The following is a 137,636-nucleotide window of genomic DNA, read 5'->3' on the forward strand; positions in this document are numbered from 1 at the left end:
TCCAGAATAATGTCCCCAAGGTCCTTTGCTGTTCAGCTTTACCGCGCCGTCTGTGGCTAACAAGGCTTGCTGGGGTCCTTTCCCCTTCAGCTGGAGAGGTGCCGGGTCCCAGTCCCTGAGGGATAGCCAGGTGTCCTGGGTTGATTATGATGTTAAATTCTATCCCCATTCGTCCACCTAACCCAGACACAGGTTTTGTATTCCTAAAATTTCTTCTAAGAGTAAAAGTGAGTGGAAAAGAAGCACCGAGTCTGTTATCAGAGACTGTACTTGCTCCCCCCACATCGGGAGTTTTGACTACAGCACAGACAGACAACAAGACACAGATCGCCTTGGCTTTCCAACTAGCAGGAGCAGAGAGGTCTTCCTGGCCTGTTTTCTTTCCCTTTCTCTGAAAGAAATCGAACCTGCTTTGGACTGGGGACTCAGGGGAGCACCGGGAGCTTGCATCCGTGGACTACCGGGAGCCCAGCCTGGGCAGCGGCATTTTCCAGCGCCAGAGGGACTGATAACAGAGAGAACACCCACAGGAAAGAGACTCTCTGAAGTTTGTCATCTCTTCTGAACGGCGAGAGGTTTTGTAATTTGATATCATTCATTTTTGTGCTGGGTAGTGCTGTACCTGTGAAATAAACAGGTTTATTCCACTTCTCTCAGAGAAATCTCTTCCCGAACCGGTTGGGGGGTGAGAGAAAAAGGCCACGTGGGTTTGCTCCCTGGGGGGAGCCCCACTGGAGATTTACTCCCAAATTTGCCCTAAACCAGGACAAAGAGTAACAATGAAAACCTCACAAATGGCACAACTCCCCTGTGCACAGGGAAAAGAAAGAACAAGTTGTCAAGTTCTTCAAACATTTGTCCTGCTTTGCTGCAAGAGTTGTGCTGCACTCACAGTGTGGGAAGCCAAGAGAAGCTACAGCTGGGGGCACATCTTGTGACAGAAGCTGCACCTTGTTCTCCAGGACAGGTTTTTGGAAAGAACAGACAGGACTGTGGAGAAAATTCTGAGAAAATTGAAACAGCTTTTTAAAGAAATGAAAATAAAAGCAAAAGAAACAACCAATATGTTTTTCTCTATTTTTCTCTATTTATTTTTATGTTCCCCTTTTCCATCTTGCACTTTCTCTATCCCATTCATTCCAAATGCATCTCACCTCTAAGATCTGAGACTTGGCAAGTTTTAGACACTGTAAAATACCATGAGCTATACCCAGTTTGCCTTCCCCTGTTTTACTTGGAAAGCAATGCTGGAGACACAAGTGCAGTGCTTGGCTCAGGTACAAATTCTGCATTCAGGGAATGTGCTCAGACAGTGTCTGACCCTCAGCAGGGACAAGGCACAGCAGCAGCCAAGGGCATTGCTGTGTCCCTGGGCAGGAGTCCAGACTCTGGCTCTTGGCTCACCAGGGCAAAGTTCCCGTGTTTGGCCAGGCTCAGGGGCTGCCCGAGGAGCGCGGGGCTTGGCGCGGGGCCGAGTGGGCAACGGACAAACGGACACGGGGACAAACAGCCCCGGTGCTTCAGTTGCAGCGGCAGCAGCGGCAGCAGCGGCAGCAGTGGCAGCAGCAGCAAGAAGAGAATTTAGCAATTTTCTGTCTCTCCTCTCCCTCTCCCACGGTCCCGCATCCTCTCCCGGTCTCCCTTTCCCGGTGCCCCCTCCTCTCCAAGTATCCCTCTCCCCGTGCCCGGCTGGGCCATGCCCCCTGCCCGCCCCCGGCCTCTAGAAGTGCTGCCCCGTCCCCGTCCCCGTCCCCGTCGCCGTCCACATCCCCGTCCACGTCCCCGTCCCTGTCCCCACCCCTGCCCGTCCCGTGGAGGTCTCCTCTTTGCCTGGCTCTGGCTGTGCTGGGTGGGCATCAGTGCCTGGGGCTGGGGCAGCATTGCCACCCTTTGGCTCTGCCTGCCCCACCCTCGGCCCCAGCCCCGATGCAGGCTCCGGTTCCGGTTCTGGTTCGGGCCCCGGCCCCGGCTCCTCCCAGGGCCCGCGGAGGACACAGGCGGCGCGGCCACTGCCGCCGCCTCCGCTGCGGCTTCCCCGGCCCGAGCTCCGCCGCTCAGCGGCACAGCCGCCAGTCCCAAGCCGCCGCTGTCGCGTTCCAATGAGGGAACACCTGCGGATGCCCGGCCCGGGGAGGTCGGGGAGCGCTTGGGGGCCATTCCTGGCCCCGGGCTGAGTGCTGACGACTGCGTCTCTTCCACAGGGAAGGTGCAGCAGGCTCTGCAGCAGCGCTACAGGATCGGCTCGCTGCTGGGGCGCGGTGGCTTCGGCAGAGTTTTCGCGGCCACGAGGCTCTCGGGCGGACTCCCGGTGAGTGGTGGGGCCGGTGGCGGGCCGAGGAGGAGGAGGGGGCAGAAGAGGAGGAGGGAGCAGAGGAGTAGGATTGGGCTGGATGTGGTGGGCGGCGAGCTGAATCCGCTGTTCCCTTTGGCTTGCAGGTGGCCATCAACAAGGTGCCACGGAACCGCGTCCAGCACTGGGGCGAGCTGGTGAGTGAGCGGGGCCAGCGGCAGAAGCCGGGGAGTGCCGGGCGGGGATGAGCTGGGGCCTGGAAGGGTGGGAGCCGCCAGGACACCTGGAGGGAGAGCGGGCATGGGGCCAGCGGAGAGCACGGAGCATCCCGGGCTGGCTGACGGCTTCCTGAGACCTGACACGGCCTCAGCCCAACTGACGGCACCGTGCTCCTCCTGCAGCCCGACGGCACCAGCGCACCTCTGGAGATCGTGCTGCTGGACAAGGTGTCCACAGGCTTTCCCGGTGTGGTGCAGCTGCTGGAGTGGTTTGAGCTCCCCAACGCCATCGTGATGGTGCTGGAGCGCCCGGAGCGGTGTCAGGACCTGCGGCATTTCATTCCTGCACGGAGGTTCCTGTCCGAGGCATCTAAAATCCCTGCAGTAACTCCCCCTGAGGCCAGACCACAATCAGTCTGACCCGGAGCCTTTCTGAGCGCTTATTCCTGTAGCTGACCTCAGGACCACACCACAGCACTTGGGGACTTGGAGCTTGTCCCAGGCATCTCCAATCCCTGCAGTCACTGCCCCTGAGGCCAGACCACAACCAGGAGACTCCTCTCCTTGTCGCAGGAGCCCTCAAGAGCCTAGGGCAGGACTTGCTGTCCTGTAGTCTTGGCAGGACACACTTGAGTCTTGCAGGTGCCTTCCAGGCACGACTGCAGCTTCTCCCAGCTGGGAGCTTCTCCCAGGCATCTCTCCTGCAGGTAGCCAGAAATCCAATCACTGCCATGGAGCGGCGACCCCCGAAGGTGCCCAAGTTGGCCTGGGTTGAAGAGGAGGAAGAAGAAGAAGAAAACCCTCAAAGTGCCCCAGCTGTGGAGACTGAAGAGGTGCAGCCGTTCCAGCCACTGGAGGAGGGTGAGTGGCAGAGCTGGCCAACAGGGTTCTGACTGTGGCCGACTTGGCCCCATCCCATCCTGTCCCGTCCCGTCCCCTGAAAAAGGCCACAGAAAGGATGGAAGAGAGGCCAGGGCTGCCTCTCCCCGCAGTGACCGTGCTGCATCCCCTGGGGCATCCTGGGACTGTCCCTGCCTGGGGAAAGCAGGGCTGGGCTGTGTTCTCCGGCCTCTCCCGCAGCCCCTCAGCTCTGGCTGCTCTTTGCCAGATGCAGCCATGGACGGGACACAAGAGCAGGACACCGCCCGTGGCCGCTTCCGCAGAGCAGCGCAGGTACCTGCAGCCATCCCCACCTGGGCTGGGCCTGCTGGCACTGCTCAGCCCAGCACCGCACTTGGAGCACTCCGTGCAACTTCCCTGCCTTCCTGCCCTTCTCCTACAGCTTCTTTACCAATTCGTCACGAGAATTGGCAAGGAAGAGCCCAGACCCATGGACACTGAGGTCAAAGCATCCTCAGAGGTCTTGGAAGAACAGAGCAGCGCTGCCCAGCTGGATTCGCTTGTAGAGACGGCTCTTTCCAGTCCAGAGCAAGTAAGCAGCCTGTGGCCAGCCTTTGATCCTCCAGCAATTGCTTGGCTTTCCCAAGCCACGCCTGCTGCTCACTTGAAGCTTCTGAGGCCATGGCAGCGTGGTGGAAGAGAAGAACTTGTCTGGGGAGGAAGCTGGGCACATTGCTGACTCCCTCTGCTAGCATTCCAAGGCTCCCTGTGCCTTCTCCAGGTGCCCGCCGTGGTGAGGTACATCCACCAGTGGCTCATGGCCAATGAGTCTGCTGAGCACAGGATGGACTGGGCCCTGATGCAAGTGGCCGAGGCAGAGCCCGATGATGTGGCCATCACTCTCCTGCGGGTGGCCCCAACGTGTGACAGGTATGGGGCCCACCTGCCCTGAGGCCTCAGGGCTCCCCAGCCCAACACCCTGGACAGCCCGGCCCAGGGCTGTGAGCAACACAGAGTTCCAGGGCCCTCTGGCTGCTCCCTTTGCCAGCCCTGCTACAAAGTCGGCCCCCGAGCCTGCTGCCGTGCTGCCAGCCTGCCCCTCAGGGGCCTGTCCCCACAGGGCTGGGCTGCCTGGCTGCTGCTGCCGCTGAGGGGCAGTGGGCACAGGCAGAGCTGGCGGCCAGCTCAGCTCCCCGCTGCTGCCCAGCCCACGGTGCTGTGTCTGACCCCGCAGAGCTGCTATGGCCATGTGGACGACCATCTTGCTCTCGCCCTGGATTTCTGAGGAAGTGACACCGCTCCTCATCAATGTGGTGGGGAGCTGGCCGCAGAAAAACCTGGGCACCTCTGATGGGGACAAGACGGCTGTCTTTTCCCTGGCTGTGAGTTTCTGCAGCTGGCCTTTGCTCACCGCAAGGCCGGCCGCCTCTCCAGCAGCTCTCTTGCCTCCTTCCCCCACTGCATCTCCCTGCTTCAGGCACTGGGCACAAACCTGGCCTAGGGGCAGCTTCAGGGCCACCAGGCCCGCTGCTCCCCCTGCGTCCCCCCCGGCCTCTCCCTGCCATGCTCAGGCCCTGCCACACGGACGCCCCAGCACTGAGCGCTGTCTCGGGCTGCTTTGTCCTCTGCAGGCAACTCTGGTGATGTGGAAGATCCTCCAGGGGCCCTGTTGTCCACAGATCCTGACAGTCTATTTCCCCCGCCTCTTTGTGCATTTGCTCTTCCAAATGCACTTCAGTACTTTGTATATGACAGAGGACGTCCGGACCTTCTGGAAGGAATGCCAGGAGCAACACGGCCTCTCCACCAGCCCCAACAGGTGCTCCATGCCAGTCCTCCTGTCCCTGCCACTTCTCCAGCCTCGGAGCCAGTGCTCCCAGCGTCACCTGGGCTTTGCTGTGCACACAGGTTTGCAGTGCGGACCCTGAAGGCCCTGCTCTGCAGTCTCCACTTTGAGCATGTGGTGGTGGCAATGGAACGCAAGCGTGGCTGGGACACGCTGCTCTGTGCTGACACCCACCGCTATGCCGTGGGTCTGCTGGCCAGGTGAGCCCCCCTTCTCCCCACTGCCTCTGACATTTGTGCCCCCGGCCCGGGATGCCCCCCACAGTCCCCGTGGCCATGGGCCTGAGGGCCTCGTCACCGAGGGATGGGCAAGGAGACTGGAAAAGGCTGTGAGAGGAGGGTGTCCAAGAGCAGCCACATCTCAAGGGCCCACATCCCCTCACAGGGTGCTGGGGCAATATGACAACCGTGTCAGTCAGTCCTGGCAGAGGTTTTTCTCCCCCTTGCTGAGGCTCTTTGTGCCGTTTTCTGCCTTCCAGGGAAATGCGCCGTGCAGCTGTCCACTTGTGTAAAGGCATCTCAAGCTACCTGCTTGAGCTGCTCAGCAAACCGATGCCACACTGGGATGTCCCTGCCATGGCATTCCTTGTGGAGGTGAGCCTGATGGCCAGCACTACCTCGCTCAGCTCCCTGCCGGCCCTGTCCCCTGGCATAGCCACAGCTGCCTGGCACGGCACCCGCGCCCTGTGCTGCTGCCTGGGCCCAGCCCTGCGCACTTCCAGGCTCCTGCCGGCCGGCTCCCCTCTCACTGCCTTGTGCCTTTCAGCTCCTAGATTGCCTGGACTTGAGTGAATGCGGTGACAGCCTAATGGAGATCTTGTACAAGTACCTGTGGTTCAATAGCAGGAAGATGCATCACCAGGTTCTCAGGGCTCTCCTCCTGCTAAGGGACCATCCCTCCATGGTGAGAAGGGGGCAGCAGCTGAAGCCGTGTGGGCAGCATGAGCCTGGGCAATGCTGTCACTTGGCCTTGGCTGGCCTTTGCCTTGGGCGCTGAGGCAGCTCCTCCCAGCTCTCCTGCCTCCTGCTTCAGCTGCCCGAGTGCTTTGGGACAGGCCTTTGGCCTCTGGGCCCTGCCCCAGCTGCCCGGCCTTTCACACCCTTGTGTTCTGCACAGGCCGAAAGAATTCAGAGCCTGACAGGAAGACTAGTGCACCTCCTGTGGGACATTGATAATGACGTGGTCAGGATGAGCATTGTTCTCCTCGGCTACATTTTCTTGGATATAGACACCCCAATATCCTGGCGCAGGGCCCTGCAGCTGGCTGAGCCGCTCCTGAAACTCCTGGACAATGTAAGGCTCTGTGCCCCAGCCACGGCCACTGGCCACTGCCCGGACACTTTGTGCCCTCTGCATTTGAAGGGCTGTGCCAATGTGGGCCAGAAGAAGCCAATGATGAGGTCATTTTTCCTTCCTTTCTTTCATACAGCCTGATAGCCAGGTGCAGCTGCTCTCCATGTCTCTCCTTCAAAGAATAACGTCTTTGGCAGAAGAAGAAGGAAGAAAGCCCCTGAAGAAAAAAGTGTACCAGAGCCTGCTCCCACTCTTTTTCCACTGCCAAGATGAGAATCGGCATGTGGCAGAGGTGAGGACTCCTGGGCTGCTGCTGCACCTTGGCAGGGGGCTCAGCTGCCTCCTGCCCTGACGCAGGCTTGCAGGCTGCAGCCTCCTCCAGGCCTTGGCACTGGGACACTCCTGTGCCCTGGCTTGTGGGGCCATTTGCGGCTCTCTGCTGCTCCCCAGGCCTCTCAGACAACGCTCCTTTGCGCGGCTGAATTCCTGAAGAGGCCAGACCTGGAAAAAGCTGTGAGGAAGGAGAAACTGTGGAAGTTTGCCAAGCTCCTGGTAAGGACCGCCTGGAAGTGCCAGCGTCAGGCTAGAGAAGCCCCCTGGCCCCGGTGCTCAGTGTGTGGGGCTGGCAGCTGTGCCCCTGCCCACTGCTGCACCCGGGGGCCGCACGGCTTCTTCTCCAGCCCCCTGTGGCCCCGAGCCGGGTGCCGATGGAGCCCCGGCCCAGCGGGGCTGCGGGCCGGGCCGGCACCGCGGCTCCCCGGGCAGCAGCCGGCCCTCTGCCCCCTCCAGAGCCCGGCGCCCTGGAGCGGCTGCTGGCCGGGCCTCAGGGCTGGCCGGGCACGGGAGGCCGGGGCTGGCCGCAGGCAGCAGCGCCCCGCCGAGGGGCAGAGCCCGCGCCAACCCTTCCCTCCTGCCGCTCTCTCCAGCTGGCAGACAACAGGATCCCCTTGGCCGAGCACCTGTGCCGGGCCCTGCAGTACCTGCAGGACCCACAGGAGACCCTGCGAGCGGTGGCCATCAGGGTCATCGGTGAGTCACGAGCCCCGGCTCCCTCCCCGCCCCGCCGCAGCTCGGCCCCAGCCCCGGCTGCTGCCCCGGCAGCGGCACCCGGGCCCGGCGCCCTGGAGCCCCGGCTGCCCTCGGGGCTGCTGCTGCCGGCCTCTGGCAGCCGTGCCCTTGGGCTGGCTCAGGATGCGGCAAGGGCCTGGGCTGAGCCCTGCCGGGGCAGGAGGCCGTGTGGCCACAGGGCTGGCAGTGCCGCTGGCAGGGAGCTGTGCTGCTGGGACCCTGACAGGCTCTGTGTTCTCAGGGATGGCCGGGGAGCAGCTGAGGGGGCAGCAGGCGGAGCTCCAGGATTTGTGCAGAGGTGAGGCAGGGCAGCGGGCTGACAGCGGTGGCTGTCGGGGGCAGCTGCAAGGCCTGGCCTGGCTTTGGAGGGCTCTGCTCCCTGTGCTGATGAGGGACGGCGTGGGCAGAGCACAGCGAGATTTCAGGGCCACGTGGGGCATTTGTGGCCAGCAGCTTCGGGCTGATCCCCTTTGTCACTGCCCCCTCCTGGCCAAGGCAAGAGCCGGCTGGCATGGCCCTGGCAGGGGGCTCTCACTGGGCCCCCACAGCTCTGGGGTCTGACCGTGGCTCTGTTCGTCTCTCTTCCAGCCCTCGAACACCTGACGGAGGACAGAAGTAGTGCCGTGTCAGACCTGGCACTTGAAACGTTGTATGTCCTCCGGGCCATCCAGAGTGCCCGATATTCCATCCTGCAGAGGATGCAAGCTCAAATCCTCAGGGCATGGAGGACACGGCCTCGTCTCTCGGGCCTGGGCTGGCTGCACTGCTGGAGATGTGGTCAGAGCTGACCTGAGAGGCTCTGTCTACTGGGGCTACCTGGGCGACATGGGATTTTTATGTTATATAAGAATTGTTCTTTTCCTTTTTTCTCTTCTTTTTAGTGTATAAATAATATAGGATATGTTGTAATACACAAGAATCCCAAGGCCTTTCTTTTGCTGCCCAGGGTGTGCAGGGCATAGGGGAAGAGAGAGAAAAGGGTGCTTGTGTTCAGCAACCTGCCGGGGCGTGCAGTGGTACAGGTGTTGAGGGTTAGGTGGGAATTTTTACCCATTATGTGCTGGGAAACCTAACTACCGGTACTTAAGGGTGCTCACGAAGGACAAAGAGTAGCCGGGCCCAGGGTGGCGGGGAAGGGGGCAGAAAAAGGAGGGTGGGGACAGTTTTTGGCTGGCTTTTTCCTCGGCTTCGGGGAAGAAGGACGTTCGTGCGCTGGGTCGCGGAGCTGCTTCTTCTCCTTCTCCCCTCTTGGTTGGTGGCCTCGCACTCCCTGTCCTGCCAGGCATCGCCGTGGAGCTGCTGATACACCTCATCCACCAGCCCAGGATCGCAGCTCGTCCCTGCTGTTTCAGCTGACTGTTTCCTCGGAGCCCTGCAGGAGCACCGGGACTGACTGCCCAAGGGGTTTGTGAAAACAAAGCCTCTCCTCCATCCCGTCTCAGCCGAGAAAGCTGTCCCGGGGTCCCTGGTTCTGTTTTCTTGTTATTGCTGTAGTTATTGTTTGTTTGTTTACCTGGTTATACCAGTAAAGAACTGTTACTCCTATCCCCAGATCTCTGCCTGAAAACCCCTTGATTTCAAAATTATAATAATTCGGAGGGAGGGGGTCTACATTCTTTCATCCCAAGGGAGGCTCCTGCTCTCCCTAGCAGACACCTGTCTTCTAGAACCAAGACAGAGACAGAAGAAATAAAGCAAAGGGTTAAAACGGCCGGGTGCCCTGGTGAGTTGCCAGGAACACACCTGGTATCTCAGGGACACTCCTTTTATCTTCCCCTGCTGTGAGGGGTTAATGCATATTCAAAGCGTGTCCCCTCCCTGATTCTGCCTTCTTAGAATATGCTCTTGCACAATTTTATTTTCTGCTGGTCAGCACTATTTTTGCTGGTCATCATGAATCTTGCTGATCAGCATTATTTTGGAGTTTGGTTTCCTTTCTTCTGGAAATGGTCGATAAGAGTATGGGCCCCTCATCCTTCCTTTGAGGGTAGCTGGTCTTCATATCTTCCCCCCCCTGCCAGCGTCCTGGTACTTTTTGATAACCATTTGCTCTCCATAGCCTGTTTTCCACAGCTTGATCTTCCCATTGTCCAGATGAAACATATCCTTACCATTCAGAATTCCTATCTAAGCCTATAACTTGCTAAGAGAGAAAAGAATATAGTGAAAGCATATAATATCTATATTTATCAGAATAATTGTGAAAAGCCAATATTTACAACATGAATTCTCAACACACAGTATCTTAAACCTGTTTAAATTCAGGGATAGTGATGCGGTGCCAGAGCCCCAGGCCAGCTCACCACCACCAAGGCACCCTGAAAAGTGTGGGGAACAGCTCCTGAGTTTCACAGCAGCAGCTGAACCTTAGAGCTGCTGCCCTACAGCACGTTATAGCTGTCAGCACAAGGAGGAGGGAAAGGACGAGGAGAAGGCTCTCTGAACGGCACCCAGGAAGGAGCACATGCTCTGAACGGGTCACAGACAAAGCCACAAGCACTCTGCGCTCGGGATTCAATAGAAAGAGTGGGTACAAACTGTCAACCAATGAGGAGCCAACAGGGCAGGAGCATGAGGCGGGATTAACAGCACAGGCACCAATAAGGATAAGGGGGAGGAGAGAACAGGTCACAGGGGCCAATGGGGCCTCAAGGGTTGCGGGATTGACAGGGGCGTGGGGCAATCAGGGATTGGCCCAACTGGGGATTGACAGGGAAGGGTCTGGAAGAAGGGGCAGTGACAGGCAGGGAAGGTTTGGGGATAAGGGGTTGGGTGACAATGATCGGCAGCGTAGGGGAGGATACAACTTAGGGGCAAACCAACTCTGGGGGAACATAGGCAGATAGGAACAAACCATTAACTGTACAACCATAAATTAAGAAACTATTGAAATGAACACATGCCACAACAGGATGGCATTGCAATACCCTAAAAAATTCTAAGGGTACCTAGTGCTGCTGCAGTAACACAAGAGAACTGTAACTATGTGTTACTAGTTGTTATCCATATTAGATAAAAATGGCTTAACTCAGCTTTATAAAGCAGGAAGCAAGTCATGGAGAGTTGAAATGATATAGTTGGGACAGCGCAGCCATTCTGTTTTTTGCGAGAGATGCTTTTAAGCAGTGGTGGTAGTAACGTACTCATCTCCTGTAATTTTGCTCCTTGTGATCTACTTATCCACCTCTCCAGTTTTTTGCCCTTTTTTCTTTTTCTTCACTTCTTCAGCTGACTGCCAAAAGGAAACACAGAACTTCAATGTTACTACCAAAATAATATATATATCTTTTTCAAAGTAAGAAATACTCAGAGCTTTCAGAAAACACAACAGAAGTGTTGGAATGTATAAACAGTAGAAGATATTGAACAGTATTTTTACACTATACATGTATATCAGCCAAAAAAATGGATAGTGGGGCTTGAGGAACAAGGATATAAATGAAGTTTCATTGAAAGGGCTTATTTTGGTTTCTATGTGCTGTCACCACCATGATGTAAATAATTCACAATCCATTTAAATTTTCCTAAGTTGTATTATTTCATGATCAGCTATGATTTATTTAATTTCTGTTGTACCCTTGACTGAATGATCTGAGCACAATCTCCGAACAAGACAAATGGTAGAGTAGCAAAGGGCTAACAGGAGAAGTCATCTTGGCATGTATTGGCTTTGCCAAGTTCTCTGTGAGTGCTTTTGTTTCTGTTCCTCTTTGGTTCAAAATGCAATACATTTTCATTACTTCTGATGACTCACCTCTGAAAGAAAAAGGCAGTAGCTGTTTTTGGCAGGCTAAGTTGCATTTACAAATTGGCTCACCTCATTGGCAGCAGAACTCCCTTGTTTCTTATAAAAGCTGCTCATCAGCTTGAGTTGGGAGAAGGTGCAAAAGGGTGAGAGAGGCTGACAGAGCTCTGATGGTCTGAGGATCCAATGGTGCAAAGATCTGGAAGGTGAAATACCTTTTCTTGAGTTCAGGGTCATTAGGGAAAGGGAGTGTGTGCCTGAAAGCTTGGTTCTGTCAGCCATATTCACCTAGTAAAAGGTTTTTTCCCAGCACCCATGTGTGCAGCCAATGCCACGGGATGGCTGCTCTTTCTGTTGTGGGGGCATTGCAGCCTCCAGCTGCAGAGTATGCAAACTGAGCTGCATTGAAATGTGTCCTCCAGGGCTCAGTTTTAGGCTGGTCCTGGTTACCATCGTTACTGATCATCTGGATGTGGGGATTGAGAGCACCCTCAGTAAATTTGCTGATACCCAGTTGGGTGGGAGTGTGGATCTGCTGGAGGATGGGAAGGCTCCGCAGTGAGACTTGGACAGACTCAATCAATGGGCCAAGGACAATGGCCTGAGGTTCCACAAGGCCAGGTGCCACATCCTGAGGGTCACCAGACACCTCAGAGTGAGACAGTGTGCCCAAGGGGGCAAGAGGCCAAGGGCACCTGGCCTGTATCAGCACCAGTGTGGGCAGCAGGAGCAGGGCAGTGCCGGCCCCTCCGTGCTGGGCACTGGTGAGGCCCCACCTCGAGTGCTGTGTCCAGCTCTGGGCCCCTCATGAAAAACAACATTGAGGGGCTGGAGTGTGTCCAGAGAAGGGCAGTAAGGCTCATGAAAGGTTGAGAAAATGTCCCATGAGGAGTAGCTGAGGCAGCTGGGTTTAGTCAGTCTGGAGGAGGCTCAGGAGGGACCTCACTGCTCTCTCCAACTCCCTGCCAGGGCCATGCAGTGAGGAGGGCCCGGTCTCTTCTGCTGGGCCTGCAGTGAGAACCAGAGGAACTAGCCTCACGCTGAGAGAGGAAATTCAGGTTAGATTTTAGAAAAAAATTGTCACTGTTCAGGTGTTCAGGCCTGGGAATAGGTTGGCCAGGGAGGTGGTGGAGTTGTCTCATCGCTGGAGGTGTTAAAGAGGCCTCTGGATCTGATATTCGGAAATGGTTTAGGGTTTGCACTGGCAGATGCTGGGCTGACGTTGAACTGAGTGGTCTTAAAGATCTCTTCCACCCCTGACGGTTCTACAATTCCAAGAGCTTCCTACCTGGCTGAGGGGAAGGCTCAGGGCTGTCCCGAGTCCGCCGCGCCCTGAGGCGCTCGGGCGGGGCTGCGACTGCGGCGGCTCCTGAGGGGCCGAGCCGGGCGCTGCCCTCAGCACCGCGGGGCCGCCGCTGCCCCTCAAGCCAGCGATCCCATCCCTCAGCCCGGCGATCCCATCCCTCAGCCCGGCGATCCCATCCCTCAGCCCGGCGATCCCGCCCCTCAGCCCGGCGATCCCATCCCTCAGCCCGGCGATCCCGCCCCTCAGCCCGGCGATCTCACCCCTCAGCCTGGCGATCCCATCCCTCAGCCCGGGGGTCTCACCCCTCAGCCCGGCGATCCCATCCCTCAGCCCGGCGATCCCATCCCTCAGCCTGGCGGACTCACCCCTCAGCCCGGCGATCCCATCCCTCAGCCCGGCGATCCCATCCCTCAGCCCGGCGATCCCATCCCTCAGCCCGGCGATCCCATCCCTCAGCCCGGCGATCTCACCCCTCAGCCCGGCGGTCTCACCCCTCAGCCCGGCGATCCCATCCCTCAGCCCGGCGATCTCACCCCTCAGTCCGGCGGTCTCACCCCTCAGCCCGGCGATCTCACCCCTCAGCCCGGCGATCTCGCCCCTCAGCCCGGCGGTCTCACCCCTCAGCCCGGCGGACTCACCCCTCAGCCCGGCGATCTCACCCCTCAGCCGGGCGGTCTCACCCCTCAGCCCGGCGATCTCACCCCTCAGCCGGGCAGTCTCACCCCTCAGCCCGGCGGACTCACCCCTCAGCCCGGCGGTCTCACCCCTCAGCCCGGCAGTCTCACCCCTCAGCCCGAGGGGCAGCGCTCGGCAGCGGGGACCCGCCTCGCCTCGGGATCTTCCCGGAGCCCCCCGCTCCGCCGGGTCACAGGTACCTAAAGCCTGTGATCCTGACGAGCCTGTGCTGGGGCCGTGGTTGGTGTCTCACGCTTCTGCCGTAAGAACTTCAAGGGGAAATTCACAAAAGTTTAAAAGCAGAAACCTGGACTAGTTCTGAGTGTAGTTTCAGAGCAGTTGGTGTGTGACAGGACTGGGCCTCAGCAGGATGGACCAGCAGTGGTGTTCCCAGTGCCAGGAAGGGCTTGTCCCCTGCTCTTTTTATGGCAGATACTCTGTGTGTCACAGCTTATTCAACTCTCTCTGGCTCCGTGCTGGAGCTGATAAAGGTTTCTCTAAAAACGTACACACTGTCAAAATAAAAATGTTTCATTTTTTTATTGCTTTTTTATTTAATTTTAAACCAGAAAGAACTATTTTTAGCAAGTTATCAGTTATATGAATACATATGCAAATGAGATCACAATAAAAATTTATCTAACTACCTAATAAATTAGGAGGAACAGATTGGATAGACCAGGATTAAAGTACTAATTTTATTATGCTAATTATAAACCTGGAGATTTTGATATTTCTGCATCTCAGACCTCAGAGAAATGTAGCTTATCTACTCCAGGAGCTGGTAATGGAAGAAAAGAAATACAGGAGTCATTATTTCAATGTTTTAGGCCACAATTAAATGAGCTTGGACCTCCGTCCTGTAATTTGTCTCAGTCATCCTTTTGTTTTCTTACAGAAATCTGAGTTCTGGTCAAATCATCCTGTGTGATGTAAAGCTCTCCTGCTGTCAATGCAGCAGGCTCGAGTCTCTAATGAAAATCTCTTTTTCTACAGAAACTTAGAGAAAGTTGCCAGTATTGGCTCCTAAAATGAATGTAAGGTTAAGGTGTGTGGGGTTAAAACCAACCTATTCTCCTTTACCATGTCTTGTTCTAGAAGAAAACCAGTGTGAGCTGCTTCAGAACAATGGTCTGCCACTTATGATTCAGGTATTGACAGAATCTCAGGACGAGAAACTCATCAAAGCTGCTACTTTTGTGCTGCAGAACTGCAGACACATGAGTAAGCTTGCAGATATTTCTTTCCAAATGGTTCTGTCCATCTCTGTGTTCTGCTGCTTCCCCAAGTGATTTTAACTGTGGCAGCTTTGTAATTCTGTGTACTCCAAGAGATGTTTGTTTTCTGCATAGAAAGTTGCTTATTTGTCATCAAGAACTGACTTAGGCAGCAAAAAGAGAAGTAAAAATTCCAAGAGTGTTGCAGTAATGCATCTTTCCCAGTTCTGATTCTCCAAAATACCTGGTTTGTTTGCAAGGCCATGGTTTGAAACTTGTTTCCAGTTCAGTCTCTCTCAAGAACACCTTCTCTATTCCATGGCATAGCTCAGTCAGCAGACCTTATCTCTGAGTTTGCAAACAGATGTTTGAGACTATGTGAGCTTTCAGTCAGACTTTGAGAATCCTCTGTAATTCCATTTCTCACAGACAGGCCACTGGTTTCCTGGAGCCTCCCCAGTCCTGTGCTAACACTCCCTGTTTTCTACAGCCACAAGCAGATAGAAAGGTTTGTCTAAGGCAGGAAGGCTCAATGCCAGTGCACTGACTAATTTCTGTTTTAAATCTTCAAACTTCTGCTCATCTTTTCCCCTCCCAATCTCACCTTCTACTAGCTTTTCATACGAGAGCTTGAGGGCCTGAGTGTACCCTTTGACCCACAGCCTACAATATCCCAACAAGTCTAAAAGTCTGCTAATCTCTCTCTTGGTTTTCGCTTGCAGGAGTGAGACTATCCCCTTAATTCTTTCAGGATTCAGTCTCTGGTTCCCTTGAGAAATTATATGTCCTAAGTATTTTACCTCACATCCTACAAATTGAAGTTTCCCCTTTGATACCCTCAGTCCTTGGTTTCCCAGAAAATTTAATAATGCTATGGTGGATTCCTGAGCCTTCTTTTCATCTTCTCCTGAGAGAAGTAAATTATCCACATACTGGAGAAGTTTTATTTCAGGTGTGGTTGAGAAAAGTTGTAGTACTTCCCCTAGTGCTTGACCGAATAAATCTGGGGATTCAGAAAATCCTTGGGGCAGCCTTGTACACATACACCACTGATTCACCACCTGCTACAGCCTCTGTAGGTTTGATTGATCTGATGTGTGTTTGCAGTTAAAAACCCCACTATTCTGCCTAGTCCTTCCCTTTAATTTGACTCACAAGCTTCCCTTTTGCATCTCCCTCATTCCCCACATCTTTACTCTCATTGGTTACACCAGGGCTCCAACCCATTTTATTTCTAGTTAATCTGATTAGGTAAGAACCTGGGATTGTGATGTCATTGCATTAGCAGAAGGAAGTAATACTTCCTGCAGGAAAGATGACAATTTTTACCTTTGAGAAGCAAGTCATGATCTGACTGGAAGATTAAAACAGAGCAAGCCAAACTGTGGTAGTAACACCAACTCATTCTGCAGGAGCACAGCTCAAAGAGGGAATTATGGCTCATGGACTGCAGGTAAGAAAGCAAAATGTCCTTGTGTTTGGTTATTTGCCTGGAGGGGGCTTTGGCTGAAGGGGGGGAAAGGTCAGCTTTAGCAAAAATAGCAGAACATTAGAAATACTGACTGTGTTTCTTCTATTTACTTGGCAGAAAAGATGGCTTTCAGAGCAGAGGCATCTTGATAGACTCACTTTTCTACAAATGCATGACATTATTTGACTTTAACATAGCTATATTCATATTCTTTCATTCTGTGCTGATGAAACAATACTTATGAATTCCTCTACTGTACAAAATTGCTGTAGTTCATTTTGTTGTTTTTTCTGAAACTCAGAAATCGACATCAGTAATTGAACAACAGATGATACTGAAACTAAATGAAACAATTAATTCCTCAAGTTGTAAACTCATGAGTTAAAAATGTAATGATTTTGTATGATAGTTTAGTAGATTTCTTTAGTATTATGGGCTGTCACTGTAGTATTCAGCAATATGCCACAAAGCAAAGGCTTTAATGAGCCTGTAAGGCAGGTTGCTGTGGTGCTCAAACTGATGCAGTCCTTCAAGTTCTGGTTTTGAACCTTCCATTAGGCTTTAAGAAATGCTTCAGACAGAGGATATTGCAGCAGATATTGTTTGTACCCAAGATTCTCAGTGAGCAGAGTTGTTAAACCAAGTAACAGCTACAAAGCTGCACTGCTAGACTAGCTCTAAGCAGTAATGACTGTTTACATCTGTGTGCCTCAAGATTACCTTTATTCCACGGTTACATGCGCACAGACAAAGCTTATCCCTCACCTGAGCTGAAGCAGTTGCAGTGTCACTCATCAAGTGCAGCAGGAAGCTCAGTTTTGGTAAGAAAGCTGACCTTCCCCTTGCTGTGCAGAAGAAATGCTGTGCATTTAGAAATGCAACAGCAGATTGTAAAGCTGAAGTCCATTAAATACCACAGTCAGGATCATGATTAGGCAAAAGAAGCTGCTCAAATTGCAGAGAGAATTATCACTGCATTTAAGCTGCAGTTAAGTAGAATGCAATAGACATGGGAATCTTGGAGACAAAACAAACCCAAACAGAACAACACAAACAGCACTTTTATACTGGTGTCAGTGACTATCCTTAAAGGTGCTTTTTTTTGATACTTCAAATGATACAGAGATGGTGTTTATGTGTTCCAGTAGTCTCAAATAATCATTGTCTTTGACCAATGCTTCTAATTCAGTCAGAATCTCATTCCCAGCACGAGCAGCCTCCCAGAGGCAGAAATGGGCCAGTTTTGAGCTGCCCAGCTGGGCTGACCAAACACCAAAGCATGAGCAGCTCTGCACTCACTGAAGCTGCTCTCAGTGCTGTGGCACAGCCCAAGGCACAGCCCATGCCAGTGTCACTGCCAGCGTCTCTCCACGATCAACGAGGCACGAACAAACCTGAGCTATGGGCACCCTCTGCAGCTTCCCCTCTTCTCACTGCCATCCCAAAGCTTCTCCTTTTGGGTGAGCCATCTCCCCTGTCCTCTGAGAGAGTTAATGGCTGGAATGTCAAAGGCTCAGCTGTGAAATCATGCTTGGCAGGCAAAGCTTTCTCTTTTACACAGTGGAGAACGATGGTCAAAGTAGAGCAGCACCCCAAAGTGACATGCTGACCTGGAATCCCAATCTCCTTGCCTTACATTTTAATTTTTGCTTGTCTACCACACGAGCAAGCTACTGAGCTCTGCAGAAGGGCAAATGGAACAAGAGGGAAGGTTGTTATTATTTTGGGTGGCTTTTTTAATGAGTTGATGATAGCCAAGAATTGATTTCATAATGAGTGGGGCAAAGTACTTGTTATGCATTCACAACTCCATTCACAACTCAGCCACCAGCTCCAGTTATCAGATTGTGAATTGTTCTAGCAGAAAGATCAAAAACTCTCAGAAATATTTTTATTTTGACACATTATTGGAGGGGAGGAATTTTTTCCTCACACTGTCACAGACTGGAAGCTTTTTCTTGAATGACTTTGTTGCTAGTTTTAGATGTATTTCCCTTTTCCTTGCAGATAAGAGATGAGGAAAGTGGCTACAACAAAAATCTGTTTTGCATTCCTAAGCATTATGAAGAGGATTTAGAAAGAGTCTTCATTCCTCATGGACTCATCCTGGACAGGTATGAGGGTAAACAGAAAAGAATAGGGACAGTGATGCCAATTTTTGTCCCTCCAAATGAAAAAAGCCTGAGGTCCTGCCCTGTGCAGCCCATGAGAAACGGGGAAACCCTGCAGCCCAAACACTTCTGTCCTAAAGTCTGGTATAAGAGGGGGTTCATGGAGAGGATTCCTCTGCAAGCCCAGTCAAGCTTCCATGTTCCATCAACTATCTTCAAGCCCAGCTATCCTGCAATATTTGTGTTTATGGGTTAAATCTGCTTATGCTGTGCAAATACGTAATTTATTTTCCTACGACTTGCTGTGCTTACAATTTGCTAGTTATAAAAACCTAACAGCAAGATCAGAGTTTTTACCTGAACATTGCTTAATAGATGCACAAACAGCTCTGATACACAGAACACTTTCCAGAATTGACTTTTTTTTCCTTCTTTCTCCCAGGACAGAGCGTTTGGCTCGAGATATCATGCAAGACATGGGAAGTCATCCCATTGTTGCACTCTGTGTCCTTAAAGGAGGCTATAAATTCTTTGCTGATTTGCTGGACCATATAAAAGCACTGAATCAAAATGGTGATAAATCTGTGCCCGTTACCGTGGATTTTGTCAGAATAAAAAGCTACTGTGTGAGTAACTTTCTTTTCTTTGGAAAATTGACTCTCTCCATAGACTGGCATTCTAAATACTGATGGTTTGTGTGAGAACCCCACAAAAATTGAGTTTATGTGTACATTCTCTTCAAATTACATACTAAAAAGGAACTGATTTACTGGTCTGCCCCAAAGGGTGGATATTATATATTCACTGGAAGAAACATAGCAGAACACTCAACATGACAGAGCCAGGGGCAGATCTCAAACTCCTTCCTCTTGCAAGAAGCAAGAGCAGCTCACCTTTCAAACAAATACAGGACAACACTTTGGGGCATGCTTTATGTGACTTCCATCTCTTCTTTCTCCTTCTAGAATGAGTCACCTGCAGAAAAAATCAGTTTTATTGGAGAGGAGCTGTCTACACTAAGTGGGAAGGTATGAATTGGCATCTTCAGCTTTTAAAGGAAAACAACTGTTCCTGTGTATTTTCCAGGAAATCCATCTTTATTAAAGATTTTGATACTGCATACTTCCAGCCTCTTAACACTGATTTAAAATGCTGGGCTTTGAAACAGTGAATAATTCCCACTGATCTCAGTGGAAACTTGAAGTGATCAGCAATGAGTGCTCCCAAAGGTCCCATTCCCCATTTTATTCCAGAACCCCCAGAAATGAACCACACTCAACTGATTCATTCAGTGCCTCTAGAATACAGTGCTGTACACAGAGCAAGATATAGACCTGACACAGGTGCCTTTATCACCATATTTTAAGCTTTCATAAATACTTACAAAAAGACTCTTCAGTAAGCATCAAAGTCAGTCAGTAGTTCAAGTGACAATCTCCTTTGAAAATCAAGGCAATTTCCTTGTAACTGAGGGTTTTAGTGTGCTTTTCTTGGCTGTATGGTTTGCTGAAAATTGCCATTTAAGTATTTTTTTTTCTTTCCCTTCTTTCCCTATGTAATCTCTTCCAGAATGTGTTAGTAGTAGAGGTAAGTAATGACTGAAGGAGGGGTGGAATGACACAGATTCTTTTCTCCCTTCTTTTCAAATGAATACATATTACATATAAAATAATAATTAATGAAGTTACTGGGCTGCCAGGTTGGTATGCTCTAATTTAATCCACTGACAGTCTGATTTTCCTTTCAAACTTGAAGGATATTTTTTTTTTTTTATCACTTTCAGGACATTATTGAGACTGGTAGAACAATGAAAGCACTGCTTTCAAAAATAAAAGACAAGAAACCAAGGATGGTGAAAGTTGTAAGGTACAAGGATACAGCTGCTAACTAACACATTCAAATCATTTGGGTGAATCGTCATTGTATGCTGACAAGTGCTTGTTTGGCTTGAAGTTTGGGGGGAAGAAAGCAAATGCAGGAAGCAATCCTTACCCAGCTGCTGGAAAATTAAGTGTTTCTTGAACTGGGAAATTTACCTGTGCACTACCATCCTCACTGCTCAAATTAATAAAGAAAGGTTTTATGGCTCTTTCTGTGCAGTCCATGAAGTCTGATGGATTCCCTGTTTCTTACTTTATGTCTGAAGGAAATTGATGTCTTTCCATAAGTTTTCTAACGTTGCCTCAGTTGCCTCAATGCTGGAATGACAACACTCAGAATATCCCTTACTATCCTCAACTCTAGAAGTTTCCAGAATCTGAGAGTCTGTCAGCACTTGGAAGATGACTTCAAGCAGCATTCTAGATCTGCTTATAGTAGGTCTCTAAAATGAAATTTTGTGGACTATCCCTATGTCTGTCAAGTAATCACAATGCTTTATAAGAACAGTTGCTTTATGCACCAGTTATTCAGACAGGCCTTCTAGGGACTGTCCAGGAGGTTCTCAGTTTCTTCTGAAGTGCACAGGCAAACCAAGAATAGATAAGATTTTGCAGAAGAAATGTCCTTTTCTCCCTCCCTCCCCACTAAAATCATTCCCAGCCACTTGGACATGCTTCCCCCTCTGTGCTATTCCAGTGTCCTGAGGCATTGCTACGTGGAAGGGCAATGACCTGAGACACAGGATTGGAGGGAACTGAATACAAACCAGAGCCACTTGGACATAAAGAATGAACCTAGATCAGAGCCTTTGCTTCTCCCTCCACGACAAGGCTGAACACCACTTCTTTCTGTGAAATAATCTCACTGTCTTGATTTAATTGCATGATTTTAGAAGCTTATGGGGAGGTGTGGCAGAAGGGAAGTCTACAGCTTAGACATATTTTAAAAACCAATCTTCTCTGCTCTGCCTTACAGCCTGCTCGTCAAAAGGACATGTCAGAGTCCAGGTTACAGACCAGACTGTAAGTACCATGTTTTTCTAGTATTTTCCAAAACACAGTCTTACAATTTCCCTTCAGGCAGCACATCTGACAACTGCACAGAAGTTTCAAGAAGGCCAAGAGAAATGGGGAGAAACTACATAAAAACTTGTGAACTAATGTCCAGCTATGGCATCCTGAGGCCTCATGACCACCTTCTGTTTTTCCCCTGGCTGGCCTCAGTGCAGGTTTAGCTATTTGATATATAAATTTAACTATTTAGATAGCAGAAATGAATCAAACCTTAACTGTGTGTTGCTTTGCTTTGGCCCTGGAGGGCATTTGTTTTGACTCTGCATTATTAAACTTGCCTTGTTTCCAAACTGAAAAGTCCTACTGAATCACGGTTCATCTACTTTCACTCAAGTAAAATCTCATTCCTTGTCTCTTCTCCCAGGACTAACTCATAACCAGGTTTTAAACAATTATTTTGTTAATAAACATAACTCTCTTAACACCTTAATTATATTGCTGACTGATGGGAATGGTTTAGATTCTAACCTCTCTCATCAATTTATAGCTCAGATTCTTAAGGGAGCACCCTGAAAGAGATGATGCCTATTACCCTTAGCTCAAGTGTGTGTTGAATACAAGCTCTGCATTTAAAAGCTATTTCCACCACTGAAGTATAAAAAGAACTGTATTTTCTTACAGATAGAGGCTTTGAAATCCCAGATAAATCTGTGGTTGGATATGCTCTTGACTACAATGAATACTTCAGAGATCTAAATGTAAGTACATGCACATTCCTCCACTGCCAAGTATCAGGTACCCAGCAAGAAGATTTGCTTCTACTCAGAGCTTCTCAGCAATTAAAAAACCTTCAACTCCAGCTAGAAACTTCCAATAAAGGAGCAAAACCATTTTTAAGGTGCTAAGTTGGTAATGCAGTGTAGGTGCATGAGAAATGTTTGTGCTTCACCTTTTTATAATTCTTCTCCACAAGTCTCATGGCTCAGCTGTGCTGCAGAACATTCTGAACCCCCAGGATGGTGAGCAGCACACAATCTGTGACCCCATCTGAAAATAACTTGTAATTTGACTTTAATTGGATATTTGTCTGACTTAGTTCAACCCTGTGTTGCTCTTCAGCCACCAGGTCTTTAAAGCAGCCCTGCAGGGACTCTGGGTGAAGGTTTTCCATACACTTAGGGATAACATGTCTTATATCTTACATGTCTGTAAGAAATCTTCCCTTATTCCATTACAGCTTCTTCAGGCTGCACAGAGTAGTAGCCATGGAAACATCATAAACTGATAGGGTTGATCATTTTTACCTCCTTTGTTTTCCAAAGTACTTCCTTTATTCTGTTTAACTCAGAAAGTTTTTTACTTCAAAGCCTTTTTCCTAAGACAAAGCAGTCCTGCTGAAGACACAAACAGTCTGTGCTACTGCTCAGCAGCATTGAGGAGCATGCAGTAATTTAATAAACCTAAGTTCTTTAGAATATATAAACCTATATATTACAAATAAACTTGCAAAGAATACTAAGAGCTGGAGTTTACTGCAAGTAGGAAACTTCCAACTATTACGGTTGTAGTGTGTTTTTAGTACAGTGCTGGGAATACAGCTGAAAATCAGTCTTACACTTCATTCCAAGATAGAGATTGATAAATATTGTACTTTTTATTTTTTCTTTTTTTTTTCTTTTAGCACATCTGTATTTTGAAAGAGAACGCCAAAGAGAAATACAGGATGTGATAATCTCAGTCTTCTGGAGCACTGATTTCTGGCTGCTGATTAGGGGATATAAAGCATCCCATCGGGAAATTCCTTTTGCTACTTGCGTGTCCCGGAGCAGCAGGAGAAGCTCCCCGTTAGTGGCAGGAGCTGCAGCTCGCTCATTGCCCGTGTGCTGCGCGCTGAACACGAGCTCTGGAGACGCTGGGATTTTTCCTGCTGGAAGCAGCAGCAGCAGCAGGAGCTGGGTGCGGGGCTGTGGCCATAGCGAGAAACGTGCCCGGCTCGTTGCGGGCCCCGCAGCGGATTCCTTCGGCTCCCGGCGGGGCCCGAGGGAGCTCGGAGGGCGGAACAGGCCCCGAGCGGAGGCCGAGATGGAAGCCAGGGGCACGGGCAGGGCTCGGGGTTACCTGGGAACCGCGGCCGCAGCGCCCGCGGCGCTGCTGTTCCAGCTTCAGTTGCGTGGAGACCGCGATCCTCGGTGGGTGTGCGCAGCCTGGCCACGGGCACACGGCTCCACTGGGCCATTCGCCAGGGGAATTGTTCACAGGGAATGGGGCTGTGCGGGGCAATTCCTGCTGCTTTGCTCTCACAGCGAGTCCCGAGTTCGCGGTGCTTTGCTTTCTGCCAGGGAGTCCCCAATTCGCGGTGCTTTGGTCTCACAGGGAGTCCCGAATTTTGTTTAAAATTTAAAAAAGTTAAAGATTGACTAAAGTTGTACTTTTGGGTTTTGTCACAGCTCTGCCATGAATTGGGTTGTGGGTTTTCAGATCTGTTGTGTTCCTTTGCATCCCCTGCACTCATCTGGTCCAAGGCCTCAGGCACGGCTCTGGGGGCTCGCTGCAGGTCTTGGCTGGGTTGTGACACCCCCTCAGCTGCTCCTCATGGCAATGTCCCCTGGATGTGGCCTTCTTGTGGGGGGAGGTTTTAGAGCTGAGCCAGTTTGTGGGAGGGAGGATGGGTGTCCACTGCCTCTTACATTGGGGATGTGGCACAGCCACAAAATTTCCTCCTTGCCCCTCTGTTGATGGGAGGTTTGTGCGCAAACCTGGCCTCAGCAGATGAGTCTGTGCCTGTGACTTCCCCACCCTGAAGCCAGACAGAGCTGATTCTCAGGACAGCTGCTGCCTTTGGCTTTGGTGTGGATGCATTTTTCTCCCTCAGTGTTGATTACTTCTGCCCAGACCTGAGATGATAGGACAATAGTGCCACCTTTATTTTCTCTCAAGTTCCCTTAGGTGGCTTAACTCACAGTCCAAAGTTCCAGTCAGCAGGCATTTTCAGGGAAGGGTGGGCTTTGGTGGGCACAGGGCAAAAAATCCTTTAGAACAAGATTTAAGCCATGAGCCATAACATTCCAGTCTCTCACACATCCTGTGAGGAGCAGCTGAGAGAGCAAGGGGTGTTTAGCCTAAAGAAAAAGAGGTCCATTCTAGCTATTTTTAAATAATATCAATATTTAAAATAATAATAATAATAATAATAGTAGTAGTAGTAATAATAGTATATTGAATCTAATAATATTAAAGCTACAGCTTTTACAGTCTGTTCTAACTATTATTAATGGTATTCAGTATTTTAGCTCCAGGTTTCAGTGTGATTCATTTTTGAATTGCACAACATAGCCATGTAGTTCAACTAGAGGCCTAACAATCCTGGCTACTCACACCAAACAAGCACTTGGCTACTTTTAAATACTATAAATTTTTTAGCACCAGTATATCTCTTGAGTCTGCTGTGAATTGGATTCTGGATTTTCAGAGTTCCATTCTTGCTCCTTGCAGTTTTCTTGAGGCATTGTTGATCTTCTGCGACTTCCTCCTTTCAAGATGCCTTCTGGATTTCCAGAAAAGACAACGACACCTCCTGAGCTTTTGCTCAGGGCAAGACTGAAGTCTTTCAGTGTAAGTAGCCTCTGGGGCTGTGTTAAGGCTGGAAATGGCCCTGGTGTCCCTCCTCTCCCTGCCCCTGCTGTTGTCCAGCAGCACTGTGAGGCTGCAGAGCCCTCCCCAGCTCTCTGTGCCGTGCTCCTGTTGCTGGGGGCTGTCCTGGTGCACTTGGGAACACCGTGTGTTGCTCCAGGGACACTCCAGTGTCTTCCCTGGCTGTGCCACCGGGGCCAGGTGAAACCAATGTCCAGCTGGAGCCCTGAGCAGGCGCTTCTCTCCCTGCCCTTTGTCACAGCAATTCCTTCTGTCAGGCTGGGCACTCCCCTGTGCTGCTCTCACAAACCTGCCCTTGAGCACCTGGGCAGCTCCAGCTCTGCCCAAAGCCTGGAGAGACAGGGCTGGTGCCAGCAGCAGAGGTTCCAGAGCAGCTGTTCTCTCTCATCTCCTGCGTGGGGCACAGATCCAGCCCTGCACACAGCACTGGAGTCAGGGCCACAAAGGTCCCTTGGCTGTCTGGAGCTCACTTGACTGAAGATGCCCTGCTGCTGAGGCTCTGTCAAGGAGATCCCTCTGTTTTCTTCTGTGGAGGGCTGTGGGAGCCCAGACAGGGGAAGCAAATGCTAATTAACAGAGAGAACTAAAACCTGGACACTTTCCTGTGCACCTCACTCTTGGTACCACTTTGCTTTCTTGCATCTCCTGGACTCACCCAGCAGCGCTATCTCCTCGCTGTGAGCTTTGAGTGTTGTGCAGGGATGGAATTAGGAAGTTCTGACAGCTCCTCCCCACTCTCTGAAAAGATCACTGCCTCAATCCAGTGAAACTAAAGAGGAAACAAATGCCCAGAGAGCAGAAATCCCTAAACGTGTCCCATCAAATCATGGGGAAGCTGAGGGACACAGCCATGTGGTTGAAGTATGTGTATTCTGCTCTATTATTAATTTATTGATGCTAAGTATTTCAACAAGTAACTTAGAGAGCTTCCAGGACTGTCCTAGATGATGTGATCACCAATTAGTCACCAGTGCCACTTGTTCAAGAAAAGCCTTTCTGAACAAGCACATCTCTGATGCTTTTGCTGGGTTTTTTTTGCCTTTCAGCTGCTTCCCTCTAGATTCCCGAGAGAGAAGCTCAACAGGAACGAGGCCAGTGCTGGGGAGAGTAGTCTGCCCAGAATTGGTCCATTTCTACCCACGAGTGAGACTGGTCAGAAGGTAGCCTTTTCCTGCTCTTTTCCTTTCTGTCTGATGCAAAGTTTGAAGAGGGTGTGTGCTTGTGACAGGCTCACCTCCAGCAAAATACCTCAGTGTCCAGGTGCTGTTGTCATTGCAAACTGCTGGTAGTGGTGGACTTGGAGTCCTGATCTGCACCAAGCCAACACAAATAACTTCTGCTGAAACTGCTGGGGTTTGCTGGAGTGGAGCTGCCATTGCTGAAACAATGGGGGGAAGGCTGGGGACACAAAGGCACAAATTTGCCATTTTCCATTTTCCTGCTGAAAGAGCCACCTCTTGCTTTGCTGTGGTCACCATCAAATGCTTGGGGTCATAGGATTCCCTCCACAGTGGCAGTGCTGGCCTTTGAAGGCCAAGGACCTGCAGGAATTACTGCAGATTTAACAAAAGTAATTGCATGAATGCTTTGGGTTGGAACAATGTGTTGGGAGCCTGAGAGATTCTGCAGGCTGCCAGGTGCACAGGGGACTCGCCCTGGTCAGGGGGGAATGGATGTGCTTTCTCTGGATCAGTGCCTACTTAGAGGTGTGTTTAAAGCTGCTTTTCCTGCAGGACTGGCTGGGTATATTGCACAATCCAGATGTGGTAGGTGGCCGAGGTGGGTGTTGAGCAGGAAATGGGCAGCAAGAGACAGTAACAAAGTGGTGAAGGATTGCCCTGGAGAGGGAGGTCAGGAACAGCTCAAAGAAGGGCACAACTAAGGGACAGTGAGCTGCAGCCACTCCCTTCAGCAGTGCAGTCCCACAGGAGAGCTGCTGGTGTGTCTGGAGTGACAGCAGTTTGGCTGGAGAAGGCAGACAACAGGGGAGAGTTTTCTCAAAGCAGTGTCTCTGCTCCAGAAGCATTTGCTGCTGTTGTGTCATTTCAGACATGCCTCTAGAATGGTATCAAATAAGATAGCAATAATAGACTACAAGAAAGCACCCATTTAAAGCTCATGGAAAAAGGAGATACTAACTCTACTCTTACCCAAGTTACTGAGAAAAGAACTGACCCTTATCCTCATTCAGTATTCACCTCATTTGTCTTTTTCCTATTTTCTGTGTTATTTTATTTTTGCCTTTACCTCTGTTAGGAACACACTAACTTTTAAATACAATTAAAGGGGACAAAGTTGTTGAAGCAAAAGAAAACTGTTCATTAGTGACAATTCAGCTGAGCTGGGTATCTCCCTGCCTGAGAGCTGAGCACACACACACCCTCCACCAAAATGGCTTTTTTTATACCCTTTATGCCCTTTTATATGGCTTCTTTTATACCCTCTATATCCTTTTATATGGCTTCTTTTATACCCTGCTCTGTGTGGCCCAGCAGCTCTTGAGCAGCTCAGAGCAGAGGTGGCTGAGCTACTGTTTCCCCAGTGTGGCCTGGGCAGACGTGCTCACCCAGAGTCTGTACTTCACTGGGGATCAGAGTAAGAGTCTCCTTCATGAACATTCCTCCCAGCAGCTGAACCTCTCCCTGCTCTCTCTTGTCTCTCCAGTTGTTGCCAGTTCTCCCGAAACAGAGCTTGTTTCGTGTTTCCCCACCAGAGCTGGTGTTTCAGAACTTCGTGGCTCATGAAGTCTCTGAAATGGAACTGTCTCTCACAAATGAGAGCAAGGTAAGTGCTGGGGCCTGGAGCTTTAACACCGTGCTGGAAGAGGGGAGTGGTGTAATTCCCATGGTGTACAGCAAAGCAAGTTACCTGCTGCAGCACATCCAGAAGAAAATGTCTCAGCACCTTTGTTCTGCAGGATGGTGGAAATCTTGCTGTGCTGGGAATTCTCCCTGAGTTTGGCTATGCATTGATGGTATCTATCCCAAAGGATTTGCTTTCTCTTGAAAGCTCTGGATTGATAGGAATGTTGAGGGCTGTACAGTTCTAGCCTGCTTTCATGCTTTGCCTTGGGTCTATACCACATCCTGTGTCTCCTTGGTTAATCTTGGTTCCTGGTAGGAATTTCTGCCTCTCTCAGCCTGTTTGACTCCCTTTGTGCAGCTCACAGTCAAAGTCTTCTCCACTTTCTGCTGGAATCACTTATCACTAATGGCATTGGTACTGCAGGAAATGTGTTGTGAAACAGCCCTGGAGTCAGACTGATGCAGCAGAAGCAGTGGGAGGCCTTTAGGTGCCACTTCAGGCTCCTGCTAAGCTTCATCCAGCTCTGCTCAGGTTTTCCAAAATCAACGTGGTGCTCTGCTTTCCCTTTGGAGAACCACAGCACATCCAAAGCCATGTGCTCCTGGAGGATTTCACCTTCACTTGAGGCAATTGTGATTATTTTGCAGTTTTCCAAGAGAGTTGAGAGGGGAAAAAGTTGAAAAATGTCAGCAGTTGTGTTCCACTATAAAGAGGAAAATTGAAGCCATTTGAATTTCAGTCAGGGAAACATTTCCTCAAATGAGGCTTGTGCCAAGCGTGGACTGGTGGGAAGAGCCAGGAGGGTCAAAATCATCTGGTTTAGACTTTTTGAGAGCATTTTGGTGCTCGGGGGTTGATATCTATGTGCTAGAAAATGCATGTTTGCTGTGTCTGTGTATCCCAGAGGGCAGAACCTGTCCTGCTGGCTGAGGGCAGGAATGCCCAGCAGCCCAGCTCACCTGCACAGGCAGCAAGAGCCCCTGGGGAGCCAAGATTGCTTTAATGCTGGAATGTGAGTCAACACTGGTCATGTTTGTCCAGGCAGAAAATGCCTTTGCAGCCCACAGTCAATAGGCACAGCCTGTCTGTATTTCCATCACTTTTGGCAAAGCGATTGCTGTCATGGCTTTATGATTCTTCCTTGCTGCTTTAGTTGCTCATTTAAATTCTCTTTTGCCATCTCCATGTTTTAGGGATTGTCTTGCTGTGTTCCTTCTTTGCCTTTTCAGGTTTGCTTTTATTCCCAGTGAGGCCACAGTGTTTGGTCTCCTCTCTTGCTGGTCTGTTTGCCTGACTGTACCCCCAGAACTGCCCTAGCCAAACCTGATCTGCTAGAAGGGAATTTTTTCCTTCTCCCAGGATAATGTGCTGCTTTGCTTTCAGGTAGCACATCCCCTGTCTGGAACACCACTGCATGGCTGTGTGCAGGCAGAAGCCAGCAGGTTTTTTGGCCTTGTTGAATATGCAGATGACTTGGTGCAGGTGCTCTGTCTCCATCCTGCTGGTGCTGACCTGCTGGGCCCTTCCTTCCCACCGGGCACTGCCCTACTGCCCCTGGCCAAAATGAGCCAGACAGAAGGGATTCAAGTTCTCCCTTGTGAATGATGTGCCTGTACCTCCACAGCTGAAAGTGCTCTGGAAAAGGGATCAAGGAAGGATGTCACCAGGGCACGGACAGGTCTCCTCTCCACCTGTTTCCACAAGTGGCAAAATCATTGTTTCATGTCTTCCCTGCAGTGTGTTCAGCTGGTGCAGGTCTCCATGCAGAGCTCACCTTGTTTCAGGCTGGTGTGCCCCAACGAGGCGTACCGTGCTGTGCCGCGAGGTGCGACTGCCCGTGTGCGCATTCAATTCACCCCCAACGAGAGCAAGGTGAGACTGGAGGAGCCAAAACACACAATTATCTCCAAAGCCACTGTTTTCCCTGCACTCTGGGACAGCCCATTCCATGCTGTGAGCTTGGCTCCAGGCTGGGGGCAGGCAGCCTGCAGCCAGGCTCAGCTTGGCACGTGCTGCCAGGCGCTGCAGCCAGGCCTGACAGGCCCTGCTTCCCTCCCTGCACATTCCTGAGCATTCCCAAGGGAAGATGCACAGGGAACAGGATGAAAATGACAGAGGGCTGTTGAGAGATGTTTGGCCATCTCTAGGTACAATGGAAGGGTTTCATTATTATGGAAAACACTGGAGGAATGAAGAGCTCAGAGAGCTTTCCTCCTTCCTGACTGGCAACAGCTTCCCTGCCTCACCCTGGGCTGGAGCAAAGTGGTGATTTCTGCCCCCTCTGTTGTCCAGCCTTGCAGCTGGGCTGTCCCACAGCACAAGTGACCAAGGTACAGCTGCAAGGCCAGGGCAGAGGCTGTGCTGTGCCTGTGAGCCCAGCCTGGCACAGGCACACTGAGCTCTAGGTGCCCTTAGCAGGAGCTTGGTGAGCTGCAGGGGACTTGGACACCTGCTGAAAGAGCTGGTGTAGGGCAGGTACAACCTGCAGGCAGAGCTGTGAGCCCAGAGCCTGTGGCAGTGACACTGCTGTGGCTCTGTCTTCATGCCTGTCACTGTGGCTGCTCTGTCAACTGGCACCCGTTCCGTGCCAAACGTGCTTTGGTGGGGAGATTTGAGCAGCAGTGCTGAGGCCCTGGAGCTCTGATCTCAGTGCTGGGATCTGGAGGTTTGTTCATACAGAAGGGTTTAGCACATGGCATGGAAGGGAGGAAGGGAAACAAACAACATCCAACAGCATCCTGCTACCTCTTAACACTGTTCTTCTGACTTGCTTGGAGAGGCAAAGTTAGAGGGGAGTTGTGAGCCAACTGATGTTTCTACACTAGACCAGAGGTGCAGGATCTTTTTGGGTGCAGCTGTTTTCTCACCTTCCTTTCCTTTTGCTGCTTCGAGTCAGTTTAACACTTTGTCCTATTCTCAAACAGCAGGAATACAGGAACCTAAAGAGGAATGGCCTGTGTTGTTCCCTAGCTCCATGTTCCTTAGAAGGGACTTGGAAATTATTTAACATCATTAAAATTTAGAGTAAAAGTTGTGGCCTAGGGCAGTTCTCTGTATGACCCTAATGGCATGAGAGCTTAATGCCACTGAGATATGTTTTGCAAAGTGCACTGGTGCCTTTAATAATAATAATATTGGTAGAACTTAGTGTTCATTTAGGGGTAGAATAGAATAGAATAGAATAGAATAGAATAGAATAGAATAGAATAGAATAGAATAGAATAGAATAGAATAGAATAGAATAGAATAGAATAGATGCCCTTGAAGGGTTCTAGGACATTGTTTTCTTCTGCCATGGGAATGGCACTAAATGCCCTATGCTGAGCTAGTTTCTTTTCCTGCAGGATTATTCCCATGAGCTTGTCTGCATCACCAAAACAGAAAGGATAGTTGTGCCAATCCGGGCCATTGCTGCCCGAGCTATCCTGAACATCCCAGACCAGCTGAACTTCTCGGAGTGTCCAGTCAAGAGCAGCACCAAGAGGACTCTGCTGCTTCGCAACACTGGCAGCCTGGAGGCTCATTACTACATCAGCACCCAGAGGTGAGGCAGCTCCCCTGTCCTTGTGCAAAACACCTTTGGGTGATAATAGGCTTGGGAAAGAGCAACAAAAGGAAGCTGAGCATCAGGGGTGCCCTGCAGCTCTGGCTGGAAGTGAGCAGGATGGATGGCATCTGCTCTTGCTTTCAGTGCTCTTAGCAGGATGCAGCCTTTGAGCTTTCTCTGTCCCACATTTCCTGGAGGGTGCTGGAACATGTGAGGAGCTGGCTTGCACCCTCCTGAGCACAAGCAGCTTCTGAAATGGTTCCCACTGTCAGCCAAATAGCCCCATTCTCTGGGAGGCCACAGGCACGTGGCTGCCCAGTGCTCCTCTCATGAGATGCCCTGCTAATGGTGCTTCATTTAGCTGGGGTTGGATCCTTCAGATTGTAAATGGCATCCTCCCTTTGGGTCTTGTTTCCATGTCTCTGTATTGCTCTAATCTGCATTTACACTCTTGCAGAGTTTTGATTGCTGCTTTTCTTAGAGCAGCTTTCATTGAAATGCTGATAAAATGTGCCCTTTATAGGCTAAATCGGGATATTTTCAAGGAAAAATAAACCAAAGAGCCACGCTGCAAATTCAACAGTAATTATTTCTTGGTCTTCAAGGAAAAGTTCCTTCTCCCTGTCTGATTCCTAGGCTGTAATCTCACAGGACAGGTAGTGCCCTAACATTTGCATCTCTTGAGATGAGGTTGATAGGCAGCAGGACAAGAGAAATTGCTGAGGCAGTGTCAAGTTGTGCATGCAGACAGCTCTTAATCCTCTCAGTGGTTTCCCAAACCATTCTCTGATGGGATTGCTGGCAGTGGGATCCTTGGGTCTCATTGCAGAGAGCTGGATGCAGGGTTTGGGGGAGATGAGGTCATTTTATCCCACAGGATCTCCTGAGGTCTGTATTTCCTCAGAAGTGGGTCAGCAGCTGTTTCTGATCCTGTTTTGTCTCTTTTCTGTTGCCTGTGGTTTCTTTGCTCCCTGCTTGCCCAAGGGACCTGCACTGCAGAAGGAATATCATCCCCAGATGTCCCCTGAGTCCTGATCTCTCTCTTTGTGTTGCAGTCCTTTCTCCGTGGTTCCGGCCATGGGAACTCTGGGTGCTGGTGACAGCGTGCAGGTGACAGTGGGATTTCACCCACTGACCACTGGTGCCCATTTTGGGTCCATGGTAGTGTGCTACAACACAGGTGAGTGCTGGGCACTGCACGGGGCACAGGACACTTCTCCACCACCACTCCCTGTTGTCCCAGCCTCCTCAATTCCCTCTAGATGTGCCTCCCCTGTTCCAGCTTTACCCCAAGGAAAACTGAGAACCAGTTGGTGTTTAGGGGGCTGATAAAGTGGATCCCCTCTAACAGGACTAAGAGTTTTGCTGAGAGTTGCTGAGTGGAGGAAGGAGGAGCCCTGATTCTCCACTGCCTTGTGGCTATGCCTGGCTGAAGTTTTGTTTTATTCTGGCCAGTGCTGTGTGTGAGGTGTGAGGTCTCCATCAGACTCTCTCCAATGCAGTGTATTTCTTGCACACCTCTGTCCCATAGGCTGCTGCTCCACTGGCTTGTCACAGACCCTTTTACTGTGTTGCCCTCTACACATATATATATAGTTTCTGTCTAATAACATTTTCAAATCCTCAAGTACTTTTTGGTGACAAATCAAGACAATTTTTTCCTTGTCCCCATTTCCCAGGCCATTCATGCTGTTGCAAACCTCTCACATCTATCTCCCATTTGATTTCTAGACTGAGGAATCCCATTCGGTCTTCATGTAGAAGCTGCTCTGTACTTACTGATCTTTCCTTGGTCCCTTTTTTATTCAATTTGAAATGCTCCAGTTTGGTTTTTGAGATCAGAACAATATCAAATATTTCAAGACTGATGTGGCTGTGTGTTTGGACAGGGAGATGATGATGATGATGATGATTTTCATGGTGTTCATTTTGTAGTGGTTTGTCATATTGCAGAGCCAGGCTGGTTGTGTTTCCTCACCTGGGTCCCCTCCTGCTCTGGGCTTCACCTCACTTGTTCCTCTGGGCCTCCTTTTTCTGCTCACATGCCCCCAGGTGTATTTGCTTGTCAGCAACAAGGCATCCAAGGGATCAGGAGAGACAGGAATCTCATGGGATGCCCAGGGGAAACCCCAGACAAGCCAGGACTGAACAGGGCTCCTCAGCATCACCTGAAGGACTTGGATGCAGAAATCCTGGTGATCTGAGTGGGTCACCTGAGCACACCTGACAAACCTCACTGTACCTTGGGGCCCAATCTCCACAAACACACTCCAAAATCAGCTGTTTTAGGAGGTGCCCAGGACACCCTCACGCTGCACACACAGAGCTGTCAGGATGTTATAAATGTGCTGACCCATAGAACTGCAAATACAGCTAAAAGCTGTGACCCTTTCTTCTGTGACCTGTGGTTTGCTCTGTTCCTTGGGCTTTCATCAGCAACGGAGCTGAGCAAAGGCTCCCCTTTGCTTTGTTCCAGGTGAAGAAATGATCCACACAAACCTTCAGGGAGAAGCTGTAGATGTCAGCATCGGGTTGAGGACGTATTCCGTGGAGCTGAAGAAGACTTCCATCACCATGTCAAGCCACACAACCATGTTCATCGAGAACAGGAGTAACATCAGAGCCCAGTTCCAGTGGAAGACTTTTCCTAGTGAGGAAGATGAGAATGAAGAGAAGAGGAGGTTGGTTTGAAAGATGCATTTCAGTGAGATACATGGCCCAAGACTAAAACTAACGTAGGGCCTCAGGAGGGTGTTGGTGCTTTTGAATGGCTCAAGCCAAGTAAACCATCCCTGGCATCAGGGTGTGTGTCCCTGGGCTTCAGGAGCTCAGCACTTGACATTCCAGTTCCATTTATACCCCAACCAGGGATGGCATTTTGGGAAGGAAAGGTTGATGGCAATGACTAGCTTTCCTCAACTTCTAATTGGGCCTTTGCTTCTCTAATCTTCTTCCTACATGACCTGGCAACATCCTTAAACATTTCCTGAGTTGCCAGCCCCTCTTTCCAAAGGTGAGACACCCTCTTTTTTCCCCTTAGTTTGTTCAAAAGCTCCTTTCCCATCCAGGCTGGCTGTCTTCCCTGCCAGCTCATCTTTCAGCACACAGAGACAGTCTGTTCCTGTGCCTTCAAGAATTCTTTCTTGCAATATGTCCATCCTTCCTGGACACGTTTGTTTTTAAGGGCTCTATCCCAAGGTACTCTCCATATCAGTCTCTTGAACAGGCCCAAGTCTGCCCTCCAGAAGTCCAGAGTGGAAGTTTTGTTGATGCCCCTCCTTGTTTCACTGAATATTGAGAACTCTGGTATTTCACAGTCACTGGACCCCAGACAGGGGTGGACAGATGAAGTTAATTCAGTTATTAAGGAATCTCCTGGTGATATCCTGGGCCCCAGGGAGGCAGCAGACTTCCCTGTGGAATGGATCCAGTCGATCTACAGGCCCTCAGTTCCCCTTAGAAGGGAGTTGCCCACTACCACTACTCTTCTTTTCTTCATCTGTCTGACAAAGTGCAACTGGGGAGACTCTCCAGACAGAATTTTTTCTTTAGTGTCATCTGCCTGACCCTCTGGATCCAGGGCCTCATAACTATTCTGTCAGGGCACCTGGGCAGGTGCTGGGGGTCAGGATGGATCCTACTACAGGATTCTACTACCATGCACTGGGATGGGACCTAAAAAGCTCTGGATCATGAAAAGGTCTCTCCAGGAGTTTACTGTCTCCCTCCTGCACAACAAAGTTCCTTCCCTTCTCAGGGCCTCTGTTTTCATGCATATAAAACCTTGAATACCATTGAAGGGATGCAGTGCCTGAATTCATCCATTTCCTTTGGAAGTGCTCTGGGATGCTCTTGAGGAGGGCAGAGCAGGGAACAGGGCAGGTCCCAAACAGAAGAAACAAAGAGTGATGCTGGTACCACAGAGCTGTGACCCAGCTTCATCTCCCCTTCCCAGGGAAGTCCTGCTCCATGATCTTTATCTGCCTCCCCTGAGCATCTCAGTGGTAGGAAAAGCCAGCTGAGGTGGCTGCTGGATTCTCCCTCAGTTTTGGCAGAGGCTTTGAGGCCGGAGGTTCTCTTAAGGGATGCTGGCTTTCTAAACCTCTCCTGTGTTTGCAAGTGTGCAGTAAAACTACCTGTTGTACCAGTGAACAAGTTATGCTCTGATCCACCTGGGACTCCATGGCTTGGGGTCAGCCCTTGCTGGGGAGCTGCTGCTGCTCCTCCCCAAGTGCTTTGCTCTCCTGCACTTCCACTTCTCTCTGCAAATATCGGGCTTATTGAGCCATCTGCTGGCTCTGTCTGTCCCTGTGGCTGCAGGCAGTGTTACCTGCTGCGATCACCGAGAGAGGCCTGCGTGGACAACACGACGGAAGAGAGAAGAAGAGCGAAGAAGAAGGGTTCCTGTGAAGATCGCCGCGCCATCCTGAAGAGCAGCGTCCGGGAGAAGATGATGAAGCTGAAAGAAGACCCCATGCTATTCTCCAGTGATGCTTTTTCCCTTGAGCCAATGGTAAGTGATAGCTGAGAGCCTCACTTTCTTCCTCTAACTAACACTCTAACACTCTAACACTCTAACTCTCGAACTCTTCCTTTTCCCCTTCCCCTTCCTCCTTCTCCTCTTCTGTTTATGCAAGCAAACCCCCACGTTCTCCCATCAACCAGAGCCCTGATTCTGAGGATTGGCATTGTGAGAGGTGATGAATGCCTGGTGTCTGCACAGTGCAAAATCCCTTCTCATCTTGGAGTAAACCCTAGAATAATCCCAACCCCTGCTTTCTTTCCAAACAGGTTAAACTAAGATTTTTATTTCCAAGGAAGGGGATCATGTTCTCTTCTTGTCAAGTGCACCAGTGCACAGAGGCAGTTACATTCTGCAGCTGACAGCAGCATGATGTGACCAACAGCTTGTGTCAGAGCAGTGGGAATGTTGTGGAGAGTGGGAGCTGATCAGCTGAACATGAAGAGCTTCCAGTGGTGTATTGAGCTGGGTTTGGAGCGTTTCCTTGGGCTCCTTGTGTTGTTCCTTGTGTTGTGCTCTAAATAAAGGCTTACAGGACTGTGGTTGTAAAGGAGAAATGGGAAGTTTGAAGAGAAATGTTTTGCTGTCTCTTTCTGTTTCAGGAGGGAGAGATCGAGCCAAACAGTTCAGTCCAAATCAAGGTGACCTTTAAACCCCTAAAGGCCCGAGAGTATCGAAGTGTGGCCTACTGCAACATCTCAGGTACAGCTCCTTTCCCCTGCTTCTCTCACCCCCACTGAAGCCATGGTGCAAGCCTGAGCCCTCTGGGCTCTCTGGAACTGCTGGGAAGAGTCCCTGGGCAGCAGGGCAGTGCTGGCACATCCCACTGCCCCTGCAGCTTCCAGGGAGTCTCCTGTGCAAGGCCAGGGTCAGAATCCTGGGTCTGGGTTACTGATCCCAGAACAACCCAGGCAGTGCAGGGAGAAGTTTTCATGGCACGGCTTTGCCAGCATTTCTTCAAAGGAAAATCAGAGTCAAAGAGCTGCAGAGCAGAACAGCTCTAGAGAACAAGCACCAAGCCCCGCTAGAGCACTGACCTCCAGGATGGGTCCATTTGGCATGGCTCCATCATCAGGCAGCAGGAGCTGAGTTAGAAATGTGCTCCCTGAGCCTGGATCACCTCCCACTGCCCACACACCACCAGACCAGAGGTGGCTGAGCCCCACTGAGCCCAGGGTCTTTGTAGAGGGACCACCCTTGGCCAGCACCTGCTTCTCTCCCTGTGTGGGAATTGGCACCTTGCAGCTCTCAGTGTGTGCAGATAGAACACAATGCTGAGTGTCAGAAGTTGAGGATTTTGGCAACAAAGTCTTGTGCTACTGGGCCAGGTAGTTTGGCAATTGCTGCCCAGCAATTTGCCAGGTACAATTGCCAAACTCTTGATGAGCTTTGTGCCTTCACTGAATGGATTCCAAAGCTCCTCTAGGTGCATGGGAAGGAAACCATAGAATCATGGTATGTTAGGGATGGAATGGACCTTAAAGATCGTCCAGTCCCAAGACCCCTGCCCTGGGCAGGGACACCTCCCACTAGAGCAGGTAGCTCCAAGCCCCAAGCAGCCTGGCTTTGAACACTTTCAGGGCTGGAACCTCCACAACTCCCCTGGGGAGCCTGCTCCAGTGTCTCACCACCCTCACAGTAAAAAATTTCTTCCTAATAGCTCACCTAAATTTCCCTTCTTTCCACTGATACCCATTACTCCTTGGGCTGTCACTACAGGACACCAGAGATGTTTTAAACTCGGCAAACTGGTGGCTAAAATTGGAAACCAGCCCAAGGAATGGGTTAGAAATTGGAAGTCAGCCCCAAGGGATATCTCCTGAGTGAAGAGAAGGGTCCATATCTTCTCTTGCAGTATCAGGAGCTGGTTTTATCCAGCTCAGAGTCAGGGGCTAGCATTCAGGCAGGCTGGAAAATAGAGTGTAACAGTGGGAATTATTGTACTGAAATGAGCATCTCTCCCCAGGCCGTGGGAGCAGGCTGCCCCTGCACCTCAGAGGGGAAGGCCAAGGACCCGTGGTTGAATTCAGCCGTCAAATGCTGAAACTTGGGAACATTTCTGTCAACACCTCCCACGTCTATGAGGTGAGCAGCAGGGGTTGGGATGGATCCTGATGGCTCCTGAGGCAGCAGCAAGCCTGGTGGATCTGTGGAATTCCTGACAACATGGGCAGTTGTGGGCAGGGAATACTGGACGTAGTGGTCAGATCTGGTGGGGTCAGAAAGGTGTGTCTGCTGTTCATGAAGCCCCAGTCCCTTGGCAATGCCAATTTTTGGCAGCTTTCCTTGGGGATCAGCTGAGAAGCTTCCTGAAAAACAACCCCTTGGCATATGAAACCCAGACTGGGTGAAAAAGCTGCACATTCAGAGGCTTTTGTGGCAGCACCAGACACAAAGGCACCTTTGCATTGGACTGTTCAGAAGCAGCTGGAACAAACTGGCTGTGTTGAGCTTCAGTACCTTGCAAACAATTCTCAGTTGAGTGTCTCCTGCTTATTCCTGGGAGTCACAGGAAAGCCATCCAGCCTCCTGGCTCACTGCTGGCCCTTGCAAAGGGCTTGGGATTCTTTCCTTTGCTGACCACTCCCTCACCACACTCCAGCTTTGGTGCATCTCTGACTCTAGAAAGACAAAAGTGTTCCTGGGAATAAAGCTAAGGATCTTTCTAGCTATTTGCCTCCCTCTCAAAATAGTGTCAAGTTTGCAAAAAAAATAGAGAGCAACTGAAAGAGGGAGAAAATAAGGCACTGCATCATGCCAGACTCTTTCAAAAGCTTGCCTGTGGAAAGGAAAAACACATTGGGTTTTTTTACCAAAAGATGGTGCTGTCTCTATATTTGATGGTGATGCCTCGTTATCAATGTGTTGTTCTCATGATTTGGGAAAAGGTGAATGAGTAGATGGTCCTGTTGGAGCTGTGCTAAGTGGGGCAGTGGCAGCTCTCTGGTGATTGACTATGCAGCTGCCCCACATTGCTCTCAGGGCCAGCTCTAAATGAGCTTGGTGATGCTGGCCAGAGCTGGACTGCTCTGTGTCCATGGGATAAGCCCAGGGTGACTCTGGTTATGTGCAGTTACTGCTGCTTTGCATGAAAACCCAAAGGCAGAACTTGTCCTGTTGTATTTTTTCACTTCTGCCTTTCAGCAGCACAAAGCATCTTCTGACTTTTCTGGCTGGGAATTGCATCATTAGAAAATAACTGACAAGAAGGGAAGATTCCACATGAATTTCCATTTCGCTTTCTTGCTGCTGCAGGTGAAACTGATGAACCGAGGAGCTATAGATGCTCCCTTCACCTATATCCCTTCAGCCACAAACGTGGGCTGCTGCTTCAAGTTTGCACCCGAGGAGGGCGTCATTGCAGCAGGTGGGATCCGGACGATTCACATCTCCTTCAATGCCACCGTACTGGGGAGCTTTGAGGAACAATTCCAGTTCCGTGTGGCTGCATCTCCTACGCCTGTGACCCTGACAGTCTGGTAAGGACTCTGGGAGCTTGCTGGGCACATCTGTAGCTGTCTCTGGCACATCCCCCACCTCCCTCATTTTGGGGTCGAGCAGAGGAAAGAGGAGTTTCCCGAGGTCTTAATCTCTGCTCTGATCCTGGCACTGCCCCAGTGTAGGGTGCCCGGGGGCTGGAATGACTCCTCCCTGCAGGGATCTCCCTCTGCCTTGGGCCATGGCAGGCAGTGGGATGGAGCAGCTTTGGGCAGTAGCTGCTCTGGGCTGTCCCAGCTGAACACCCAGCAAAGCTCCCAGGGCTTTGGAGATGGGGCAGCCTGGGTGATTCTGCACCAGCAGCAGTGTTTTTAAAAACTTCTGCTCATAATCCATCCCAAATGGGCAACAGCAGCCTCACCTCACCTGTCATGGCCATGCTGTGGGGGACAAGCTGTGCTCCCAACTCCTGTGCAGAGAGTGCTCCAGTCCCTCCTTTCCACAGCCAGGAAAGGGCTGGGAGACAGGGAACTGTGCAGCAGGAATGTGCCAAGGACATGGGCATCATCCCATGGGCTGGTGCCATTGCAAGAGATAATCCTGGCCCAGCAAAGGGAGAAGGGGTGATAATGGGGGAGGCAGAGCTCAGTCCTCAGTTCCACAGCAGCATGAGGGCTTGTCCCTGCTAGCCTGAGCCATGTGCTGGTAGGATAAAGTCGTGCAAGCAGGAAAGCTGATGCTGGCTGCTCTGGAGCTTTGGAGCTAGGCTGCTGCTGTTGGGAGGCACTGGATCAAGGCAGTAAAGAAATGAATGCAACCTACACTTGATTATACCAGTGAGATAAGGGAGATGGATAAAAAATGAATAAGAAAATTATGACTTAGCAAGAGGAAAGTGGTGAGTAGGTCTGCCCGTAGTGGAGAAACAATTATGCTGGCTTTGTTTTTGGAGGAAAAGTGCTGCTCTTTTATTTTGGAAATCAAGAGGGAACCTTTCACCATCAATTGATTCTCCTCTGTCTCCCCCCAAACTGGTCCTGGGATATTATTGCATAAGCAGCTTTCTCCTTGGGCAAGGGCAGGTGTCTCTTGTAGAGATGTGTAGAGCAGAGCCAGTGGCAGTCCTGGGAACACAAGAGAAGGCACAGTTCACTGGTCCTTGATTTTTAACCAAAAAGCAGAGTGGGCATTGATTGGTGTCAAGCACAAAATAAACTCGTGAGTGTTGTGCAGCTTCAAGTGCTGATTTCAGTGGATGTTGGTGACTTTTGGAGCCTGTCTGCTGGGTTCAAGGACAGGTGAGGTGGCGTGGTAGATTCAGGACACCCATGTTTGGTTGTTTAAGCCATTGCCCTTGGCTGTGCCGGCTGCTGCACTGGTGACAGGCTGGTCCTTTCCTCTAGGATTCATCTGTCCACTGTGCAGAACTGTTGCTGCTCTTTTCAGAGGATGCTTGGGGCTTCTCTGGCTTCATGTCTCTAAACTCTGTCTGTAATGATTGTGTGGGTCAAAATCTCCTGAGAAAGCTCCTCCATGGGAACACCAGTTGGAGCTAAGAAGCAGCAAAGCAGGGAGCCCGTGGCTGGAAAGGCTGGTTACAGAAGTTTGTGGGGACTTTTATGTCCATCACATTACAGATGGGGAAACTGAGGCAATGGAGCCATGTCTGGGTGTGTGTTCAGGGTCCTTCATGGGACCACCAGCACCTGGGGGCTTTTCCTGCCTGCCCTGTGCACAAATCCCCACCAGTGGCTGTTGGCTGACGGCCACTTGGCTTCAGCTGCCTCCTGCCCACACGGACACTGTGCTGAGCACATGGTGCTGTGTTGATTGGAAACCCACGGTGCCCCTGGCACCAGGCTTTATGTCCCCGAGCCACGGCTGCCACAGGCTTTGTGAGTCCCTTTAACCGAGGCATTTCCTCCTGCTCTGTGCTCGTCATCGCAGGGGCTGTGTCACTGGACCTGCTTTACACTTCGACCTCCATGAGCTCCACTTCGGTGACATCTCCTTTGGTGAGTGTTCCCTGGGCTTGGGCACAGCGTGAGGGACCTGTGCATTCCAAAATGAACCACTTGAACATAAAAACATCCATCACTCGTGTTCTGCCACAGCAGCCTCTTCAGGCTGTGAACTCCAGGGCTGCTGGTGCCTCAGGTAGCATTTTGCCATTGTAAGATCAAACAGAACCAAGGAATAGAAGCTCTGGGCTGTGCCTAAAGTTGTTTTTTCCCCCCATCTGTGTTCAAATGACTCTTGGTGAGCAGGCCTGGGAGAAGTCTCCTCCCCACAGAGCTGGCCAGCCAAGCCAGATGTGCACTGCAGAGCAGTGGTGGCTGGTGTCCGGGCTCTGCAGGACATCCCCACCATGTGTGGCTGTATCTCTGCCTTTCCAGCATGGAAAGCAAATCTCAGAGCTAAAGTGGGGTAAACCCTTGCAGGCAGCAATCACAGTGAGCAGCATGGGTGTGATGGCCCCCTTTGTTAGGTGAGGTGGGACATGGTTCCTAATCACTGCTCTCGAAGCAAGGCTCAGGTTTGCCTCCAGCTGAATGTGCTCTGAGCTGTCACCTGCTCAGTCTGTTTGGGCCAAACCAAGAGATGCCTTAAGGATGCTGCAGAGAGAAACTGCATTAGGGTGCTTTGCATCACGTTCTAGCTCCTGATTCCATCCTCACTTTCTTTTGCTGTAGCTTCTTCTCAATGACAACTCACTGTTTATACATCTTGCAAACAGAGGGAGCGTTGGCAGACTTAACAGGGAATTTTACAGCTTGAATTTTCAGAGTAAATGCTCGGTCTGGGTGCACAGTCATCAGGGAGAAATAACTGGTGCTGGTTTGGGGCAGGTGAAGGAGCTCTTCTCCATCAGAAAGAGAGACACTACCAGTGCTCAGCAGGGCTAAGAGTGGGCATTTTCAAGTTTGAAGTTTGGAATCAGTGTCAGAGGGAACTGAGTGATGATTAATTCCTCATGTAGCTTCTCGGTGAGCTGTAGTTCAGATAATAAAGAGCTAAACTCCAATCACCCTTTCGTCCTACCAGGGTATTCACACCAGGAATCATGACACAATTGGTGCCTAAATGGATATTTGTGTCCTTTTCCCAGGCTTTCCCCGCACCATGACCTGTCGCCTCACTAACACCTCCCCGGTGGCCGTGACATTCAAGCTCCGCATGTCGGACGATGGCACGCAGCCTGCTGTCAGTAGCTTGGATCAGATATGCAAGGACAGTGACCCATCCTGGAGAAAGGGAATTCATTTCTATGTGGAGCCAAGGGAGTTTACAATGAATCCCAGCCAAGGGACCATCCTCCCCCAGGGACACCAGGATATCGAGGTATGGGAAGAGTCCAGCCACACACGCTTCAGCACCAGGGCTAAAGCTTCACTGGAGTGTGGGAGGGCTTTAGCTCTGCTGCCAGCTTTGAGGATCATGTGAGTGAGAGATCTGCACTGGCCTGAGGCCTCTGTTAGCTGGGTTACTCAGGATGTTCCTGAAGCAGCACTGTTTTGTTCCCAAAATCATACGCTGAGATCACATACTATATGGTAAAGTACTGGAGCCATTCTTGTGTTTTTGAGAGCAGTTTCTTTGACTGCAAGTGGGCAGAGGAAGGATGAGGACAGAATAAGAGATGTCATTGTAGAAAGCAGTTTGCTTTTCTTCTTGGTCTCATGTCTCCTCTCCTGGGGAGCAGAATGATTTGTGTTCATTGCAGGGATCTCCAGTAGAGACAAAAAGCTCTGCAGCCATGAACTGCCCAGCACCTGCTGGGCCACATTTGCCCTCAGCTTCCTACTGTAAAGCTGAACTCATTCTGTCCAAGTCAGCAGATTTCATCTGCATTTGTGTCATTGTAGTCAGATGAAAAATTGGCCCCTTAATTTGAGTACAGTGGTGTGTAGAGCTTTAGCCTAATGTTTTCATTTAGCTGACCTATGCCCTAATAGCAAGGTGTGTTTAATAAATCTGGGATTGCCAGAAGGCTTTTGTTACTCTCAGAGACTGTGCTCTACACATGGATCAGCAGAATAATGAAATTAAAAAATCCTCCCTTTCCTTACCATGAAACAAGAACTGGAGAATAGCACATGTGGGTAATGAGCTTTTATAAGGAAGAATTTAGTGCTCTTCTCTTCCACCAGGTGACCCTGTGCTCCAACACGGTGATGGAATACTACCGGAAAATGCTGGTGGACCTGGTGGGCCTGGAGGGTGTTGGCAAGGAAGTGGCATCACTGATCATCACAGCCAGGTACCTGCACTTCCCTGGCCTCTCCCAGCACACTGCCTTGCACAGGGTTTGCTGGCTGCAGCTCCCAAGGAGAAGTGTTGTTTCATGTTCTCATGTGGTGACCAGCTGGACATGAGAACAGCAGTGCTTGGAAAGCAGCCTGTGGTGAAAAGCAGCCCTGCTCACAGCCCAGCACAGTCCTGGGCCTTTTTCTAGAGGCACCAGGAATGATATCATTTATTGGCCTGGTTTTTGGTGCTTGAGCTGGAACACATTTCCCGAGGACCTGCTCTCCTTCTTCCTGCAAGAGATGGAGCTGTGCTGGGTTGAGACCCCCCTGCTTTGGTTTGGGGCACACCAAGCAGCCTGCTGAGAGTCAGGGTCTGGTTCTGTTCATGAGGGCACGTGACAGTGGGGAAGTGGCTCACAGCCAGAGTGGTGAGGGCAAGATCTTACAAGGGGAAAAGAGCCCTTGATGTGGCAAGTCAGCTCTAGTTTTTCTCCTTTCCTCTGCTTCCCATTTTGAGCTTTAATGTTTTCAGACTTAAACCAAAAGTTGTTCTTGCTGCAGCAGAATTCCATCCTGCCAGTTTCATGACAAGAGGGATGCAGTTCCCTGGTGCTGCTCCCTCTCTCAGGCAGAGCCATGCAGTCAGTGCCTGGGCTGCAGTTTTGTCAAGCAAGTGCAAATGGGGACAGTCAGTGCATGGAGCTGTGGAGTGAAGGACCGAGGGAGCTGTAGGAACTGGGAGGGGGTGATCACCCACTCTGTAGGGCAGGTGGTGTCCCATGCCCTCCAAAGCTGGGGCAAACAGCTGAGTTTTCAGGCAGGGCAACAGCCCCGTGGGAGAGAAGGGAGTCATTTTCACTGAGACACTGGAGTCGTGTGTTCCTTGAGCCTTAGTGAGCACTGATCCTTGTTGGGAATGCTCCCCCAGAGCTCATGGATCACAGACACTGTTACAGGAGTCCTTGCAAGCCTTCTTGGGTAAAGGAGAGGCTGAGGCAGCTGTGGGACAAAGAAAGTGCTCTGCCTGGGGCACTTGGCAGCCTCTGGGTGCTGCCTCTCAGGGTTTGCCCCTCCTTGACAAGACATGTTTGAGTGGGAAGGCTTTGAAGGCAATTTATCACTGTAGGGCTGTTAAATGTCTGTTTGACAGTGACAAATGGGTTATCTATCTTTGGGGGTAAATGTTCTCTGTTCTCTCAGTATCTCTGATTCCCTTGGGGTCATCTCTTTGCCCAGATGTCTGGTTCCTGAGCTGCAAGTGTACCCCCAAATCATGCGCTGCAATCAGTGCCACCTGAAGGAGCCATACGAGAAGAAGTTCATCATCACCAATAAAACTGACCTTCCTGGCTGCTACGGGCTTATTCCCCAGGTTTGGCATTGCATCCACTTCCTCCTCTCAAATATTATTGAGGAGATTATTAGGGGAAAAAAGGGTTTGGATAAGACCTTGCTGGTTTCTATTCAGTCTTATTCAGATCTGCTGAGAACAGGATCCTACCTGAATGTAAACTTTAGGAGGCAGTTTAACCTCCTGAGGAAACAGTTTATGTTCTAGTCTTCAGGGTTTTTTCTGGTGGGAGATCTTAGAGGGTTGTGAAAAGCTGCTGCACCCCCAGACACCAACAGCTGTGCTGGCAGCCTCCTTGCAGGACCCCCTGAGAATGCTAAGCCTGCAATTCTTGTATCTTACTTGGGCCTTTTACCTTTGTCCTGGGGATTTTGAAAAATGTGTGTAAGTTGCTGTGGCAGTGGATGTTAAGGAGTTTAAAGTTGAATTTGGAGGTCCCTCTGAAGTTGCATTTGATTCTGTCCCTTCTAGAAACGCAAGGAGGACTCTCCTGTGTTGTACTCCAGCCCCAAACCCTGTGGCATTGTCCAGCCTCACAGCACTGCAGAGATTCCGGTTACAATCGAGGTCCAAACATTGGGCGATCATCGCACCAATGTTCTGATCGGCGTGTTTGGGGATGAAAGAAACCCACTGGTGAGTGCAAGGGGAGATGTGTGCCTTTGTACAACTCCTCCTGGCAGGGTGCAGAGTGTGCAGGGATTCTTCTGGGAAAAACAGGCACAGGCTGCTGTGGAGAAGGACAGAAGGGATTGGTGGCATAAAGTGCTTATGCCTTATAGGTGGTAATCTCAGTGTCCACACAGAATGTAGTTCCTAAGATGGAATTGAGGATAATTTTAGTTAATTAATCTTTAAAATGCTATTAACTTTGGAAATATCTGTTTTCAAATGTCATCTCTTTAAGCACAAAAGATGATGTCAGAAGACTTCTGGGAACATTGAGCTTTGTGTAAAAGAAAGGAAAGCTGGCATTTGAAGAGTAGTTGCAAGGATTTAAACTTATATTAAAACACATTGAAGTGATGATGGCAAATTCCCTGGATGGCACCAAGTATCTGACCCTGGTCCATTGTGACACTGCATGTAAATCAGTCAGCAGGAAGGACAGGCAGTGCAGGCTGTGCCAGGGAGCCTGAAGTTTGACACAACAGTTGCTTTCAACTATCAGGCTGCTTACCTTAAGCAGGAGGGTTTCTCCCTACCAGAATAAGCAATTGTTTAACTGTCAGCCTGGTCTTAACTAGACATTTCTTGCAAAGCTTTTACCTTGGGCCAATAATTTGTATTTTGAAAGTTTCTTTTACCTTAATCCTTTTTAATTTGGAGGTGAATATGTTATTTTCTTATTTTTTTTCCCCAAAAGCCCACCATTTCAGCTGGAGTGTGGTTAAATAATAAATAATAAATAACTTGAGTAGAGTTGAGCTGTTTAAGCTTTTTTAGGTTTCCCTGTTGTGGTTTGTTTTGGCTTTTTTAAAAATCTTTCTTTCCTGCTTCTTCCTGGAACAGAGAGCAGAATTCCTGAGCTCTGGAGAGCTGGCAGAAATCTATGGAACTCCAAAGAAGATAGACTTTGGCATGATCCCACCGCTACAGCCGAGCTCACAAACTCTTACCCTCTTCAACAAAGGTCTTGTCCCTGTAGACTTCAGGATAAAGATTGTAAGTACCTGTGGGGCTGTTTTCCAGGGAATTGACTGGTAAGTAGCAGCCATGACTTTTTATGACTGGTTTTTATATGCAAGATTTCCATCTGGCCCATGTGGTGTGAGAGGTGGCAGGATACTCCAATATTCCATCTGAGCGAGGCAAGAGGAACCTGGCTCTGGAGTGGTTTTAGCTGGGGCCCTCGGTGAAATCAGGTGCAGAGATGTTGGAGCAGAAACGAGTCTGGATTGTGTTGACAGGTCCTCCCTTAACTTTATGGAAGGTCTTTAGATGTGTGTGTCACATTTTTGGAGCTCTGAGATCAAGAGAAACCTGTGGTCCTTTGCTCCCCAGAGAGCCTGGATTTCCCTATGGTTTTCCTGTTCCAGCTCCATTTGCTTTGTGCCAAACTGCTGTTTGTAGTGGAGAGCAGGGTGTGAGCTCTGTCCTCAGGCTGCAATTGTCACACCTCCTGTGGCTCAAGCCAGTTGGGCTGTGCACACCAAGATGTGTGGGGGTTATGCACCCCCCCAGCCTGGGATCTTTGTGCTGTTGAAGAGCATCTTTGGGGAGCAGCTGCAGAGAAAGGCTGTTTTAATATGTGGAGCTTGCACAGGGCAGAAGGAGCTGGGGCTGCTCCCCTGGCAGGGAGAGCAGGGCTGGCACAGCCGGGAAGGGCTTGTAGGCTGGGGCTGGGGCTGGCTGGGTTGTCTGCTGGAGGGGGAGATCTGGGAGGGGCTTGAGGTTGGTTTTTCTTCATGCTGGATGTGTTGAACTTGTGGAGCTGCTTCAAACCTGATACTATGGCCTTGTATTTCTTTGTGGATAAAGCATCAGGCCATGTGGGAGAGTCCAGCCACAGCCTCCTGGGCCAAGGAGGAGGGCTGTGAATTTGAACTTGCTGCTTTTCCAGCTGTCTGGGGGATAAATGCAACCTTCAAGTGAGGGGTTTTTCCAGGACAGCTTTCTCTAACTCCACAATGAAATTCTGCTTTCAGCCTTTGCAGGGAGCAGTGCACCTTGGCTGGGTGGGCCTGGCATGTAAATGATGGGTTTCACATGCTCGTAGCAGGGCTGGGCCTGCAGAGCTGTGTCTGTACAGCTGTGCTGGTGCAAGACCTTTCCTCCCTCCTCTGAGCAGCTTCCAGCTCTCTTGCCCAATCCATGCAGTCCATGAGAAAGCAGATGACAAGAGTTCTTGGGAAGAGTGGGCCATGTGCACAGAGCACACATCATCCAGTTTCCTTTCTGCTTCTTGCTTTTCTGCTCTGCTCTAACCATTTCGAGGTGGCTTTTCCAAAGCAGAGGGCACTGGGGCACCTCTCTACAGCTGATGGTCAGTGGGAAGTGAGGGCTTCAGTCCTTCAGGGGATCTTGAGAAGCACTGATGGCCCCTTGGGCAAGAATAGTTTGGTGTTGGGGTTGCAACTGGTATTGCAGTGATGTTCTTCAGGATCTCAGCAGTGTCCTCCAGCTGTGTGGTTTCTGGAGTGGGATTTGAGCAGTCCTGGCTTCCTCTGGCCTTAAGGCTTTGTGAGAAGGCAGGAGAGAGAGAAAGCAGCTTTCCTTGGCACACACTCCAGAGCAAGAGTGGGGAAGGAACACTCTCCTGAGGATAAACATCCCTTGGGTTGGGCAGAACTGGGTTCATTAGGTGAGTCTGTTAAAGGAGAGGAAAATACAGGTTGGATGAGCTCTGCTGTTGCCTGAGACTGTAGCTCAAATTTAGGGAAATGAAGCCTTTATGATTTTTATCCTCCCCTCTTTAGTCTGTCCTTTTCTTATATCCCACAAGAGATGAAGGTGTATGGTTTCCATCCTAAATGCATCTTCTGCTTGTCTTACAGGCTGATAAACCCCAGTGCTTTGTTCTTGAAACGGAAGAAGGAGTGATCCCCGCTAGGGGTGAGGTTCCTGTGACTGTCACAGCCATCCTGGATGACACTGGGCATTTTGCTGACTCCATCCAGCTCTTCATCGGGAACAGCTTTTGGTTCAGCTTCTTACTGAGGGCTATGGGCACTGGCACCACAATTGTCACAGACAAACCACTGGCCCCAGAGCTCAACTTGGGATACCAATTCAGGTAGGAGATCTCCCCACTCCCACCTCTCCTCCTGTCTCAACAAGGAGCAGTTTTGCTGTAGTCCTTCAGGCAAAATCTTCTCCAGTGTTCCAATCCCTGAGTCCTTCCCTGAAGGCAGAGATTCCTTCAGAAACATGTGGTGGCCAGTTGAGAGTTGTTCGATATCCTCAAAAGCCACTGAAAGGGAAACCAGTTGCTAAATGGCCACTGAATTGTCTTTAGTTGTAATACATTTATGTCCTCACTTGATCAAGCAGTGGTGTCACAGCTGCCCCAGAACAAAAGGTTCCCAAAAGGGCGCCCGGGTGAGGCGGTCCCTCCGTGGGGCTGAGGGACCAAGGGAAGATGGCCTCACACCCTTCCCTTCTGAAATGGCACTTCCCAGGCAAGCAGGGCCTGGGAACAGAGAGACAGGAGGGTACCAACCCCCCCAGGAAGGCAGGAGCCCACGGAGCAGTTCCAGGGCCAGATGGAAACTGCTGGTTTGTGTGGGGCCCGCACTGCCCCTGCCGCTTCCTCCTGCTGTTCCTGGGCCCTGCTGCTGCCCTGCTGTGCCCAGGGCCTCGATGGCTTTTTTGCTGCCAGCAGAGTTTCCAAAGTTCACTTCAAAACAGTTTCTAATTGTTCTACAAACGGTAGAACTTCTAAAAGTTCTACAAATGGCTATCAGTGCAAAACCAACGATGCTGCCAAGGAGAGAGGCCCTGCTGCCCTGGCTTCCTCTCCTGGAGCAGGCAGATGATTTTTACCAGCTTGCTGGGATCATCCAGAAGCTGCCTCTGAGCTGCCTTTTAGAAATGCCTGCAATCATACCCCACACACAAGGTCCTCAAGGGCAGCATCTCAAAGATTCACTGACAGTGTCAGGCATAGAAAAATGCAAAATACAGTAACAGGACGAATCAGCCCAGAACAAACATTTTGGAGGAAAACACCAGGTCCTGTTAGTCTCGCCTTGAAAATGCTACATTAGCATTATAAGCAGATTTCTCTTTGCAATAATGACATCAGAAGGGCAGCTGATCAGACAGTTTCTGGTCCACATTAAGAGCTGGAAATGAAGACAGTCTCCAAGTTATTAACACCTCAGATTGCTCATTGGGAGCAATCTGATGACCAGGGAAACAGCTGCTCCCACACCATCTTCCATCCTGGCTTCTCTTCTAGCCACCTTCCCAGTACTCATCAGTTCCAAGTAACAAACAGGGGCCACCATTTCCATCGGCTCTTCTGGAGCGTGGAATGCTGGAGGCCACCCAAGAAGAAGGGCCAGAGCGTCTCAGCCCTCAGCAGCCCCAAGGCCCAAGATGATTTCGAGGCCCCCGGTCGTACAAGCGCCGTGTTCGGGCTGGAGCCAGGCTCATGGGAGCTGCAGCCAGGCGAGTCTGTGGACATGGTGCTGCGAGGCTTCTCCCACACCCCACAGGTGAGGTCCCCACCAAGGGCTGAGCCTGGGGAGCCCTCAGATCCCCTCCCCTGGCCTTGTTCCACAGTGCCTTGACATTTGCCTGGGGAAATGAGCAAGGGCCTTCAAGAAACTGGTTTAAGACCGCACGTTTCTGTGGCAGCACCAGTTGCTTTCCTTGCTGGCCACCAGCAGACCAGCTAAGGCTCTATTGGGATTCCACAGCTACCAAAACCCAGTGCTGATCCCAAAGCAGGGCTGGAAGGAAATAATGCTCTTTTGGGGCAAACAGTGTTGCATGCTGAGTCAGCAAAGAAGGGCAGAGAAAGAAATTACACTTAGGCTAGGAGCACAAAAAGAAAGTGAATTAAACAAGTGCCAAGTGGTTTCTCTGGGGTAAGCACAGATAAAACAAAAGCCATGTGAAGGGAGGGAAGTTCTCACAAGTGCCTTTTGTGGGCATTGGGGTGCAGTGTTAGAGACAACTGAGTGCAGAATAAATCAGCTGCATCACGGCAAGAAAAGGAGGCAGTGCCCACTGTACCTCTGTGGCAGGAATAGGGCCTGTGGTGGGTGCTGAGCCAATGCAGGGCATTTGCTGGTGCCCTGCCACCATCCACTGCTGACAAGTGACTCTTGCATGCAGGAGGTGCGGGATTACATGAAGTGTGAAGCTCTCGTTGGCACAAGCGTGGTGACAAAGAAGATAATAGAAACAATCATTAGCTGCAAGTTCATAGATCCCTCTATAGAAGTATCAGCCAGAAAACTCTCTTTCCGGGTGGAGAAGGTAAGTCTCTGGATTGTATCCTGGCATTGAACAGCATGGCTGAGGGGGGTGTGTCCTTGTGTTAAAGCCCCTCTTGGCTCTTCCTGAGGCACTTGGTAAAGTGAGTGAAGATGCTTTTAGAGATGAGACTGGTATTTAACTCCCCCAAAGTAAAACTGCAGTTACAGCTGCACTGCAGTGGGGATCATGGCCACTTCCAGGGAAATGCCAGTTTCTCTCTCACTGTAAAGGGAGGTTTCTAAGGATCCTCCAAGGCACAATGATGTCTGTACACTGATGCTATAGGGAAGCTGGGGGGAAGAATGGAAATATCTGTGAATTCCTCAGGCTAAAGAGGAAAAACCCATCATCTCCTGTGTCTCTTTGCCTTCTCTGCTGTTGGCATGGATGCTTTATGGTATAGCTATAAGGTATAGCTCTGTGCATTTCCCTAGGCCTCACCTGCTTCAAAAGACCCCCAGACATCCTGCAGTGATGATAACACTGAGGCAGAGCAGGTGCCCTTTAGTCTCTGGATCCCAGCTTCAGCATCATCTTTCCCTCTCCTGCAAGTTGTCTGAAAATGAGAAGATGTTTCATGATTTGGTTTCTGTAGTTTCAGGCCTCTCCTTTGGCTCCCAGGCTTCCACTGAAGTACAGAATCCCTGGGACAGGCAGTTCAGATGTAATCAGAAGCCTTTCAGCTCTCCCTGATTCTGCCTGGGTTCTGCTCGATGCCACACACACAAACTGATTCATTGCACACTATGGCACAGCACCTGTTTGATATCAGTACATCCAGAAGCAGTTTCCCAAAGTCTCTGGTTTCTCTAAACCATGCAGGAAGCCCAGCACAATGCCCAGACAGGAAGGAAGAGCCTAGGCTGATCACAGCTTTGAGACCACACACACCTTGTCCCTGTAGCAGGGGCTGCAGGACACGTGTTGCAGACTGACTGCTTTTATGAGGCTGCTAGAGCCAATAAGGTTGTAAGAAATGACAGCATGTGAGTGAAGATCATCCAGTGCTGTTCTGCCCAAGAGAGAGACAAAACTGGAGACAAATGGCCTGGATTCACTTTCTGCTTTAGGTCTTGTTCAAGCAGCCACCTCCTCTCCTATTCCCTCATCTGTACATGGGAGTGGTGCCCTGTCCCCAGAGGATGCTGTGGTTTCTAAACATGACAAGCATCTGCTATGAAGAAACATCTCCTGGAAAAGTAGAAACAAATAGAAAGGATCAATAGAATGTATGCACTTGTGGGGCTGAAAGATGTGAGATGCAAGAGAAGCAGGAGGAGGTCTCTGGCTACTTGAGGCTGTTTTTCCTTGTTTCCATAGAAACCCAGTGATGTCCTAACTCTGCAGTACCAGCCTTTGGCTTTAAAAAACACCTGCTCCCTGCCGCTCCACCTCGTGCTGGACGTGGAGCAGCCGTTTCTGGTCTGTGATGAGGAGCAGCAGCCCCTCCCAGATGGCCAGGTGAGCAGCCCTGGACTCCTCCAGTGGGGTTGGAAGAGGAGGGATGTGCTGGTGCCTTTCTCTTGGGAGGCCCTTGAGTCAACAAGTTTATTGTGTAGTATCAGCAGTGGGCTGGCCTGGGCTGCATCAGCAGAGCTGCTGAAGGAATCAAAATATTACCTGAATTGAGAAGTTCCATCCTGGCTTTAAGGCACAAGGAGGAGGGAGCAGGCAATTTGGCCAGAGCAAGCCATGCAGTAAAGGTGTCTCCTGGAAAGCATCCCAGCTCTCCAGCAGCCATCCCCTTGTATTGCTGCTGAGCACAGAAACGTGAGCCTGAGGGAATCCTGGACTGGACTGTGGTGCCTGCAGTCAGACCCTTGCTATAAAGAAGTGAACAATGAACTGAGAAGCCCATGCTGGGGCCACACTTGGAGCATTCACTGTTTCATGCTGTCAGACCTTGGCATGTCATTAATTACTGTTCATCTCCTTGCAGCCTGTGACAGTGGGTGTAGAGGAGACCTGCCATGTCTACATCGCATTTGACCCAGCTTATAAACTGGAGCTTAATAGCTGGCAAGAAAAGAAGATTCTGAAGATAGACATGGTTAGGGACCATCCTAATGTGGAGCATATCGAGCTTTGGGGAGAAGTCCACTTCCCCAATCTCCAAATCCAGCCCAGCAGCCTGGAGTTTGGCTGCATCGTGGCTGGCACGGAAGCAGTGCGCTCTCTGAGGATGAGCAACTGCAGCCCCCTTCCTGTGGAGTACCACTGGTCATTCCAGGCAGACAGCCAGGTGCACAAGTTCAGGTATGTGCACCTTTGCCCTCTCCTCTTCTTCCTGGTGTCCTGTTTGTGCTTTGCAAAGAACAGAGCTGTTTGTCTAGGATCTGACAGACTGCTCTGACTTCTCCTTGTGCAAATAACACTGACCAGCTGTGGTCAGGCTGGATGCTCAGGGAATAGGTTTTCCACCAATTTGGTGCTGTGTACCCCCATAGTGGTTTCCCTTGGGATGGAGAGCTGGGGCCAAAGCTGCTTTCTCAGAGCTCTGTGGCCTGAGGCAATGTCCACCTGGATGAGGGGCTCCTAATCCCAGCTCCCACAGTGCTGCTGGAGGCCCTTTTGGGGGTGCCCTTTTGGCCCCTCTGCTTTGGGATGGGTCCTCTCTGCAGGAGCTGCTCTCTGCTCCTTGCCTTCCTCCCTTGCCTTGTGCTGCAGGATGCCCAGAAAGTCCCAACACCAGAGAAAGAGCTACTCAGCACCTGGGCTGATGCAGAACATCTCGTTACCTTTCCTTCTTTTCTGAGACAACTCCCTTAGTGCCAGGGTGATTTCTTTCCCAAGGGTCAACTCTTGGTGGACACCTTGGATTCTTCACTCCCTTTTTTTGTGACACTTGTTACTCATTTTGACTTTTCCCCACTGCAACATGTCCCTTATGGGTTATGTACTGCTGGACAGCAGGACTTGTTCATCACACCATCTCCTATCCCTGCCTCCCAGAGAGTTTCTATTTTAGAGTGAAAAATGTCATTGTCTGGGCACCATGGTCCTGGGAAGTTGCCTCAAACCAATGATTAAAACTAAAGACAGTGGAATAGATGATATGGGATCTCTTGGGGGTTATGATGAGAGATCCTCTCATCCAGAAATGAAACCCAGCCTTAGATAAGAAGTCACAAAGCTAAAGACAGTTATTCTTTGGGGAGCAGGTCATTATTGGCATTGAATGCCTGTCTGGGAATGGAGCATTCAGGTTGTGTTTGACTGTAGGGGAGCTCTTGCAGCTCAGCAGGGTGACAGGCAGGCACAGCCCAACTGTGTCCTCACATGGCATTAGAAACACAAGCAGAGTTACCCTGAGCACCTGCTTCAATCTAAAGTGGGGAATGTGACCTGAGCTACCTGGGAGTGTTGGAAAATGCCAACCACCCCCACCTGCACTGTCAGGGAAACATTCCTGATAAACAGCTGGTAGAGCTGCAGAGTTTCTGGCACTGGGCATTGGCAGGGCTGTGCAGGCTCATCACTGTCTGGGTCTGCCCTTGGTGCGTCAAATCTCACTTTTTGCTCTCTTCCTTCTCTGTCTTTTCCTCTCCCACTGTGCTTTTTGCATCCTCACAAGCTGTTAATCCCTGTCCTCTGTAGTTCCTCAATGCAAGCAGTTGCAGCTGCCTGCACCACTGCTACCTCAGTGTCATCCCTGGGCTGGTTTAGAACAGACCTGCTCCAGCCTGGATTGGGAAGGGCTGGATCAAACCATTCCTGAGTTCAACGCCCCAGCACCCAGCCAGGGGCTGCATCCTGACCAGGAGCTCCTCATGCAGGTGTCCCTCCCTCCCACTGCAGCTCCCTGCTCACAGTTATGTTATTTTCCAGGTATGAACTTTGCCCACCTCAATTCAGACCCCCACCACCAAAGCTGAAGAGTTCCTGTTTGAATTGCTCAGCATCTCAATGGAGCCACTGCAGTATTAAAAATGTGGAGGAGCCAGACACAGCCCTGAAAGAACCACAGGATCTAGGCCAATCTTCAAGAGCAGAGGTAGATTTTCTTGTACACCGAGTGCTGTGTTGTCTCCCCAGCTTGCCACCACCAAGTCATGCTCATGCTGACCTCCCTTTTTGCTGCCCTGCTGTTTTGTGCCTTGAGAGTGGGCTGGGCAGTGGGGCCTGTGGATGGACATGGGCTGTGTGGGAGGGAGGAGCAGGAGAGTTTTCCTTGGAGAAGCCTGCTCAGATCCTACAGATCTAAGCTCAGCACAGATCTGTGTTGAGTGTGGGATTGTTTTGCCTTGTTTTCTTCACAATGTAAGATGAGGCTTTCATCTGCATCATGATGATAAGACCTCCATCTTCCTTCCCAGAGCAAGCTGTGATGAGTCCTGATCTCCATGTACCCTCTTCCCAACCCTGCCAGAGCACCTGTTTCCAGGTCTCTGCTTTCACCTGAGGGCTGGTATTGCAGAGGTGGGCCTGAAGCTGTCTTATAAAATGAGACTTTGCAAAGTGTCTCTCTCTTCCTCTCAGCATAGAAAATGGCTTGTTTTTCAGCTGCCAACATATATTCGTGGAAGGCATTACATCCCAGTGGGGCTGGCAGGATTCAGTCACTCCGTGGATGTACCATGGACTCCCCTCAAAGTGGAGAAGGTAAGAGGGAATCTGTCTCCCTTCCACATTTTCAGTGTGGCAAGCAGGGCTGTAGCTCCCAGCCCCACTGGTGGCCCTCAGCATTGCCCACAGAGGGGCCTGGCATCCCTCCAGACCCATCACAAAGTGCTGCTGAAGCAACTGGTTATTGGAGAGGCCGTGCAGGACATGTTGTAGGGAGGCCCAAGGACGCTGTGCAGCACCTGTGGAGGGCATTGCTCCCCCTGGACATCATCAGCTGGTCCGTAGGAAAGTTTTGCAGGAGCTTTTGCTGTAGCACCTTGAAAAAGCAGCATATAAATCAGAGAGAGAGAGGGGAAAAGCCTCAGGAGTCAGATGAGCTGGGCTGGGGTCCTTCCCTGAGCTCCAAGAGCTCTCACTCTGAGTGTCCCGCTTTTCTAAAAGCAGTCATAAATGCTTTTTAAAGGCAAGTTGTGCATCAGAGAGAATTTCTACTGCCAGGAGACATCCCAGTTCACTTTAATGTAGTGTATTAGTGCATTGATCCGTGAGTATGGGAGAAGATTTTCCTCATGGTCCCTCCACTGGTCAGTGGCATGGATACAGGATGAGATCAGGATGATTCTGGCTGTGTTGTTTGAGGAATAGATCCCTCTGGCTACAGCTGCACTTTGCTCCAAGGTGCTCTTCTGCATCCATTTCCATGCTCAGCACCTCAATCTCTCCTGTTCTCCGTGCAGGCTTTCAGTATCCTGCCGCTGTCGGGTGTGCTGCAGCCGGGAGAGAGACAGCAGGTCTCCTTCACCTTCACTGGCCACCTCAACACCATGGCCCATGTCACAGCGCTGTGCCACGTGGAGGGAGGCCCCACCTACGAGGTGAAGCTGAGCGGGGAGGCCTCACGTGTCAGCTACTCCCTGAGCGCCCGGGAGATCAACTGCGGCTCCCAGGTACCACACGGCTCCCCTGGCACAGCTCCTCGCCTTGCTGTCTTCCTGCCCCCCTCGCTCCAGGGCTCCCTTCCCAGCCCCTTTGTTGTCTCTGGGGCTTGGAAGTTCAACCTTTGAGGGACACATCTGGCATCCAAGCTTTCAAATGGCCGTCTCCAACCCTCTCCAAAATGCTGGGAATACCTCTTGTTCAGGGGACTTCACACTGCCTCCTGAGGCACCCCAGGGGGATGCTCTGGACGTCCCTCTGCTGATCCACTCCTAAAGCCTGACCTCCAAGGAGATGCTCTTGTCTAATGCTCTTCTTAATCCATGCAATAATCAAGGGAAGATCTTGGGCTTCCAGTCACTATAGTTGGAGAGACTGTCCCAGAATGATCCCCACTTCACTCTTGTTCAGCTGAAAGCCCACAGCTATTTCCAGCTGCTGGCCCTGTCTGTGTTGCTCTGTTGTGACTCCCTTGTTGCCTGTATGCTGCTTGCCAATACTTGCATGCAGGTGCCTTTTCTTTTGGAGTGCCTCAGTGCTGTCTCTGTTTCTCCTGGCTGTTGGTGACCCCTCAGAGGGCCTGTGTCCCCACAGTGAAATGTGTTCATTTATTACTGGCCCTCCCATGGTTGTTGCCACACCTCTGGGTGCTGCCAGAGCTCCCTGGTCCTGTGCAGGTGCCCTGTGCCTGGGGGTTCCCCGGGTTCCCAAGTGCCCCTATCTCCTGTCTGGTCCCTGCTCCCATCATGGGTCTGCTTTCAACCCCAGGAGAGAGGAAGGAGATTCCCAGCAGCAGGCCTGGGTCTGTAACTTCCCGCTCTCTGCCTTCTCTGCAGATGTTTAACGAAGTTCATCACAGCACGGTCATCCTGGCGAACACCAGCAAGATTAAATTCAACTGGGTGCTAGAACCCAGCACTGCAGACCAAGACCTGCCTGGTGTGTTTCTGGTCAAGCCCACCACTGTAAGTAGCACAAGTGACTGACCCCAGCCCTGTCAGGTGGCCCAGGAGAGTGTTAAAGGGGCAAAAGAGGGGGAGGGGGAAAAGGGAGAAAAATGTCCGAGGGGAAAACCCCAACCTCAGCCACGAGATAGAGAGGGCTGTAAGCAATTTCTTCTGGGGGCAGAGAAAGTCAAACAAGTGCTATTGAAAGTCAATAAAGCAAAAGGAACAGTGGTGGGTGCTTGGCTTGGGTGCTTAGCCACAGCCAGAGGCACACCAGTCAACACAACTACATCTATTATAGACCCTGGGTATTGCAACAGCCTAATACAAATTCACAAATGGTTACACATATTCAAATATTTTAATATAGTTCCTCCTCCATCCTGCCTTTTTGGAGCATGTACAGTTGCCCTAGTCCTGGTCATTTGGTACTTTTTGACAAATTCAACAGGTTTCCATTAACTTCATTGGTTAAATGTTAATATTACAGCAACTCTTCCCCAACACTGTTATCACCACAAAACATTTGCCTTAAAAAAATTCTAAACTTTAACAAAAATTCTTTGACAAAAGGCAGCATTATAAAACACACAGTATTTACTCTAACAATTGCAAAAGCCAACACTATAATGTATTTATCACAAAGGTGATGTGGTCTGATGGTTTCTTCTAGATAGAGAACTTGTCTTCTCAGCCTGTCTGTCCCCTGAGCCATCCCCCAGCAAACACTCTGATGTATTCCCTTCCTCCTCTCCCATTCCTGCAGGGCTCCATTGCATGTGGCAGGAAGCAAGTGCTGAGATTCTCTTACATGCCAGGAGTACCAGGAGCCTTTAGCAGGACATACCAGCTTAAAGTGGGTGACCTGGAGCCGGAAAAGATCTGCCTGAAAGGAGAAGCGTCCTTTCCCATGATCAGTGTGAACCTGCCCTGGAACATCAAAGGTGGGCACTGCCTGTGTGCCCCCAGGAAGGGCCCCTCTGGTTTTGTTCCCTACCAAATGCCCATAGGGCAGCTCATGCCCACCTGCACCAAGCCTGGAGGGCTGCAGGACTCCCAGAGCCACTCAAGCCATCTGACTGCTTTGTGAGTCTTGAGCAGAGGATCCCAGGTGGGCTTTGTCCCAGGAACCATCCTGCAGAGCTTGCCAGCACATCTGGCAGGGTCCTGAAGGATGATGGCTGGACTGAAAGGCTTGGGAAAGCTGTAAGAGAGGCTGGCAGGGCTTCTGGCAGGGTTGGATTTGCGTGACATTGCAGGGGATGAGACGTTCCTCTGTGGGGAGGAAGATGGGTGGGAGCGAACATGAGGATTCCGAGAGGAGCAGCAGCATCCACTTTCCATAGATGGCTTGAGGGATTTCTTTCTAGAAGAAAGCGGTGTTTGGGAGGTAGGGACTTCCCAATTTAAGTGGGATTGGCACTTGGCTCACACTTCTCTTGGTGGATGTTTTCTTCCTTCAGGAAATGAGAAATGTGGAAAGCCACTACGGCTTGCAGAACACACGCAGCAATACAGTGAGACCCTGAAAATTCAGATCCCAGAAGCTCAGCCCTTAAAAAGTCCAGATGTGAAGACTGGGAAGCTGAAGCCGTGCATGCTTGAAGGCTCTGACATTGTAGTAAGAACAGCTGCAGCCCCGTTTGGCACATGCCACTGTCTCCATGTCGCCTGAGCCCCTTGCAGCCCACAGCAGCTTCCTGGTGCCCTGATGGCACTTGGGACCTCCCTGCCCACTTAGAACCATGTGTCACCTCAGCATTGTCCCTAGGGCTGCCACTCTGGCCATGGTCTCTTCGGGGGTTGGCTTGCACCAGCTTCCTGGCTACCCCAGGGACAGATCCTGAAAGCCATGCTCAAGGGATGGCATTGATGGTGTTTTGAAGGAGATGCAGGTCATTGCTGGGGAGTTTGTTGGTCCCAACCCAAGGCCTGCCAGATTTACAGACCTGAACAGCAGTTGCCTGATTGTGCCCTGGAACTGTGCTGGCTGTGCTCATCTCCAAGAGCCACCAGCTTGGGCTCGGTTCCCTTTCAAACCAGCTTTTGTCCAAGCTGCCTTGGTCCTGGCTGGGCACAGGCAGGTGTCTGGAGCTCTGGAAGATTCCTGGCTTGTCCGTCTGCCTGGCCAGATCAGCTTTGCTAACAATAGCTGGGCAGGCAGAGATGCTGGAGTTACTTCCCTGGAGATGAGGTCCTGGCTAAGAGAGCAGGAGGTGTCAGACACCGAGCAGCCAGACAGGAGAACCCCACACCCCTCTCAACAAGAGCAGGGTGGGATCCTTTCTCAGATGCAAACCTTGGGAAAGACCTTTGCTAACCTGACACTCTCTGTCTTCTGTTTCCTCAGGCAAACACTCGGCTGCAGATAAAGATGATCGAGAAGGCTGCTCTGGAGCTGCAGAAAAAGCTCACATCCCATCCCCCAAAGACCGAGTTCCCTGACAAAAAGCTGTGCCAGAGCCTTGTCAAGTGAGTAGGGACTCCCATCCCCATCTCCAGGTGCCCCGTGGGGAACAGCCAGCAATGTCCCCTTCTCCTGAGAGCTCCTTGTTTCTGCAGAGCTGGGAATAGCCTGGACTTCAGAGAGGCTCTTGTCCCGGTGGCTGTGACACGCTGCGTGTGAGCAGCTGAGTGCCCTCCCTTCCCCAGCACCACGCTGAGCTTTGGACTCAGCTCCCCACAGCTGTGGGGTTCTGTCCCTAGAGCTGAGGGGACCCACTGCAGACCTCCAAGCCCTTCCAGACAGCATCAATTCTGTCCCTGCTGACTAGCTCTGAAAGAGACAATTCCCAGCTGATGTCTTGGTTCCAACTAACAGAGCACGCTAAACAAAAGGAGGAGGGAATTGCACATGTCAGCAAACCCTTGAAAGCCCAAAATCAGATGCCTTGAATCCTGGTGGGGTGGCAGGGCTTATCTGATTAACTTGGTCTGTCCCTTTGCACCATCATGATGCAGCACAAGCACGGGAGGCTTCAATTCAGGAAGATGCTCTGCAGAACAGATCAGGTGATCTGGTTGCAGAGCAGTGAAGATTTCCTGTGCAGGCAAATCTTATTCCTAGGCCCCAAAGCAATTTCAGGCTCAGGCTGTACACCAAGGCTAAGTAGTTTCATTTAGTCCAGTGGAGACCCAGTGGACTCACCTCTACTGGCTTTTCATGGCAGAGGAGCTGTGGACAGTTTCCATTTTAAACTAATTTTATTTCCAGGTACCATTAGTAGCTGATAAAAGCTAGGACCTGCACTCCTCCTTGTTACCTCTGTCTCTCTTTTCTTGCCTCCTTTGGGCTCTGTTCTCTGTGGATATATCTTTTCTCTAATCTCTCAGCCTTCTCTGGGCTCAATTCTCTGTGAATACAGCTTTCTATAATCTCCCAGCCTCCTCTGGGCTGAATTTTCTGTAGATACAGCCTTTCTATAGTTTCCCAGCCTTCTCTGGGCTGAATTCTCTGTGAATACAGCTTTTTATAGTTCCCCAGCCTTCTCTGGGCTGAATTCTTCTGGGATCCTCCCTCGTGGGGAGTTCCACTTATATCTCAGTTCTCATTATTCGAAGTAAACTCTCGAGCTCGTTAAAATCTTGTTTCTCGTGTTTATTGCAGAATCCTTACAAAAGTTAACAGGTTTCTCTAGGCTGGTTTCAAGGTTAATCTTTGCAATTTGGTACATTTCTTTCTTCTGATGGTACGAACAAGGCCTTGTGGCACACTTCATGTCTGATACACAAAATGGCCCCGAACTACGCAGTTCTTTTATCTTTATACCTATTTTTACCCAATTAACAATAGACACGTATATTATTTTTCTTAATGACCCAATGACCCATCACCTCTGTGATGCACTGCGGCATTTTCTATCCAATTACTAACTACTACCCAAAAACCTCTAGGAGAAGAACATGAAGAAGAAAGAAGAAGGACAAGAGACAACACCCTAAATCCTCCATATTGTCTCCTGTTCTCTAAACTACTTTTTCACCCAGTGATTTAGGAAACTTTCTAATCTACACACTTACACTTTTAGCTTTTTCTATCTAACTTTAACATTTGTTTTCATGTATCACTATGAAAACATGCTCATGAATTTCATATTATATGAAATTCAGTGTTTTCTTGGATCTCAGAACTAAACATTAAAAGCAAGGGCACACAGTCTGTATTTCAGACTCCAACATCTGCCCCTCTCTTTAAAAAAAAATTAAAAAAAAAATCAACTCAAAGCTTTTATTTGACTACTTTCCAAGAAGGGTTATTTTTCCTTCACTCATGCCTTATGCACTAACAACAGAACTGCTGCTCTGTTCTACAGAGCACTTTACCTCCAGTTTTAATCATCAGTTAACTAACTACCTAAAGTTAGAGAAATAGATCTAGGTTGCTTACTTGACCAGTAGCTTAATTTTTCTAATTGCTCTAAAGTTTCTGTTGAAGCTACTTGAATTGAAAGCTGAGTTGTTATAAATCTCTATCTAAAATTTCAAAAGTCAAACTCTTCACAATCAGGTGTAACTAAGATTGATATAAGATCACACTAAGAAGTTGCCTCTTTGTATAGAGCATGATTTGGAATAACATTCATCATTTCATCTTCATTCTGTTTTAACACAGAAAAATTGGATATTATACTAAAATCTATTTTCTGAGATAAGGTACACTTTCTTTTGAGTTAACTAAAAGAAATGATGCAGGTGAAATTGCATCACAAAGTGATCAACAAAATGATACAGCTCAAGGGTGATACTTGATTCACCTTCATATTCAAGGACTTTATCTCTCGTGCAAGATTCTGAATCTTGACACTGTTCACACCATGCTTTAACAAATGAGGCTTTAAAATATTGACTTTCCCACTGTTTCACATGAAACCCAAAGTTCACTGTTCTTGCATGTTGGATCTAAGCTGTTCTGCTGTCAACTGTGGTCTCGATACAGTTCACATCTGCGTGCTTGCTCCTCTGCTCTTTGGGCTGTCTGCTTGTCTCTGCAGCTGATGAGTTTTCATGTTCTTTGCTAGGAAGTTACTTCCGCCTTGAACCTGTGAATACACAAACATACACTTTCTTCCAAATTATTAATTGAAATAGATTTTTTAATTTTCTTGCTTCTGAACTTTTGACTAGAACTTAAGAGTTCTCTCTCAAATTTGCTTGAGTACTGTTAGAACAATACCTAATAATTGATGGAACTGGCTTCGTAAAAGACTTGTTTAAAAAAGACTGTTCAAGAATTATTTGCAATAGATATAAGATCTTCATGTTTTTTCCAAAAATTTAAGATATATAAGGTTTTTATACTTCCGAGGCATAGCCTTGGTCCCCCCCTTTTTCTTTATATAATTAAGTAAGGTATTTGTTTTTTTGTTATGACAATGAAAAACTATCAAAGTAAAACACTTGCACATGTATACACATAGGAAATAACACTTTCACAGAAATCAAAAACTTATTAAGAAGATGCATAATTAATATTATGCGATATTAAACTTATCTAAATAATCTGTAATATGAATTGCTAAATGTACTAAATATATACTCTCATCCCAGAGTCTGCCACAGCTGATAAATCAATGGAAGATTGGAAAATCATGTCCGGATAACAATTTTCCAAGCTCACTGTAAAATCCAGCTGCTATATTAATTCACTAATTGCCAAGTCAAATTGACTTGAATATTGTTTTGATGCAGAAAACTTCTGGGTTTATTGGTAAATTCTCCATCCAGGTAAAGTCAAGGCTTGGCCAGAGCCTTAGGCTTCATCTGGAAAGATGTCTCCTAACTCATTTTCAAAGCAAGGGGTTCAAAAATAACAACTATAAGATGCTTAAAACACAGCAAACTTCTAAAAAACATTTGTATAAAGCAAATGACCAGAAGCCTTAGATACCAGATCAATTAAACCATGCAGCAGTTGGTTTAATCTGAAGTTTCTCTCATGGCAGCTGACCCTTAGCAATGGTACATCTTCTTAAAATTTTGGAAATACTGAAAAATAAGAAAACTATAACAATAGCAATAACAATATATCAACAATATAACAATATAACAATAATAATATAACAACAAACAATAGAACTCTCAATGAAGTTAAAGGTGTCACAGACTGCATTCACTTCTGTCCACAAGCTGGTGTTCATCTTCATCTCTTTAGGAAAATAACTATACTTTGCAATTTAAACAAATATCTTCAATAAAACATAAAGCAATTTAAATTTAAACTTGTTAAAAATTAATTATGATAAAAGGGAGTAACAAAACCTAACATTAAAAAATACTAAAGTTATAACTTAACTTAAAAACACTCAAACTTAAACATAGTGAAATTTAACTTTGATTAATTCTATTAACACTTAATCTGTATCAGATGACAATACAACTTAATCTTACTCTATTATTATTAAAAAAAGGCAATTAAAAGTTTGGTATACACTTCTTTGAACACAATATAATAGGAATATTGATTCACTATAGAGATTATAGGTATGTAACAAATTTATCATCATTCTGTGTTATCTGGTTTTGAGAATAACTCATAATAATTGTAGATGTTATTAAAAATATCAATTCATAACAAAAATTTGCTTGGTATATGTTTACATTTGTTAGGATTTTTAGAATGCAGTTTTACTAGAAAAAAAACAAAACAAAACAACACCACAGATTTGGTAATTTGCTATTCAGCTTTTGTAGTACTTTTCAGAAACATCAAGTCCAACTTTTTAACTAAAATTCAAAATCCAAATTGATATATATGCTGTTATACATTTTTTTTTTTTAACAAAAGGACTCACATTAAAATTGCCTAATTATAAAAAAATACCAAGCAAATGGGTAATATATGGTTAACATAATTTTGAGATTACTGAAAACTGCATTGAACTAACTCCACAATACAGTTACTCAAATGAAAGGTAAGGTTAAAAATAAAAGAAAACCTGTCATTCAATCTTTTTTCTGTAGGGTTAATCATATGATCTTTCAACTCAATTTTAAAGAAATGCTTCTTGCAGAAACTGACTGTAACTACAGTAATAATGCTTGATGATCACTCCACATGATACAGTATTACATTATCAGTAGATGTATAGAGAAGATAACCTTTTCAAAACCTTCATATATTAGGAATACTGAAACAATAAAACTCTTTTAAATTTCTTGGGATGTATTAATATCATTTTCCATGCTATTTTGTAAAAACAAAACCAGCAGATATTATTAGAAATACAACATCTATATATATTTCACTATAAAATATCTATAAACTTTTTTGATCTATTTTTGAAGGCAGTTCATTCAATAGACTTCTTTTTAAATCTCAATTAGGATTACAACAATTTGCTGATTTACCAACAATACAATTTGCAAAGCTTCTAATTTTTGAATTGTCCTATTAAAACTCTCCCTTTTTTATCCCTCTCTGAGATGTCCAGCTTTCTGTTGTTTCTCTTTTGTTTTGTTGCTTTCTGTAGCTTCATCGAAGTTGCTTGAGTTGTTTCACTGGTAGTTGTCATGGCGACAGCGTTTCTGGCTGCTGTGTACTATCAAGTGCTGCTTTTAAATCTGAGAAAAAACTCTAAAAACTTATATTTAGGGAGAAACTCCTTTTCAGGAGATAAATCCCTTTTTGGGTGACTGCTGTTTGTCCCAGAAAACGGACCCACGACCCTGAGATTAAGAGTCTCAGGCTCTGCTGACTGAGCCAGCCGGGCTGATTTCCCGAACTTCACAGGCTCGGCTTCAGTGCCGAAACGCGCATGCGCGGCTCGACAAGGGACCCCGCCAATCTCCCCCCGGAGGGCCGGGTCTTCTCGTTATGGATCACGGCTGTGCTTTCCCTGCGGGGTGTGCCTTTATAACTTTGGCCAGCCCCTTTTCCTTCGCTGTCTGTCTATGGCAGCGTTCTAATATTTTTTTTTTTTTCTAATCTTTCCCCCCTTTGCTCGGGGTCACTCCGCGGCGCGGCCATCCCGCCGTTTCCCGCCGCTCTTTGAAGCCTCTCCTCTTTGGGCAGCTTCTATCTCCGCCTGATGGGCGGGTATTTTCGGGGTTGCCTGCTGAGCAAATACCCCCCTCCGTGTCCCCTCTTGGGCGGACACACCTTTACCAGCCTTTTTTAACATCTCTGTGTTATTAAATTCGTCAGAGGGCGGGGTAGGCTCCCTCCCTCGCTCTGGCTCCTCTGACGTGCATGGAGGGTGCAGGATAGGGGGCTGTTCTAAAGGCGTGGTTTTAGAAACAGCGTGGAACTTTTCTAACTTTTTTTTTTTTCCATTCCCCCCCCCCCCCGCGATTTCTTCTAACTGCAATAATTCCAAAAAGACTCTATATAAACCATCATATCTCTCCATGCAATCTTTTTAACCTCTAACAATATAACAAACTGCTCACTCTGCTTTCTGAAGTAACACAAGCTTCCCGGTGTTCAGTTTTCCCTCGCATTCCTCCCTCGTCCCCCCACGTTCTCTGAAGGGACAGGGACAGGGGTACCACGCCGCTGGGGAATTATCTGGGTTTCCCGCGCTTTCAGAAAGGGCAGTTCAACTCCCCACATTCCCGGGGTTCTAACTCTTTAAACATCATATTTATATTTTTCCCCCATATCCTGGGTTTAAACAATCTCTCTTTATAAATATCCAACCCCATTATCTAGACTGTATACAGCTTACCAGACCTGGCTATCTTCAGATTACCGACCAGCAGAATCCAGTGTTCCGAGTCCAGGGCCCTTGGAATTTCGGAATGTGATAGCAGATGTTTTTCTCCAGACAGATTTCTTTCAGGAACTGGTTGCTGTGATCCTGCAGGTGTTGATTGAAACTTCTGTGAGTTTGTCCTCACACGGGGCACCACTTGTTACCTCTGTCTCTCTTTTCTTGCCTCCTTTGGGCTCTGTTCTCTGTGGATATATCTTTTCTCTAATCTCTCAGCCTTCTCTGGGCTCAATTCTCTGTGAATACAGCTTTCTATAATCTCCCAGCCTCCTCTGGGCTGAATTTTCTGTAGATACAGCCTTTCTATAGTTTCCCAGCCTTCTCTGGGCTGAATTCTCTGTGAATACAGCTTTTTATAGTTCCCCAGCCTTCTCTGGGCTGAATTCTTCTGGGATCCTCCCTCGTGGGGAGTTCCACTTATATCTCAGTTCTCATTATTCGAAGTAAACTCTCGAGCTCGTTAAAATCTTGTTTCTCGTGTTTATTGCAGAATCCTTACAAAAGTTAACAGGTTTCTCTAGGCTGGTTTCAAGGTTAATCTTTGCAATTTGGTACATTTCTTTCTTCTGATGGTACGAACAAGGCCTTGTGGCACACTTCATGTCTGATACACAAAATGGCCCCGAACTACGCAGTTCTTTTATCTTTATACCTATTTTTACCCAATTAACAATAGACACGTATATTATTTTTCTTAATGACCCAATGACCCATCACCTCTGTGATGCACTGCGGCATTTTCTATCCAATTACTAACTACTACCCAAAAACCTCTAGGAGAAGAACATGAAGAAGAAAGAAGAAGGACAAGAGACAACACCCTAAATCCTCCATATTGTCTCCTGTTCTCTAAACTACTTTTTCACCCAGTGATTTAGGAAACTTTCTAATCTACACACTTACACTTTTAGCTTTTTCTATCTAACTTTAACATTTGTTTTCATGTATCACTATGAAAACATGCTCATGAATTTCATATTATATGAAATTCAGTGTTTTCTTGGATCTCAGAACTAAACATTAAAAGCAAGGGCACACAGTCTGTATTTCAGACTCCAACACTCCTGACTTCCCAAAGTCATTGCCAGCTGGTCAGGCCATGGGTTTCACGGGCTTGAGCTGAGTTTTTACAGCAGTGAATAAAGAAATAGCCACTTGATTTGTATCCTCCATCCACTTGGACATGTAGGCAGGCTGTGGTTTAAGGACTGCCCTTACTCCTCCTTGCAGAGTTGAGCTGCCAGAGTATGTCCTGGACATGGGCACTGTCCTGAAGGGTTTCACTGAGAGACGCACCCTGGAGATCACCAACCCTGGGCAGATCCCAGTGTCCTTCTGGGTCGATGCATCTGTCCTGCAGGACACAGGTAAGCAGTGCTGGAGACACTTCCTGGGGGCATGGAGGAGGTGTCTCACACAGATTAGCTGAAGCCACTGAACTTGGGGAGGTTTTTCAGTTGTTTCTTCTCACTGCCCCTGCTGGGAGCTTCAGAGGCAGAATTCTCCTGTCCAGCCATGCCCAGGGACCTGGCCTGCCTACAACTGCCCTGACACTCCAGTGTGGGGGGCAGATGGGCTCATCACCCTGGTCACCTCTCAGCATCTTCTGCCCTTGGCTCCCACGAGCATCAAGTTTCTTTGGGCACTCTTGTTTTGTGAACCAGTGAGGTCTGCTGTGTTTTGGAAGTGCTTTGTTTAGAGTTCACACTGTCATAGCACTTGTATTCAGCCTTTATTGAGGAAACAGCCTGTGAGATCCTCTGGTGGATCAAAAGAGGCTCCCAAAAGAGGCCTTGAGGCAAGGCTGCACTTCCATCACACAGTGGCTCGCTGTGTCGAGGCGTGTTCAGGTGCACTCTTAAGTTTTTGTCCTGGTCACAGCACAGCATGGGGTTTTTCCCAGACCTCTCAGCCAGGACAGCTGTAAGGCCTTAACGTGCTTATGACACATTGCTTGTGTTTCTTGTGTATCTCAGCTGCTTTGTTTTCATCTGTTCAAGGTTTCAGCGTGGACCTGGGCCAGATGAAGAGTCTGCCCCACATGCACACCCTGAGGTTTGATGTGAATTTTGAAAGTGCCCAGCAATCACAGGGTGATGTGGATGTGCTGCTGCCCATACAGGTACCACAGCTCTTGGGGCAGGCAGCAGGCTGGGCACAGCAGCAGATGTCACCTGCACCCTCTGCTGAATTCTCTGTCCTTCTACAGGTAACAAAAGGCCCCACGTCTCACATCCGCCTCCGTGCCACTGTCTTGGAACTGTCGCTCGACCTCTCCAAGAACACACTGCACTTCCCCAATGTCCTCGTTGGGCAGGGCCAGGTTGAGACAGTCCAGCTCTACAACGGGTTCCAAGTGCCCTGCAAATGGTTCATCACTGCCATCAAGCCTGTTACGAAGGTAAAGCACAGGCAGCACTGAACACGTCACTTCTCGGTTGGGTTTTCTTTGTGTCTCCTGCCCTTTCTGCTCCTGTGGCTGCCCAAGCACTTGGGTCTCTGGCGTGTTTGAAGAAGCTTCTGAGGGTCTAGATCAAGGCTGGTTTTCCCAGACCTGTTCCATTAGCTGCTGCTTTGCTTTGCTGCCATCTTCACCCATTCCTCCTCCTCTGAGGACAGTAGTTCCCTTTGCCTGCCCTGTCTACAGGTTTTCCCTCCAGCTCTAGGCTATGGGGCCACACTTGGTTTGGCTGTGGGTGCTCTCAGCACTGTATCAGTGTCTCAGAGCACTACAGGAGCTGAGGCTCTGTCCTCACAGACTGAGGAGACCTCACACCATTGGTTTCTGTGTCCAGAGCAATCAACTCAGATACCTGACACGAGCCCAAGGTCAGAAGCAGCAGGCGCTGGAGGAAGGGCGCTGTCCCTTTGAAGTGACGCCCTCCAAAGGAACCCTTGATGCAGGAGCGTGGCAGAACTTGCAAATCCAGTTTGCACCCAAGGAGGAGGTGAGATTGGCAGCTGTCAGCCCAGGAGGCCTGTCAGGGCTATCTGGAAATGAGGGCCTGCTGCAGAGAGTGTGGTATGAGCTCTGCCTTCACAGGGGGCTTTCTGCAAGCGCTGTGCTCAGCATGGCTCAGTTCACCCCACAGAGCACTCCTGGGAGATGTGCTCTGAAATGCCCACAGGGAGCTTGCACAGAGAGCATCAGGGCTCTGTGGCTGCCTCTCGGCACAGGGGAGGGATGTGCCCAGCTCCCCTCAGCCTCCCCCTTGCCTGGCCGTGTTTGCAGCTGCGACACTCGGTGCAGAGCAGCTGCACACTCGCAGAGGATAATCCTGGAATGGCCGCTCTAGGCCCATCCTGCTGCAGAACTGACTGGCAAAACAGCCACCAGACACCTTCCTGAGCATGGCAGGACAGTCACCTGTAGTGGTGTGCTGCCAGCAGTCAGTCCCTGGGGCTCTGGCCTGCCTGCACATTCCCACCCAGCTGGGGATTCAACTTAAAAGGATGGAGCATTCCCAAAAGTAGTTTGCCTGAGGCTGCTGGGTCTTGGAAACTGACAGTATCTACCAATATGGACACAAGTGCTTCTGTGCCCACAGACAGTCCCAGGGACCTTTTAATTGCTCAAGAGATGTAAACATCTTGTGTCTGGCTTTGATCAGAGCCAAATACTAAGCAGACAAGGTGACCCTTATTTCTGGCCAGCGAGAGCTCATTTGCCTCTCTCCTGGATCTGGCGTTTGCCTGATGCAGCAGTGCCAGGACTGGGTGTGGACACTGTAACCCCAGGGCCCTTCTCTTGAGCACTGCACTCCTGCATGGCTGGGTGAAAACGCCTGGCACTCCATTGTCCATCCATCTGATACCCAATACCCAGTTACAGTGCACACCAGGACTCGTCCCAGTTACTCACACCCAGACACAGGCACTGTAGTCCCTCGCATAAGTGAATATCTGGTTTCTGTTTACCTTGGAGGGACTGATAACACCCTGACCTTGGGGCAAGCGTTGGGGTCCTGTCACCTGGTGCTTCATGGACAAGTTTTCTGCACTTTTCTCTTTTCAGAGGTCTTACAAGTATGAGCTGAAGCTTAACATTCATGGGAGCAGCAATCACTTAAGGCTGCACCTCTTGGGGCAAGGTCTGGAGCCACGGCTGGAGTTCAGTCCCCCAGCACTAAAGATGGGATGGGTGCTGGTGGACAGCGATGGGGTGGAGGCCACAGTGGTGGTGAAGAACCCATGCGAATTCCCCATCGAGTTTTACTGCCTGGATTTGGATGAGCAGTACCTTGAGGAGGAGAAGGTGAGAAGGCAGGTCTGGTCCCCGTGTACATGCTGCCCAAGCTTCACAGCACTCCAATATTGCCAGGCTTGTGTCAGGGAGATGGAGGCAATGCCCAGGGCAAAGCCAGCTCTGCTGATGTGCTGTGGGAGGATTTAAAGAGTTTGTGTTGTTGGGAGGAAGGGAGGAGACAGCAAACCTGAGGTAAACATGATCTGCCCTGGTTGATGCCTGGGACCTTTGCATTGTCCTTGAGATGGGCAGGGGCTGCTTACAGTGGAGGCTCTGTCCCAGCCAGGGCCTGGTATGTGGGTCCATGGTGCCAAGCCCAGCTGGCAGGCTGGGCATGACTTGGGCTGGGAATGTGCTCTGGCAGAAAACTCCACTGGTTCTCAGGGCTTTGCTGGCAGAGTGCAGTCCTGGCTAGTGTGGCTAGTGTGGCTGCAGGCAGTGAGCAGCTCATGGTCATTGTTTGCTTCAGATGAGTCGCTTGGGAGGGGTTTCTCTCCCAGTCCTGCTTGTAGCTCTTGCCTCTGCTCTGGAGCCTGCTCACCCCACTGGGCATAACAAAATACTTGTACTTGATGGAAATCAAAAAGCCCATTTCCAAAAGCTCAGTGCCTTCAAAGAAGGAGTTGTGAGGATGAAGGTGACAGAAGTATAAACAGGATTTTCTCTTCTCTTTCAGATGCTGAGGCATCTGGGACTGCATCCCCAAGGGCCTCCCCTTCCCCCTGCTGCTGTCCTCTCCAGAGTTGACTGCCCAGAGGAGCAGCTGGGCTCTGCAGAGCATGTGAAGCCCTTCACCATTGTTACACCTGAAGACAATCTGGTGGGTACTGCAGTGGTGCTGGCACTGAAGGTGCCAGGGCAGGGACCAGGCTAGATGGGGGCATGGGGGACAGGTTGGATGGAAAAGGATCATTGTGGAGAGGTAGTGAAGATGTGATGGGGCCCCACATCTGCAGGTCTCCTTTCTGTCAGGGATGGGGCAAAAGAGACAGCTTTGCTGGAGACAGAGCAGTTCTGTAAGAGGGGAAAAATCACTTAAAAACATTAATTTCCTTTGAGGAGAAGATCCTGAGTTAGAAGGGGTGTCCTAGACAAAACAAACACCAGTAAGGAAAACCAAGTTCCTGGGCAGGTGCACTGATTTATTCTCTCTTCCACTGGTTGATGAAGGCCCATTTTTCTTTCCAGGATGGGAATGTCTCAGGGCTCACCCCTCTCTCCCTTTTCTCTCTCCCTTTAGGCCAGGACCCCAGATGAGAAGGGCAGTTCTGCTGAGGGCCAGCCAAAGACAGGTAAAGCAGTGAGCAGAGACAAGTCTCCAAAGGGGAACCAAATATCTACAGAGAGAACAGAAAGTCCCTCTTTTTTCCCAGGAAAAATTTCCTCCTGGGAATCCTCCAGCACAAGATCCAAAAGTACACTGGAAGGTGCCTCCATCCCCACAGAATTCCTCAGGTGAGCTGCACGGGAGGAGGTGATGCCTCTGCTTCTTGGTCCTCTTGCCAAGCAAGGTCCATCGTCCCCAGCTGCACAGGGACCCTGTGCCAGTGCCTCCATGGGATGGCCAGTGCACCCTCCTTGTTTCATTTGCTCCTCAGCAATGTCTGAAGCCTCCTCTTTAATTGCCAGGCTGAAACGGTACCGGTGGACAGTGCCTGCCCTCGGTGAGGTGGAACTGAAGGTCCACTTCTCCACCAAAAAGCCAGGGAAGTTTGAGCAGACGCTGAGGTTTGAGCTGGTGGGGACAAAGCGGCAGTACGAGCTGCCCTGCAGTGGCAGCGGCCTGTACCCCAGCATCAGCCAGAACCCACGGTAAGGCTGGCCCCTGGCAGCCTCCCACACTGCTGCCCCCGAGCTCACAGCCAGGGCTGCTCCTTGGGCATTCTGGCCTGGCCACATGGTGCTGCCTGACGTCAGCCAGCATCTCTTTCTGTGCTGGGAGCTGGGAAGGCAGATGGTCCCTGAGCCACCAGGATGGGTTATGGCTTTCTGACTGCATTTCCTACCTGGAGCATCTCATAGCTCCTCCTTCCCTGCTTTCTCTGCCCAGGCTGGTGTTTCCACAGTGGAGGAAGACCATGAAGGAAGGTGAAATCATCTTCAAGGAATATGTTGAGAGCACCAAGCAATTCCACTTTGGACCGCTGCTGTGTGGGAAATCAAGAGAGTGGTATGTGCTCCCTGCTGGCTGTTGTACTTTTCTGGACACGCTTGGAGACGTGCTGTGCTGGTGGCACAATCCAGGGCAGTCCCTGGCAGAGTCCTGGCACACATCTGGGTTTGAAGGAGCACAGATGTGTGAACCTGAGCATACAAGAGGCAAATGAGCCTTGGGGGAGCTGCTCTGCCTGCCTGGTGGCTGCCTTGGCCAGAGCCCCAGGCTGCTGCCAGTCCAAAGGGCACTTGGGGCAACTTTTGTCTGCCTCCACATCTCAGCTTCACCCCTTAAGAAATGTATGGTGGTTTTTGAAGTGCTTTGAGCTCTGCAGTTAGCCTGATTGAGCAATTACTCTGTAGATGGTTTTGTAAACCTGTCATTGATCTGTAATTATTAATAAGATTTTATGGTTGACCTGCCAGTGGGTGTCAGGGGCTATGTACAGCAGGAACTACATTTGCCTGTAATGACATTGCATCATCACTGCTGGATAAAGTCTGCCTGAAAACGTTGTCATTGAAGCTATTGTGCATTTCTACTTTTACTGTCACTTTTTAAAAAACAGTATTTAACATTAAGTTCTTGTCTCCATGGGAGCTCTGGAGGGCTAAAGCTATTTTGACAACGTAGTTTCAAAAAACAGACAATCTTTAGCCAGCTTTATGGGATGGTCTGGGATTTCTGTTTGCCTCTTTAACCCTTTCACTCCAAAGTCATTTCCACACCTGAGAGAAGGGTCATTTGTTATCTTTTTGCATTCCTCTTGGGAAATTATGCTTTATATGTCTTTCTTAGACTTTGAGCTAACCCATGAAATCCAAAGCAGTTTCATGACTTTTTGGAAAGAGATCAGCTAAACTCTTTTTCCAAAAGCCTTTCTTTACACCCTGCAGGGAAGGCACCCCAAGAAAGAAGGGGAAAGCACCCATGTGCCTGGTGTACTGTTATTTTTCTAAGCACCTTTGAATTTACATTGTATTAAAACCACTTGAAGTGGCCTGAGCATCACCAGGCTTCTGGGGTGGAGGCACCAAGTACAGGGGAAGGCATCAAAGTCAGGCAAGGATGAGCACACGCCCACGCCCCTGGCTGGGATCCACTTCCCTCACTTGTTTGTTAGAGCAGGGTCTTCCAGCACCGCTTCCTCGGCTGCACACGGTGCTTTCCTCGATGCGTGGCAAAGGCAACAATCTCCTCTGCAGCCTTTTCCCCTTTTGTGGACAGGTACAAGGCCCAGAACTGTCCTAGCAATTCGGAGAATATAACCATCCTCAACAACTCCCCCATGGACGTAGAGGTCCAGTTCTCCTTTGAGGATGATGAGAAAGCAGAGACCTTCCTTCTGGACCCTCCCAGCATGACCCTGAAACCAAAGAAGAAGCAGGTAGGAGAAGGGCAGGTAGAGCAGGCACCGTAGAAGTGCCCAGGAGCTGCTGCTCCTGCTCACACACAGTGCTCTTTCTGTTTCTTTCCATGGGGCTGGGTCCAGGAGCTGACCATTTGGGCATACCCCACTTCCCCTGGCTTCCTGGAAGACAAACTCATCTGCTGCATTAACAAGAATCCAGAGCCAGTGGTCTTCAGCCTGTGCTGCCATGGGGTGCACGTGAAGCTGGAGGTCAGCCCCCTGGAGCTGTCTTTTGGCAAGCTGCTTCTGCACAGGTCAGTCATCCCACACGCACTCCAAGACTTGTGACAAAGACAGAACGTTTGGCTCTGCTTTCCAGGGCTGGGATGGAGCTGCTCCAAGTTGCATTCAGTGGCGAGGCTGGTGTGACCAGCCAGCAGCTGATGCCAAGTGCCTCCTGTCTCTGCAGGACTGACAGCAGGACCTTGGTCCTGAAAAACAACACCCTACTGCCCATGGCCTGGCAGCTCAGTGGGCTGGATGACCTTGTTGAGGACTTCTCACTGTCACAAGATAACGGCACCATTGATCCCCGCTCAGAGATTGAAGTGACAGTGAATTTCAAGGCCCAGCAGATTGGCACCATTGAGAAGAGCCTTCGACTCGAGGTGAGAGGGACTGTGCCCTGCCTGGCACAGTGAGCAGCCACGTGCTCTTAGGGACAGAGTCAGGAAGAGCTGCTCCTGACAGACACAAGGGTGCTGTGACCCCAACTTCTGCCTCTACACAGCGTTTGCCAGAATGTGCAGTGCATCCACATCCCCCCAGATAACCAGACACTGCACCCTGAGCCTGTAGCACAACCACCTTGGCCCTGTGAATGGTTGAAGGTTGTTGTTTGGTTATACAGACTGCAGCGTGATCTCTACATTTCTCCTGGAGCTTGTCCAAACCTCTGGCATCGTGCAACAAACTCTGCCCCTGGCATTTTGTTCCCCATGGTTTAGGGGCTGCATTTCAGAGAGGGTGCTAGGTGATTGGAAAGGGTTGTCAATGCCACCTGCTCTGAGACACCTCACACTTCCTGTGGTTGTTCTTACATCCCTGTGCCTCTCAAGGATGCTTTAGCAGCAGCATTCCCTCCTGTAGGAATGCAGAGTTGGGCTGATGGGGTTTATACTGCAGCAGAATCCCACTGGGACAGCCCACGAGATGAACGGGTTAGGAAAGCTTGGGTATCCACCAACACTTGTGAAGCCAGGGAGGCCATAGGGGAAGCAGCCAGCAGAGACAAGGACTTAGAGGCTGTCTAGCAAAAGAATAATCTGAACAGTGTTTGTTTCTTGCTGCCTCAGGTTTCAGATACAGAAAACATCCTGGGGATTGTTCAGGTTGAAAACATCAAACTGTCTGCAGAGGTGTATGATGTTCTCCTGAGCATGGTCCTGCCTGAAGGTCAGTGGATGTCTCCCAAACAAAGCAGTCCAGGTGCACTGCCTTACCTTGGGTGCTGGGTGACCAAAGCACTTGGGATGGGATGGGATGCAAGGATGGCATGGATACATAAAGCACATACCCTGCAAGCTGCATGGAATAAAGCATTGTCAGGCCACTGGCAGCCTTAAGTCTCTCCCCTCTGAACTTTGAAGTGTGCAGCTTCACGTGCAGGTTGGATTTGGGGGCTTTGAAACAACAGTGACGTGAACAGGCAGTTGGCAATTCCCACAGGCTCAGCACAGCATGTAAAGTGATTGGATTTGTGCTTGGAAGTGAGGAAATGGAAGCCGAGCTCCTTAGCTACTGAGCCTGCAGATATCTTGAGTAAGAAGAGAAAGGGCAGACAAGTAGCTGGAAAACCCTTCCAAGAACAGCAACTTGCTGGAAAGGGTTTTGTGCTGGGACCTCCATGTAGCTTGGGACCTGGTGTATTCTGCAGCAGCTCACAAATACCACGTCTAATCTCGCTCTGCACATTGTCTGCAGATGGAACCTTGGATTTTGGAACCATCAATGTCCAGGATAATGTGAAGAACATCCTGACTCTAACAAACAAAGGGATGTACAACATCGAGTACAGGTGAGTCCAGCTGCCTGGTGGTGAGCATTTCCCTGGGTTCCCAGGCCTGCACTCTCCCTCTGTCAAAGGTTAGAACCTGTTTCCATGCAGGCTACCTCACGATAAACACAAAACCTGGGCTCTCTAATCTCAGCTATTTTACCAGAGAATCCAGCCACAAACCAGCAGTTCTCCCCAGTTCAGCAGGGAACCCAAAGGAGAGCCCCAAGAATTTCAGGCACTGAAATGCTGAGATTCATTGCCTTTCTTTGATGGTCACCTCCTTTCTCCTTCTGAGACTCTGTAAAAGAGTGAATGAAAAATTTCAGTGTCAAGGTTTCTTGCAATAACCTCGTGACCGTCTGTGCTCACTGTCAGGATCCAGGATTCCCTGAGCAGAGCTGCACTCTCCCTTTTCTTCTTTTTCTGGTCCTATGCAAAGTCCTGGCTGTGCTGGCAGCACCTCCACTTGTAACTGCAGAGATCTCCATTCCTTCCCTTTCTGCACAGATTGATGCTGAAGGGTGCAGGTCCCAGGATGCGAGACTTGGCGTCCCACTTCACTGTCAAGCCTCAGTCGGGCAAGCTGATCGCCTCCCAGCCTGGTGTGAATATTGAGATATTCTTCCACCCCACAAGGGAAATCCTCCTCAAGAACAGCCCCATCCTGTACTGCCAGGTGAGCTGCCTGGGCCAGGCTGTGTTACCACACGGTGTTTTGGGAGCATAAACAGGAGAGGTGTCTAATGGAAGGAGGGCTTTAACTGGAGAATCCTCTCTCCTACGTACACAAACAAAGTCTTCAAAACCATTTGGGAGGCTTCCTAAGGGAGCTGAGAATCTGACTCTGGAGGAGGTGCTTTAACAGGGATGGGTGAACTGATGGAGGCCTGGGGTGGAGGCTGGGGACTGGGGTAGAGGACTGGCTGGCCCTCTTTGCTTTGTTTACCACCCCTTCCTGTGGACACAGGTGATAGATGCCATCTCAGGGGAAGGAGGCCAGACTGTCGCCAGCATCCCAGTGAGGGTGTCAGCAAGAGCTGCCTACAGCAAGTTCAGTATTGAGCCTGCCTCACCCATCAATTTCGGTGCCGTGATGAAGGGCAGCAAGAAGAGCCAGACTGTCGTGCTGGAGAACACAGGTATGATCAGCTTCAAATTCCGCATCCACCGAGCAACCGAGGATGAATCTCCTTTGGAAAGCAAAAGGTACAAGAAGCCCTGCACCACCCTTCCTGCCTGAGGAGGCACCACCCCACGGCTGGCATGTGGCAGGCAGCCAGGAGACCTGGGCTAGCGCCCATTTGCATCCCTGCCTTGGGGAGAGGGAGCAAAACACGCCTCAGTGTCCCCATGTGTAGTAGGAAGCTGGTGCTAGAGCTGCTCTGTCCAGCAATGGGTGCTGCAGGCTGCTCTCTGGGAACCATGTGGAGCAGGAAGGCTTTCCTCTGTGAGGAGGAAGGCCAGCTTTGGCCTCAGAGAAAGGCAGGGGAGCTGAGCATGACAGATACCTCTGCTTTCTCCTCTCAGTTCAAAGCAAGGGGAGTCTGTTCCATCAGCTAGAAAGCGCTCAGCGGGAAGGAAATCAAGCTTGACACAGGTAGGTGACTCCTGCTCCCCAACAATGCTGCTGCAGGGGATGTGAGAAGATGCTGCTGTGCCCAGGCTGGGGGCTCATCTCCACTGGGTGGGACGTGGTCTGCAGGATGGAGTCCAGGATCTGCTCAGTCCCACTGACAGTCCTGTACTCTGGCTCTGACCTGCAGTTGTGGGGTCAGCAGAGGGGAGCAGGTCCTGTGTGTGGTAGCTGCTGGCCAGCATAGGTCTGTGAACACCACAGAAGCAAAAACATCCCCCCCCCGAACTCCCAGTCCACAGAGCTCAGACAACTTTTTTTTTTCTTCTTTTTCTTCTTCCCAGTCCCCTACCTCTCTCCCATCATTTCTCACAGCTGTTTCTGCTCTCCTGTTACCTCTGGAGGCTGAGGATCACAGCTACCACCTTCATTCTTTACGCTCCATCTCCTTTCTCTCTGCCACTTGAGACAGGCTTGCAGCTCCTCTTGGCTTGTTGGGCTCAACCTGGAGCTGCCTTTGGGCCATGGAGTCATCCTTCCCTGCCCTGGGACTGGCTGCTTGGGCCCAGCTGGAGGCCAAGGCAGGACATCCTCTTTGCTGGGGTGCTCAAGGCACAGCTATTACCCTTCAGCCTCTCCTGGAACTTCTTCTGCAGGGTCAGCTCAATGTGGGCATGTTCACGGTGTCCCCGTGCTCCGGCTCCATCGCTCCGTGGGGCCAGCAGCAGATCACGGTGGAGTGCCTCGCAGGGCAGGAGGGGACTTGTGAGGAGCAGCTCTACATTGACATCGTGGGCAGAGACCCCAGGGACAATCCCCTCGGCATTCCCTTTACCCTGACTGCCGAGTCCTGCCTGCCAGGTACGTACTGTCCACAGGTTCCCCTGGTCAGACCTGCTGCTGATCAGCACCTAAACTTGCTGCTTGGATAGGGAGGCATGCTAGCCCTGGTGTCCCCCCTTGAAATCCTCAGAGTTTCCAGCCCTCTTAAGTCCACTGGTGGATTCATCCCTCCCGGGCTGAGAGGGATGCATGAAAGGATAGAGGGAAAGCAATGCTCTTTAAGACTGAGGTGGACTGAGCTCCATCTTCATAGCCAGCTCCCCCACCCAAAGCTGGGTTTAGCAGTTACCTGGGCAGAAAGAGCTTACCAAGCCTTCTCAGAGGCCAGCAAGGCCCAGATGAATTCATCAGGGAGGCTTCTCCATGCTCATCCCTCTGGTCTGTCCACAGCATTTGCTGAGGATGCCATGTTAATCTTCGACGAGTACCCGATCTGCAGCAGCACTGACCTCAGCCACAAGCTGCTCTCTGTGCACGGTGTGGGCCTGTTTGTGAGAGATGAGAACAAGTTCATCTTCAACAAGATTCTGGTCGGGCAAGAGGCTGAAGCCCATTTCAACATCTACAACACAACTGGTCTGCCGTGTGACGTGGTCCTCTCCATCAACCCCCTGCCTGGACAGGTAAGAACAGGAGGCCAAGGAGATGGTTGCCCTCTAAGGGCCGTGTGAAAGCTGTTTTGTTCTCCAGATGCATTGCTTCCTGTGGCCCACACTAGCTCAGTGTAGGTCAAACTTCAGGGCAGAGCAGCAGAGCCAGGGAACAGTTGTGTTCAATTCTCATGTCTTGGGCAAGCTTTTGGCTCACACCTCTGGGTCTTTGGTGGGAGAAGTGAATCCTTCTGAACCTCTCTTGGAAGCACACTCAGAGAGGGGCTGTTATGAACTGACATGCCAGGGCTCAAAGCAGAGCATTTCCTCAGGCTCCCTGGCTTTTCCTCTCTTTGAAGGCCAGTTCTAGGTTATTTGCAGGGTTTTCCATGCAGTGACCACCTCCCACATATGGCAGGGCAGCTGCCAGCACTCAGAACACACAATGCTTTAGCACAAGGTCAGCGTTCCCTGCTTGAACAACTCATCCTTAAAACAATACCCCCTGAGTTCACAGCCCATAAACACACCTCTAGGAGGGCTGTGAAAATGGGAAGAACTGTCACAATGCAAGATTTTTGCCTGGCTGGCTGCTATTCATAGAAAAGAGAAGCCAGGAGAAAACTGCTTCTTGTAGAAAAGTCTCCATAGCATGACAAGAAAAAACTCTTCTCCTTACAAGAACTGATCAAAGACTATTGTATAGTTGATGCTGCTTTACCGTCCCAGGTTTTGTCTCCCAGTGGTCAGCTGGGAAAAGAAAAAGTTGGGTAGGGGGAGAAAAAGTGTTCTGGAGGTTTTATTCTGATGTTTCTTATTCCTGTAGTCCTGTTAGTAAAGTTTCTTTATTCCTTTTAAGTTTTAAACCTGTTTTACCCTTCTCCTTATCCGTATTTCACAACAAAAAATGAGTAAGTGCCCTGGTGATTTTAGCCAGTGCTAAACCCCACCACGTTATTTAGTGCATTGACTGAGAAACTCCAATTAGCAAATCTAAACCACTACAGACATGCTGTTTTCAGTAATGTATTTATGAATAAAACTGGGTCGTGTTGGAAGGTGTTTTCTCCTAACACTGCTCTCTGGCTTCCCCCAAGGAAAAAGGCCCTATCACCGTTTTCAAGTTGCATCCTGTCCAGATGTCCATTCCTGGCTCATCCCACGCTGTTGCTACAGTGACCTTCACCCCACCAGATGAGCAGAACTACGACTGCACTTTTAAGGCTTCCCTTGTCATCCCCAAACGGTAATTGACCCTGAGAAATATTGGGGGAGGCCTCACTGACAGCTGCCTCTCCACTGGGAAGGCACAGACCTCTTGTTAGCTCTAATGCTCTCAGGAGCCTTAGGCAGAGTACTTGGCATGAGATGATTTGGGAGGCAGGAACTGTTAGATAGTGCAGAAAAATGAGGCTGATTTGTCATACAGGTTTAGCCTGGATGAGGAAATAGGAAGACAGGGAAATATTCGGTAGCCAACTGGAAGTTACTGAGATGTGCTACAGCTGAGCTGGGCATTTCCAAGGACAGAAGCTTAGATGGATCAGTTTCTGTGGCAGCAAGTCAGCAGTCACAATTTCCTCTTTGTTTCTGTGAAATTAAGTGATCCTCTGTGATTCCCTGCATTCATGAAGCTATTTCATGTGAGAGATGGGAGCTGGTATGAAAGAGGAGCCCTGTTCCTCTGCACTGGGACCTGTGTACAGGGGCTTGGACCTGCCCTTCCTCAAGCCTTTAGTGGCTGAATTGGAGCAAGAGAAGTCTAATTGCTAATAAGCAATTGCTTTTATATTGTTCTTGGAAGTGATCTTGGTGGATAGTGACAATGATTTCTTTTTGCCTTCTTGCTTTTGTTCTGCTTTCATGCTGTGCTTTTTTTGCTTGTTGCCTATGTCTCATCTCACTGCAGCCAGGGGATTTGCCATATCTCATCTGGTGCCTCATTATGTATCTGCTGTACTGCATGATTCAATGAAGTGAAATTACTTTTAACTGTTACTGTGGAAGGCTCTGGCTCTTTGGAGCAGATTCCTCTTGTGAATGGCCCTGAGGGGACTGGGAAGAGGCTGGTGGGGGGCTGTGTTGTGGGGTACAGGAGCAGCAGGCAGGGAAAACAGCGTGGATTGCCCTTGCTGCTTGGCTTGCCCAGTGAGAAATGGGTTAGTGCCAGCTGGAATTGTTTCTGTGCCTCTCCTGCAGCTCTGTGAAAATCAAGCCCCAAACCCTGAGCTTCACCATCAGTGGGAGGGGGCACGAGCCGCAGGTGACAGTCGTGTGCCCAAGAGCTCGCAGCAAGAGAGGAAATGCCGTGCTGCGCTTCCAGAGGCTCCAGCTGGGGGATTTAGAGATGCTCCCCCTGGTCGTCCGTAACAACGGCATCGTACCTGTAAAGGTGAGCACCTGCTCAAGGAATGGTCTGGTTTGGGAATAAGTGCTTGTGGCACAGGGGAAGGGTCCCAAAAACCATGGCTGACCTGGCAAGAGGTGTCACAAATTCTTTTTAAGCAAGTGACTGACATCTGTTCTCCAAGAAGGGAGTTCTTGAAAATTTTCCATCCAGTCTTTCTTCTTTAAGTTGAACACAAGAAAGGTGGTGGAGTATTTTCCCCATCTTTCAGGTTTGTTCTCATGGACATGTGTGATTTTCCAGTTCCATTAGGCTGTATTTTCCAGTTTATATTTTAAGCAAACTTAGTTGTGGTTTAATTATATTCTGCTTATTGCTTTCTGTCCTGTTTGGTTCAGTGTTGGTTCAATCCAAATGCCTCTAAACAGCCCTTTTTCCCAGCTGGTTTGACTTAACTTTTGTGCTCAGTGCTGTTTGCAGTGGGAGAGGTGCTGGGTTCCTGTGCAGGACCAGCAGCACTGTGGTGTCAGTCCCTGTGCCATCCTGTACTCACACCAGTATCATTGTGCTCTGTGTTCCCTTTTCTCAGTTTATGTTACACCTGGAGGATGAGCATGGAGCATTCTTCTTGAAAGGCAGGCGCTCCACACTGGAGAGATTCCACACTGAAGATGTGGGAGAGGACTCTGTTGGAAATGGTAAATTTGTTAACCATGAAGTTAGATCGTGCCCAGAGGGAAAACGTGTGCCCTGCTCTTGGCTTCTCTGAGCTGCAGCCAGATGTTAGACACACTTTGTTTCCTTGGGCTCTCTGTCCCCCGAGCTTTTCATGGGGACTTTTTGCAGGGTTTCCTCCTAGCAAGTTGTAGGAAGTTCTTGTGTTCTTCTAGACGTGGTGGGCTGGGTTCTGGGGGACTGTCACTGCCTCAGGGGAGCCTCTGAGGTATTTGCAGCATGTGGCAAGGTCCCAGCCTGAACGGACACAGCCCTTGAGCACACAGGCAGCCAGCAGAAGCCAAAAGTGCTCTTTGGCTCAGCTTTCCATGTGGCTGGAGCTGGCTGGAAGCGATGGAATGAGGGCTGGGCATCAACCTGAGGTTAAGCTGCTGAAGTGGTGATGTGTCTGGAGATGGCAGCCTGGTGAACATAAGAAGAGGGTCTGGAACCACTGCGGGTAGAACCTGTGCTCAGAAGGCAGCTGGTTTCAACCTTCTGTTCCTCAGATATGGAAATATTTCCTCTGTACAACTGTATCACTTAATTCTGATTTCCATTGCTGTGCAGAGAGCAAGCCCCCAAAGAAGCCTCTCCTGCTTCTGCATCGTGGGCAATCGGCAGAGTTTGATGTCATTTTCAATCCCACCCTGGCTCGACGTGTGGAAGGGAAGATCCGTGTTTTAGTGGGGGACACCTACTCTGACAAGACCCTGATAGAGCTGGTGGGTGAAGGCCACAAGGATGAATTCACCCTCAACTGTCTAGAGGAAGACCCACAGTTGAGGAATGATAAGAGCAGCTGGAACAAAGACATCATTGATGGTAAGAGAGGAGAGGCTGCCAAGGGGGAAGAAGGAAGAAGAAAATATCTGATCATGTGTGTCCTCTCTCTAGCCAGGCCTGGGCTGTCAACCCTGGACATGGAGGCCCGTGGGTGTGGCAGCCATGCATGCAGAGCAGTGTGTGCTGTGCTGCATGGCACTGGCTCAGGGGTGTGCCAGGGTGTTTCCCTGACAGTGGTGGGATGGGGAACTGCCTGGGGAGCTCCCTGCCAGAGGGAGGAAGGCTTGGAGCAAGGAAGCATTGAACATACAGGAGTCTGTGCATGTGAGGGGGGCGGGGTGGAACTCCCTGCATGCTGAGATCCCTTGCTTTCCTCCTTAACAGCTGTCAGACTGAACCACATCCAGTTTGGGGACTGTCCTGTTGGGAAGCCCTGCCACAGGACCTTCACCATCACCAACCACACCGGCATGACGTTCATGCGCTTCGAGTGGGAGGCAGACGTCCCATTCCAGTTCTGCCCCAGGGTGAGTGGGGGCTGCTCTGCCTTTCCCCATTGCTCAAGCCCTGCCCTGGCGTTCCTGGGAGCTGGCAGGGAGACCTCCCATGCCAGTGCTAGCCCATTCCAGTGCCACATGGGAGATGCAGTCCCTGGCTTGGCTGGGCCAAGGCTGCCAGCCTTGCAGAAAAGGCTTCACGTTATGGGAGGTGGTACCTTCTCTTCATACTTTTGTCTGTCCAACTTCACATAAATCCACACTGAGGTGCAGGTTCCTGGCACAGCTGCTCACCACATCAGTCCCTTTTGCTATCAGTCCTGCCCTTGGCAGCGCTTCCAGTTTGGTCTTGACTCCCTGATTCTCCCTAGGTGGGACATCTCCACCCTGGCTGCACCAAGGCCATCACAGTGACCTTGAAATCAGATGTCCCAGCCACCTTCAGGAGGCACCTTGTGAAATGTAAGGTGACCAAGATCAAGTTTGAGCTGCCACCATGGAAGGTTCCAGACTGGGACGACGAAATGTGCATTGTCGTGTGGAAGGACATCACCGGGAAGGACCCAGCAGCCCAATGGCCTGAAAAAGAGAAGGTAAGAAGCAAAATGGCAAAAAAAGCCACCACAGCTTTTCCAAAAAGAACCACCATAACACCATAGCTGCTGGCTGAGCAGCTCCTGCTTCCTCTGGACATTGGACAGCCCTGAGCTTCACCAGCAGTGCATTCTAGGGGAGAGGTGGATGCACACGACCCTCACACAAGAGGGGAAGCCTTTAGACAAGAGACCATTAGCCACACACTATCAGTCTGTGCCACAAGCACAAGTGCTGCAGCCCATGTTGAATGGGAGACAGTGTTTTATGATGATCTCATTTTATGGTGTTTGAAATCTCTCCATATGATGTGGTGCCCTTTCACCACAAGGAGTTAAGTCTGCTGCACTCTGTCTCTTCTTTTGAAGTGGAGACAAATACACTTCTGCTGCACCTGCTGGTGAACTCCAAGTTTTGTCTGCATGGATACCAGAGATTTTGGTTGTGGTCTCTGTATTGGGAGGGTTATCTCATGGAGTAGCCCAGGCACTGTATGACAGTATGGAGGAGTCTGGAGAAGGATCATGTGTGGAGACTCTTGCTTTTATTGTCATTATTGCCAAACACACTCAGCTTGGGTGAAGGTTCTTTCCAAGTTTCTGGACCATTTGAAGGCCTCTAAACCATCCTCTTTTCTATCAGAACATCTGCAGTTGGAGACTTTCCCAGTGAGATCTTTCACGTCCCAAAATGCCCGTCCCCAGCTGCCAGCAGTGTGGCTGTTGCTCCACAGGTGACATCTGGAGAGCACTTTCTCCTAAGACAAGAAGATGCTTCCTAGAAGTCTTCAGTCATGGGGTTCTCCACCCACAGAGCTCCAGCAGGGGAACTTAACCCTAATTTTGAGACCTGCTGGATTTCTAGGGGACCAGGGAAAAAGTCAGTCCCTCTCCAAGGTTGAAGTACAGGGATTGGAACGCCGCTGTAGTCTCCATGGGTACATTAACAGCTGTGGTAGGACTGCTTTGATCAGTGGGCAGAAACAACTCCTGCAGCACAACAGTCCCAATTCTGTCATCTTTCCAGGGAACTAAAAGTGAATGGTCCTTTCTAGTCCCTCTATGAGGCTGATCTTGGAGGCCAAGAGATTCCCTTCTCAGCCTGACTTTCTGGGCTCTGCTCAGTGATTCTTTTCTCCTCTGTTTGCAGACAGTGGAGACAGTCCCGGAACCGGCTCACACTGTGCTGAAGAAGAGCGGCCAGGAGGCCGAGCTGTACCTCAGTGCCTTGGTTGCCTACGCCCAGTTCAAACTGGACACAGTCGTGGTTCAGCTCAAGGACACCTTGCCCTTCCAGACAAGGACAGCCACGTGAGTGCTGAGGCCAGGCAGGGCCCTGCCAGCGGGAGCTGCCTTTGTGTAACTTTGTGCTGGCCGTGGGTGGGGAGACAAAACTCAGGACTCCAGGTGCTCCAGGTGCTCAGGAGACAAAACAGCCTCGTTTATTATTCAGAGCTCACTGAAATACCCAGTGCAAATCTCCCGGGCTAGACAGCCATTGGCTGAGATCTCTCTCCCTGCCCAACTTCCTGGCCAGGGGTGTGCTCACTTCTCAGCTTGGATGGGGCTGGCCAAGGGTCCCCTGTAACTTATCTGGGAACACGTTCAGGCATGAGCTAGGCCAGCTGAATTGGATTTGTGTTATGGCCAGATTCACTGTGTCCAGTCCAGACCAGCTGTACTGTGACAATGCTGTGACACCTTTGCCCAGGGCTGACCCAGTGCCTGCTTCCCAGAACTCCACCCTAGCCAAAACCAGCACAGGCTTGTTCACATGTATGCAAAGCCAAGCAGGAGAGGCTGGTCAGGAGAGGCTCAATGCTGCCATTTTCTGCTGAGAACAGCCATGGGTTTGCTTTCGCTGCGTGTCACCTGTCCTCATCTGCTCAAGAATAAGTTTGCAGTCAAAGCAAGACCTAAAGAAAGTCCAAAGTAAGCCCCTTAGCTTCAATGTCCTGGGCACCATGTTGGCCCTTTCCCCTTAAACTTCCAGACTTTGAAATACTTTTCTGGGCCACCCAGGACAGCAGTCTGAGCATGGCAGGGTTGCCTGGGGAAGAAGATGCTCCTCAGCAGAAAGTGGTAGCAGGAGCCCCTCAGACAATGTTACTGTACTATTTGCTTTCTATTTATTGGACATTTTTTTTAAATTCCTCCTTCTTGCTTTTCAGTTTCAGGATGCACAACACAGGGAAGGTGGCCCTGGAATACTTCTGGGAGGAAGCTGCACCTGCAGATAGTGAAGCAGTGAGGAAGCCATATTCAACCACTCTGATGTGTAAGGGCATTTCATTTGGTAGCTGAGGGCCTGGGGAGAAGACCCTGCCCCTTCACCCCAAGACTTGAATTGCTTTTTCCTTCTTGTCCACACGTCCACTTTCATCAGCATCTTCCCAGCTGCAGCTGGAGAGTTTTATCCTTTCCCCCTCTGCCTTTCCGCCCCTTTTGTTCTTGCTCTGCCACTTCTGCTCTGCAAAGGAGCTGAGCCAGGCTCTGGGGAGAGCCACGTGCTGGGTCAGGACTGGGAAAGGGGACATCAGGTCATTGCTTTGAGAAGTCTGAGACTGGGCAGAGCAATGGTGTAACGAGTGAGCTGCCCTGCAGCCACTGTCTGTGTGCAGTCCCCCACTCCAGGGCAGCTGCAAAGTCACTGTCTAAAACCAACTCCTGCTTTGGCACAGGAGTGTGTGCTGCAGGCAGAGACCCTGCTCCCAGAAGCTCTGTTCCCTGCTTGGAACTTGGCCAGAGATGCTCCGAGTGCATCCCAGCTCTCTTCCACCTATGTGCTGCAGGAGGCAGCGTTGCTGGGAACACAGATTTTGTCTTTGAATGGTGTCCTCTTCCTCTCTGCAGGTCGGCTCAGCTCTGCTCCTGTTGTAAGGCAGCGCAGAAAGCTGGTGCTTCGTTTCCGGAGGGAGCAGGACCATCCTTTTGAGACGCATCCTTCTGAGCTGCGGCGCCTACAGTGGCTTGCCAAGGAGCAGCAAGATTCCGAGCAGGAACAGCTGCAGGATTCCGAGCAGGAACAGCCAGATTCTGACCAGGAGCAGCTTTCTGAGGAAGAGCAGCTGGATGCCAAGCAGAAGCAGCGTTCCAAGAAGCGATGCCGCTCCAAGGAACGGAGTCTCTCCCCGCAGCGTGCCACTTCCTCCCTGGAAGTCCTCCCAGATGTCACCCATGACCAGTCACTGTTCTCCATCAACCCCAACTTCGGCACCATCACTCCTGGCCAGAAGAAGACCTTTCATGTGCTGTTCTCCCCAAAGGATGTGGGGAACTTTGAGACCACCATGCTGTGCAGGTGGGAAACATTGACACACTTGCCAACTCACACTTTTGATGGCTATCACTGAATCACAGGCTGGGACAGAGTGGAAGGGACCACAGGAGGTCATCTGGTCCCACTTCCCTACTCAAGCGGGGTCATCCCAGAGCACGTGGCACAGAGCTGTGTCCAGAGGGCTCTGCAATAATTCCAGTGAGGGACACTCCACACCCTCTCTGGGCAGCCTGTCACCCGCAAAGGGAAGGAGTTCTTCCTCAAGTTCAGGTGGAATTTCCTGTTCAGGTTCTGCCCGTTGCCTCTTGTGCTATTGCTGGGCATCACCAAGCACAGCCTGGTTCATCCCCTAACACCCTCCCTTCAGTCCCTCTGACTGGGATGGGGAGGTGGGCCTGGAGACAAGCAGCCCCAGAGAGGCAGCAGCTCCCACAGGAGCGCAGAAAGATCATCTGGCCTTGGGAGGGAGACACTGGCAAAAGACACTGCATGAAACATTAAGCTCCTGAAGGGTTGCAAGATGTAGAACGAGAGACCCAGGGACCAGCCAGTCCCCAGCTCTGCTTCTTGCACAGAGCTGCTCACTGCTTGCACAGAGGGAGGATGCAACGCTGGGTGCTCTGCAAGGAGACAGAAAAGCGTCTGGCTGGAAATGTTTGTCTGGCTAATACCAGTCCCTTTCTCCCCAGCATTCCTAACCTGGAGCAGACTCACAGGATGGTGCAGGTGGTTCTAAAAGGCAGAGCCCGGGAGTGGAAGCGTTTTGGAAAACCAAAATGCTCTGCCTTACAGCAGACAGATGAAGGCCAGAGACACAAGAAGCAGCTGCACTGGCAACCAACACCAGAGTGACAGCATCTGTGTCATCTGGAGCATCCAGCAGGAGCTGGCAACATCTTGTTTCCTACTGCTGATGGTCTCCCACCCTTTACGTGACACCTCTGCAGCTCCCCTTCCCAGCTCCAGTAAACATCATCTTTTAATTAACTTTGTTAATTAAATAGTTTGTTAATTTGTTAAATAACTTAAGTTTCAGTTAACTGTTAATAACCAGTTGCTAATAAAATGTTAACTGTTAGCCATGGTGACAGAGATCTTTCCTTAAACCCCACTACCCCAGTTCAAACCCCCAAGTTAGTACATTTTGAGGTTCCCCCCAGTTCTCCCCAGTCTCCAGTTACTCCGTTCACCCTCTCCTCCCTGGTGTACCCAAAATGGCTCCTGGAGAGCACAAGATGGTGGGGACCACATGGCCAGGCCCCTCCCTTGTACTTCTCCTCCCCAAAATCCTTCTTCCTACCTCCAACCCCTTCTTCCCTGATGCTCCTCCCCCTGTTATCTCTCCTCCTCCAGTTGTCCCTCCCCTTCCTGTCCCCTCAGACCCCTCCTTCTCCACTTGGGCTCCTCCTCCTGAAAAGGTCCCCACCCCTTCCTTTCATAATATCCCCTCCTCTGACCCCTCCTCTCTCCCCTGCAGCACCGCCAACCTTCTTCTGACTTGCAGTTCCCACGCCCCTCCTTCTGCTTCCCACACCCCGTGAGCCACAAGTGACGAGCCCAGGAACCAGAACCCAGAACTGGAGACCCTTCCTCTTGCCACTCCAGTTATGTTCAGTGGTTGTGGGAGTGCGCTTCCAGAATGGGAGCCATTCTCATTTCAAAACAAGAGAGAACTTTGCAAAGCCCAGAAAGAGTTTGGAAAGGGAAGCAAATATTTTAAGGGCCTTTTAAAGGCCACCCTCTCCTCCAATCTCTCGGTCCCGTATGACCTCCATGATTTATTTTCGTGCCTCCTTACCCCATCAGAATATCTTGTATGGGAGGGGGCATGGAAGAGGTCATTACAGGCCGTATGTTCTGAGCTATTGCAAAGTTCTGACAGCGCCCTTGATGCCACTGGGAATAAAATAACAACCGACCACTTGAGCGGCGATGCGGAATGGGCACAGGGGAAGGACCAGGCCCGGGTTTTGCCAAGGCCGGTCCTTGAAAAGATCAAAACAGCTGCAGAGAAAGCGTTCCTCACGTTACCATCCAGAGAACCCCAAGCTAGTTATACAATCATTCTGCAGCAACCTAATGAGGTTTTCCTAGATTTTATTGATAGGTGGTGGGTTCACATGGAGAAACAGGGGGAAGAGCCAGGGCTGCATTCTGCCTTGCTGTTGGAATTAGCAAAGGCAAATGCCAGTGATACATGCAAGTAAATCATTATGGGAATGCCCTTGGATCCTCTACCCACCCTCACCACCATCATCGAGGTGTGATCCAGAAGGCTGCCAGCTTAGGGGCTGACCATCATAGACAGCCAGGAAGGACGGTGGCTCCAGCAGCGGTGGCGGTCCCACCACCACCTGTAACACCATGGGAACCACGGTGCCATCGCTGTGGGCAGCGAGGGCACATCACCCATTTCTGTCCAGTGCCCAGCCCCTGCGGGCCAGGACAAAGGAACTGGAGGGGAGGGGAACTTACAAAAAAAACCAGAAGGGCAGCATGAACCTCCTCTACGTGTGGATAGAAACAGAGCAGGCTTTGCAGGAGGAGGGGGGCTCAGATAAGCCATTTCTAACTGGACTGACTTTCACCAAAGGACAGATAATACCTTCAATAAAGTATGGCCGCCTCAATAGCCACTCCATTTAGCAGCAGCAGAAGACCATCTTTTTAGGTCCTGCCATTGGACTGTGATTGCCGTGGACCTACTGGGCAGAAGATTGACTTTCCCTGACCCAGGCTGTAAGTATTTTGTTACTGGGGACACCAAGCACACACCCACAGAGACTGAAGTCTCTCTGGTCACCCTCAGGGTGATCTGGATGGACCCATTCTCTTGGTGCGATGCATCCACCCACTGTTCTACTTGGCCAAGGGGCAGGTCATCACCCAGGCCATCCCTGTCACCCTGAAAACTCAGCTTCTGAGCTTGCTAACATAGTTTTCTATAGACTTTCCCAGGACAGTAACTGTAAACATAGATATGTGTGCATTCTTTCTGTTACACGTCTTGTGATGGACATCTCTCATGGCCAGTGCAGTGAGAAAGTGTTATCCTGACCATCCAATCCCTGGCTGTGGTCAGGAGCCTATAAATCCTGGAGGGAAAAATAAACCTCACTCTTTCTTTCACCACACCTCGACCTGTGTCCGTGTGATCTATTCATCTTCAGCGGTGTCGTGGTTTTAAGCTAGTAACAAAAAACTACTTATTTCTTGCTAGAGATATGGATTAAAATAAGAGCAAAACAGGCTTAAAACTTAAAAGGAATAAAGACAGTTTATTAACAAACTACTAGAATAAGAATACCAAAATAAACTTTCAGAGAACCCTTTTACTTTTCACTACTTGATCATTTCTTTGTACACATAACAACATAGAGACAAAAAATTTAGAATCTTGGTGGTCAAAAACAGTCTCAATTTTAGAGTCTTTTCATCAGTCTCTGCAGAGAAACAGAAGTCTCTTTCTGCTAATCTATGGAGTTTTTAGAGTCTACTCCTCCCATTGTACACTCTTCCGAGGTGTGCAGGGGTCATTTTAAGTCCTGGGATGCTATTTTTAAGGATAAGTAATTCAAAGGTAGAAATCTTCTTCATTTCTCTCTGTGAGCCCTCCTGGAAAAACAGCCATCTCTTTGGCTCTTTTAAAGCTTCAAAATCTTCACTTCACTCCTAAGTTCCAGCAACTCACAGTTATCACAACCACTTTTCTCTAAAGTCCACACTTTGAATACTCTATTCCTCCCATACTCTAGTCATGAATTAAAGGAGTCTTTAAACTACTGTCCATCTCCATAGCTGTAACAGAAAGACTGTTCAGCAACAAGCATCTCCTTTTCTCTCTTTCTTATTTAAACTTAACTCTTTTCTTCACTGTTTTTGGTGGTTTTATGATGTCTTACATGTTAATTGTCTCTCTCTGTCTTTTTTAAGAGAAAGGAGTAATCTGTTTGTTTATTCAGGTAGTAAAAGAATTAAAAGTTTTAAGAAAGCTGCAAAAGTTCATAGTGTCAGGTTTCAGTCTAACAGCAGACCTTGAAAACTAAACAAAAGTGTTAAGCTCGGCTTTTTCTCTCCTCCTCCCCCCCCATCCCTGCGGCCTTGTCCCGGGCCTGGGAAGGGGGGGGGAAACTAACACAGAGCTTGTTACCTCTTAAACGCCGGAAACCAGAAAGAGAACGAGACAGCTCTGAGTGTACTTCTTAAGGGGCTGTTTACAAGTTGAATTCACTTTTAATGGTCAGATCTGCTGTCAATTCTTGAAAATGACTGATAATTGGTCAGGAAGAAAAACTCCCATCAGTCATCAGTAGCTTCAACTTCCTCTTTTTTTTACTCGGTCTTAAAGGTGAAGCTAACCCATGACACTGGTGAAGTTGGCACAGCCAAACTCCAGAAAATGTAAACCAGGCTTGACTTTCCAGAAATGACTTTTGGCTGGCTTTAGCTGCATTCCCCAGGATCAGAATCCCCAGGAGATATTTGCAGGTTTTTCTCTGCATCTTCAGCTTGCCCTGACATTGCTCAGTGTTTCACCAATGGAGAAGACAATGGATATTTTGCCAAACCTCCTTTCACACAACAAAACTTGGGGCAGCACGACAGAAAAGAAGAAAAGAAAATCTTCGCCAGTTAGAACAGAGCCAGAGTCCCACCATTTTCCCCTCCACTTTTATTGATTTTCTACATTTAGAGGCAAAGCTTTGTTACCGCTGAAGATGAATAGATCACACGGACACAGGTCGAGGTGTGGTGAAAAGAAGAGCCGAGTTTATTTTCCCTCCCAGGATTTATAGGCTTTTGACCACGGCCAGGGATTGGATGGTCAGGATAACACTTTCTCACTGCACTGGCCATGAGAGATGCCCATCACAAGACGTGTAACAGAAAGAATGCACACATATCTATGTTTACAGTTACTGTCCTGGGAAAGTCTTTAGAAAACTATGTTAGCAAGCTCAGAGGCTGAGTTTTCAGAGAGACAAAGCTTCCATCTCTCACTTCCTGATGCTCTTTGCTACCCTTTAGCCTTGACCCCCACGGATCTGAGTGCTGTCCATGTGGGGCTGGGGATGCTCAGCCTGGAAAGAGAAGGTGCTGGGGAGGCCTCCCTGCAGCTCTAGGAAAGATGGGCACCGAGAGGAGAAGGCTTTCAACTGCAGGAGTGAGATTGAAGTTGGATCTAATGAAGCTGCTCTTTTCCACTCAGGCTGCTGGGGCACTGGCCCAGGCTGTGCACACAGGCTGGGGATGCTCCATCCTTGGCAACATCCAAGGCCAGCTGGGAGCAGGGCTCTGAGCAACCTGTTCTGGGGGAAGATTGCTCAGCTTGGAACAAGATGGTCTTTAGGGTCCCTTCCAAGCCCAAGCAGACAGGGATTCCATCATTCTATGGTCTCCGTTGTCCACTTCAGCCTGGGCCTGGACTCCTGGCAGTGATGTCACAGTGCACGCTCCAGCTAGAACTTCCAGCATCCAGCAACGGCCACAACACAACCCTTGGCTCCTTGTGTCAGCACGCTCTTCACCCTGCTCCAAGCCTACCCCTGTCACCTTGTTGTCACCTGCTCCCTCATACCCCCAGCAGTCCCAAAAGCTCCCCATTGTGTGCATTTTGCTCTCCATCCCTGCACAATGTCTGCATTTGCTCCAAAGAAGGTATGGTACTATTCCACGGAGGTGGACACCCCGCAGCTGCCTGGGTGGGCTGGAGCTGTGTGGGACAGTGTGGGAAAGGGACCCCACTCGGAGATTTTGCTACCTCTGCAGGCTGTCCCAGACACAGAGGAGGAGATGGAGGTCGATACAAACATTAACACAGAAGAAAAAATGGAAGTGGACGGAGAGGATACTGGGGATGAAGAGATGGATGTGGATGTGGAAGAGAGAGAAGAAGAGATGGAGGTGGAAATGACTGACTACATTGAAGACATGGATATTGATGGAAAAGATGAGGAGGAGGACATGATGTTGGGATGAAGACCGATGCCAGCAGCAGAACAGGCAGGTGCTCCCCACGGGCAGAGCGGGTCCCCTGCTGCCAGGCTGGGGCTGGGCTGGGCACTCCCTGCTCAGGGACACGCTAGCCCATGCACTGGATTCTGGTGGCCATCCCTGGCCTGGCCTGGCCTTGCTTTGGGCCACACAAGCCCTGTTCCAGTGCCTGGGCCACAGCCCCCAGCCCCAGCCAGGCTCACTTCTGGCAGCAGAGTCCCCCTGTGCCAGTGTCCCAGCCCGGGAGCACATGGAACACCCCTCCATGCCTGACTGCACTGACCGTGCTACTTGTTTTTCTTCCAGGACCGAGGCACATCCCGGACAGAGATGACACCGTTCTGTATATACGTTTTAGACATTTTGTGTTCAGGAAGATGTTTTAGGGTTTGATTAAGACTTCTGTAAATACGTTTCATATAGTTTTGTTAGATAAGTTCTTAGGTAAATAGGTTCTATAGTTTGTTGTTGTTGTTGTTACAAATATTCTTACCATGTAAATATGTTGTGTAGTTCATTCTTGTTCATTTTCTTCTACAAATAAACATTCTTTGTTTTTCACACCCCAGTTCTCTTTGCATTTACTTTGGGCACATTTGCAAAGTTGTGCTCTCCACTCGCTCCAGGTTCCCAGGGCTGGATGTCCCTGAGGGAGCTGGCACAGCCACCCCAGCAGTGGCTCCCTGTGCACAGGGGGTCCCACTGACAGAGCTCACCCTCTCCTTGCAGTTTCTCTGGACACACTTGGGAGCTGGAGGAGCAAATCCCAGTGGGCCCTGTCCCATGGCATCCCACATGGGAGCAGGGCTCAGCCTCATCCATGGCTCTTCCCTGGCTAGCCCCAGGGCTAAGGAGGCTGCACTGGGCTGCGGGCAGCCTGCTTCCTGGGCACCCTGAGGGGCTGGAGCCAGCCTGGAGGGAGCCTCAGCACAGGGGCCTCTGGCCTACATGCACCAACATTTCCTTTGGAAACCCGCTCTGTCACCACACTCTGCTACAAGCACAACATCAATTGTTCCTCCTACTTCAAGGGGAGACCTTAATTGGCACAAATTTGTCCCTTGGACTTTCTAGCACAGCAAATGGCAGTGCTTGGAATCCCTCTTCTGCACTCCCTGCTCAGGCACCAAAACATTGGAACCTGCCAGAACATCTTGAATTAGCACCAACCTGCAGAGAGCTACAGGGGGACATCCTACCCTCAACCACACAGGGACTGCAGCCCCCAAGTCGGAGGGGGAAGGGGAGACTGCCAGCCCCCCTAAAGAGGAGGGGAATTGTGCCTGTGCCAGCCCCACAAATTGCAAGGGGACAGAGAACAGCCCAGGCCTGGCAAATGGCAAAGAGCGGCCAGGGGCTGCCAGGATGGTGACAACACTGGCACCCCCCAAATCAGAGAGGGACAAAGAGCCCACACAGGCTTCCCAGGAGAAGAAAGGGGGCAGCAAATATCCCCTGTCCCCCTAAGTCAGAGGGGCACAGACACAACGCCCACCCCCCCCATACCGGAGGGGGACAGACACAAAAGGCCCCACAAAAAGAGCATGGGGAACCAAGAGCACTGCTGGCCCCACAAAGGTAAGGAGGATGGAGAAACTCCCCACCTGTCTTTGTTTTGGAAGACAGGTTTCTGCTAGGGAGGGCAGGGGCCTCCCCTGGAATGGAAATGTAGACCCCCTCCCTCCGAATCATTATAATTTTGAACTCAAGGGGCTCTCAGACAGAGATCTGGGGATAGGAATAGTTCTTTACTAGTGTGTATAACAAGGCACACAAACAACAACAACTACAGCGTTAACAACAAAACAGAAACAGGGAACCCGTGACAGCCTTCTCGGCCAACATGGGAAAGGATGGAGGAGAGGCTTTGCTTCACAAACCCCCTCGGGTTGGCAGTCAGTGCCAGTGCTCCTGCAGGGCTCTGAGGAACACTCAGCTGGAACAGCAGGGATGAGCTGAGATCCTGGGCCGGTGGCTGAGGTAGATCAGCAGCTCCACGGCGGTGCCTGGCACTGCCACACGTCCCGGCAGGACAGGGGGTGTGAGGCCACCAAGGAAGAGGGAAGAAGGAGAAGGAGAAACAGCAGCTCCGCCTGGGTGATGGCGAATTCCCTTCTCCCTACCGCAACAGCTCGCAGCAAAGTGTCCTTCTCTGAAGCTGAAGAAGCTGCCAAACTGTGCCCACCATCCCCTTTTCCTGCCCCCTTCAGCCCTGGGCCCACCCGAACTCTTTGTGTTTCTCAAGTACCACCCGCAGTCAGGTTTTTCCCACAACTAATGAGTAAAAATTCCACAGCTGAGCCAGAACTAAAAGAAGGACACCTAACCCCCAACAGCTTCTCATCTCCATCTCTTTGCACTCCAAAAGCCAGGAGGGATCGATCTGTCACCTCAAAACAACTCAATCCCACTGAAAACAGCTCCATTTTACCCCAAAAGGGCTCAATCCCAACTCAAAAGGGCTTGTTCCTCCTCAGAAAATCTCAATCCCACACTAAAGTTACTCAGTTCCACCGCCGCCAGGTGAGATGGAGGTGGAAGATGTTCTGGTTTAGGGCAAATTTGGAAGAAACCCTCTGAATGGGGTCCCTGTAAAAAGCAAATTAAAGTTGTCCCTTGAATATGAATAATATGAATAATATGAATAATATTAAAGAATAAATCCTCTGGCTGTTTGAAGAGATGGCAAAGCCAGAAAAGTCCTTTCCATGGGGTGTAGCTCAGCTCACTCAGTCTCTTATCAGTTCCTCCGGCGCTGGAAAGGGCCCAGGCCCAGGCCCCCGTGGGCCAGAGCCGTGAGCTCCCGGGGTTTGTCTGGGTTCTCAGTCCAGAGCAGCTTTGAACAGATCCAAGGAAAAAGGCAAAAAACACTCTGGGGAACTCCTGTGCCTCATCTAGCTAAAAACCAACTAAACTAAACTAAAAACTAACTAAAAAGGAAACTGAACTGAAGTGCCGAGAAGCAAAGGAGAGCTCTGTCCCACTGTCTGTCCCTGCTGCAGACAACACAGGCCAGGGAAGCGTGCGGGGCACTGAGTGCCATTTCTGCAAACAAACTGCAGCTTCTTCTTCCCCCCCTTGGCTCTCAGAGCCAGTCTTGAAGGTGCAGAACTTAATAGGCAGCAGAAACAGAACAGACACTTGGGGATCCACGGATCACAAAGTCACCCCAGGCCAGAAGGAAGTTGGGAGAAGTGGGATCCACATTTGTAGCAGTGGGATGGGGATTGTGTGGGGCTGGCTGGCTGGGCTGCATTTGATAGGAAATCAAACTTTCAGAGTTCCTGATTTCTGTCCCATTCATTTTCAGTCAGGTGCAGCTCTGTTTGCAGAGGGTCGCTGTGGCGCTCGAGACGGACACACGACTCAGCGAGGTTGGCACGGCAAGAGCAATCTTTATTGTTCAGAAGCTGCTTTTCCATGGTTGACTGTGGGGTCTGTGGAACTTGCTGATTCAGAGATCCTGGCCCGCCCTTGGAGGCAAGATACATTATTCTAAGAGAGAGAAAAGTATCAGTCCCAGCAATCTTTGAGTTAGTTATGTTAAACTGTTACACTCCATTGCTGTTCTCCCCTGCCACCCCACCCCAATACCTGTATCCCAGTTTCCCCCAGCCCCTCTCCTCCCCTATAAATACCCCACTTTATCCCCTGTTCCAGAGAGCTGCTGTCACTGGCTCCCTTGGCCGAGGGCCCGGCTGTAATAAAGGCCAGTTCTCTGCGGAACGCCACACAGCGCTCTGCTCTCTCCCTCCGTGTCGCCTGCACGCTGCCGCTGAGCTGAGCTGAGCTGAAATCACTCGCCGGGCAGAGGACGTGTCTGTGCCCCGGGCAGCCCAACCGCGGACCGCTTTTCCGGGAGTCGCGGCACCCCTGCCACCTCCACCGCCGCGGCAACCTATGAGAAAGCACAGCTGGGTTCTGCTCAGGGCATTTCAAACTACCTGGGGTGTTTGGGACTTGCCCTTGCAAAGGCAGCATCTCAGGAAAAGTCCAAGTTTCTCTTCATGGACTCCCAGGATGTGTTGGCTTGGAAGGGACCTTAAAGCTCCTCTTGTTCCAACTCTCAGCACACTCAGGACACCTTCCCCTAGACCAGCTTGCTCCAAGCCCCATCCAACCTGACCTTGAACCCTTCCAAGGGTCAGACAATCACAGCTTCTCTGCAACCTGGTATATCATTCCCACATTGAAAATCATACCAAACTTAGCAGCCTCAGAGATAGATTTCTATTCAATAGCTCAATTTTTCTAGGAAAGAAATATGGCAAAACTTGTTTACATCTGACTTTGCAAAATCAAAACGAGCTCTTCAGAAAGGGATGCCGCCCACCCACTTTTCTTATCTTTGCCCATTTGGTGGAACATTTGCATTCTGTTGTTGTTTGGAGCAGTATTTTAATGTATCTGGCTGAGGCTGCTTCAAATAGTCCAGCCAGATACCAGGGGGTGAGGGGTGGAAAACTGAGCTCTTACACATCCAGTACTTCTCTTGTTGGAAGTCTTCAATCCCACCTCTCTGCTGGGATGAAATAGGTGCTACTCATCCAATTTCTAAAGTATCGTGCATCAAGCTGACACTATTTGAAGACTTCAAAATAAAAAAGCCAATTGAAACAAACCACTGCTCCTTTCCATTTTCTCTGTTCCACAGTTTAGGACAGAAGAGAGGAGAGAAAGATTGTTTTGGCAACAATGCTTTCAGGACTCTAAAAAGAATCTCAAAACCGCTCTGCCACACTCTCAGCTCTTACAGTGCCAAAAAGCACTGGCTGGCTTTGCTCACAGAGTCACAATTGTGCTGGGATTTCTACCACACCACAGGACAGCAATGTTTTTCCTTTTCTCCTGGAAATACCTATAGCACTTCTGGGTAGCAAAGCAAACATGAGCCTCTTTTAGTGGCCCTTGAAACTGGAGATGTGAAATGTGGTACACAAAGCCACAGGCCAGCTGAACCTGGGATCTCTGAATGGGTCTTCACATTCTTCCCAGGAAGATGAATGGCAATCACTATTTTGGCAGGGAAACTGCATCAGCTGGCAATTTGGTGTAGAAAATGTGCTTTCTGCTCCTCTCAGAGCCAAAACTCCTACCCATTTCTTGCAAGTCCTTCTTAGATAAGGACCATGTTCAGCTGAGCGACAGTGAAGCCAAATGGCAATCCAGGAATCAATTGTCCTGTACACAATCTCCTCCATCCACGTGGAAGGTTTCTCAGGGGCACACAGGAGGAAGGAAGAAACCCAAATGCATCATTGGACATAAAGTCAGACGTGTTGAGGGACAAAGAAATCTTGCAGAGCTATGGAAAGCTCCCCTGAAAAGCCAGTTCAAGAAGAGCCTGAGCTGTTTTGTGCTTCTAGGCCTGAAGATGCTCAGGATCTTTCCCAGATGCTCAGCAGGCAGCAGGATTGTGCCTGAATCTCACTCTGGAAATGCCAGTGCCTCAACTGAGAGCTGTGGCAATGATTTCCATTGCATGGAGAGGGGCCACAGTCCTGCAAGAGTCTTTCAGCAGAGCAAACAGCAGCCTGGAGGGTGGGCAATGCTGCATCTGTACCACTGCATGCTCATCCTTCACCGTAATGCAGAGCTGCCCCCAAAGCTGCCATGGATCACTTTTTAGATTTCTCCTGTTGGATATATTTTGGAGAAGTTGTTCTAGGTGGCTTTGGATGGAGATCCTGTAGGAAGCAGCCATTCGCCTGCTGTGATATCCTTAAAACTAATCCTAACTTCTCATTGCCTTTGGTTTTATTTGGGGTTTTTATCTGTTTGTTTGATTGGTTGGTTTGGGTTTGTTTCTTTCTGTTTTTGTCTCTTTTGGTTTGAGTTGTTTTGCTTTTTTATAAATGACTGGTGAAGTTTGCACAGCCAAACTCAAGAAAAGGTAAACCAGGCTTGACTTTCCAGAAATGAGTTTTGGCTGGCTTTAGCTGCATTCCCCAGGATCAGGATCACCAGGAGATATTTCCAGGTTTTGCTCTGCATCATCAGCCTGCCCTGACTTTGCTCAGTGTTTCACCAATGGAGAAGACAATGGATATTTTGCCAAATCTCCTTTCAAACAAACAAACTTGTGGCAGCACGACAGAAAAGAAGAAAATATTCCCCAGTTAGAACAAAGCCTGAGTCCCATCTTTTTCCCCCCCACTTTTATCAATTTTCTACATTTAGAGGCAAAGCTTTGTTACCGCTGAAGATGAATAGATCACACGGACACAGGTCGAGGTGTGGTGAAAAGAAGAGCCGAGTTTATTTTCCCTCCCAGGATTTATAGGCTTTTGACCACGGCCAGGGATTGGATGGTCAGGATAACACTTTCTCACTGCACTGGCCATGAGAGATGCCCATCACAAGACGTGTACCAGAAAGAATGCACACATATCTATGTTTACAGTTACTGTCCTGGGAAAGTCTTTAGAAAACTATGTTAGCAAGCTCAGAGGCTGAGTTTTCAGAGCAACAAAGCTTCCATCTCTCCCTTCCTGATGCTCTTTGCTACCCTTTAGCCTTGACTCCCACGGATCTGAGTGCTGTCCATGTGGGGCTGGGGATGCTCAGCCTGGAAAGAGAAGGTGCTGGGGAGGCCTCCCTGCAGCTCTAGGAAAGATGGGCACCGAGAGGAGAAGGCTTTCAACTGCAGGAGTGAGATTGAAGTTGCATCTAATGAAGCTGCTCTTTTCCACTCAGGCTGCTGGGGCACTGGCCCAGGCTGTGCACAGAGGCTGGGGATGCTCCATCCTTGGCAACATCCAAGGCCAGCTGGGAGCAGGGCTCTGAGCAACCTGTTCTGGGGGAAGATTGCTCCGCTTGGAACAAGATGGTCTTTAGGGTCCCTTCCAAGCCCAGCCACCCAGGGATTCCATCATTCTATGGTCTCCGTTGTCCACTTCAGCCTGGGCCTGGACTCCTGGCAGTGATGTCACAGTGCACGCTCCAGCTAGAACTTCCAGCATCCAGCAACGGCCACAACACAACCCTTGGCTCCTTGCTCCTGTGTGCTACGCTCATCACCCTGCTGCAAGGCCACCCCCTGTCACCTTGCTTATCATCTGCTCCCTGTGATACCCCCATCAGTCCTGAAAGCTCCACATTGCTTAGATTTTGATATCCATCCCTGCAGGATGTCTGCATTTGTTCCAAAGAAGGTATGGTACTATTCCACGGAGGTGGACACCCCGCAGCTGCCTGGGTGGGCTGGAGCTGTGTGGGATAGTGTGGGAAAGGGACCCCACACTGAGATTTTGCTACCTCTGCAGGCTGTCACAGACACAGAGGAGGAGATGGAGGTCGATACACAAATTGATATAGAAGAGAAAATGGAAGTGGACGGAGAAAATTCTGGAGAGGAAGGGATGGACGTGGATGTGAAAGAGTCAGAGGAACAAATGGATGTGGAAATGGAAGACCACGTTGAGGAGATGGATGTAGATGGAAATGATGAGGTGGAGGACATGGTCTTGGGATGAAGACCGATGCCAGCAGCAGAACAGGCAGGTGCTCCCCACAGGCAGAGTGGGTCCCCTGCTGCCAGGCTGGGGCTGGGCTGGGCACTCCCTGCTCAGGGACACACTAGCCCATGCACTGGATTCTGGTGGCCATCCCTGGCCTGGCCTGGCCTTGCTTTGGGCCACACAAGCCCTGTTCCAGTGCCTGGGCCACAGCCCCCAGCCCCAGCCAGGCTCACTTCTGGCAGCAGAGTCCCCCTGTGCCAGTGTCCCAGCCCGGGAGCACATGGAACACCCCTCCATGCCTGACTGCACTGACCGTGCTACTTGTTTTTCTTCCAGGACCGAGGCACATCCCAGAGACGACACCCTTCTGTATATACGTTTTAGAGTTTTTGTCTTCACGATAGATGTTTTAGGGTTTGTTAAAATTTTCTGTAAATACGTTTCATATAGTTTTGTTAGATAACTTCTTAGGTAAATAGGTTCTATAGTTTGTTGTAGTTGTTGTTGTTGTTACCAATATTCGTACAATGTAAATATGTTGTGTAGTTCATTCTTGTTCCTTTTCTTCTACAAATAAACATTCTTTGTTTTTCACACCCCAGTTCTCTTTGCATTTGCTTTGGGCACATTTGCAAAGTTGTGGTTTCCACTCACTCCAGGTTCCCAGGGCTGGATGTCCCGGAGGGAGCTGGCACAGCCACCCCAGCAGTGGCTCCCTGTGCACAGGGGGTCCCACTGACAGAGCTCACCCTCTCCTTGCAGTTTCTCTGGACACACTTGGGAGCTGGAGGGGCAAATCCCAGTGGGCCCTGTCCCATGGCATCCCACATGGGAGCAGGGCTCAGCCTCATCCATGGCTCTTCCCTGGCTAGCCCCAGGGCTAAGGAGGCTGCACTGGGCTGCGGGCAGCCTGCTTCCTGGGCACCCTGAGGGGCTGGAGCCAGCCTGGAGGGAGCCTCAGCACAGGGGCCTCTGGCCTACATGCACCAACATTTCCTTTGGAAACCCCCTCTGTCACCACACTCTGCCACAAGCACAACATCAGTTGTTCCTCCTACTTCAAGGGGAGACCTTAATTGGCACAAATTTGTCCCTTGGACTTTCTAGCACAGCAAATGGCAGCGCTTGGAATCCCTGTTCTGCACTCCCTGCTCGCGCACCAAAACATTGGAACCTGCCAGAACATCTTGAATTAGCACCAACCTGCAGAGAGCTACAGGGGGACAACCTACCCCCAACCACACAGGGACATTGATGGGCTGGGGCAGAGCTGAAACTAAAGTATTTTAATGCCAAGAGACAGGATGTTTTATTGCTGAATTCATTCTCCCACAACAAGAATGAAAGCTTTCAGTCTACTCACCTGCCACACATGTCTATTGCCAAGGTTTGCTTCTGGGTTACCACTGATTTTTGTTCATCTCTACAGAACTTAGGTTTTCCTGCCTAAGGTGCAGAGATGAGATTTCAGAGCCAGATGAGCTCAGCACAGCTTGTGAAACACACAAGATTTCCAGACCCAGAGATTCAGGCTATGTAAACTGATACTTTTTCGTCTGTGTGCAAAGATCACTGGAAGGATGTCAGTGATGTACCACACACTTCTCAGAGCTGTCCCTTCTATCCAGCTCTCCCCAGTCACTTCACACACTTCACTCCAAGCAGGTTCTGATAGAGTTCAGTAGCACATGGGATTTCATCCTGGCTTTACTTCATTTTCTCCTGAGCTGTCTCCAGACAAAGTGTGTGGGCACTGCAGCAGCATTAACGGGGCACCTCCCTGACACTGAGATTCATGTCACAACTTTCCATCAAAAGCAGCAAAGAAATGATTCCCACTGGGTCCCACACGGCTCCCTGGCAACTTTGTGCTGCTGCAGCTCCAGCACCAGGCCTGGTGCACAGGAATTCCAGGAGGAGACACACCGAAGGAATCAACCATTCTCAGAGAAGAAACATCTGTTTGCATGGCCCAAATCCCCACAACACTGCAGACTCTGGTGACCCACACTCTGCATTTGCACTTCAGCCTCTGTGCCTCACTTTTCCTCTCACTAAAGTCCCCCCAGTTTCCCTCATGCTCAGATTCCCAAGAGAATTCAAAGCAGCATTAGGAGCAGGGAGAGATGATGGGAGCTGTCCCAAGGCTCGACCAAATTTCTCAGGCCTGACAATTCTAGCCAAGGACAGAGGAAAAAGCTGCATGAAAGAGGTGTGAAATCAAAGCAGGAATCAAATTTAGGTAGAATGAGAGAAGCTGAAGAGGCTTTTCAGTGTTTGCAACAAGATTAGAAGCTCCAGATCCAGGAGGGATGCAACATTTCCTCCACTCTAACAACTCTGTGATGCAAATTGCAGCTCAAATCCTTCTCCCCAGCTCTGGGACTTGTTCAGCCCCCAACATGGTGCTGAATTTTTCAAGCAAAGTGGAAGCTGGTCAGAGAGGTGGCTTGCAAATCAAAATCCCACAGGACAGCTTGGAAGCACCAGCCAGAGCAAAGAGAGGCAGAGCCTGGCCCTGGGGTGCAGCACAGCCACACAACACATGCCTGAAACTCTAAGTCATGAAAGAATTTGCCACGGGAGACACAGAAGGTACTTGATGGAATCCTGCCTCCTTCACGATGCATCAGCACGCAGGAGAGCACTAGGATGAAGATGACAGCACCTTCTGCTGCTGCTTCCATCTCTTGAGTCAAATCTCCCCAATATCTCTCACTATTGGCCATTCCCAAAGCCTCAGATTCCCTCAGTCCTTGCAGGATTTCAGTGCTGAGGAGCATGGAGGGAGATAAAGGCACTTGCAGAGACCAGAGATGCATTTTCTGCCTGAGGTGCATTCCACTGCCCAGCTTAGTTCCTCTAAAACCATTCCAATCAGCCCCTTGGACAGCACCAAGCCAGCAGCACAACATCAGTGCCTGAAAATGCTTGGAAATGCCATTCTTTGAGATTTCTCTCCCGCTCTCCCATTTCATGGTGCCATTGCAGGGCTTTATCCCATCACTCAGCACTTGCAGCAAGTCTTGGCAACCAGCTTCAAACGGATTTGTAGTGCTGAGCAAATATGAGGCAATTTGACTTTGTCTCCAGTGAATGAAATTTCACCTCAATCAGACGAACTCTGTGTTCTGTCATTGGCCAGGCACTAACTACTGCCAGCTCCCCCCAAGCCTGGATGTCAAACTGCCTTCCCATTGGAAAGTTAAATTGAGTTGGTTTTATGTACAAGATTATTCTGTCTCCAAATCATTTGGAGCCATAGAATTGCATTTCCAAGGACTAAACTCAGAGCAGCCACAAAGAGCACAAGAGGCAGGAAAAGAAAGAAAAATAGAGATTTCTAAGGAGATGGAAATTGAATGCTGAGTTTTTTCCCATTCCAGGAAGTTCCATCAATTATCACCTGCCACCTCCTTGCCTTCACTTGTGTGGCCACCACTGAATACACTCCCAGACAAGAAAATGTTGGTCCTACTGAAAACTGGGGCTAGAAGTAGAAAAAGGCTCAGAGATCTGACTTCAAAGACAACATCATGAAAAGAGCTGCCTTATAATAGCAAGATATGATGGGCAGCAGGAATGGCTGAAGCCAGCAGAGAGAAGTCCATGAACTATTGGTGCTACAAAGATTTTGGACAAAACCCCCAAGAAACCAAAAACAACGTTTGGTCTGGCACAGCTGATAGGAGCCCTGTGCATTTAATTCAGTCATTGGCAGCACATGGAGATTGGCTTTAAGCTTATTTGCTCCACTACTACTTTATGTTATGTTATGTTATGTTATGTTATGTTATGTTATGTTATGTTATGTTATGTTATGTTATGTTATGTTATGTTGTTTTGTGTTGTGTTATTTTATTTCATTTTATTTTATTTCATTTCATTTCATTTTATTTCATTTCATTTCATTTTATATAATTTTATTTTATTTTTTCCACCCAGAAAATGTAATTGCTTCTCCTCTTTGGGAAGAAATGACTGCTTTGAATGGTTCAAGGCAAAGAGTTTCTTCCTACACCCACTTGTAATCAGTCACCAAGAGAAAAATTTTCTCAAAAGATCTCTTAAAAATTTTGGAGTTACTTTCAACATAAATAACTGGGTGATTTTGCTCCAAATGAGAAGGGAATTGAATTTGGCTCCCTCAGCTTAAAAAGAAGTCTTTCTTCCCAGCTCTTCACCAAGAGGAACAAAACACTTGGTTGCAGCAAACTGAAGGGAGGAAGAAGCTCCTTTCCCCCTGAGCTGCACAACAGGAGACAATTTTGTTGCCAAGAGGTGACAAAACCCAGCCAATTTCCAGTTCTTTCAGTTGAAGGGAAAAGCTCCAAGGATCATAGCTGGGGCAGACACAGAGTGGGAGGAGCAGGGGATCTGCTGGGGGGTTTTGGCCTGGGGCATAGATTAAAGAAATCTTCAAGCGAAACCCATCAGAGCTCAAGACTTCATCCCACAGAGGAGAAATTGGATTTGACCCAAATGCCATTCAAATCCAAAAAACATTGAGGCATTTCCCCAAGCTCTGCTGAGCCATCAGGTACAACCCAAAGCACCCTGTGGGACCAGAGCAGCAGCTCCCTGGCATGGGGACAGGGATGCTCCCTTGGCAAGCCGCCAGCATCACCCATGGGATTTGCAAGATTTGTTTCTAAAGACCCCACCATCCAAAAAACTCCACATTCAAAGCCTTTCCTTTGGGGTTTCACTTCTCCATCTGTCTCTTGTCACTAGACAGCTGCTTCACTTCAACACCCTTCGGGATGGGGTCAAATTTTCTCCGAATTTCCAGCCTAAACATGAAGTTACTTCCATTCATTCTTCTGCAAGTACTGGCAGCTTGTAGCTGCTCTGCTCTTCCTCTCCTGCTGTGCATTTGTGCACATCAAGTGCCAAGAGCATTTCCTTGTTTCAATGCCGCAGCGACGGAAAGCCCGGAGCACCGCGACTTCTCTAGATATTCAGCCCTGATAAGGGCTGGGCCGAGGCGCGTGAGCAGCTTCGAGCAGGCGAGTGATTCAGCTCAGGCTCAGCAGTAGTTGAGTGATTTCAGCTCAGCTTAGCTCGGCTCGGCAGCAGCGGCAGGCAGGCAACAGAGGAAGCAGGGACGGGAATGCTGGTCCAGCGTTCCACCAAGGCAAAACCTTTTATTCAGGCAGAGCTTCGGCGAAGGGTGCCGGCAACAGCGAATCCGTCGAACAGGGGAAAAGCCGGGATATTTATGGGGAAGGAGAGGGGCGGGGGGAAGCCCGAGATACCTGTATCGGGATGGGACAGCAGGGGGGAACACCAATGGGACACAACAGTTTAACATATCTAACTCAAAGACCCCTGGGAGCGACACATTGTCTCTCTCTTACAGAGCAGTATCTTGTCTCCAGGGTAGAGCCAGAGTCTCAGGCCCAGCGGACTCCTCCTTAGCCACAACTCCCCCTTCTTTACTTATTAAAAAGGCATCTCCTAGAGAGTTAGCTAATAGATTCTTAAAACATGAAAACATACTTGGGAAGATAATAACAATTAGGAAAAACCCAAAAAACTTTTTTCAGGAGGGAGGCAACCCATCCTTTGAGCCCTTAGCTCCCAAAATGGTCCTCAAGCCATTGGGGCTCCTTTTCAGTCTGGAGTTCCTGGACTGTGTGTTGGAGTCTCTGGATGCGGGTGTGGATGCCTTCAATGGGGCTGGGGAGGTCAAAGCAGCACAGTCCGTTAAATTCTTCGCAGCCGTGTCCATGGGCCAGGAGCAAAAGGTCTAGAGGGTTGGTGGCACTGCCCGTGGACAAGCACATGTGGTCTTGTTTGAGCGTCTTTGCCAGGGTGATCCACATGTTCTCCTGGGGCTGTGCTACTGGCCAGGCATCCACAGCCGATGTTTTCAGGAGCATCCAGATAATCAGGAACATCCGGATCTCAAGGATGGTTTTGCTCTCCATTTTCTACAACAGGACATAAAAGATTAGCTCTGATTTTTGGAGGGGGGGGGAGCTATTTTCTTTTTCCCTTTCCTCTCCCATCTCCCCCCTCTTTTAAAAAAAACAAACAAAAAACTAAACAATTATAAGCAAGGTTATTCTGTGTATTGGGGACACATGAGGTGACACCAGCAGCAGCACAGAGGTGCATTTTGGTGTAAACTGGCAATTTGGGCTGGGCAACAAGGGCAAGAAGGGGAAGGGGGAGGGAGTTAAGAAGACTTGCGTACTGTCACGGTGTCAGGCGTGACGTTGGCAGTCGTCTCGTTGCAGCTCTGGTAGCAGGACGGTTTGGCCTCTGTCTGGTTGTTGGTCTGGTGGCAGGTCGGTTCTGTGGACTCCGATGACGTCTCCGTTTCCAGGCTGCAGTGGGCTGCTGTTTTTCTGGACCTGTGTGGGTCTCAGGAGACTTTGAAAGTTCTGAATTTGGTGCAGGGTTTGTAGGGCCTAAATAAGGTTTTACATTTTTCCCTGGGAGCCACTTAGGTCCTGATGGCGTGGACACACACGCATACCCTCTCCCCCAGGTAATCAACGGGAAAGGTCCTGATACCAGTTGTGATTCAGGATCCTTGATCAGCACTGGTGGCTTCTCTGTGAGTTTGGCATGAGTTGAGTTATAGAAGTGCCGAATTACAGGGGGGTCAGGCTCTGTAGCTGAGCAATTTAGAAAGTTCATGACATATAGAGCCTTACAGAGCCTCTCAATGGGAGGAATGATCTCTGTTCCTCCCCGCTGGTGATCAAGGACTCTTTTCAGGTTTTGGTGGGTCCTTTCTCCTATTGATTGCCCTGTAGGGGAATGAGGAATGCCCATGGTGTGTTTCACCCCCCACTCATTGAAAAAGTCTCTTAGTTTGTGAGAGGTGTAAGCAGGTCTGTTGTCTGTTTTAATTTGTTCTGGGACTCCCAGGGTAGCAAAAGCAAGGAGAAAATATCAGATGGTGTGCTTGGCATTTTCTCCTGCATGGGCTGAGGCAAACACTGCGCCAGAGAAGGTGTCTACGGAGACATGTACATATTTGACTCTCCCGAAGGATGGGACATGAGTGACATCGGTTTGCCATATCTGGCAGCTGTTAAGTCCTCAGGGGTAAACCCCGGAGTTAACGACAGGTATTTGGAACGATTGGCAATTAGGACAGGTGGCAACTATTGCCCTAGCCTGGTCTCTGGGTAGTCTGAACATTCTCATCAGTGCAGGCACGTTTTGGTAGCAGAACTGGTGGGACAATTTCGCTTGTGCAAAAATGTCAGGGACATTGGCTGCCCCAGCAGGCATGGCTAAGGCGTCTGCCCTCCTGTTTCCTTCGGCAATGGCACCTGGGAGGTCGGTGTGCGCCCTCACATGCATGACATAGTAAGGTTGCTTTCTGTGGGAGATAAGATACACTAATTCAGAAAGCAATTTGTATAAATTTGGGTTAGAGACTTCTTTCAGAAATGCATGTTTTGCTCTCATAGCTATTCCAGCCACATAAGCCGAATCAGTCACCAGGTTGAAAGGTTCTTGGAATTTCTCAAAAGCTCTGACAACGGCTGCTAATTCAGCAATTTGTGGTGATCCCTCAACCACTTGGACATCAGACTCCCATTTCTGTGTCCTGGGGTCCTTCCAAGTCATGACTGACTTGTGGGATTTCCCTGAGCCATCCGTGAAAACCGTCAGGGCCTGGAGTGGTGTTTTGCTCTGTAATGATTTGGGGACCAAATTAAATGTGGTTTTGAAAAGTCTGTGGCCAGGTGGGTATATAGAAATTTGGCCTGAATAGCTATTGAGAGCGAACTGAAGGCTCTCATTGGTTTGGAGCAAAGGCTCCAAACTTCCAGTTGCCAATGGGAGGAAGATGCAGGTGAACTCACAGGCTGCAAGAGTGCGGAGACGGACTCTAGCTCTTTTAATGAGTTCAGCCATGATTTCTTGTGGAGTGGTGATAGTCTTAGTGGGCTGGTTATGTGTAAAGATCCACTCGATGATAAGGAGTGGATCCTTCAATGCCATGTCCCATTGAAAAATGAGCGCGTGTAAGTGCGGGGCCTTACCCAGGACAACCAGTTGGAAGGGCAGGCTGGGCTCATACCGGTGGGCTTGCCGTGAAGACAGGGCCTCCTGGACCTTGGTGATGGATTCCCGGGCCTCTGGCGTGAGGGAGCGTGGTGAGTCGAGGGCTTCACTGCCACGGAGCAGGTTGAAGAGGGGTGCAAGGACTTCTGTTGTTACCCCAAGCAAAGGGCGTATCCAGTTGATGGACCCACAGAGCTGATGCAAGTCTCGCAGGGTCTTGGGGTCGTCTTTGATGCTCAGCTGCTGGGGCACGATGGTCCGCTCACGGATCCGGAGTCCCAGGTAGGTCCACGGGCAGGTGTGCTGGATCTTGTCCTCACGGATCTCAAATCCAGCGTCCTCGATCGTCTGGATGGTTTTTTGTAAAGTCTGGTGCAGATAGTCATCGTCAGCAGCACTAACCAGGATGTCATCCATGTAGTGGAGGATGATGGCATCCAGGAACAGGGTCCTCACAGGTGACAGGATGCGGGCCACGTACCATTGGCAGATGGTAGGAGAATTTTTCATCCCCTGAGGAAGGACTAGCCAATGGTATCTTTTTAAAGGTGCTTGCCTGTTTGGAGAGGGAACCGAGAATGCAAATCTGGGGGCGTCCTGAGGATGGAGTGGTATGTTGAAAAAACAGTCCTTTATGTCAATGACAGCCAGCTTCCAATCCCGGGGGAGCATTGAAGGGGAGGGCATGCCAGGCTGGAGGGGGCCTATGTCTTCAATGACATCATTGATTTTCCTGAGGTCATGAAGGAGTCTCCACCTGTCCTTGCCTGGTTTGTGTAGGACAAAGACAGGGGAGTTCCAAGGGCTATTGGTCTCAGTGATGTGGCCCTTGGCAAGCTGCTCTTCTATGAGGGCTTCCAGTGCACGCAGTTTGGTCTCAGATAGGGGCCACTGATCAACCCACACTGGATGGTGCTGTTTCCAGATGAGTTGGGGGATGGTAGGCGTGGCACGCTTCTCAGTGACCCCCACTAAAAATCCCTGCTGGGAATCCGCAGAGAAGCTCCCCATTGGGACAGGAGATCCCGTCCCCAGAGGGTGATTGGTGCTCTCACCACAAATGGCCTGATGGTTGCCATTTGTCCCTCAGGTCCTTCGATGACAATATTCCGTTTGCTCCTCATGGAGGCTGTCATCCCTCCAATTCCTGAAATCATGCCTGCCACAGGTTGTAATTCCCAATTGTCTGGCCACTCGGAGCGGGCGATGATGGTAACATCTGCTCCAGTGTCTAGCATTCCTGGGCGCTGAATCCTTTCCCCATAACAAAACAGGCTACAGTCCACAATGGGTTTGCAGGAGCCCACAACCTGTGTCCACATAGCACTGGGGTTGAGGGGAACCTGTTCCGGGCAGTCACTAGGAAGTAAAAAGGCCTGTGCCACAGGAGTCTGTTCCTTTAAATAATAAGGAGGGTCTATGCAGGTCAAAGAGATGGAAATTTCATCTCCAGGGTATATGGTCTGAACCTCAGGAACAGTATGAATTTGTCCTGGACAGTTAGTTGGATCCCCAAGTATTAAGATGTTAGAGGGACCGCCTGGTGGTCCACGTTTCCCTGTGGGGATTTTGTAAACACAGTCACCCTTCATCTGTAAAGACAGTCTAGTTACCAGTTGACGCCGAGTTCCCATCTGAAGCGCTCCACCTGCTGGGTTTGATATCGGGGTCCCCGTGGAGGCAGGATGGTGGGTTTGGCAGGAGGGGTGGAGCGGTGCGGCATTTGATTTGATGTCGAAGCGCGGAGCCGTTCCGCGCTCTGCCTGAAGTTTCCCGAATGCCAGTTCTGTCTGGGGAACTGTTGGTGGGCAGGTGGTTGTATGGAATGTCTCTCTGGACAGTCTTTGAAAAAATGTCCAGGCTCACCACAATTAAAACAACAATTTCTATTGGGGTCTGCAGCATAAGCTCCAGATATTGCCTCTGCCACTCCTTTAGCCACTGCAAGTGCCACTGTATTCTCACTTGAGGCAGAGGAGTGTTTGGTGCAGGCTTCAACCATCTCATCTATGGTTGGTTCAGGGTCCAGAGGGAGGGCTCGCAAAACTGCTTTGCACTCCTGATTAGCATTGGCCATTGCTATTTTTACTAATAATTCCTTTTGTGCCTGAGGGCTCTCTATCTGTTTTTCAATGGCTATTTTTAACTTATCAATATACTTAATAAAAGACTCAGTTGCCCCCTGCTTAATATTGGTGAAGCACTGCGTTGGCACTTTATCATCAGGGGTGGTAAAAAGAGATATCTTGGCAGCATTAGCTATATCCTGTAAGGCTGCTTCAGGCAGATCTCGGGCCTGATCTCGGGGCTTTTGGAAATCTCCTTCTCCTGCTAATTGCTCTAAAGTAAAATTGGGTCTGTTAGCATCTCTTGCATAAACATCTGCCAATTGCTTTAAATGTTTTTTCCACTGCCTCTCCCACAACATGTATTCTGCTGGAGAGAGGAGGCAGTTCATAATATTTTTGATGTCATGAGGGACCATGACGTGGGCAGAGAAGGAGGCTTCCAGCAAGTGTTTAAAAAAATGTGAACTCCTGCCATGTTCCTCGGCAGCTTTACAAAGTTCCTGCAGTTCCCTATAGTGAAGGGATTCCCATGCAGCAACCTGTGCCCCTGTCCTGTCTCTCTTCATTATTACCGGAAAGGCAAGTATTTTCTGGGACAGAGCTGAGTTCCCCGCCCGTGTGGCTTCCCTCTGCACTTCAGCCCAGTGATCTCCATATTCAGAATCTGAATAAGAAGATTCACTGCTCTCATCTCCTAGTGGAGATGGGGGGTGCTTGCTGGCAGCACGGGGCCGGCTCGGGTGTCTAGAGCTGGCCCTTTTGTGCCCGGGTGGGGAAGCTGAGATGGCCCCGCTCTGGCTGGAGCTGTCCCGGCCTCCGGGGCACAGGGACCCTGGAGCGGGCGCGCCGCTGGGGACGGGGCCCCGGCACAAAGGGACAGGACCGGGGTCCGCGATGGGGAGGGGTTTCCCCATGGATGGGGGAGGGCCCGACGCGGTTACACCCAACGACGCAGTGGGGGGGGAGGAGCCGCAGGACGCGGCAGGAAGAGAAGGGGTGAAGGCGGGAAAGTGGCCATTTTGGGCATCGAGGGCGGGAAAACCGGGGTGGGAGTGGGACAAAATGGCGGGGCTGGCCACGCTGCCGGCGCCATCTGTGCTAACGCTAGGAACTGGGAGGGACACAACCGGGTGTGAGGGCATAGGAGAGAGGGTAGAGGAAAGACCCAGAGCGGCACGGCCATTGCCACCCTGGTACCGGTAGAGAGACAGTGGGAAGGTGTCAGGGAGTCGGCAGCAGCTCTGTGCCTGGGGGCAATGTCCACCCGCCGACTGGCTCTCAGATAGGGAAAGGGGTTCAGGGACACCTGGAGGGGCTGACGGGGTTGGGGGATTTAACTGGGGACTCAAAACTCCCTCTTCTTTTTTTCCCTCTTTTTCCAATGAGAAAATAATATTTTGAAACACAGGAAAAAACTTTGCAACAGAAAAATCCCCTTTAGCTTGAACTGTATATAACTTTCTCCCCACATTATCCCAAAAAATTCCTGATTTAGCAGAGTCCGAATTAATCTTAAAATGTTTAAAAACCCAATGAATAAATCTTTTTAAATCCCCTATAGAAAACTTGAAATTTCCCGCTTTTAAGGTAGTTACAACTTGGATATAAAAGTCCCTCTCAGGTGGGGTCAGCCTCAATACAGAGGACTCATTCCCCATCCTTTTTCACTCCCCGCCCAGCAGTAAAACAGCAAAAAAAAAGAAAAAAAGCCCGAAGAAAAAACCTTTCACGGGATACACTTACAATTTCTCTTCGGCAGATGCTGGCGGGCGAAAACAAACCTGCTGGGTGGGTGGTCACCTGACGACCGGTCCTCAGGGGCTTTCCCTTGCCCCAGATGGTCAGCGAGGGTCCCGGTCGCAGCCTCTTGGATCACTTCTTGCTAGAACGCAAGCAAGCTTCCTCGAGGGGCGGCGGCTCCGACGGCGGCTCGCCTCACAGCTGAAGGTGCGGGCGGACGCTTCTTCAGGGCTTCTTCAAAGCCCCACGTTGGGCGCCACTTGCCGCGGCGGCGGAAAGCCCGGAGCACCGCGACTTCTCCAGAAGCAGCCTTGAGAAAGGCTGGCCCGAAGCGCATGCGAGCAGCTTCGAGCAGTCGAGTGATTCCAGCTCAGCTCAGTAATAGTATAGTGATTTCAGCTCAGCTCAGCTCGGCAGCGGCGGCGGCAGGCAACACAGGAAGCAGGGACGAGACAGCTGGTCCAGCGTTCCACCGAGGCACAAGCCTCTATTCAGGCAAAGCTTCGGCAAAGGGTGCCGGTAACAGCGAATCTCTCGAACAGAGGAAAACCCGAGATATTTATGGGGAAGGAGAGGGGCGGGGGCAAGCCCGAGATACCTGTATCGGGGTGGGACAGCAGGGGGGAACACCAATGAAACACAACAGTTTAACATAACTAACTCAAAGACCCCTGGGAGCAACATTGTGTCGCTCTTACAGAGAAGTATCTCCTCTCCAGGGGAGGGCCAGTATCTCGGGCCCAGCGGGCTCCTCCGTAGCCACATGCAAGGGCCCTTTGTGACACGCTGCAGCACGGTCACCGTGGGATGGTGGCAACGGGAGCAGATGTCAAAGGGCCCTTTGTGACACGTGCTGACATAGGAGCTGGCGGTGACAGGGCCACGCCACAGTGCTCGGTGCACGCGACGGGACAGGACGCGCCAGAGCGGTGCTGTGAGGAGCCCCCGCACAGCGCACTCCTTTGTGTCTGACCCGGAGCCTTTCTGAGCGCTTATTCCTGCAGCTGACCTCAGGACCACACCGCAGCACTTGGGGACTTGGAGCTTGTCCCAGGCATCTCCAATCCCTGCACTCACTGCCCCTGAGGCCACACCACAACCAGGAGACTCCTGTCTTTGTGGTAGGAGCCCTCAAGAGCCGAGTGCAGGACTTGCTGTCCTGTAGTCTTGGCAGGACACCCTTGAGTCTTGCAGGTGCCTTCCAAGCACAACTGCAGGACTTGCTGCCTCGGAGCTTCTCCCAGGCATCTCTCCTGCAGGTAGCCAGAAATCCAGGCACTGCCATGGAGCGGCGACCCCCGAGAGTGCCCAAGTTGGCCTGGGTTGAAGAGGAGGAGGAGGAGGAGGAAGAAATCCCTCAAAGTGCCCCAGCAGTGGAAACTGAAGAGGTGCAGCCGTTCCAGCCACTGGAGGAGGGTGAGTGGCAGAGCTGGCCAACAGGGTTCTGAGTGTGGCCGACTTGGCCCCATCCCAACCCCTCCCATCCCGTCCCCTGAAAAAGGCCACAGAAAGGATGGAAGAGAGGCCAGGGCTGCCTCTCCCCATAGTGACCATGCTGCATCCCCTGGGGCATCCCGGGACTGTCCCTGCCTGGGGAAAGCAGGGCTGGGCTGTGTTCTCCGGCCTCTCCCGCAGCCCCTCAGCTCTGGCTGCTCTTTGCCAGATGCAGCCATGGACGGGACACAAGAGCAGGACACCGCCCGTGGCCGCTTCCGCAGAGCAGCGCAGGTACCTGCAGCCATCCCCACCTGGGCTGGGCCTGCTGGCACTGCTCAGCCCAGCACCGCACTTGGAGCACTCCATGCAACTTCCCTGCCTTCCTGCCCTTCTCCTACAGCTTCTTTACCAATTTGTCACGAGAATTGGCAAGGAAGAGCCCAGACCCATGGACACTGAGGTCAAAGCATCCTCAGAGGTCTTGGAAGAACAGAACAGCGCTGCCCAGCTGGATTCGCTTGTAGAGACGGCTCTTTTCAGTCCAGAGCAAGTAAGCAGCCTGTGGCCAGCCTTTGATCCTCCAGCAATTGCTTGGCTTTCCCAAGCCACGCCTGCTGCTCACTTGAAGCTTTTGAGGCCATGGCAGCGTGGTGGAAGAGAAGCACTTGTCTGGGGAAGAAGCTGGGCACATTGCTGACTCCCTCTGCTAGCATTCCAAGGCTCCCTGTGCCTTCTCCAGGTGCCCGCCGTGGTGAGGTACATCCACCAGTGGCTCATGGCCAATGAGTCTGCTGAGCACAGGATGGACTGGGCCCTGATGCAAGTGGCCGAGGCAGAGCCCGATGATGTGGCCATCACTCTCCTGCGGGTGGCCCCAACGTGTGACAGGTATGGGGCCCACCTGCCCCGAGGCCTCAGGGCTCCCCAGCCCATCACCCTGGACAGCCCGGCCCAGGGCTGTGAGCAACACAGAGTTCCAGGGCCCTCTGGCTGCTCCCTTTGCCAGCCCTGCTACAAAGTCGGCCCCCGAGCCTGCTGCCGTGCTGCCAGCCTGCCCCTCAGGGGCCTGTCCCCACAGGGCTGGGCTGCCTGGCTGCTGCTGCCGCTGAGGGGCAGTGGGCACAGGCAGAGCTGGCGGCCAGCTCAGCTCCCCGCTGCTGCCCAGCCCACGGTGCTGTGTCTGACCCCGCAGAGCTGCTATGGCCATGTGGACGACCATCTTGCTCTCGCCCTGGATTTCTGAGGAAGTGACACCGCTCCTCATCAATGTGGTGGGGAGCTGGCCGCAGAAAAACCTGGGCACCTCTGATGGGGACAAGACGGCTGTCTTTTCCCTGGCTGTGAGTTTCTGCAGCTGGCCTTTGCTCACCGCAAGGCCGGCCGCCTCTCCAGCAGCTCTCTTGCCTCCTTCCCCCACTGCATCTCCCTGCTTCAGGCACTGGGCACAAACCTGGCCTAGGGGCAGCTTCAGGGCCACCAGGCCCGCTGCTCCCCCTGCGTCCCCCCCGGCCTCTCCCTGCCCCGCTCAGGCCCTGCCACACGGACGCCCCAGCACTGAGCGCTGTCTCGGGCTGCTTTGTCCTCTGCAGGCAACTCTGGTGATGTGGAAGATCCTCCAGGGGCCCTGTTGTCCACAGATCCTGACAGTCTATTTCCCCCGCCTCTTTGTGCATCTCCTCTTCCAAATGCACTTCAGTACTTTGTATATGACAGAGGACGTCCGGACCTTCTGGAAGGAATGCCAGGAGCAACACGGCCTCTCCACCAGCCCCAACAGGTGCTCCATGCCAGTCCTCCTGTCCCTGCCACTTCCCCAGCCTCAGAGCCAGTGCTCCCAGCGTCACCTGGGCTTTGCTGTGCACACAGGTTTGCAGTGCGGACCCTGAAGGCCCTGCTCTGCAGTCTCCACTTTGAGCATGTGGTGGTGGCAATGGAACGCAAGCGTGGCTGGGACACGCTGCTCTGTGCTGACACCCACCGCTATGCCGTGGGTCTGCTGGCCAGGTGAGCCCCCCTTCTCCCCACTGCCTCTGACATTTGTGCCCCCTGCCCGGGATGCCCCCCACAGTCCCCGTGGCCATGGGCCTGAGGGCCTCGTCACCGAGGGATGGGCAAGGAGACTGGAAAAGGCTGTGAGAGGAGGGTGTCCAAGAGCAGCCACATCTCAAGGGCCCACATCCCCTCACAGGGTGCTGGGGCAATATGACAACCGTGTCAGTCAGTCCTGGGAGAGGTTTTTCTCCCCCTTGCTGAGGCTCTTTGTGCCGTTTTCTGCCTTCCAGGGAAATGCGCCGTGCAGCTGTCCACTTGTGTAAAGGCATCTCAAGCTACCTGCTTGAGCTGCTCAGCAAACCCATGCCACACTGGGATGTCCCTGCCATGGCATTCCTTGTGGAGGTGAGCCTGATGGCCAGCACTACCTCGCTCAGCTCCCTGCCAGCCCTGTCCCCTTGCATAGCCACAGCTGCCTGGCACGGCACCCGCGCCCTGTGCTGCTGCCTGGGCCCAGCCCTGCGCACTTCCAGGCTCCTGCCGGCCGGCTCCCCTCTCACTGCCCTGTGCCTTTCAGCTCCTAGATTGCCTGGACTTGAGTGAATGCGGTGACAGCCTAATGGAGATCTTGTACAAGTACCTGTGGTTCAATAGCAGGAAGATGCATCACCAGGTTCTCAGGGCTCTCCTCCTGCTAAGGGACCATCCCTCCATGGTGAGAAGGGGGCAGCAGCTGAAGCCGTGTGGGCAGCATGAGGCTGGGCAATGCTGGCACTTGGCCTTGGCTGGCCTTTGCCTTGGGCGCTGAGGCAGCTCCTCCCAGCTCTCCTGCCTCCTGCTTCAGCTGCCCGAGTGCTTTGGGACAGGCCTTTGGCCTCTGGGCCCTGCCCCAGCTGCCCGGGCTCTCACACCCTTGTGTTCTGCACAGGCCGAAAGAATTCAGAGCCTGACAGGAAGACTAGTGCACCTCCTGTGGGACATTGATAATGACGTGGTCAGGATGAGCATTGTTCTCCTCGGCTACATTTTCTTGGATATAGACACCCCAATATCCTGGCGCAGGGCCCTGCAGCTGGCTGAGCCGCTCCTGAAACTCCTGGACAATGTAAGGCTCTGTGCCCCAGCCACGGCCCCTGGCCACTGCCCGGACACTTTGTGCCCTCTGCATTTGAAGGGCTGTGCCAATGTGGGCCAGAAGAAGCCAATGATGAGGTCATTTTTCCTTCCTTTCTTTCATACAGCCTGATAGCCAGGTGCAGCTGCTCTCCATGTCTCTCCTTCAAAGAATAACGTCTTTGGCAGAAGAAGAAGGAAGAAAGCCCCTGAAGAAAAAAGTGTACCAGAGCCTGCTCCCACTCTTTTTCCACTGCCAAGATGAGAATCGGCATGTGGCAGAGGTGAGGACTCCTGGGCTGCTGCTGCACCTTGGCAGGGGGCTCAGCTGCCTCCTGCCCTGACGCAGGCTTGCAGGCTGCAGCCTCCTCCAGGCCTTGGCACTGGGACACTCCTGTGCCCTGGCTTGTGGGGCCATTTGCGGCTCTCTGCTGCTCCCCAGGCCTCTTGGACAACGCTCCTTTGCGCGGCTGAATTCCTGAAGAGGCCAGACCTGGAAAAAGCTGTGAGGAAGGAGAAACTGTGGAAGTTTGCCAAGCTCCTGGTAAGGACGGCCTGGAAGTGCCAGCCTCAGGCTAGAGAAGCCCCCCGGCCCCAGTGCTCAGTGTGTGGGGCTGGCAGCTGTGCCCCTGCCCACTGCTGCACCCGGGGGCCGCACGGCTTCTTCTCCAGCCCCCTGTGGCCCCGAGCCGGGTGCCGATGGAGCCCCGGCCCAGCGGGGCTGCGGGCCGGGCCGGCACCGCGGCTCCCTGGGCAGCAGCCGGCCCTCTGCCCCCTCCAGAGCCCGGCGCGCTGGAGCGGCTGCTGGCCGGGCCTCAGGGCTGGCCGGGCACGGGAGGCCGGGGCTGGCCGCAGGCAGCAGCGCCCCGCCGAGGGGCAGAGCCCGCGCCAACCCTTCCCTCCTGCCGCTCTCTCCAGCTGGCAGACAACAGGATCCCCTTGGCCGAGCACCTGCGCCGGGCCCTGCAGTACCTGCAGGACCCACAGGAGACCCTGTGAGCGGTGGCCATCAGGGTCATCGGTGAGTCACGAGCCCCGGCTCCCTCCACGCACCGCCGCAGCTCGGCCCCAGCCCCGGCTGCTGCCCCGGCTGCGGCACCCGGCCCCGGCACCCTGGAGCCCTGGCTGCCCTCGGGGCTGCTGCTGCCGGCCTCTGGCAGCCGTGCCCTTGGGCTGAGTCAGGATGCGGCAAGGGCCCGGGCTGAGCCCTGCCGGGGCAGGAGGCCGTGTGGCCACAGGGCTGGCAGTGCCACTGGCAGGGAGCTGTGCTGCTGGGACCCTGACAGGCTCTGTGTTCTCAGGGATGGCCGGGGAGCAGCTGAGGGGGCAGCAGGCAGAGCTCCAGGACTTGTGCAGAGGTGAGGCAGGGCAGCGGGCTGACAGCGGTGGCTGTCGGGGGCAGCTGCAAGGCCTGGCCTGGCTGTGGAGGGCTCTGCTCCCTGTGCCGATGAGGGACGGCGTGGGCAGAGCACAGCGAGGTTTCAGGGCCACGTGGGGCATTTGTGGCCAGCAGCTTCGGGCTGATCCCCTTTGTCCCTGCTCCCTCCTGGCCAAGGCAAGAGCCGGCTGGCATGGCCCTGGCAGGGGGCTCTCACTGGGCCCCCACAGCTCTGGGGTCTGACCGTGGCTCTGTTCGTCTCTCTTCCAGCCCTCGAACACCTGACGGAGGACAGAAGCTGTGCCGTGTCTGACCTGGCACTTGAAACGTTGTATGTCCTCCGGGCCATCCAGAGTGCCCGATATTCCATCTTCCAGAGGATGCAAAACCAAATCGTCACTGCATGGAGGGCACGGCCACGTCTGTTGGGCTTGGGCTGGCTGCGCTGCTGGAGCTGTGCTCAGAGCTGACCTGAGACGCTCTGTCTACTGGGGCTACCTGGGCCACCTGGAATTTTTTTGTTTCATATGGATTGTTCTTTTCTTTTTTTGTCTTCTTTTTAGTCTGTAAATAATATAGGATATGTTGTAATACACAAGAATCCCAAGGCCTTTCTTTTGCTGCCCAGGGTGTGCGGGGCATAGGGGAAGAGAGGGAAAAGGTTTCTTGTGTTCAGCAACCTGCCGGGGCGTGCAGTGGTACAGGGGAAATGGGCAGAAGCCCCTTGGCCTTTGGTGGCTGTGCTGAAGCCACAAGCCCTGTGCCAGGCAGGAAGCGCCATGTGTGTCCTGCTGCCCGTGTGTTGCTGCCGTGATGGCTGAGGAGCTGCTGGAGCTGCTGTGGGGCTGCGGCGCTGCTGCCGGGCCAGGCTGGGGGAGCCCCTGAGGGCACGGGGTGCTGGGAGGCCGTGAAGGGATGAGGGGCTGCGGAGGCCCAGACGGGACAAGGCAGTGGGAAGGCACGAGGGGGATGTGTGAGGGAGTGGGTGGCAGGAGGTTCCAAGGGGACAGAAGGCCCTGGAGGAGCCAGGCTGGTGGGAAGCCCTGAGGAATTGGGTGTCAGAGGCCATAAGCAGCCCCCGGGCAGCCGCCTGGTTCCTGACACCCGGCTGCTCCGGTGCTTCCCCAAAATGTCCCCCAGGCCTGCAGCAGAAGGCCTGGAGGCTGGGACACCACCGCAGCGGGAGGGTGGGGACAGCCCGAGGTGGCCAGGCTGGGCTGGCTGGGGACATGGAGGGCAGGGGGGTGCTGCCAGGCCACAGCCACTGGGTGCCTCCAGGAAGGGGCAGTGGGCAGAGGCAGGGCTGGCGGCCTGCCCGGGCCCTCGCGGCTGCCCAGGCCACGCTGCTGTGACCGAGGCCCCCCTGACACAGAGCTCGGGGCCCACAGAGCTGCTGCCACCATGGGGAGGGTGGCGATGTCTCCTCCAGCAGGGCTGCCCAGTGGCTGCTGCCCAAGCGGCTCTGGAGCCCACAGAAACAGCAGCAGAGTGTGCACAGGAACAGCAGCAGCCCCAACGTCGGCACCTGCGCACTGAGGCGTCCGCAGCAGCCGGGTGCCAAACAGGGGGAGGCTGTGGGCACAATTGCCTTTGCTTTGGCAAAAGGCTTCAGCAGAGTTGGCCACAATGGCTTTCTCTTCACTTGCAGCCTCACAGCAACGCTTGCCAGCTTCAGCTGCAGCCTGTGCCTGTGACTGACTTGGATGGCCGTGCTTGAGGGCGAGCTCGCCTTCCACACTCAGGTGTCTCAAGGCAGCGGCATTGGCACCATCGTGAGAGAGAGAGAGAGAGAGAGAGAGTCTGATGGGGCACAAGCCCTGTGCTGCAGCTGCCCTCCCTCTCTTTTGTCCAGGCACCTTAAAGACACATGAAAGAAATCCTGTGCTTGCTTGGAACAAAGGAAGAAGCAGCATGTGCTGAAAAAAAGCAGGGACTTACATGGATCAGTTTTGCTCTCCACTTGGGCAATCCCAGAATCCCAGAGCACTTGGTGTTGCAAAGTATCATCATCATCCAGTCTCTAACCACCCTGCCATGGGCACAGGTGGTGTGCAGGCACAGCTGTCACTAGAACTGGGAGAACACTTTCCCATGTTGACCTTTTCCTCTCCTGGATTTCAAGCAAAGATGAAAAAATCATCTGGTGAATGACAGGTGAATAGTGTAGCTCACAGAACTAGGAGTAGGAGTCTCCAGTGGCCCATGGTGTGTCCATTCAACCATTGTTAGATGGTCCAGTTGGAGCTCAGCGCGGTGCAGCGCGGGCACAGGCACCAGGCTGGTCCATTTCAGCATCCCAAAGTCTTTGTGGCTCCCTGTGCACCCATTGCCTCCTGAATCCATTCTTGAATTCCCAGTTACTGCTGTGCAGGACATGAGAACACAGGAACAGCTTGTTTGGCTCATTCTTGCCTTTGCTGCTCCTGCCTAAAGGAATCATCAGGACTATATGCTGATGGAATGGGATCGCCGAACAGCAGGGACTTGGTCTGTAGTGTCTAAAACTAAAACGTTGTCTGACTGTTCAGACACTCTAAAATTCAGGGTGAGAATGACAGTATGGAAGAACTCTAGAAATCTTGACTTGTGATTTTTCTAGTCAAGGATTTTAATGCTAATTTGGAAGCTACCAAAATATTCAAACTTGTTTTCATTGGCAAGCCCTTTGAAATGGCATCAGCAGACCTCCAGGGGACAGGGTATGACAGCAGGGACAGTACTTGGCAGCTCATGGCTTCAGATGTGGGAGGTAAATATTTTGCCTGGGCAAGCCCAGGAAAAGTAGGCTCTGGGAAATGTTAGGCCTTGTGCTTGCTAAAGATCAGGTCAAACTGCACTGGTGTAATGAATGTATGATAAATGATCAAATTTTTACATGTGATTAGATATAATTATTGTTTGAAGAACATGAGGAACAAAGTTAGGGGGTTGAGAGGGGAACACGAGAAATTCATGCTTGGGTAAAAACAATGCATACAATAGATCAATGTTAGTTTAATGATTCGTATGTAAGTTGTATAATGATAGAGTATAAAACATGTTCAGCTCTGTCCTAGTTTAGGGCAAATTAGGAAGGAAAACTCCAAATGGGGATTTCCCCAGGGAAATGCCCATCCCCACCAACTGCTCCAGGAAAAGGGAAAAAAAAAATTTTCCTTGGAGAGAAGTGGAAAAACTGTTTATTTAACAGAAATTGAGCAATATTAAATAATAAAACCTTTTGCTGTTCGATGGGATGGCAAATCTAGGAAGAAAAGTCTTTTTCATGTGGTGTAGCTCGGCTCGCTCAGGTTCTTATCAGTCCCTCCGGTGCTGGAAAGTGCCGAGGCCCAGGCCCCGGTGGGCCACAGGCGTGAGCTCCCGGGGTTTGGCTGGGTGTTCAGTCCAGAGCAGGCTTGCACAGATCCAAGAAAAATGGAAAAAAACAAAGGTCCAGGGAACTCCTCTACCTCAGCTAGCTAAAACTAACTAAAAACCAGAGAGAAGCTCTGTCCCGCTGTCTGTCCGTGCTGCAGACACCACAGTCCAGGAGCGAGATGTGTGGGAGTGATGTTTTTCCTTAACAGAAACTGCGTGCTTCTTCTTCCCTCTCTCTTTCTCTCAAAGCCAGTCTTAAAGGAGCAGAACTTAATATATAACATAAACCAGATGATTGAGGATACCAGTATCATAAAGTCACCCCAGGACAAGCTCAAAAGCAAGATGGGTCAGATTTGGGTCTGTGTACCCCTGACACCCAGAGCTCTTCAATAAAGCACCTTCATATAATCATTCTGTGATGATGTGTGTTCCTGAACTCTAACATTTTGGTGACCCAGATGGGACCTTGTGAGTGCTGCTGAGCGAGCTCGCGACCCGATCCTGCTCCAGCCGGCACCGAGGGATTCTCGGGGAGCCCATCGGCCGCGACCGTCTGCGCTGCTCACAGCATCCCCAGGAGAAGAGGTAAGGTGCTTTTACTTTGGTTTGGGTGCCTGCCAATAAGAGGCAGCAAAAGCTGCCCTTGGTTGGGCTAAAGGAATTCCTGTTGGTATTGCCCAGGTGCCGTCCGTCAGACGACTGCGAAAGCGCTGCAGGTTCGGCATTTGTGGTGTATTGTAGTTGTGACATGGAGAAGCTTAAAGGGGTTTTGGGCAGCAATGCTCTCATAGCAGGTACTTCTCCTTTGGGGTGCTTATTAGCACATTGGAAACAAGGTCACTTTGGAGAAGAATTACATAAGGCTAAGTTGATCGATTATTGTAATACATGGTGGCCAGGATATGTCCTGGATAGTGGAGAAAAGTGGCCGAAGAATAGATCTTTGCAATATAATACTATTTTGTAGTTGATGTTGTTTTGTAAGTGAGAGGGAAAATGGGATGAAAGTTCCGTATGTTGACTTGTTTTTCTATCTGGCAGATAAGCCAGAATGGCAGGCTGAGTGTGGATTGATGGTGGTTAAAACATTTGCAAATGATAAGTGTGAGGTTTGTGTAAAAAGGAAACGTTTAAAACACCTGGCACTAAAAGAAAGTTTGTGTCGGGGGAACGATATGGATGTTGATTTACAGGTGGCTTTAACAGAACCAAAAGAACCTGACTCTGTTTTGTCTGTCCCCACTTCACCCAATCTTATTCCACCTAACCCTGTTACCTAATCTATAACCTTATTCTAGCCCACTTAACCCTACCTCACCCTTCCCTCTTTACCCTCCTCTCCCGCCTACACCAGATCCTTCTTCCCCAGGAGATGATCAAAATTTAACCGTAATACAAGGAAATGTGAAAAATGCTGGGGGGGAAAATAGCAGTAGTGGGTGGAATGATAATAAATCATTATTATATAGTAACAGCGGTATCTCACCGAACACGATCCAAGCTTGCCCCGGTCCTGTATAAAACGGAAAAGGACTTGGACAGACAAAAGCAGACTGTGATTGCCCCCTTGAGACAAGGAGTAGGAGTAGAGGGGCCGGTGTTTGTAAAGGTACCTTTGTCTCCTGCGGATTTGGTAATTTGGAAACAATCAGCTGGAACTTATAGAGAGAATCCTGACCAAGTGGCAAGGGTGGTAAAAATGGTTATGAAAACTCAGAATCCGGGTTGGGATGATATACAAGTAATATTAGATACTTTAATGGATTCTACTGAAAAAGAGATGGTGCTTAGAGCAGCCAAGGAGAGAGCGAGAGAAGACCTCAGAACTGGGGTGGTGACGGGGACTTTAGATGAGAACTTTTCGACCGAGGATCCAGGGTGGGACCCTAATGTATTTAGGGATATGCAGAGGCTGAAGAGATATCAAGAATGGGTTCTGATAGGGGTTCAGAATGCTGTGCCTAAGACTATGAATTGGTGTAAATTGTGTGAGATAAGGCAGGAAAAGAAAGAATCCCCCACTGCACTTTTGGAAAGGCTCAAAGAATCAGCGAGAAAATATACAGATCTGCAAATAGAAACAGAACCAGCAAAAGTTCAGCTTGCTCTTCTTTTCCTTGGGCAGTGGCAAGATGATTTCAGGAGAAAATGACAGAAGTTAGAAGGAGAGGAATAAAGGAGTTTGGATAAATTACTTGAAGTGGCCTGGAAGGTATACAATAGCAGGGAAAGGGAAGCTAGTAAGAAGCAGCAGCAAAATCTCTTGGCAGTGATACAAGGAAGAGAGAATCCAGGACGCAGCAGGGGTGGTCGTGGATTGGGGAGGGGCGGACTCGGCAGAGGACGAGGGGGATCGGTTTTACCAAGATCAGGGTTAAACCAATGTGCATATTGCAAGCAGGAGGGGCATTGGAAAAAAGAATGCCCAAACAACCCGAAGAACCGGTTTAAGCAGGGCAATCAGTTCCAGCAGGAAGATGTTGCCAAGGCTCTGGTACTGGGAGAGTACAGCAGCTGACTAGAATTGGAACAAAAGTCAGTACAGGAACCTTTAGTAACTCTATAATTGGGAGATAAAGAAGTAAAATTCCTGGTGGATATAGGAGCTAAAATATTCTGTATTAAATTACCTGAAACAGCAAACTGGGGACAAAACAACAAGAATAGTTGGGGCCACAGGGAAGGAAGAGAATCGGCCATTCCTGCAATCCCTGGATTAATGTTTTGGAAACAAAGTTTTGACACATGAATTTTTATATATGCCTGATTGTCCAATTCCACTTTTAGGACAAGATTTATTAGCTAAACTTGATGCAGTGATAACTTTTGAGACCGGAGAACTTTTAATGAAAATACCTGAATCAAAGACAAGACAAATTTTAATGATAAAAGAAAAAGCAGTCCCTGCTATCCCTCGGGAAGTAGAGGACGCAGTGATTCCCTCTGTATGGGAAACAGACATACCAGGAAAATCTAAATTGGCACAACCGGTACATGTAGAATTAAAAGAAGGAGCGAAAGCTGTACAGGTTAAACAGTATCCTATAAAGGCAGAAGCATGGTAAGGAATAGTAAAGATTATTTAAAAGTTTTTGAAGCACCAAATTTTAGAAGAATGTCAATCAGAATTTAATGCACCAATATTTCCAGTGAAGAAACCAAATGGTGAGTACAGACTAGTACTTTGAGAGCGATAAATGGAATAACTAAAGATATTTACCCAGTGGTAGCTAATCCTTGCACATTGTTAGCATCTAGAAAAGAGAAATAGAAATGGTTTACTGTACTTGATTTAAAAGTTGCTTTTTTCTGCACACCCCTTGACCAAGAAAGTAGGAAACTGTTTGCCTTTGAATGGGAAAGTCCAGAAATCGGAAGGAAAACTCAGCTCACCTGAACACGACTCCCACAAGGATACAAGAACAGTCCAACCCTATTTGGAAGCCAGCTGGGGAAGGAGCTGGAGATTTGGACCGAGAATGGGCAAGTACTGAGAAAACAATACCTGCTGTTACAGTATGTTGATGATATACTGATAGCTACAGAAGAGAAAACAACCTGCATAAAGGTAACAATTGAAATTTTAAATCAGCTGGGAATGGGAGGATATGAGGAGTCTAAAGAAAAGGCACAAATTGCCTGGCAGACTGTGATTTGCCTGGGATGTGAAATCTCACAAGGGCAGTGTAAGCTGGGTACTAATTGTACTCAAGCTATTTGTGCTATTGCAGAACCCCAGAACCTGCATGAGCTGCGAGTCTTCCTTGGGATGACAGGGTGGTGCTGCCTGTGGATCATGGACTATGGACTAATTGCAAAAGCCCTGGATGAGGCCCAGAAGACGCAGCCGTTTACCTGGGGCAGAGCACAGAAGGAGGCCTTCCTCAAACTGAAGGAGGCATTGACAACTGCTCCGGTGTTAGGATTGCCAGATTTGTCCAAAGATTTCCAGCTGTTTGTGCATGAAAGACTCCACCTAGCACTGGGAGTGCTGACCCAAGGTTTGGGAAGCTGGGAAAGGCCGGTAGGCTGCTTTTCCAAACAGCTTGACAAGGTGAGTGCTGGATGGCCTTCATGCCTGCGGGCAGTTGCAGCCAGCGTGATGCTGACACAAGAAGCCAGGAAACTCACGATGGGGAGACACATAGATGTCTATGTGCCACACATGGTGAGCACTGTTTTAGAACAAAAGAGGGGCCATTGGCTATCTCCAAGCAGGATGATGAAATTCCAGGTAATCCTGACTGGGCAGGATGATGTCACACTAAAGACAACTGACCTCTTGAATCCAGCTTTGTTCCTAGGTACCACAACTGAAGAAGGCCCATTAGAGCATGACTGTGTAGAAGGAATAGAGGACACCTATTTGGCAAGAGAAGACCTGAAAGACATCCCACTGGAGCAAGCAGAGTGAGAGCTATTGACAGATGGAAGCAGCTTGGTGGAGAACAGGACCAGATATGCTGGATATGCGGTAACAACAGTCAGTACAATGGTGGAGGCAAAAGCATTATCAGCAAATCCATCTGCCCAGAGGGCAGAACTGGTTGCCTTAAGCAGAGCACTAGAATTGAGTAAAGGGAAAAGGGTAAACATCTGGACTGGCTCAAAGTGTGCTTTGGAGTAGTGCATGTCCACAGAGTATTGTGGAAAGAAAGAAGACTACTGTCTTATCAAGGTACGCACATTAAACATCAAGATGCAGTCCTGCAATTGATAAAAGCAATACAAAAACCTGAACAAGTAGCAATTATGCACTGCAAAGGACACCAATCAGGAAACTCCAAAATTTGTGAAGAAAATCGAGAAGCAGACTGGACAGCTTGACAGATTGCTCAAAAAGTGCAAAGAACAATGGCATTGATATCTCTAAAAGTTAATGTATCTCAATTTAATTTTCCTCCAAAACCAAAATATTCAATAGGAGATGAGAAATTGGGACATTTGCTAAATGCACAAAAGAATTCAGAAGAGTGGTACATAACTGCACAAAGACAAATAGTGTTAACCCCCTTGATAATGAGAGAAGTTCTACAAATTAAACATAACAAATGTCATTGGGGTGCAGAGGCATTGGTAAAATGGAGGAAACAAAAATTAATCTCAGTACGGATGCTAACAATGTTAAAATCAGTAATGTCAGAATGTGAAATCTGCTTAAAATCAACTCAGTGGCAAGACACAGGCATAGCTAGGGAAGATTAGGATAGGAACAGGATCAGGGTGACACTTAGCATGAACCCTCTAGTGATGTGAAATTTAGGTGGGCCCTGGAATCTTTCCTCGGTCCTATAACAAACTATCAGAATAAAGAAATGTTGTACAAACTTACAGGTCACGTAGATAAATTAGCAAGAGTCACCCAGGAAAGATGTAAAGAACTAAACATACAATTACAATTTACTACTCCTGAAAGAGCATGGAGTGTGTGGGTTTTTAAAGGGATGGATTGATCATTGCTGTGTCCACATCCCAAATGTGACTGCAGATGTAGAATATGACATCAATCAGTTGCAACAAATAGAGCACAAAGAACAGGAAGAGCAAAAGGATTTGACTACAAGTTGGTTAGGCAAAATCTTCAAAGGGTTAGGGTAGAATGTGATTAAATCTATCATTGAGAGTGTGATAATCTTACTAATTGTATTCTTAGCAATTTGGTTAGTTTACAGCATCTTCAAGGGAGAAATACAGAAGAAAACATCCTGGAACCAGAAAATAATAAAGGCACTGAGACGAGATCCACCCCCACCATCTTCTGGTTCTCCAGTTCCTGACAGCATCCAGGACAGCGTTTACATCAATCAAGGATTCGAAGAACATCGAGTGTAAACTCAGAAACAAAGGACCGTATCAAGTGAAAACATTTGAAATTATAGTGAAGTGAAAATGCTTTCAAAGGGGGGAATGATAGGAAAGGGTTTTAAAATCTTAGAAAATGTGAGGACTCAGAAAGAAAGTTAGGCTTGGCAAGCCCTGGGAAAAGTAGGCCCTGTGAAATGTTAGGCCTTGTGCTTGCTAAAGATCAGGTGAAACTGCACCTGTGTAATCAATATATGATAAATGATACAATTGTTAGATGTGATTGGATATAATTATTGTTTAAAGAACATGAGGAACAATGTTAGGGGGTTGAGGGGGGATCACGTGAAATCCATGCTTGGGTAAAAACAATGCATACAATAGAACAGTGTAAGTTTAATAATTAATATGTAAGTTGTATAATGATAGAGTATAAAACATGTTCAGCTCTAAACCAAGATGGGTCAGATTTGGGTCTGTGTACCCCTGACACCCAGAGCTCTTCCATAAAGCACCTTCATATAATCATTCTGTGATGAGGTGTGTTCCTGAACGCTAACAATTTCATCAGATTTTACTGGAATTTTGTGTGATTTTGAGGTGACTTGAAGAATTTTGAGGAATTTTTCTTAGATTTTTTGGGAATTGTTGAAGATTTTGTTGGATTTTTCTTGAATTTGGGTTTTGAGAAGATTTAGGGAATTTTGTGGGCTCTTTTTCAGAATTTTGTGGGGCTTTTCAAGAATTTTGTGGGATTTTTCTTGAATTTTGTAAACATTTCTGGATATTTTGTGTAATGTTGCTAAAATTTTGCTGGGTTTTGAGAAGATTTAGGGAATTTTTTGGCATTTTTCTAAAATTTTGTGGGATTTTTTGGGGGATTTTGTGAGATTTTGAGAAGACTTGAAGAATTTTGAGGATGATTTTTCTTAGATTTTGTGAAAATTGGAGATTTTGTCAGAGGTTTCAGGAATTTGGTTGGGGTTTGAGAAAATTTAGGGAGTTGTGTGTGATTTTTCTTGAGTTTTGTAGATGTTTGTGGAGATTTTGTGGGATGTTGCTGGAAACTGGAAGGATTTTGACAAGATTTAGGGAATTTTGTGGTATTTTTCTTGAATTTTGAGGATTTATCTAGAATTTTGTGGGATTTGGAGGAGACTTGAAGAATTTTGAAGGATTTTTCTGGAATTGTGTGGAAATTGGTGGAGATTTTGTGATATGTTGCAGGAATTTGGTTGGATTTTGAGAAGATTTAGGGACTTTTGTGGGATTTTTCTGGAATTTTGTGGGGCTTTTCAAGAATTTTGTGGGATGTTTCTGGAATTTTGTGGGATATTGAGGTGATTTAAGGAATTTTGTGGGATTTTTCTGGAGTTTTGTGGACATTTGTATAGATTTTGTGGGATGTTTTTGGAATTTGGTAGGGTTTTGAGAAGGTTTAGGGAATTTTGTGGGCTCTTTGTGGGATTTTGTGGGGCTTTTCAAGAATTTTGTGAGATTTTTCTTGAATTTTGTAGACATTTGTGGACATTTTGTGAGATGTTGTTGGAATTTGGTAGAGTTTTGAAAAAATTTTGTTAATTTTGTAAGATTCTACTGGAATTGTGAGGGTTTCTCTAGAATTTTGTGGGATATTGAGGCGATTTGGTGGGATTTTTCTGGGATATTTGTGGGATTTTGTGGGATTTGGAAGAGACTTCAAGAATTTTGGGGGATTTTTCTTGAATTTTGTGGAAATTGGTGGAGATTTTGTATGATAATGTTTTAAGAGGATTTATGGAATTTTGTGGCATTTTTCTGTAATTGTGTGGGGCTTTTCCAGAATTTTGTGGGATATTGAGGAGATTTTGTGGGATATTTCTGGAGTTTTGTGAGATTTTTATGAAATTTTGACGAGACTTGAAGAATTTTGAGGATGATTTTCTTAGATTTTGTGAAAATTGGTGGAGATTTTGTGAGATGTTGCCAGAATTTGGTTGGGTTTTGAAAAGATTTAGGGAATTCTGTGGCATTATTCTGGAATTTTTTTGGAATTTCTCTAGAATCTTCTGGAATATTGAGGAGATTTTATGGGATTTTTGTGGGATTTTGTGGGATTTTTGTGGGGTTTTGTGAGATGTTTGTGGGATTTTGTGGGATTTGGAGGAGACTTGAAAAATTTTGTGGGATTTTTCTTGAATTTTGTGGCCATTTGTTGAGATTTTATGGGATGTTGCAGGAATTTGGTTGGGTTTTGTGAAAATTTAGGGGATTTTGTGCGATTTTCCTGGAATTTGGTGGGCTTTTCCAGAATTTTGTGGGATTTGAAGGAGAGTTGAAGAATTTTGAGGGATTTTTCTTGAATTTTGTGGCCATTTGTGGAGATTTTGTGGGTTGATTCTGGAATTTGCTTGGGTTTTGTGAAAATTTAGGGAATTTTGTGCTACTTTCCTGGAATTTTGGTGGGCTTTTCCAGAATTTTGTGGGATTTGAAGGAGACTTGAAGAATTTTGAGGGATTTTTCTTAGATGTTGTAGTAGTGAGGTCTGGCGTTCTGAAGATCTCGGGATGTAACGGAAAGTTAGTGAACGCCCTCTCCGTAATATGGTAATGACCCCTGCAATTAGCCAATAGCACCTGGCTGTGATGAAAGCAGATGGGAGTAACACAGTGACCCCAGGTTATAAAATGTCAAATTCTCCTGCAATAAACGCCATTTCTTCGCCCTCCATCCCATTGATGTCTTGTGGGTAAAATGGTCCGAGTGGCCTGGGTGTGGTCACCTTGCTGGCTCCTGAACCAGGGTGTCTGCCTTGCTTGAAAGGCTACATGATTTTGTGGAAATCGGTGGAGATTTTGTGAGTTGTTGCAGAAATTGGGTAGAATTTTAAGAAGATTTAGGGAAGTTTGTAAAAATTTTTCAGGAATTTTGTGGGACTTTTCCAGAATTTTGTGGGATACTGAGCAGATTTTGTGGAATGATTCTGGAATTTTGTAGGATTTTGTGGGATTTGAGAAGACTTAAAGAATTTTTTGTGATTTTTCTGGAATTTTGTGGAAATTGGTAGAGATTTTGTGAGATGTGGAAGGAATTTGGTAGGGTTTTGAGATTTATTATTTTAAATAATTTTGTGAGATTTTCCTGGAATTTTGTGGGATTTTTCTGGAATTTTGTGGAATTTCTCTAGAATTTTTTGGGATATTGAGGAGACTTGGAGAATTTTGTGGGATTTTTCTTAGAGTTTGTGGGAATTAGATATTTTGTCAGTGTCATAGGGTGACTTTACCTTTAAGATAACTTCGGGGGCTGGGAGGAAGTTGAAGCTGCTGGTGACTGATGGGAGTCTTTTCTCCTGACCAATTCTCGGTCATTTCTAAGAATTGACAGCAGTTTTGACCATTGAAAAGTGAGATCAGCTTGTGAACACCACCTTGAGATGTAAAGCCAGGGCTCTCTTGTTCTCTTTGGTTTCTGGCTTCTGACGAGGTAACAGGCTCTGTCTCGGCCTCCTCCCCCCCTCCAGGCCGGACAAGGCCGCAGAGGGCGGGGGGGGAGAAACGGAGCCGGCCGGCCTGGCTTGGTTTGCAGTTTCTGCTGCTGGACTGAAACCTGACACCATGAACATCTGCAGCTTTCCCAGACTTTAACTCTTTTACTACCTGGATAAAACATACAGATTACTCCTTTTTCCCAGAGAGACAGAGAGAGAGAGACAATCAACATGAAGAAGACATCATAAAACCACCAAAGACAGTGAAGAAAAGAGTTAAGTTTTAGATGAGGAAGAGAGAATAAGGAGATGCTTTATAAGCTGAAATATTTTTCTGTTAAAGCTATGGAAATGGACAATAGTGTCCTGAAAAACTCCTTTAATTCATGACAGAGTATATTGGGAGGAATGGAGTGTTCAAAGTGTGGATTTTGAGAAAACAGTGGAGTAATTGTGATACAGTGAGGTGCTGGAACAGAGGGGAGAAGTAATAGTTGAAGATTTGGGGCCGTTGTAGAGTCAAAGAGAAAACTTCGGTTTCCAGAGAAGCTCACAGAGACAGATGAAGAGAACTTTTGCCTCTGAATAACTCATCCTTAAAAAATGACATCCCTAGACTCATTGACCCATACACACCTCAGAGTGATGTGAAATGGGAGGAGTGAACTGATGACAGATTTCTGGACAGCTGGCATCACAGAAATAGAAAACTATAACAGAAATAGTTTTCTCATTAAAAACTCCATAGATTAACAGAAGAAGACTTCTGTTTCTCTACAAAGGGTGATGAAAACACTCCAGCAAGAATTAGGACTGTTTTAAACACCAAAGTTCCAAAGTTTTTGTCTCTATGTAGTCACGTGAACAAGGGAATGGTGGGTAGTGGGGGATAAAAGGGTTGTTCTGGAAGTTTATTCTGCTGTTCTTATTCTTGTAGTTGTGTTAACAAACTTTCTTTATTCCTTTTAAGTTTTAAGCCTGTTTTGCTCTTGTTCTAATCCATATCTCACAGCAAGAAATAAGTGAGTTTTCTAGTAATTTTTTAGTTACTGCTTTAAAGCCATGACATAACTTTGGTGCGCCGCCCGGGAAAATGAAATTAGCAAATCTAAACCACTACACTTACTCCTGTGTGCCCCTGAGTAACCTTCCACGTGGATGGAGGAGATTGTGTACAGGACAATTGATTCCTGGATTGCCATTTGGCTTCACTGTCACTCAGTTGAACATGGTCCTTATCTAAGAAGGACTTCCAAGAAATGGGTAGGAGTTTTGGCTCTGAGAGGAGCAGAAAGCACATTTTCTGCACCAAATTGCCAGCTGATGCAGTGTCCCTGCCAAAATAGTGATTCCCATTCATCTTCCTCGGAAGAATGTGAAGACCCATTCAGAGATCCCAGGTTCAGCTGGCCTTTGGCTTTGTGTACCTCATTTCACATGTCCAATTTCAAGGGCCACTAAAAGAGGCTCATGTTTGCCTTGCTACCCAGAACTGCTACAGGAATTTCCAGGAGAAAAAGGAAAAACTCGCTGTCCTGTGGTGTGGTAGAAATCCCAGCACAATTGTGACTCTGTGAGCAAAGCCAGCCAGTGCTTTTTGGGGCTGCAGCAGCTGAGAGTGTGGCAGAGCGGTTTTGATATTCTTATTAGAGTCCTGAAAACATTGTTCCCAAAACAATCCACAACTTTGCAAATGTGCCCGAAGTAAATGCAAAGAGAACTGGGGTGTGAAAAACAAAGAATGTTTATTTGTAGAAGAAAAGGAACAAGAATGAACTACACAACATATTTACATTGTAAGAATACTGGTAACAACAACAACAAACTATAGAACCTATTTACCTAAGAAGATATCTAACAAAACTACATGGAACGTATTTACAGAAGACTTAAGCAAACTTTAAAACGTCTATGTGAACACAACAACTGTAAAACGTATATACAGCAGGGTGGATTCTCTGTCTGGGATGTGCCTCGGTCCTGGAAGAAAAACAAGTAGCACGGTCAGTGCAGTCAGGCATGGAGGGGTGTTCCATGTGCTGCCAGGCTGGGACACTGGCACAGGGGGACTCTGCTGCCAGAAGTGAGCCTGGCTGGGGCTGGGGGCTGTGGCCCAGGCACTGGAACAGGGCTTGTGTGGCCCAAAGCAAGGCCAGGCCAGGCCAGGGATGGCCACCAGAATCCAGTGCATGGGCTAGCGTGTCCCTGAGCAGGGAGTGCCCAGCCCAGCCCCAGCCTGGCAGCAGGGGACCCGCTCTGCCTGTGGGGAGCACCTGCCTGTTCTGCTGCTGGCATCGGTCTTCATCCCAAGACCATGTCCTCCTCCTCGTCTTCCATGTCAATATCCATCTCCTCAATATCGTCTTCCATGTCCACCTCCATTTCTTCTTCTGTCTGACCCACATCCACTTCCATCTCTTCCTCCTCAGTATCCTCTCCGTCTACTTCCATGTCCTCTTCTGTATCCATCTCTGTATCCACTTCCATCTCTTCCTCCATCTCTGTCACATCCACCTCCATCTCCTCCTCTGTGTCTGTGACAGCCTGCAGAGGTAGCAAAATCTCCGAGTGGGGTCCCTTTCCCACACTGTCCCACACAGCTCCAGCCCACCCAGGCAGCTGCGGGGTGGAATAGTACCATACCTTCTTTGGAGCAAATGCAGACATTCTGCAGGGATGGAGAACAAAATCCAGGCACTGGGGAGCTTTAGGGACTGCTGGGGGTATGAGGGAGCTGGTGACAAACAAGGTGACAGGGGAAGGCTTGGAGCAGGGTGAAGAGCGTGCTGACACAAGGAGCCAAGGGTTGTGTTGTGGCCGTTGCTGGATGCTGGAAGTTCTAGCTGGAGCGTGCACTGTGACATCACTGCCAGGAGTCCAGGCCCAGGCTGAAGTGGACAAGGGAGATCCTAGAATGATGGAATCCCTGGGTGGCTGGGCTTGGAAGGGACCCTAAAGACCATCTTGTTCCAAGCTGAGCAATCTTCCCCCAGAACAGGTTGCTCAGAGCCCTGCTCCCAGCTGGCCTTGGATGTTGCCAAGGATGGAGCATCCCCAGCCTCTGTGCACAGCCTGGGCCAGTGCCCCAGCAGCCTGAGTGGAAAAGAGCAGCTTCATTAGATCCAACTTCAATCTCACTCCTGCAGTTGAAAGGCTTCTCCTCTCTGTGCCCATCTTTCCTAGAGCTGCAGGGAGGCCTCCCCAGCACCTTCTCTTTCCAGGCTGAGCATCCCCAGCCCCACATGGACAGCAGTCAGATCCGTGGGGGTCAAGGCTAAAGGGTAGCAAAGAGCATCAGGAAGGGAGAGATGGAAGCTTTGTCTCTCTGAAAACTCAGCCTCTGAGCTTGCTAACATAGTTTTCTAAAGACTTTCCCAGGACAGTAACTGTAAACATAGATATGTGTGCATTCTTTCTGTTACACGTCTTGTGATGGGCATCTCTCATGGCCAGTGCAGTGAGAAAGTGTTATCCTGACCATCCAATCCCTGGCTGTGGTCAAAAGCCTATAAATCCTGGGAGGGAAAATAAACTCGGCTCTTCTTTTCACCACACCTCGACCTGTGTCCGTGTGATCTATTCATCTTCAGCGGTAACAAAGCTTTGCCTCTAAATGTAGAAAATCAAGAAAAGTGGAGGGGAAAATGGTGGGACTCTGGCTCTGTTCTAACTGGTGAAGATTTTCTTTTTCTTCTTTTCTGTCGTGCTGCCCCAAGTTTGGTTGTTTGAAAGGAGGTTTGGCAAAATATCCATTGTCTTCTCCATTGGTGAAACACTGAGCAATGTCTGGGCAAGCTGAAGATGCAGAGCAAAACCTGCAAATATCTCCTGGGGATTCTGATCCTGGGGAATGCAGCTAAAGCCAGCCAAAAGTAATTTCTGGAAAGTCAAGCCTGGTTTACATTTTCTGGAGTTTGGCTGTGCCAACTTCACCAGTGTCATGGGTTAGCTTCACCTTTAAGACCGAGTAAAAAAAAGAGGAAGTTGAAGCTACTGATGACTGATGGGAGTTTTTCTTCCTGACCAATTATCAGTCATTTTCAAGAATTGACAGCAGATCTGACCATTAAAAGTGAATTCAACTTGTAAACACCCCCTTAAGAAGTACACTCAGAGCTGTCTCGTTCTCTTTCTGGTTTCCGGCGTTTAAGAGGTAACAAGCTCTGTGTTAGTTTCCCCCCCCCTCCCAGGCCCGGGACAAGGCCGCAGGGATGGGGGGGAGGAGGAGAGAAAAAGCCGAGCTTAACACTTTTGTTTAGTTTTCAAGGTCTGCTGTTAGACTGAAACCTGACACTATGAACTTTTGCAGCTTTCTTAAAACTTTTAATTCTTTTACTACCTGAATAAACAAACAGATTACTCCTTTTTCTTAGAAAAGACAGAGAGAGACAATTAACATGTAAGACATCATAAAACCACCAAAAACAGTGAAGAAAAGAGTTAAGTTTAAATAAGAAAGAGAGAAAAGGAGATGCTTGTTGCTGAACAGTCTTTCTGTTACAGCTGTGGAGATGGACAGTAGTTTAAAGACTCCTTTAATTCATGACTAGAGTATGGGAGGAATAGAGTATTCAAAGTGTGGACTTTAGAGAAAAGTGGTTGTGATAACTGTGAGTTGCTGGAACTTAGGAGTGAAGTGAAGATTTTGAAGCTTTAAAAGAGCCAAAGAGATGGCTGTTTTTCCAGGAGGGCTCACAGAGAGAAATGAAGAAGATTTCTATTTTTGAATTACTTATCCTTAAAAATAGCATCCCAGGACTTAAAATGACCCCTGCACACCTCGGAAGAGTGTACAATGGGAGGAGTAGACTCTAAAAAATCCATAGATTAGCAGAAAGAGACTTCTGTTTCTCTGCAGAGACTGATGAAAAGACTCTAAAATTGAGACTGTTTTTGACCACCAAGATTCTAAATTTTTTGTCTCTATGTTGTTATGTGTACAAAGAAATGATCAAGTAGTGAAAAGTAAAAGGGTTCTCTGAAAGTTTATTTTTGTATTCTTATTCTAGTAGTTTGTTAATAAACTGTCTTTATTCCTTTTAAGTTTTAAGCCTGTTTTGCTCTTATTTTAATCCATATCTCTAGCAAGAAATAAGTAGTTTTTTGTTACTAGCTTAAAACCACGACACCGCTGAAGATGAATAGATCACACGGACACAGGTCGAGGTGTGGTGAAAGAAAGAGTGAGGTTTATTTTTCCCTCCAGGATTTATAGGCTCCTGACCACAGCCAGGGATTGGATGGTCAGGATAACACTTTCTCACTGCACTGGCCATGAGAGATGTCCATCACAAGACGTGTAACAGAAAGAATGTACACATATCTATGTTTACAGTTACTGTCCTGGGAAAGTCTATAGAAAACTATGTTAGCAAGCTCAGAAGCTGAGTTTTCAGGGCGACAGGGATGGCCTGGGTGATGACCTGCCCCTTGGCCAAGTAGAACAGTGGGTGGATGCATCGCACCACGAGAATGGGTCCATCCAGATCACCCTGAGGGTGACCAGAGAGACTTCAGTCTCTGTGGGTGTGTGCTTGGTGTCCCCAGTAACAAAATACTTACAGCCTGGGTCAGGGAAAGTCAATCTTCTGCCCAGTAGGTCCACGGCAATCACAGTCCAATGGCAGGACCTAAAAAGATGGTCTTCTGCTGCTGCTAAATGGAGTGGCTATTGAGGCTGCCATACTTTATTGAAGGTATTATCTGTCCTTTGGTGAAAGTCAGTCCAGTTAGAAATGTCTTGTCTGAGCCCCCCTCCTCCTGCAAAGCCTGCTCTGTTTCTATCCAAACGCAGAGGAGGTTCATGCTGCCCTTCTGGTTTTTTTTGTAAGTTCCCCTCCCCTCCAGTTCCTTTGTCCTGGCCCGCAGGGGCTGGGCACTGGACAGAAATGGGTGATGTGCCCTCGCTGCCCACAGCGATGGCACCGTGGTTCCCATGGTGTTACAGGTGGTGGTGGGACCGCCACCGCTGCTGGAGCCACCGTCCTTCCTGGCTGTCTATGATGGTCAGCCCCTAAGCTGGCAGCCTTCTGGATCACACCTCGATGATGGTGGTGAGGGTGGGTAGAGGATCCAAGGGCATTCCCATAATGATTTACTTGCATGTATCACTGGCATTTGCCTTTGCTAATTCCAACAGCAAGGCAGAATGCAGCCCTGGCTCTTCCCCCTGTTTCTCCATGTGAACCCACCACCTATCAATAAAATCTAGGAAAACCTCATTAGGTTGCTGCAGAATGATTGTATAACTAGCTTGGGGTTCTCTGGATGGTAACGTGAGGAACGCTTTCTCTGCAGCTGTTTTGATCTTTTCAAGGACCGGCCTTGGCAAAACCCGGGCCTGGTCCTTCCCCTGTGCCCATTCCGCATCGCCGCTCAAGTGGTCGGTTGTTATTTTATTCCCAGTGGCATCAAGGGCGCTGTCAGAACTTTGCAATAGCTCAGAACATACGGCCTGTAATGACCTCTTCCATGCCCCCTCCCATACAAGATATTCTGATGGGGTAAGGAGGCACGAAAATAAATCATGGAGGTCATACGGGACCGAGAGATTGGAGGAGAGGGTGGCCTTTAAAAGGCCCTTAAAATATTTGCTTCCCTTTCCAAACTCTTTCTGGGCTTTGCAAAGTTCTCTTTTGTTTTGAAATGAGAATGGCTCCCATTCTGGAAGCGCACTCCCACAACCACTGAACATAACTGGAGTGGCAAGAGGAAGGGTCTCCAGTTCTGGGTTCTGGTTCCTGGGCTCGTCACTTGTGGCTCACGGGGTGTGGGAAGCAGAAGGAGGGGCGTGGGAACTGCAAGTCAGAAGAAGGTTGGCGGTGCTGCAGGGGAGAGAGGAGGGGTCAGAGGAGGGGATATTATGAAAGGAAGGGGTGGGGACCTTTTCAGGAGGAGGAGCCCAAGTGGAGAAGGAGGGGTCTGAGGGGACAGGAAGGGGAGGGACAACTGGAGGAGGAGAGATAACAGGGGGAGGAGCATCAGGGAAGAAGGGGTTGGAGGTGGGAAGAAGGAAAGGATTTTGGGGAGGAGAAGTACAAGGGAGGGGCCTGGCCATGTGGTCCCCACCATCTTGTGCTCTCCAGGAGCCATTTTGGGTACACCAGGGAGGAGAGGGTGAA

The 137,636-nt window shown here is 49.8% G+C and overlaps 2 protein-coding genes across 3 annotated transcripts; both read left to right on the forward strand.

Moving 5' to 3' along the window:
• The first annotated feature begins 15,933 nt into the window (after window positions 1–15,933).
• On the forward strand, window positions 15,934–22,703 carry LOC131590706 (hypoxanthine-guanine phosphoribosyltransferase-like). 2 transcript variants are annotated; one of them, XM_058860973.1, is made up of 9 exons: window positions 15,934–15,951; window positions 17,977–18,083; window positions 18,523–18,706; window positions 19,046–19,108; window positions 19,650–19,667; window positions 19,864–19,946; window positions 20,937–20,983; window positions 21,656–21,732; window positions 22,656–22,703. In XM_058860973.1, exons 1-9 carry the CDS (start codon window positions 15,934–15,936, stop codon window positions 22,701–22,703), a joined length of 645 nt encoding a protein of 214 aa, XP_058716956.1. The 2 variants fall into 2 exon arrangements, with proteins under 2 accessions (XP_058716956.1, XP_058716955.1); XM_058860972.1 differs by lacking the exon at window positions 15,934–15,951 and adding an exon at window positions 17,572–17,598.
• Window positions 22,704–23,056: 353 nt separating this feature from the next.
• Window positions 23,057–87,515, forward strand: LOC131590681 (hydrocephalus-inducing protein-like). The gene is made up of 56 exons (XM_058860944.1): window positions 23,057–23,163; window positions 25,686–25,785; window positions 27,290–27,409; window positions 29,168–29,302; window positions 30,775–30,974; window positions 32,033–32,157; window positions 33,454–33,658; window positions 35,298–35,490; window positions 36,102–36,201; window positions 37,466–37,584; window positions 38,755–38,978; window positions 40,885–40,952; window positions 42,047–42,279; window positions 43,089–43,198; window positions 44,424–44,559; window positions 45,010–45,174; window positions 46,051–46,203; window positions 48,036–48,274; window positions 49,442–49,700; window positions 50,326–50,469; window positions 51,790–51,930; window positions 52,409–52,725; window positions 54,996–55,071; window positions 55,773–55,982; window positions 56,808–56,936; window positions 57,685–57,862; window positions 58,382–58,539; window positions 59,269–59,390; window positions 66,860–66,996; window positions 67,630–67,751; window positions 67,839–68,030; window positions 68,425–68,577; window positions 69,645–69,884; window positions 71,116–71,167; window positions 71,474–71,687; window positions 71,926–72,045; window positions 73,258–73,417; window positions 73,523–73,695; window positions 73,851–74,049; window positions 74,737–74,836; window positions 75,365–75,458; window positions 75,948–76,116; window positions 76,408–76,646; window positions 76,968–77,037; window positions 77,646–77,874; window positions 78,247–78,479; window positions 79,544–79,692; window positions 80,646–80,838; window positions 81,383–81,491; window positions 82,078–82,332; window positions 82,678–82,820; window positions 83,162–83,383; window positions 84,534–84,694; window positions 85,555–85,661; window positions 86,237–86,684; window positions 87,353–87,515. Exons 1-56 carry the CDS (start codon window positions 23,057–23,059, stop codon window positions 87,513–87,515), a joined length of 9,312 nt encoding a protein of 3,103 aa, XP_058716927.1.
• Window positions 87,516–137,636: the final 50,121 nt, after the last annotated feature.

This window comes from Poecile atricapillus, chromosome 34, assembly GCF_030490865.1.
Source record: "Poecile atricapillus isolate bPoeAtr1 chromosome 34, bPoeAtr1.hap1, whole genome shotgun sequence".
NCBI lineage: Eukaryota > Metazoa > Chordata > Aves > Passeriformes > Paridae > Poecile > Poecile atricapillus.

Coding starts and splice junctions, on each gene's coding strand:
- LOC131590706 (XM_058860972.1), top strand. CDS start 17,572: ATGCTGACCTGGAATCCCAATCTCCTT. Junction 20,984..21,655: donor TCCAGGTTACAGACCAGACT/GTAAGTACCATG, acceptor ATTTTCTTACAG/ATAGAGGCTTTGAAATCCCA. Junction 21,733..22,655: donor AATACTTCAGAGATCTAAAT/GTAAGTACATGC, acceptor TTTTTCTTTTAG/CACATCTGTATTTTGAAAGA.
- LOC131590681 (XM_058860944.1), top strand. CDS start 23,057: ATGGAAGCCAGGGGCACGGGCAGGGCTCGGGGTTACCTGGGAACCGCG. Junction 40,953..42,046: donor CTTCGGTGACATCTCCTTTG/GTGAGTGTTCCC, acceptor TCCTTTTCCCAG/GCTTTCCCCGCACCATGACC. Junction 68,031..68,424: donor CCATCAAGCCTGTTACGAAG/GTAAAGCACAGG, acceptor TTCTGTGTCCAG/AGCAATCAACTCAGATACCT.